Source organism: Acanthopagrus latus, chromosome 23 (assembly GCF_904848185.1).
Source record: "Acanthopagrus latus isolate v.2019 chromosome 23, fAcaLat1.1, whole genome shotgun sequence".
Taxonomy (NCBI): Eukaryota; Metazoa; Chordata; class Actinopteri; order Spariformes; family Sparidae; genus Acanthopagrus; species Acanthopagrus latus.
The window spans coordinates 8,379,246-8,491,187 of record NC_051061.1 but is presented as its reverse complement, the minus strand read 5'-3'; the positions used below and the strand labels follow the sequence as shown (position 1 = coordinate 8,491,187).

At 41.6% G+C, this 111,942-nt stretch overlaps 5 protein-coding genes and 2 long non-coding RNA genes across 12 annotated transcripts; 3 read left to right on the top strand and 4 right to left on the bottom strand.

Annotated features, from left to right (window-relative positions):
• The first annotated feature begins 8,244 nt into the window (after positions 1–8,244).
• Positions 8,245–19,040, top strand: nubp1 (nucleotide binding protein 1 (MinD homolog, E. coli)). Its single transcript, XM_037089583.1, has 10 exons — positions 8,245–8,379; positions 10,460–10,564; positions 10,666–10,799; positions 11,317–11,385; positions 11,644–11,676; positions 11,771–11,861; positions 11,951–12,105; positions 14,798–14,908; positions 16,835–17,021; positions 17,502–19,040. Exons 1-10 carry the CDS (start codon positions 8,349–8,351, stop codon positions 17,552–17,554), a joined length of 969 nt encoding a protein of 322 aa, XP_036945478.1. The 5' UTR covers positions 8,245–8,348; the 3' UTR covers positions 17,555–19,040.
• Positions 19,041–20,351: 1,311 nt separating this feature from the next.
• ciita (class II, major histocompatibility complex, transactivator) lies at positions 20,352–43,536 on the top strand. 2 transcript variants are annotated; one of them, XM_037089736.1, is made up of 23 exons: positions 20,352–21,622; positions 30,687–30,749; positions 31,824–31,886; positions 32,733–32,780; positions 32,890–32,958; positions 33,423–33,515; positions 33,643–33,708; positions 34,960–35,007; positions 35,694–35,909; positions 36,801–36,851; positions 37,040–37,153; positions 37,251–37,310; positions 37,427–37,644; positions 37,805–39,111; positions 39,383–39,919; positions 40,381–40,560; positions 40,657–40,728; positions 40,811–40,891; positions 41,007–41,090; positions 41,245–41,328; positions 41,438–41,521; positions 42,709–42,792; positions 42,929–43,536. In XM_037089736.1, the coding sequence occupies exons 1-23, from the start codon at positions 20,359–20,361 to the stop codon at positions 43,002–43,004; spliced, it is 4,962 nt and encodes a 1,653-aa protein (XP_036945631.1). In that variant the 5' UTR covers positions 20,352–20,358; the 3' UTR covers positions 43,005–43,536. The 2 variants fall into 2 exon arrangements, with proteins under 2 accessions (XP_036945631.1, XP_036945632.1); XM_037089737.1 differs by lacking the exon at positions 20,352–21,622 and adding an exon at positions 26,176–26,353.
• A 1,964-nt stretch (positions 43,537–45,500) lies between these two features.
• Positions 45,501–49,487, bottom strand: dexi (Dexi homolog (mouse)). Its single transcript, XM_037087779.1, has 2 exons — positions 48,488–49,487; positions 45,501–48,257 (listed from the first exon to the last, which is right to left on the bottom strand). The coding sequence occupies exon 1, from the start codon at positions 48,931–48,933 to the stop codon at positions 48,664–48,666; it is 270 nt and encodes an 89-aa protein (XP_036943674.1). The 5' UTR covers positions 48,934–49,487; the 3' UTR covers positions 45,501–48,257; positions 48,488–48,663.
• Positions 49,488–49,663: 176 nt separating this feature from the next.
• On the top strand, positions 49,664–92,160 carry clec16a (C-type lectin domain containing 16A). Of its 5 annotated transcripts, none has more exons than XM_037087776.1 (24): positions 49,664–49,939; positions 50,684–50,812; positions 52,261–52,394; positions 53,179–53,327; positions 54,955–55,060; positions 58,519–58,524; positions 59,876–59,999; positions 60,498–60,657; positions 61,670–61,720; positions 62,350–62,466; positions 65,671–66,013; positions 67,751–67,862; positions 67,968–68,068; positions 68,840–68,959; positions 69,176–69,285; positions 70,177–70,221; positions 72,141–72,191; positions 72,316–72,444; positions 72,884–73,004; positions 81,720–81,871; positions 83,201–83,405; positions 84,413–84,583; positions 86,584–86,721; positions 89,113–92,160. In XM_037087776.1, the coding sequence occupies exons 1-24, from the start codon at positions 49,866–49,868 to the stop codon at positions 89,709–89,711; spliced, it is 3,447 nt and encodes a 1,148-aa protein (XP_036943671.1). In that variant the 5' UTR covers positions 49,664–49,865; the 3' UTR covers positions 89,712–92,160. The 5 variants fall into 5 exon arrangements, with proteins under 5 accessions (XP_036943671.1, XP_036943672.1, XP_036943669.1 ...); XM_037087777.1 differs by having other exon boundaries at positions 60,498–60,672; positions 65,671–65,938; XM_037087774.1 differs by having other exon boundaries at positions 60,498–60,672.
• On the bottom strand, positions 81,886–84,523 carry LOC119013344. The gene is made up of 3 exons (XR_005072732.1): positions 84,388–84,523; positions 84,011–84,102; positions 81,886–82,242 (listed from the first exon to the last, which is right to left on the bottom strand). It is a non-coding gene; the product is annotated as an uncharacterized LOC119013344 (long non-coding RNA).
• On the bottom strand, positions 85,574–86,574 carry LOC119013345. The gene is made up of 2 exons (XR_005072733.1): positions 86,132–86,574; positions 85,574–85,809 (listed from the first exon to the last, which is right to left on the bottom strand). It is a non-coding gene; the product is annotated as an uncharacterized LOC119013345 (long non-coding RNA).
• A 6,418-nt stretch (positions 92,161–98,578) lies between the features above and the next one.
• socs1a (suppressor of cytokine signaling 1a) lies at positions 98,579–101,084 on the bottom strand. The gene is made up of 2 exons (XM_037090183.1): positions 100,669–101,084; positions 98,579–99,499 (listed from the first exon to the last, which is right to left on the bottom strand). Exon 2 carries the CDS (start codon positions 99,440–99,442, stop codon positions 98,723–98,725), a length of 720 nt encoding a protein of 239 aa, XP_036946078.1. The 5' UTR covers positions 99,443–99,499; positions 100,669–101,084; the 3' UTR covers positions 98,579–98,722.
• Between the last annotated feature and the right edge of the window lie 10,858 nt (positions 101,085–111,942).

Sequence of the window (111,942 nt, the reverse complement as noted above, 5' to 3'; positions counted from 1 at the left end):
AGGGACACACCTACAAAAAACACATGGCTAGATCTTGACTTATCAACACTCATTTGTGCACTGCTAACTTAATCACTTTATGAGTCTAAACCAAACCAAACCAAACAGTTGGTGATCAGGGTGAGTCACCGCATGACATTTCCTACTGTCGGAGAGTTTCTTTAATAGACCACTTACACACCAACGCTCGTGTGCCCAGTTTAGCTGCTCATCCTTTGCTCATTGCTAAAGACCGATTTGCATTTCAGACATACAGTGTCGAATCACATCAGCACAATGTCTGAAGGGGAAATTGAATATAAAGAATAAGGCACTGTAGATTAGGGCACACATATTGTCCATTAACTATTTTTCAGCATGATTATTAGCTCTTTATTAGTCATTGTAAAGCACTTAGTAAGGCCTTATTTTCCATGACAATGCTCTACAAGGTGTTCCTCCATAAACCCACTGATGACTGCTCCTTAATGGTAAAGGTCTTGTACTTGAATACTGATCTTATTATGTTTTACTTAGCCTGGGCCTCGGAGGGTGATATTACCACAAGATAAGCCGTTCCCCTTTAATACCTTAACACTTCCTAAATATGGTCTACTCTTATGTAACAAAACACACAACGCTTTGACCTCAGTAACAGAAGAAATGGTCCAACAACACCTGCATTGATATATTTCTATATTGTGAGTTCTTGAAGTATTTTCTTCAAATGCTACATCTCCTGAAATCTGTGCAACCTGATATAAAAATCATTAGAATATAATGTAATAATAAAAGTAATTACATTTTTTTGAATACAGAAAAATGACACATTTTCATTCAACTTTATTAAATTAAAACACAAAAAATATTTACCCAAGAGATTTCTTTATCAGGGAGCATGAACAATTTCCCCGATGAGTCCATTGGCGTTTGGAGCATCTTCATATACTCACAACTAGAAAGAACACTGTAAGCAAAACTATGGAAGACAGAACGTTAAGAACTGCAATATCTCTCAGTCTCTCTCGGCCATCCCTCATCATAATGTCATCACATGCATACAGCGTGAAATGATGGAGGACCATCTTCGCTAAAATTAGCACAAATAATGAATAATCTGGCTTTACTGGATTTCATTTTAGGGCTGGCCAGTTGATGGCCGCACGTGGAAGGTCAGTTTCTTTACGGTTAATGCCCAGATAACCCTCAAGTCTTCCCGACCTAGAACATGTTCGCCAATCTAAAGTGAGGTCTTGCTCATAAATAATCCACTGGTAGCTTGATACATAATAACTAACACAGGTTCTGCAAGTCAATAACCCATGATAATCAAGTGTTATCTACTACCACCGTATAGGGCAAATGCTTACCGAAGCACAGCTTCCTTCCAATGTGCTACTAATGTGCATGCTAATTCAAGTGGTTAATTGTTAATATGTGTGCCCAAATATGAAACGTCACCAAAATTCAGACTGAATATCTAAACTGTGCTGCAACAAACAGCTTCTGGAGGTGACGTTGAACATTCTCAATGTCGGACGTACTGCTAGATCACATACAGCAGATGTTTTTCTCCTTTCTATGGCAGGAAATACAGTGTAGCTTTCTATCCTGTCTTCGAAGTTTAAAGCTTCCCGGTACATGTGTGTGGGTGCTCGCGTAAATGCAGAGGGAAACACTTCTGTCTAACCCGGTGTCACCAGAAATAGGTCGCTAGCTGAGCTAATCTTCCTTCCTTTACATAAACAGTCCCGCACACAAGGACACACACGCGACCGTCTTCCCTTCCTTGGAACAAAGATATTTTCATGGTCATCCCAACTGTTGGATTGAGACGCACAAACACAAAATCAACCCAGACAGGGAGATAACAGTGGTTATTCTGGGCTTATTCTGTCCAGGCAGCCAGTCAGGACAGCTGAGGGGGAGCGGGGAGACACCACCCGGCCTCCCATCAGCGAACACTCTGCTGACCTCTGACCTCTTCCGAATGTGTGTGTGTGTGTGTGTGTGTGTGTGTGTGTGTGTGTGTGTGTGTGTGTGTGTGTGTGTGTGTGTGTGTTTGACACATGTACACCAGCTTCCATGCCTTCAGCATTGTGATGGAGGCTGTTTGAAGTGTGAAGATTCTGGCAATTCAAAAGGTCAAGTTAGGGTACCATCAACAAACAGCCATCTCGTATTCACACACACACACACACACACACACACAAACACACACACACACACACCTGTCATGTGAACTGACAAAACACTATCTTCTGCTTTACATCAAATAGAGCTGCAAGGTTTGAGTTGAGTTGTTTGGGGGTTTGATAAGTTTTGTCTGAGCTGGGTGGTGCATGTAGTCGGGGATTCGGGTTGCGGGCTGGTGAAATGGACGCTGGGGGATGGAGGCTTGAAGACTTGATGTCTGGGATTCCATTGGCTGCAGCCCGACCAGAATAACTGCTAAGAAGCATCTGAAATTCCTCTTCCACCCAGGCTGCAAAGAATGCCGTTTATTGCTCAACTATATTGCACAACATCATGAATACTACCGTATACTCCATATGTCTTTTAAACAGAAGCTATTTCTCATTTTACATACAAGGTGAGCTTGTTTTAACCTTTGAAAGGTGTCCCAGCAGACTGATGCATGGGATTTGAGTGTGTGGGAAGCCAGTGTGAGATTCATCACTCTCCATGTTGATAAAATTGTTCACCATTTTGTCAGATATACTTAAAAACGTTCTTTCCTCGAGTCATGCTTCTCATCTGACTCGAGGAAAGAACATTAGAACTACAAAAAAGTCTCTTGGTATGTCGAATGGCCCAAAGTCCAGCTATTGTTCTGCATGTGATGCTCGCCCCAATTTACAAGGGGGGTGCGAGGGCCTGTTCATCACTGCTTGCAGTTTAAATTATTATGTTACGACTTTTGTTTATTCCATGGTGTAAAAAACACATTGTGATTTTACAGGGAATTGTGGCCTACTTCTTTGCACATGTACAGCAGGTTACAGACAATAAGTTAACCAGCTGCTGGCTGTAATTTCATATTTACCCCACAGACATGAGGGTGGTGTCGATCCTCTCCTCTTACTTTTGGCAAGAAAGCCAAAAAGTGAATTTGTCCAAAAAGTAGAACTGTTCCTTTAAAGCAACTCCATGCCGATTCGAGGAAGAATGAAGATCAAGTGTTCTTCACAAATTTGGCAAAAATTGTTGTTATCTTTGCATTTTATTATCTGCGACAGATTGGGGATAACGTGAGTGTGCCCTGTACCTGATAAATGACATTTTAGAAAAAGACATTTATAACAGTTTTCTCTGAAAAATAAGCACAAAACAGACCAACTTTAAGTATGATCTGTGTGGGTGGCTAATAGGGATTTGCATGCACATCCACACACAAACATGCACGCAACACAATTGTGTGTACGTGCACGTGCACACCATATTCCTTGTAATGGTGAGTAATGATTTTGCATATCCGTTGTGTGATGCGTGTGGTCGTCATCACTTTGAATTTTTAGTAAGCTGTGAACATTTCTATTTTCAGTGACGAGAACCCTCTCAAAACAGGTGGAACTGCTTTCTGGTTTTATCCAAATTCGACGTCAAAATCGCGCAAAGCACACGTGTTATTTGGTCGGCCAACAAGGTGCAGTTAAAATAGCTATAATAGTCTCCGGGGGGATGACCCCGCATGACTGTAGCAGCTGAGAATTTCATTAGAGAGGGAGGAGAGAGGAGGGATGGGAGGAGGAGGAGGAGGAGGAGGAGGATGAGAAAGATGGAGGAGGAGCACGAACCACAGAGAAGCGCTTTTTTAAAAATAACCAAATCCGTGACATTCTGTATTTGTGAGGGCAGCGTCTCTAACAGCAGGTAAAGATCTCGTCTTGCATCATCATCAGGGTCAAGATAACAATAACCACGTGTTTAAGGTTTCAGAATATTTGGTGGAGGTCTTTGACTCTTTGTAGGAAACCAGAAGCAAACAGAGGTCTCCCATGTTTAATTCTGTCGTCTTGACCATCCACAGGTCTTTATCCCATGACACTTTCGAGCTGATACTGTCATTTTTCTTCTTAGTAGTGCTGCCCCCCCCCAAAAAAAAAAAACTCTGTGTCAACTTTTACTACAGCGCAAATACGTCTAACCGCACATTCAAGTCACTTTACCTTAAAGGCCACGCACACATACCAAGGCAGGCTATTTACATTGCTTTCCCAGAGGGCAATTTTGAGCCTGAACTTAGCCGTGGACAGAAAATAAAAAATAAAAAGATACTCAGATGTATGCAATGGATACCAGGGCGCACTTCACTACGCTTTGTTCACTGAAAGGGAGAGAGGGAGAGAGAGGGAACTTCATCATGTTCGATCTACCACAGGGCATCCAAGAGGGCACACAACACCAGGAGAGTGTTTTCGCACATGGGGACGCCAGGGTGAACGAGAGAATGACCTTTAATGAACAGTTTGCATTTGTTTTCTTTAGATATTAAATGAAATTCACACTTGACACTCACACTTCACATGCAGTTCGTTAGCAGCAGCGTGTCAGCTTCACACCCATCTTTTTTCCATAAACGACTCACTTCCTCTTTCCTCTTCAGTTGTGTGACACCTCTGGCCTGCCACGCTCCCGAACGCACACACCCTCACACACTCACACACACACACACGCCCACTTCTCTCTCGGTTAATCCTTATAGAAAAAGTGTGAGTTATGTTAAGGCTGGTGTGTGTGTGTGCGGCATTGTTCCCGGTGTGATGACTGCTTGTGGAGCCAAGGCTTAACTTTTGTGCTGAGTAACTCGGTGCCCAAAGTCTGACCTGAGTCTATGGGCGTGTGTGTGTGTGTGTGTGTGTCTGTGTGTCTGTGGACCACTTGCTGAATGGACAGAATGTGTCTGACTTCACCAGGGACTATGTAGTCAACTGCTCAAATGAGCCGCATGTACTTAAACAAAACTCACAACTTCTGTTAAACCTAACAGGCGTAAACCTCTTGTTTTTTCACAGAGAGCAAATGCTTGTGCATTTATCCACTTACGTACTTGATTTCCATGCCAGTGGCGGTGTCTCTAGGCCACTCAGTCCATCACTTTGGCTAAAATATCTCAACTGAATGGATGGATTTGTAAAGTATTGCACAGACGCTCAGGATCCATAGTAATCACTCGGATGAGTCCTTCACATTTCAACTAGAGCCACCATCAGTTCAAAAGTATGTCTAAGAAGATGATTTATGACAAAATGATGTTACAATGATGACACTCCCATCAGCCTCAGCTGTACTATCTTATAATGCTTAACCTAGTAAGAATTTTAGGTCATAGTTGGACACTGGATGCTCTTCTGGTAGATAAAACATGTTAAAGTGCCCTCTATGGTGGCTTCCAGTGGAGAAAATATGGTGACGTTCCATCTCTTCACAACAGATATATTGCAACTTTCTGTGCACCAGTGCCCTTTATATTAATTCTTTTTGTCCCTACCACTCAAACATCCTGAGTCCGCCACTGGCCAGGGTGATGTTCATCTTATCTAACTCTTCACTGAAATGCAAACGCAAATAAAGTGCATTTCCCAAAATGTGGCTTTTGTTTTATGGTTTGCAAAGTTCGGCGTCAACACCGATGTTCTCCCCGCGGGTTTGTTCGTGCGTCCACAGGGTCGTCACATTTCAAACACGCGCTCGCTCTTTGTTGTCATAGTTTTTGGTTCTTCATTTATTTGCTTTCTTTCTGCACTCAAATACAAATATGCAGTAGACACCTAGTTTCTATTCTATGATCACCCAGTCCAAAACTGCATGATCTCATATGGAAGAAACCGTCCAGTTAAGTGATGTACAGTTTGTCTTCTCTGTCTGGAGCATTGTAAACTGGATAATGTCTGCCCCGAGTGCCTTCATCTCTCCATTCAAAGAGCTAATTCAAACCTTTCAGCTCTCTTCCATTAAAGGGCGTGGAGACGCACGGGAGGAACAGCGAAGGGGAAGAGCAGGACATTCAAGCTATTACACAAACTACCCTCCCGAACTCAAGTCTCCTGCTGCGCTGTTGTTTGTCTCCGCTTAGACTTTCATGTAGCCTCAAGGGATGAATTACACACCTAATGACACCCGGGTCTTTGCTCTCCCTCCCTGTGCTGCGCCTCCTCGGTCCTTTACATGTGTCTGTCTCAGTGCTTTTGACATTTTGCGGAAACATACAGATGTAAAGTTTCACCAATATTTATTCCTCTTGCACTTGATGTAATTTCCAACCTTTGAAATCCCATTTCATGATGATTTTTATTTGTATTTATTTTATTTATTTTTACCTTTCTTCATCGACCACGTTCATCCTCCACAACGCAGTCTTACTTTTTGTGTTGGTCAGTCGTCTCAGTCTAGTTTTGATACACTGTGTTGTGGCCACAGCCTACCATGCATGTGAACCAAGGGTGGCGAGCAGTGAATAAAGCTCTCTAACGGCTTGTGTGAATACGTCTGTCAGTGACGGATGGGCCATCACAAAGAAAATATCGCATTACACACTCTCGACAGGGCAAACAATTGGAGGGAGGGCAGGGCGCGCACACACACGCGCACATACATGCACACTAAACATTTCACCCTCTCACTTTTCAGATTCCGTTGACCAATTACCTTTTACCTATTATTCCAGTGAGCCAATAAAAACGCTCAGTCACAAAGTTTGGATGTGTTTGGAGAGGAAGAGAGCGACACACACACACACACACACACACACACACACACACACACACACACACACACACACCTGTCATGTAAACTGACAAAATGTTCAAGCAGTGGAGAGAGACATCAAGTGTTGCATGTAGCATGATTATAAAAGCACCTTGCCAAATGACAGTAAGCTGTGACTATATACAACATTTTTACACGGTAAAAAGTTACTCTAATCAACGGCATTGTTGATGCTTCCTGAGGATATTACCGCCTGCTGAACTTTAAGGCCCCCCTGTGACTCACTAAACTGCTCACCTTTGTTGTGTGTAATGGACTCAAATGTCACGTTAATGCTGGAGCTAGAAAATTGCGTTTGATTACAGCATACTGTGTGTCAGCATAGCCTGCTGGTAAAGGAATGTGCATTGCTGAGACTGAGGGGCAAATTTCAGAATAAAGACCCATTAAACAGGGACAGCTTGTCCAAATGGGAACAAAAACTGTTCCACATTTGCTGGTTTGTGGGTCAGTGGTTAGGGTTTGCATTAAGGTTAGGGTTCAGCAAGTAGTGGTAATGGATTTGGTAAGTGTAAGTGTGTGTCTTCTGTCACTCTTGCTGGCTGGGCGTAGCTCAGCCAACAGCACTCCCTGCTGGACACACTGGATCAGCTTGAGCTTCATGTATTAATCAGTTTTACTGTAAGACAAAGTCATATGAACTTCCTGCTAATTATAGTCAAAATCATTGAAGAATAACTGTGTTAGACAAAATACTGAGATACACTGGATGTTGGGTTTTTTGTTTTTTTTTTTATTATTGTTTTTTTTTTTAACTTAGTATGGTTCCCAGAACAGTTGTGATGAATTAATACGGTACACCACTGTAGCAGCTCCTTAGATAAGATGACTAAGGTTTGATGACTTATTGTCAAACTCTGCAGGTTAAAACATCTGCATGTTCTTACTCAGGTGGTTTGTGTTCTGGCTTGGGGGCTTCCAGAGTATGGACCTTTTGAATGTTTAATAATGTCAATTAGTGGACTGTTTTTAATTGCTGTGTTCAGCACTATACTTAACACAGGGAAATGTCACTAGTAAAAGAAGCTAATAATCACTGTAAGGCATTGTTTTTTTGTTTCATTTGTTGTTGTTGTTGTGGTTTTTTTTGCATTGTGTTACCTGCTGAACTGTTTTGTATCTACAAATGAGGTCGATGTTTCCTTGGAATGCAGATATGAATGCAACAGATGTCGCTCATTTGTATTTAGGTGTAAGATCTCCTACAGTGTTGTTGTTTTGTTTTTGGATTGTGGTATTTTAAATATTCGTCTATAGTGTCATACTAATGAGGTAAAATCAACCAAACAACTCCATTTATTAATAACAATAAATATTTTAGTGTATTCAGTGTTCTTATTTACACTTTTTCTTCTTTAGATTGAAAAAGAGAAAAAAGGAAGGAAAACAGTGACTGAATCAAGTGTAAATGTGTTTTTATTGAATTCAGTTGAATATCGCGCCAGATAAAATACCCGAATCATCCATTCTGACCATATTGTGATTCACTGGCTACAGTGCTTGCTGAAGAAATGCTAAATCCGTATCCATCCATCCAAGTTTCAACTTGTGCGCAAACCGGAACCTTCGAAGGGGGACGACATTCACGGTAGGACACAAAGATGGCAGACGTACCAGATAACGCACCAGAACGTGAGTTTTTTAAAATGTATTATTTTTGGTGACTTTGACCCGTAAGACAACATATGTTGTTTAACGATTTGATGTTTTGTAATGCTGTCTGTGCTGTGAGGTGTTATAAACAAACGTTGCTGTTAGCAGCAGTGAAACTAACTGCGATATTCCTGTTTGTTTTGTTTTCAGTTTTTTTTTCGTTTGTTTTTTTGTTTTTTTGTTTTTAATTTCTATCCAGGCAGGTTATCAGTTAGTTAAAATATGAAATTCAAATACTGTTCTGGTAATGTCGGAGCTCTCAGACCAAATTATAGGTTTGTTCAACTGTGAAGTTGTGTGACGTAGTTATTAAAGTGGTTTCTCTGAGCCAGTAGATAAACGTCATATTAATGCGGATCAATGCCAATGCAGAAATTGGCCAATTTTGCCTAAATAGATACACAAATAGATGTAAAATAAACCGTTTTGAATATATTGTCATTTGTGATGAGCTGCTGCATTAACGTGAATCCATGAAATGTTGCTGAGTCATTGTGACACAGTTAAGATTAAGTGTGGGAATGACAGCAGTGACTGTTACTGTTACTTCTTGGTATTAGGGGTAGACCTACAGTATCTCACAAAAGTGACTACACCCCTCACATTTTTGTAAATATTTTATTATATATTTTCATGGGGCCACACTGAAGAAATTACACTTTGCTACAATGTAAAGTAGTCAGTGTACAGCTTGTGTAACTGTAAATTTACTGTCCCCTCTAAATAACTCGCACAGCCATTAATGTCTGAACCGCTGGCAACAAATGTGAGTACACCCCTAAGTGAAAATGTCCAAATTGTGCCCAAAGTGTCAATATTTTGTGTGGCCACCATTATTTCCCAGCACTGCCCTAACTGTCTTAGGCATGGAGTTCACCAGAGCATCACAGGTTGCCACTGGCATCCTCCTCCACTCCTCCATGACAACATCACAGAGCTGCTGGATGTTAGAGACCTTGCGCTCCTCCACCTTCTGTTTGAGGATACCCCACAGATGCTCAATAGGGTTTAGGTCTGGAGACATGCTTGGCCAGTCTGTCACCTTTACCCTCAGCTTCTTTAGCAAGGAAAAAACACAAGTACTGTGTAACTCAAGTACTGACCTTATGTTCAGTTTTCAGCTACTTCAGATTATTCAGCACTTAATTGTGAAGTGTTACCGATCAGATGTTGTAGGCAGGACATGAAGTGGCGCATTTTTAAATACATTTATTTTATCGGCAAAATTCAATGATTCTGATACTTGGAAAATGTTGAATATTGTCCCCAATAATCATTCGACCCCTACCTATATTGGTCATTCCATGCCGAGACACGAGTTCATGTCATGGACTTTCTTGAAAAAATTAATGTTGAAAGTTCTGTTAAATTCATGGGACCTTGTAAAAATCCTACAGCTGTTCTCCATATACTTTTGTGTAATTAATTTTTTTAGACAAATTTCAACCCAAACCTGTCAAAAATGAGCGATCTGTGAAGTTTAGAATAAATTATACAAGGAATCACAGTCACAATGTTGAAATTCAAAAATTCTTAACTCAAAAAGTATTTTGATTACAGCTGGTGGAAGTTGCCAGACCCTTTATGTTTTTAGTTTTGTTTTTGTTACTTTTTTGTAAAATATTTTATATAGGATTGCTACGGCTGTTGATTATTTCCTCAATAAATCTATTGAATTTTAGTCATGTCATGTCATTGTCCGAACCGCTTATCCCTTTCCAAGGGGTTGCGGGGTGTTGCTGCTGGAGCCAATCCCATCCCAAGAAATCACACATTCATGCAAACTAATTTGATTAATTCACTATCAGCATAGTTGGTGTTTAGTTGAATTGTTGACAGCTAATTTATTAATTGTAGCTGCTCTAATTTTATACACATTTCCCCCAAAATTCAGCTTGACACATTTGGCACGTTAGGAAAGACCCAAGTTTGTTGGCACAGCAGGCATTTGAATTTAACTTCAGCCACCAGAACCAGAACATGTGTCTGTTTCTGACCAGTTTAAGCTGATCTGATGAACTGGACACACTTACAACTGATCTCTGTTGAATCCTTTCAGACTGCCCGGGTACAACAAGTGAGCAAGCAGGGAAGTCATCGTCATGTGCGGGCTGCCCCAACCAGAAAATATGTGCTTCTGGAGCTACCAAGACCCCCGACCCTGGTAAGACTGTCATAACACTTGATAGTATGATAAGTATATACACTCCATACAGTAAGGCCGGTAAAAATTAGTAGTGTGTCCTCCACCTGTCTCATCTGCAGCCATAGCGGAGATCGGAGAGAAGCTGTCAACAGTCAAACACAAGATCCTTGTGCTGTCTGGGAAAGGAGGAGTAGGGAAGAGTACCTTCAGCGCTCACCTGGCCCACGCCCTCGCAAGTGACAGCACGAAGGAGGTAATATAAAACTGAATTAAAACAATGAAGGCCATACTGATGTTTAACCTAATCCAGGTTATTGTGCCCCGTAGAGATCAAATAAGAACCACTAGAGGTCACTGCTGACTTGGTTCAACAGAGGTCCATGGTCATACAGTTGAGACAACTAAAGCTGAGATCATAAACCCAGTTCAGAGTTTAGCAAGTTCCTCTTTATGTGGCCGCACATATCAACAGCTCTGAGCACCACACAGTGTCTCTGCCTGTGCTAAAACCCTGTCCGGCTGCATACATGAAGAGCTGTAGTACAATGAACGTGGATACGGCTCTGTTAGCCATACTCCTCCTCCCCCTGGTGTCCAGGTTTATCTCTCCAGCCTTCAGGTCCCTTGTTGTTCAAGCTACAAGTCTGAATGAAGTCTCACCTTTTTTAGCACACAGAGCATAGAAATTGTCAGCGTAGCTCTTGAGAAATGCAGGATTACAAAACTCAGTCTAAGATAAGAACAGTTCTGCTTCCTCTGTGTGTTTATAGGTTGCCCTGCTGGATGTAGATATCTGTGGTCCGTCTATTCCGAGGATCATGGGCTTAGAGGGTGAACAGGTGAGTTGAGGACAGAAATGTTAACATTGATACTCTTTGTGAGATTCTTCCCAAATAAATGACATGTAGTTAGATCTTTTCCACGACAAATGTTATTAATTCTCTTTATGTGGACATTATTGCTATGGCTACGTAAAGAATAAAGCTTATTAGTATATATGTATATAAATAAAATGTATAAATTGTTGTGTGTGTAGCTTGAAAGGGTGCTGCTTTCATTGTGCTGCAAAATGATTCCTCGATCTGTCTTCTGTGCAGGTTCACCAGAGTGGCTCAGGCTGGTCTCCTGTGGTGAGTCGATTCAAGTTTTCAAGCTAAATGTCTTACTCCTTTAAGATATTGCATATATCATCAATTCACATGTGTCCGTCTGTGTCTGTTGCAGTATGTGGACGACAATCTGGCGGTCATGTCTATCGGCTTCCTGCTCAGCAGCCCCGATGATGCTGTGATCTGGAGAGGCCCCAAGAAGAATGGTATTTGATTTTGTGTGTGCTTTGAAATGCGTTTCACTTTTTTCTAAATGTGTTCCCACTATATAACCTACGTCTTGTTCTTCTGCCAGGGATGATCAAGCAGTTTTTGAGGGATGTAGATTGGGGGGATCTGGATTACCTCATCGTGGACACACCCCCTGGCACCTCTGATGAACATCTGTCAATTGTCCAGTACCTTAGCTCCACCCACGTCGATGGGGCCGTTATCATCACCACACCACAGGTAGCACACACACACACACACACACTCACACTCAGACATAAATCCTGTGACGGCTACTGCACAAAGTAACATTAAAGGCATTTACAGCAACCGTAGAGGGGGATTCCGTCTGGGCCTTCTTTCTCTCCATCCTATTTGACTGCTCATGCTTTACTTTGTAATTAACAACACTTCCCAGAATGACTTTTTACCAACCACCTGGAGATGTTTAATCGTTCAGTGGTGGTTTTTATGTAACTCCAGACAGTAATAATGATAGTGAAAATGACACCAAAAGCCGCAACGATATTAACGGACCAAAAAATGCTAAGAGCAGGAATCGTCAACTCATTACTCATAACGCAACATTGCTACAACTGCCTTACAAGATCTTAGCGCTGCTCTCCATGTGGATAATCTGCCTCTTTGTGACACAATATTTGCAGTACGCTGACAATGCTGTTTTCATTAGATGGACTAAGCATTGTTGTTAAGTCCCAAAAAAAAGAAGAAATTCCATCGTGAGAAAAGAGTCTTCAGTGGTACGTAACACATTGTAGTTCAAAGTGTTAGTGAGACGTCATTTTATCGTTCCTGGAAACCCCCCCAGTCTGGTGACTGTCACCGGTCGTCTCTCCACCTACACGTTTGACCCGTAGCTATATTCAGTAAGTCACCGACCCATTGTTGGGGGTTAATGTAAGGAGACAATAATGTAATGAAAGTAATTCTGTGAAGTGTAGGCACATGGCAGAGACGTATTAGAATTCCAGGGGTCCACAACAAGCTCTACATTTGTGACATATAACAACTTATAAGTCATTACATTACAAAATAAACAGGACAAGGCTAAAATATTCACACAGACAAGACAGCTCCTGGTATCACAAAGGGTAAAGGGATATTCCGGTGTAAGTTTAATCCATAGTCTAACACACCTTGACACCGAGTATGAACACCCCTCCAGAGATAAAGTTTGCGGACCGCTAGCTTACGTAGTTTTAGCAACCTCAGAAACGACCGCACAACAACAATACACTGCAGCAAATGGATCCAAGTATAAATCGCCATCGAAAAGCCACAAATAATGCTCAGAACAGCACCAAACTTCAGCAACATCACAAATAGGGTCCCAGCACATGTTTCAAGGCATCAAACATTTGATATCGTTGCCGGATTTGTCAGAAAAGATAAACAAAACTCACCTCTCCAGCTGCAGGCTCGTTGTTGGGAAGCCATGTGAGTCGATTATCGAGTGCAGTAGAGTTCCACAGCTCAGTAAATACCATTACTGCGGGACTCTACTGCGCTCGGTAATCGACTCGTAGGGCTTCCCCACAACAAGGAAGCTTCTCAGGTGGTGAGTTTTGTTTATCTTTTCCAACAAACCCAGCAACGATATCAAATGTTTGATGCCTTGAAATATGTGCTAGGACCCTGTTTCTAATGTTGCTGAAGTTTTCCCAGTTCCCTGGGAAGGTGTACTGACAGCTATGATAGACACATAAAATACATTTGAATGGAACAACAATAGTGGACATTTTAGCAAAGCCAAAAAAAACTTAAAAGCAAGGAAATGAGATAAAACAGCACGGTTCAGAATATTTGTGTAAGTTCATGTTTTGTTTTTGTAAAACACTCACACATTCACTGGAGAAGGATTTGCAGTAAAGTAATCCCAGTGTATCCTTTAAGCCATTACCAAACTGCTGTTCTCCCTCACACTTTATTTTTTACAGTGTTATTCAAGAAATAACCTGCTTGCAAAATGCAACTACGATAGGGCAAGCAACAGAGGATGTTTTCTTATCATAAACTAATAAAAAGCCGCAATGGCTAGTTATTTGTTTACACATGACACATTAAAAGCAGTCAAATATGAGCAGCGCTTTACATAAAATACAGAACAGTTCGCCCTGTGTGCTTGCAAGACCACTTCCTCTCGGCTGAGCATTCTTTGAAATCTACAGGCGGTATAAACTGTGTGCTCTGATACACAGACACAGCACAGTGTCCACACCTGGTTTGATGACAACTTCTGCATTGTTTGGATGACAGGACACACCTTCAGTATGAGGTGGGGTGTGTTAACTAAAGAGGCACCAAGGAGTCTGATGGCATAGCAACCCACAGACGCACACATCTACACACTGGCATGATATTACACATACGTACATAGTGTAAATGTGCAGTGTTTGTCACACTGAACTTGTGCTCTCGTTTGCGTCGCTGTTAAGTGCAAGCAAGTTGGTTTTCACTGCATTTACTGAAAGACTTAATCAGAGTAAACACTTCCTGATACTTAAATTAGACTGGGGCCAGTGAGGTCAGACAGCAGTACAAGCACTTCCTCATTCCTTCAGCTCTCACTTAACCAAAACTAACCACACATGATCCGGGAATTACCGAGGCAAACAAGCCAGTGCATTAGATATCAAGTTTCCAAATTTGCGATAATGAAAGTATGAGAAGAGTGAGAAGGATCTTTTTTTTTTTTTAGCAACACATTTCCACGTGAAAGCATGTCAGCTTATTGCGGCTGTTTTTTGTTTTTCTCAAGGGAACCGTGATAGCTGTTGCGAGGGAAGAGAAAACAATTTGAGCTAATCCTTTCTCTTTCGCACTTTCCACCGGTATCTTGGTTTCCTCCATTTCTCTCATTCTTTGCCCTTTTTTTCTGTCTGCCAAATTCTGTTTCTTTCTCTCTGTCTAGGAGGTTTCACTGCAGGACGTGCGGAAGGAGATCCGGTTCTGTCAGAAGGTCAAGCTGCCAATCATCGGCGTAGTGGAGAACATGAGCGGCTTTGTTTGTCCATCGTGCAAGGTCACTGACTGATGCACACACACACACACACACGTCACAGTCGTCGTCAATCAGGATTAAGTCGAGATTTCATCCCAGTTCACTGTGTCTGATTATCTCTATAAAAACTGCATGATACAAGCATGTAGAAAGAAGAGCTCAGGTGCATCTGTCAGAAATTGGACAGCTGTCACACACATGTCGAAACAGACAGCCAAACAAAACACAAACAGCAAAGAGGAACCAAGGTTTCAAATCAAACAATAACAGGGTTGACAAACATGGTTGACCTACATAAAACTGCTCACAAAGATCAGACCAACAAGGTAATGTTTTCTGAAAAGAGATATCGATGTTGAGTTTTCAAATGTATAATCTGGCTTTTTGAACACCACAGGCCAAGTGCCGCTTAGATCTATTGAATTGGAAATAAGGCCGACATCTACATGGCTGACATCTGCAAAACTTGACAGCTCGCACCAAAACAATGTAGATGGATAAATAGCTCTACAGGTAGGAGGGGATAGATATCAGTGTTGATTTTCGGGGGGGACCGTCCCTTTTAAGCTGTACAGCCTGTCGGGATGTCTGAATGTGCCTCCCCTGATTCAGGTTAGTGTCACCCATCAGCCACAAAGGAAGCACGCAGTGTGCAGCTTTTCTCAACCCCATGCAGGTGTAAACAGACATGCTGTAGCAAACAAAACTCTGTGTGTTTCCTTTCGATTTGTTATGTTTTTCCTCTCACTGCATTTGTTCTGTAACATGGTATAGTTAATGGGAGGCTGGATCAGCCATCATCCCATTGATATATATTATATTTATATTAGGTGCTGTTCAATTGGCTCATTTTAATGATGCTCATTTGAGGCAGGAAAGGACTGATCTTCTAATACAGGGCCTGCCGATTTTCTAAACCTTTGCTGTGCTTTCTTGAGTTGATACTGATCACGACCATCTGCAACACATTTTCTTTGGGAAATCTGTCTGATCCATCCCACAGGAAGAAACACGTGTTATAGTTCAGTTCAGCACACTATGGGGCTGGGTAATATAATGATATTGAATCAGTATCTTGATATGAGACTACATGTTGTTTTAGATTCTGAATATTGTTTTATCTTAACATAGCATTAGTGTTGTCTCTTCCTGGTTCTGAAGGCCACAGTACAGTAAAGTGATGTGATTTTCTAAACTTACCAGGCTGTTATTCTTATTCTAATTCTTGCATTTTCCCACTTAGCCATTAAATCCACATTAATAGTGATTATTTATCAAAAACCTTACCGTGTTGATATTTTGTCAATATAGCAATAGTTATCCACACGCTAGTTTCTATATGAATATAAAGACATTATGTAAAAAAAATATAATAATGATAAATGATTATGTCACCCAGTCCTCACATTTATGCAGGGCTTTTGAAGAGATTTCAAATATTGAGATACATAATGTAAATCAAAATAGACTAAAACTACCGTGATAATATTTTAAGGGTGCAATATGTTATAAACTGCCACCTGTCAAATTTATACTCGAAGCAAATAAGGGGACGGCGTATCACCAGTGTAAACTGCTAACTGCGTCAAAATGTAGCTGCTCTCAGCTAGTTAGCTCAGTTAGCAGTCCTATTAGCTGACTCTGAGCCTCTTGACTTGTGTGGGGGTATTGGGGGTATTAGTGGTATTACGAGACAAGCTGGGCTAGGGCTAGCTGGTTAGCATGCTAACTTAAGAAGAAATTTCTGCCGCACAACACATAGATGGCTTTAGCCCAACACTGTTGTTTTCATCACGTTCTGTTGGTAATGTCATAGTTTTGACCTAAAGTTCTTACATATTGCACCTTTTTTAAAGTACAGTAGCTCAAATCCTATGTAATTTAGGGTCCATACAATCTATGAAAATCCAAACATAACTTTGATTTTCCTCATCCTCTCTCCTTTAGAACACGTCACAGATCTTCCCCCCCACCAGCGGGGGCGCTGAGCGAATGTGTGCAGATCTAGACCTCCCCCTGTTAGGAAAAGTACCTCTAGACCCAAGGATAGCACGGAGCTGTGATGAGGGCAAGTCTTTCCTCAACGAAGTACCTGACTCCCCTGCTGCCAAAGTCTACCAGAGCATCGTGCAGAGTGAGTGATTCCGAGAGTACATACGCAAGCATCTCCAGTTCGTGTTTTGCCACCTTTCATATCATAAAATGGATTGTGTTATATTCCTCGGTAGGGAAGTCTGATTCGTACGCAGACATGTTGCGGCTTCCAGCGAAGTCCCTTATTATTTTTGATGACTTGATGGTTTACTTGATGTCCCAATTCCTGATTAAATGTAATGAAAGAAGAAGTGAATGCCTTGCAAATGGGAACCAGTCGACTAAAGCGGAAGAGGGAGTGATTGAGATTCAATAACTGGGCTTGCATCATGAGATAAAAGTTAGAGGAATCTGTTGTGGTTTGTGTAACAGATGATTCACTCGGGGCGTTTGCAGAAACACGCACACACTAAAAGATCTGATATAACCAGTATTTGCTTGTTTCTTTGGAATTCCTCATCAAGTCCATCAAACGGATGTTATCGTCATGGTCTCTTTTCTCTCCTCTCTCCTAAAACAGGTATTCAGGACTACTGTTCCAACAGTGTGACAGAGGAGCAGAGCACCAGTTGATCCCTCACTGAGGGTGGCCATACTGGACCAGAACAAGAACAAGACCAGCCACCCCATGAGAACGTGGTAGAAATGATTAACTACTGAATAAGAGACTCACACAGGAGAGCAAATAAGAGCAATAATGCAACATTCACCAAAGTCTCACAGAATGACCTCAGCATCACTTTGTATCAGTGATCAGAGACATGGTCTCCTTTGTGATAAAGTGACTATGTAAAAGTAATTACAGCTTCACAACAACAAGTTCAATTATCTGCATAAGCACTTGGAATTTAACTTTGACAACAGTGGCTGTATTTCAAAAAATTTAACTTCAAACAGCCACTCTGGAGATTCTCTGTAGTTAATATACTATAATTCATATGAGGCAGTTATAAATGTTTTTTTTTTTATGTTATTGTCTAAAAATCCTTTTTAAATGACCAAAATAAACAAAGTGTTATTATATTGTCTCTCAGTATTTCAGTATTTCACAGCCTCTAAGTGGCTGTAGGCAACAAGCCCATCAATTCATTCTGACTATGTAAATCTACAGCAGCTGGGCATTGTCGTTTTCTGGTCTGTGAGACTGTTGTGGATTCTGTGATGCATCCTAAAATATTACATTTACACTGGCTGTTCCTTTAGTTGATGAACAGAGGTGAGAACTGTTCCTGATGTGCTGCAGTAGGCAAATTTGGGGAAGTCAGATCTCTGATCGTGTAGTACTTCAAGCTGTAGTGTCAAACATTTAACCATTTCATTAACCATTACCCAAGTTGTGTTTGTTGATCCTCTGGCCCAGGTACACTGAATCAAGTGTCAAGTTGTTTTTTCATCGTCGCACAAACATTGTTGGGACAGTGGCAGTGTAATGTCTTCATGTCGCTTAGGTTAAGAGTTACAAACAAAAAGAGCTGAAACAGGACAGTGGATTAGAATGTAAGAAAGTGCTGAATTTAATTTTTTGAATGATAAAGAAAATTATGAACACACATTGTACATGGTATGTAAACAACAGCTCCTAAGTATCAGTAGTGAGCAGGGAGAGGAAGTCACATGATGGTGTCGACAGTGGGATTCAAATGCTCGTTAAAATAAAAAGCACAGCTGCATCATCGTTGTATGAAGTTTGATTCTGTTTTCTCAGTGATTGTAATCATTCCACATTTGAAATGAGCGCACTGTATCTGTAAATGTTAACCTTTCAGGCCAGGTGCATGGTTTGCTTTGTTTTGAGCACCCATGTCCTGTGAATGTAAAACAGAATCCACAGTAGCAGAAGGTGAAATGTATCAACATCTGACTATTTTTCATGTTCTTCTCCAATCAGATATAGTTACAAATTGAGTGTCTCAATTTGATCCAGCATAACCTGGAGGGTAATCACCTGTTTACAATCATTTGATTACTATTTTGTTATAAACAGTTGTTTTGAACACATGTTGTGTGTAATATTCTTGCTTTAACTGATTTACAGTAAAATAAATGACCAAACATGAAATCTCTTTCAATGACTTTGCTATCAAAGTTACCAAACTGTGAACAAACCTTTTTTATTTGATATGTGGACGATTCAAAGATCACTTGATATCACCTGTCGTTAATGTTGAACCCCTTAAGTACTTTACCACTGGACTTAACTGATAATGATTTTGGCTGTGTGTGTGTGGACAACTTTAGTGGTGCAATAAGTTTCAACACCAGGTCTCTACTGCCAAGTCCTGCCAGCTTGTTTTGTGTGTGTGTGTGCGTGTGTGTGTGTGTGTGTGATTGTCTTCGTGTGTGCTTTGCCATACATAGTCGTAGTTCCTCTGGGTTTCACTGAAAAACACATGTGAAACTGCATCTGCATCCTGCTAACAGACAAAACAACAGCAGCGGCAGCCACACAAAGTGATTCCCACACAACTGGACAGGCCACGCTGCGCTGCATTTATGTTATCATGGTACTAATTGGACTTTATCGAGCTATAAAAATATGACCTCAATTTGACCTAAGTTCTGTGTTTAAAAAAAATGGAGTGATTGTGAAAAACACTGTCAGTTTAATTTCCGAGAATACAAGCAAATTTAGGAAACTTAAGACAGGATTCAACCTTGAACAGAATGTACAAAATAATTAGTGCGTTGAACTGTTTTCCTATTGGAGAGTGTGAAAAAAACACATTCTGTTGGTTTTGGCAAAGCTGCAGTGTTAATGCATTTCTCTTAAAGCAAGCTATCCATTACACCAGTCAGCATTAACCAATTGGTAATAATTGACCTAGCTGCATCTCTGTCATTAACTTTACCACATGAGGTGTGGCCAGGGTGAAACTAGGCAAATGAAGCTGGGTGAATACGGGGCATGGCAGTTTGGCGTGCTTTGTCCAGCCAAACCAGTTCTAGTCCCTGAAATAAACAATAAAGCGGGCTCATTTCTTATATAAAGAGAAGAGAGCGTGCTGAATATTAATGTCGAGCGTGAACAATAGATCCCAATCGTGACAGACTGGACATCAAATGGGGGAAGTGATTTTAAACAGAGGAATAAACAAATGTATTTCCGCCTGTGTGATTTTGTGTCAGACGAATAAAAAGTCCCTAAAAATCAGTGACGCGGTGACTCATCAGACCTGATTGTTGTCAGAAAATTCACTTCCTAATAATAATCTCTCCACCTCCAGCTTTCACATGCATTCCCCCAAAAAACTGAATCAGCCCTCCCCTCCAACCACACAGATACCTCCCTCTTTTGATGAGACTGCCTTCCGAGCAAAATCATTGTTCCTTTAACAAAGAATTTTAAACTGAATCATATCCACTAGTGGCTGTCTCGCATGCTGGAGGTCAATGACCACGGAGAAGACATCGTCGCCATGGCCCAATTCGCGGAGGTTCTGGACACAGTGCGGCTGGCCCTGAGCTGGGCCTCACCTGCCGAGGTCCGAGCCCTGCTGGAGGGTTTGGTGGAGGACCGGATCATCTCGGAGGCCTACAGCAGGAGCTTGAGTCTGCATCGACCGGCTCACGGCGAGACAGGATGTAAACCAGGTTTGGACTGGATGAATTCTCCATGCTCGGACACCCGCCGGTACCCCAACAAAGGTCAGTCGGTTGAGGTGAGCTGCCAAGAGTCTTCCATCACTCTCCCCAGCCACACAAGATCAGAGCCTGTTTCACCAACGGATGGACAAACCGGCGCAAGCTCCAGGCCAGAAACTGACCCACTGGACTGGATTGAAGAACACTACCTTTCTACACCCAGCTACCAACACGGCGTCGGGTTAGAAGATGAAATGACGAAATTGCTTAGACATGCAGAATCAGTGCAGACGCCTGCAAGTGATAGTGAAAGAATGAAAAGGGGGAATTTAGAGGATGAGAAGGAGTGGTTAGAGCAGGTAGAGGAGGAGGCTAGACGGATAGCTGTCCCCGTGTGGCAGCACTGGGACAGAGGACGGAGGATGTTGCTGCCCTTGGTTCCTTCTCTGACAGCAAGTGAAAACACAGCGACATCCAGTGAGGCACAATGCTCTGCTTTGAATATGGAGGGGGAAACAGAGCTTGCAGTGGCTTGCAGAACACTGGATTTGTATGCCGACAAGTTCAACTGTACAGACCTAAACTTCACTCTGGATACAGGAGCCACCGACACGCCGAAGGGCCTCGGTTTCTCTGCGTACAACAGCACGGCGACAACCGGATGGGATCTTTTGGATGCCTCACCTGTTGAAGCCTGTGCAGCAACAGACACAATCGGCGGCATCACAGACAGGTTGGAGGACGGTCTCGATGGCTGCTGGGTAGCTGACGGGACGACAGGTGCGACAGAGGACCTGCTCTGTTTGACCGCAGGTGCACAATGTGGCTTTCCAGGACTGGAAGAAGATATTGGACATTTATTGTCTTCCTGTGAACAGACAGACGCTCATACCAACGCACAAGATAACTCACTTTACTCCAACATGGATCATAGCCCGTCGATCAGTGTTCTAGAAGATGTTTTCAGGGTTGCTGATGGCACAGACACATGCAGCAGTAACGGCATAGCAGACTTCCACAAGGATAAAGAGGAAGAGGAGATGGTGGATCCTCAGTGGAGTAAGTGTTTTGTTTCTCTCCTGCCATATTTACTTCTGTTCTTATTAAAATGATCCACCTGGGGTTATAGGAACACTGCCAAAGCCTTTAATTTCATGGTTGTTAGGAATCTGCATGGGAATCTCCAAACTTTTTTTCTGTGCAAGATCTCCCGGTGCCTTCCAGTTTCCCTTTCCCAGCTTTCCAACAGAAATCGTGAAGTGAAAGTAACCACTGCTCTTACATTAATGATGTTGTCTTTTGGATGCTTGTCTGTTCTGGTGTTTCGGTTAAAAGGCTGGGCAGGTTTGGTGTCAAGGGTGCGCCTTACTTTCAGTTTCATTCTGAGTCGCAGGGATGCGGAGCTCAAAAGGGAGTTGATGGATGAGGTATTCAGACATTTGCATAAGTAAAAGTATAAACACCATATTGTAGAGACACTTTGCACTGAAAATGTGACTGAAGTGAGAGTATGTTGGTATACTCAGTGGGGATGTTAATGATCAATTATTAATCGATTCATCGCCATTAAGAATGTAATCAATCAGAGAAGGGCACAAATACATCAAAGAGTGTCTTGCAATAACAGATTATGGATACTTTTTTTTTTTTAAATGAATCCAAATAAAACTCAAAATACTAGCCTGAGAAAATGTATTTAATTAAGATACACTTCATTTGTCTGTAAAAAATACATTTGACATAAACTGATATTAATATGACATTTCGGTCATTTACTCACCTCAGTGTAGGTTGGATTTTGTGGCCAGTTGTTGAAAAGAGACAGACGGGAGCCTCGTAATTCAAATTAGTCATTATTTTGTGTCACTTAATTTGAAATTCATGACTTGATCTGTTGTCTTCACTTCTGATGTAGCAAACTCAAATGTCAGTGGTTAAAACAGTTTGCTAAAGGAAAAATGTTCAACATATTTCAGATAATATTAATTATTAATCAATAATCAATAAAGTATTAATGGTAAAAGTACTCAATTCAGAAAAATGTTCCCTGTGACTGTTCTACTAATATAGATCAAATCATCTGATTGTTATTACAACTGCATTGAAAGTGCAGTATGTAAGAATTGGCCACCTTTCAAATTCATACTCAAAACAAGGCAGGGCATCACCATAGTAACTGCTAACTGCTGCTAACTGTAGTTAGTTAGCTCAGTTAACCACTCAGTTAGCCGCCCTGTTAGATGCGCAGCTGGCGGGTCAGACTGGGAGCTCAGGGGAGTGTTAGCGTTTACACTGCCAGCATGGGAGCTTCGGACATGGACGGGCCTGGGCTAGCTGGTTTGCATGCTAACTTCAGGAGATATCTCTCAAATACAGCACACATACATCATAATGTCACAAATGTTAGTTTATTCACACCCACAACTGAAATCCTTACCTGTTACCCTTTAATGCAAAGGGATTTTACTATTGCAGTCTGTAGGTAGTTGTTGGCTATTTTGTTCACGACTGCAACTACCGATTATACCGAAATTTCAAAATGACACTTTCTCAATGCAATAAAATTATTACGTTTACAGTAGGCTATGTATTTTTTTATTTTTTTTTTTACAAAACAATTAACACAAAATACATAATTTAATGATGTCATAAAATTGGGTCATGGAGGCTGATGTCTTCATTGTTTCGCAACCATCCCTGCTGATGAAACTGATACGAATGCGACTCAGGCAGAAGTGTTCAGAGACGAGGTAGAATTCAAAGTTTTATTCACGTTACATTTAGTCACATTCACTAACTTCCTTCCTCGCTCTCTCACCTATCATGTGATGCTTACCCACAAATTATAGCGACACGCAACAAAAGGGAACGCACCATTACCTTGAATTAAATTACAGATTGATATGCAGACTTTGCATATCATATCTCTAATATCATATTCAAAACTGTTATAAGCATTGTGTTGTTTTAGCAAACTTATTGGGTTACTGACCATAACAATGATTACTGTGAGAGTACAGAGTTTAAGAAAAAAAATCACATACAGAAGCTTTAAATTATCATAAGTATCAAAAGAAAAAGTATTGAGTCCTCATGTTAGAGAAACTTAAACAATAACATTTTATTACATGAAAAAAGACTTTTGATTATCCAAGCAGTTACCAATGAATTTCCTGCCGACTACAAAAAAAGCAAAACTGTCTTGATGTGATGAACTCGTAGGCAAGCCAACCAAATAAATGTAATGGAGTAAAAAAAGAAAGTAAAATATTCTCCCACAGATGTGGTGGAGTAGAAATAGAAAGTGTCATCAAAAAAAAGAAACATTCGAGTCGAGTACAAGTATCCAAGAGTTTAACTTCACTCCCAAATTGAGTGAAAGTGTTAGTTAGGGACATGTGTTGGCCTCCCTTCCCTAAATAATTGCGCTGATTTTTTGCAGCATTGTGACCTGTCAACTAAGAGGACAGTGTTCATAACCTGTACGATGTAATGTCTGTGAAAGCCAGAAGAGAATCAGGGAGCAGTCAGAGGACCATACTGTAGTTTTAGACACTGATAAGCAAATTAATGAATAACACGTGTATGTCAGTCTAACATCTCTGTTGTCCTGAATATAACACTGCGTTTGACCTCATGAAGCTTCAGTTATCTATTGCAGACTCACAGTTTCATGTGTGAAACAGCTGAAGTTTGTAATGCAGGATGAGATGACCTGGGCCCTGAACAGCCATGGTGGAATTTACTGTGGGAAATCAGTGACACAAAGTTTAATGACAGGGCAGGGAGTGTTCGGCCGAAATCCTGTTTACCTCTGTGGAGTTTTATGTAATGGCACTGACATTTTCCAGTACCATCCCCCATCCGCCCTGGTAATGCCAGTTACCAGGGCGGAGTTTTGTTCCAAAGTGCCACATCAAAGTGCCGGCCGATAAGATTTTCCCCCATCCCCGTCTTTGTCCTGGCTTCCTTTCAACTTCTGTCATATTGCTCACCGTGTCCAAACTCTTACTTTTCCTAATTCCCCCATATTTCCCCATGCTGACTGTGATTGTGTCCACTCAAAACCATTGTTTGCTCAAGGAAACAGTTTAGCACTGTTGTATAACAAGGCACCGACGGGTATTAATGGTATGAGACTGTGTGATGTAATTTATGGGCAGTCTGGCGCAGTGAGAGGTAAGAGTATCTGCTGTTGACTAACAGGTAGAGCGGGTACTTTCCACCCAGCCAAAACTCCCTGCATTTCCGTGTTGGTGACATGCAGGTGTGAGGTGTCGGTGTTCACCATGTTTCATCGTGGTCACATGGATTTCAAGCAATCTGAGCATATATTCAATATTTTAAGGCACCTGGCTGGGAAAAGGGCTCACAATTATATCTAATCAGCGCTTTCCACCATGGGGTTCTGCTGGCAGTCTCTGAGCTGCAAACTACAAACTCCTAACCCTAATAATATATTGTGTGAGGCAGGCTGGTTTATGCCATCCTACGACGTTACGCCAGAACGTAAAACACAAAATAAGAGACAAGCGCGACAAGAGACTTTGACTGTATGCCCTGTATTCTCCATTCAGTTCCCCTCTTTCTTTCCCCACCATGCCCCGGCTTGTTTTTTTTAGATCTCACAAGGTTCCGAACGCCACTGGATGGTTTCATTTTATTATTGTCTCTCAGGCTTGTCATTGGTCAGATAATATCTCAGCAGTTGACATCAATCAACGTGTATTTAAAGTAGTTATTTTCCCCCCAGTGTTTTGAAATATCCTTTGTAATGCTCAAAATGAACGAAAGATGAACATCTACACAGTTTGGTACAGACCTTATTACTGGGCGGACCTTTGACATAAAGGGCAGTGTTGTAAAGATATCATGTCAAAATATTACTTTGGTAAAATGGAAAGTCACCCACGCAAATAGAGTTACCTGAGTAAAAGCTTTGATATTAAATGTACATAATTAAAAGTAAAAACAAAAGTACATACTTTTTAGTAAGTAGACAATTCGGTCTCCTTTCTATCTGATTACCGAATTCAAAAATGTGCTACGTTAGCTCTGATGTCTGCAAAGTAACTAGTAACTGAAGTAAGTGTGAAGTTGAAAAGTTCAATATTTGCCTCTGAAATGTGGTGGGGTGGAAGTCTAAAGTAACAGAAAGTGGAAATACTCAAGTAAAGTACCTAGAGATTATCCACAGTAGAATACAGCAGTAGTAGATGTACAGTACTTCAGTAAGTGAGTTTATGTCACTTATAAAGGATGGTGATGGGAAAGAAGTGACATGAGCTGACCTGCAAGATCACCTAATAAAACCGTAGTAATGATAATTAATGCTACCACATCTATATTTGAGACTTCATGTCAAATAGCATTAAAGAACTATTGGGGAAATATTTAATGACTGTCAGGAGCCTGTATGAAATATGACTATTGAGGGCTGTTATTACATCCTTATGGGGGGATTTTTGCATATCTTTTAAGACATAAACCGAAACAAGTGTCTTGCTGCAGGAACGCGCTCGGCTGTTGCCCCCTCGTCCTCTCTGTAAACCGTCGCACCGAGGCAAAGTGAAAGCAAAAGCGGTTTTTATTGTTAGACGGAGCAGGTTTGCGCTCGCTGCCTGTGGCACGGGTTATTTGAGGACATGTGCAGAGGCTGATGCGCTCAGTTTAACGCACAGAGAGGATATACAGTGGGAGTTCAGAGGACCAGAGCATCATCATCATCATCATCATCATCATCATCATCATCATTATCCTCGCCGTCATCCAGCGAGGCCGGCACCGCAGGTAAAAAGTTACCCCGGCTCTGATGGCGCGGGTTGGGCACGTTTATCCAAAGTGCGCAATGTGGATAGGAAAAGATGTCCGCGGGGGTCTTTCCTCTTATCTACCTTTCTTATCGTTACATGAGTTTGTATGTGAGGATTTCTGACTATTTGACTGAATTATGCACAGTAGTAAAGTTTTTTTGTTTTTTTTTCATGACTTTCATCACAAGCAGTAGGAAAAAAGAAGAGTTGTTGTTTTTATTCATGCATAACGTTCTTTATTTTGCAGTCTGACATTTTTTGCTTTTAAATAACGTTATTCACGCGCACACGTCGAATCCGTCGGATTTAGCACCTGGGCTTCCTTTTTATAGTGATGCACTGTGTCAAACGGCAAACTTTCAGCCATCGTACTGCGAGCGCGCTCTCCATTACGCGTGTGTAAGGTGCCTTTGTGTGGCTCACAAATTCGCGTAAAATGGTGCGTGATTCAAGGAGACGATGTCGTGGGAGAGGGGAGCTGGCGAACGCAGGGTATTTGGGGGGACTTCCAGAAAGTGAAAAGAAAGTGATTTCACGATTAAGCATGAGCGTCCTGGACACAACAAAGAGACGCACGCGGTGGGCGGCGGCCACTGTGTGTGTGTGTGTGTGTGTGTGTGTGTGTGCTCATGCATCATGGCCTCCTACTCACTCATGGTCAAGATTTGTGCCATGTTAATGGCTTTTCTTTGCATTTTTTCAGCTTTTGTTCCCCCGACCATGTGTGGTGCTCCATGCAGTTATGTGTTTGCTTTTACTGATGACAGAAAATGCAACATGGTTCTCTAAATGTGCATGTTCCTCCTGGTTCAGGCCCGTTTTTTTTTTTGGTTTGTTTTTGTTTATTTTTTTTGGGGGGGGTTATTAGGCGAGAAGTCAGTCCCACAGCTACTCCTTCTAAATGAAGAAAAAAAGAAAGAGAAAGCATTAAACTGGTATACTATCTCCAGCGTTCATCTGTACTGCGAGTGCAGGCGGTGTGCTCATTTTGACAGGAAATAGCGTCTGATTTTTTTTATAGTGCGCCACATAGGCAGGATTTGTTGGCTTGCACAGAAAACCCAAGTGTAGATCTGAGTACAAAGTCCCCGATTGATTCTGTCTGTCAGAGTCCCAGTGATTCATCTTTGAAAGGGTGTGTCTGGATTGTCTAACCACACACTGATGCCATATGGCTACCTGAGAGGACAATAAAGGATCAAACAGACAGACAGGGCAGGAGAGGAGGTCAGCCTCCTTTGGACCATGGGGGAGCCTCTAGAAGGGTCCAAATGTGGGGTTGAGAAGGCTTCCCAATGCATAAGTGATAGAGGGGGCCCAAGGTGCAGCTGACAAATCTAACATGCTCTTCTTTGGCTCTGAAGCAGCATCCTCCGTCTGTAGTCGTCAGTCTGTGGTCTAACACCATGTCATTCCTACAACACTGATTGGTCACATGTCACAAGTAATTTCTATGTCTTGAAAACATATCTATTGCATGCTGAAGTCAACATGTATGTAAAGTTGTGATCCCGCCTTCTCACTGAAGTTACATAGTACAGAAACGGGTGATGGGGGCTGAGACAGTGACGCCATTCACCCTGTTACAAGACACTGTGCCGCCAACTGAATTTTTAATGTACAGAAAAAGTTACATAATGTCGCTTCAAGTAGAGTACTTGAGTAAATTGTAGTTGGCGACATTACATCACAGGTTAATGTTAATGTTAACACCTTTTACTGAAGATGTATATGAGAACCCAATATTGGTTATCGGTCTCCTTGAATACTATAAATCGTATTGGTATAAAAAAATTTAAAAAAACATGTATCCTTTGACATCCTTTGTGGGCTTTATGCAGCAATCATTGTTGTTTTGTCTGCCCATAACCTGGCTGAATATAAGATCATCAGATAAGTTAGTGTGTTATTATACCCAAGGCTTTGACTCACTGTGACAAGCCTTTCAGTTGCTCCTCTTTTGTCCACAGTTAAAACCTCATTGTGTACATTTGAACCTTTCTTTTCCCGGTTTGATCGCACAAAGATATGTGTGTGTGTGTGTGTGTGGGTCAGGGCTCGATTGCTTTGGGTTTCATCGTGTGCGCCTTGGAAATCTCAACCTGAAAGGATCAAGGTCAGGCAACCGACAGTCCTACCATGAGGCCAAAGTTCTAACCATACGACGCTGCCCATGGCTTTCATCTATGAGTCAACATCCGGGATGGCTTTGTGCACCATGTCAGCTCGGCCTGAGCTTACTGAGGGAGAGACGGAAGAGGGAAGGTCTTTGTCTGAGATAAACCACCCCAAACTGTCAGTGCTTTATTAAAACACCAAACGTAGCCATTGCTGTCAGCCTTGTTTGAACAGTGCCTTCAGTTTCAAGTGTTAAGAGCTATTCAATAACATAACAGCACCAGTGGGACTCAAAATATCAGCACAAGCTGCCCCCACAAGTTCTTTTACCACGTTTACCGATTCTTCTCCTCTGCCCTTCTCTAAAAGCTACTTTTATATCAGTATTGTTTTGTCAATTAATGCCTTTATTAGATCAAACCACTAAAAATAGGTGACAGGAAATGAGGCATGTTGCAGTTTTTCATTGCTCGGCACCAAAAACATGAAAAAAAAAAAAAACAGTCTACCTCCCAAGTGCAGGAAGCCTCTGACATCCTTTGTATTTTTTCAGCCAGCAATCACAGTTGTTTCACAGTGAGTCATCTGCACAGTACTCTGCTTCTGTCCAGGTGTAGAGGCTCATGATTTACAGGTTTGTGACGGTTTGATCATATGGAGATATGGGTGTGTTACCTTAGCTGTGTCAGGACACGGTGGAAAAAAAAAAATTCACAGCTTTGGCACAGCTCTCAGGATGTGCCTCAGAAACACGCAGGGAGGCTCCTCAAAACATGACTGGAGCCCGACCGATATATTGGCTGGCAGATGACATCGACCAATAGTGGCCTATCGGAGAATATCGTTACTGGTATCTAGTATCAGCTGATATGGAACTTTTTTGTTTTACAGAAAAAAAAATCCTATGAATCATTTATTATTCTTGATTCTACTTCAATGAAATGTTTTGGTCACCATTGTTAGATAACCACATCAGGGGAAATGCCAAAAAAACAAAACAGTTTGGTAGCTGTATCAGCCCCAAAACTTTTGTATCGTCAGGCGCTAATTGTTGCTTTAAAGATCGTAAATTTTTAAATGTGAGATTGTCGGGTTTTTTTTTTTTTTTCATTATAAAGCAAGTCTCTGCACTATATAAACTCTATGATTGTGCCAAAATGCTCAGCCCACAGGGAATTGCTCCCCCCCCCTCCAGCACAGCCATGGTTGCAAAAGCATCGACAGAGCTAATGCTAAAAAACACATTAGATGCTGCCTGCTCAGGCCTGTGAGAGCCAACCAATCAGAACAGACTGGCCTTAAAGAGACAGAGGGTGAATAGAGGCATTGCAGCAAGGGACAGACTGAGGAAAACAGCATCATTTTTCAACATTAAATGCTGAAACATTCTTTTGTCGACAATCAAAATAAAAGCATCAACCTAAAATGAGCATAATATAAACCATGTGCTGTAGCTCTGCGTCTCTGAGAGCCAGCTAAACCAAGAATTGATACATTAGAATCTTGTATGAAACTGCCAAAGGGGAAAGTTGGCACAAGTGACTGTAGCTGTAAGTCAAAGTGCATCCTGTTTCCTCCTGATCCAACAAATGTAAGAGTAAAAGCAGCATATCATATTCTGTTGAGTCAGAGTTATACTCATAAATAATTTATGTAATTTAGAGAGCTAGGGTTTTTTTCTTCAAGGAGTGACAAACCGCACACTCACCTCAATGGACATAAACTACATTCACACACACAGAACACAAACATGAGCCGGAGAAAGTAAAACTGTTTTCAGTTTGTGAGTGGGTGTAGGTGAGATGCTTGATGAATGAATCTTCTTTGATTTAAGCTGAGATGTGTTGTTTTCCCTTTAAAGCTGTCTCATATAATGTATCCGATAGTTACCAGAATGAACAGAAAGCTGAGGATCTAATACATACGTAATGTGAAAATTGGTATATTTGAAAATGCTTCTTAATATTCGTACCCTCGTAACTTATTTGATATAGGCACCAGGTTTTGTTGGGTCATTTTCTGTCGCCTCCATGTCAGACAGTGCACATTATTATCATTATGTGGCATCTGCAGAGGAAACAACAGCAACAATGGCACAGTTAAGCAACTCAACACAAGTGATTAGGCAACTATAACTCATCAGTAACTGTTATCATATGATTATTTATTCATTTTATTATTCCTGTTAACAGGTGCCAAGATGCAGGAAGTGGATCAGGACCCGTTTGTGGGTCCTGACTTCGGAAATCTCCAAGGTTAGTATTGTCTGAGTCTGAATTACAGGTCTGTTTAGACGGAAGAAAGGAGCTCTGTGGAGTGGTTAAACATTAAGGATCACAGTGTTGGTTTCATGACTTGTTTTCATGGCTGAATAAACTGAATAAGCAGACTGACCTTAAAGGACAACATGGTTTTATACTGTTTTACTTTGTTTATATGTGGTGGACCCTGCCGCCTTTCTGGCTTCAAATTTTCCTCTGAGAACAGCTTGTTTATTCAGATATGAAAATATTTAAAAACACATTTCTGTTTGTATTATTGCCTCATTAATATTGTAAATATTTGAATGTCTGCCCCATAGCTACGTAGTGCCCCTTTAATATATCGACTTTGGGTGGTAAAATCTTTTAATTCCGGGACAGATTGAGCCCATTAACAAGCAAAATAATCTCATTAGTCAATCTCACTAGACACTGCTGAGATGCTCTGATCCTGCTGTGTTTGCCCCATGCTGTCTAAACTATGAAGCAGACCCTGTTGAATAATTTTTCAGAATGAGACAAAACTGAGAGGATACACTACAAGTGCAAGACATATTAATGCAATGTATCTAACAAGAACAACAAAGCCTGCCAAATTTGCACATCTACGCCAAAAATAGGAATTTTTGAACATGCATTTCTTAATGTAATATAAATTATTATATCTCCTTCAACTTATTTAGTGTAACAGTAGTAAGGCCACTGATCTTTGCACAACCTCCACAGAGATGCAGGAACTCCTGCATTGATCGGTCTAGCATGGCACAGGCAGCAGATGAAACAGCAGTGGCAGCAGCGTTGTGTTTACAGTGAGATTAAGCAGTGAGGAAACTGTGAAACCTAATATGCTGAGCAGAGCTGGAGAGCTTACATGTCAAGTGACTGTGCTTGCAATCACACTCGCAGCGGTGTGAATCTTCATTTTACGTTGGCAGTCAGTGACACACATTAGGGCACACAGGTCGAGAGGCTGACATTAGTTTAACACAAGCAACTTCAGTATATTATGATGCTCTCAGTCCTCATGCATTGATATCACATTGTATGTGTTTCTGTGTGTGTTTTCAGGTGCCAAGGTGCAGGAATATGATCTGGACCCATACACTGGTCTTGACTTGGGAGATCTACCAGGTTAGTATCGTGAGAGTTTGAATGGCAAATGCCTTTATTCGTTGAGTGGGAAAGCCCATTAAGAACTTAATGAAATGACCAAAAGCTGCTTGACTTTGGTGCCATGAACAGACCCTGCCATCTTTGAAGCATTTTTTACAGACCTTGAACAGACCTTGTTAAATACCCAACTGAATTTAGCAACATACATATACTGATAAAGCATTAAAGGGACTTGGATCACTATCAACACTTACACCGAGTGGAATTACAAACAGGACAGTCCGTCCGATCGATTTGAATTTGAATGGCTGAAGCTACTTTTGCACTAAATTCAGCAATAAAGTTGCTAATGAAACGAATCATCAAGTTAGCGATCAACTGGGTATTTTTCGGACAGCAATACGATGCATTAAAAAGTTGTAGTAGGTTTAGCTAATCTACACTAGGAGGAGATGACAGGTGGTGTTCTCCGTCTCCTCCAGAAAACACCACCATATGTGCTGGCCGTTTTTTTTTTTTTTTCACTACATTCATTCAACCTACCAGTTATAGCCGAATATCTGAGTCACGTTTTTTCAGACAGCCCAAACCATTTAAAGTGGGTTGTATGCCAGTACTGAAGCCAGTTGTTTCGATTCATGCTGTTACGATGCTGGCAGGTTTGGACATCCTGTGAGAAATCCTGTAGTCCAGTGCAACTAAACAACATTAATACTGAAACTTTATGAGGTTAAAAAAAATTTGCCCCCAGAAACAGACTTTTTTTGCTCGACAAACTAGGAAATTTAAATGTTTCATCAGAAAATGTCAAATCAAGCTTTTGCAAATCTTCCATCTGCTAATTTCCATTATTTTGTGTTTCAGATGATTTGACAGAATTCCTTAATGAGGATTTCCTGGGGAAGTTAATTGGTATGTTACAGCCAAACCTCTGCGCATTAACAAGTAAAAACACATATTAAAGTATGAACACAAAGACTGACAATGTTGTGTAATTTCCTCTGCATGTTTTCCTTCCTAGACCCAGATGAGCTTTTTGGCATCTTTGGTGACCCTTTGTTGAATTGTGAAGATCAGCTCAACAGCTGCAGTAAGTTTTCTCCTCTATTCAAGTCATTTAGAAAAAGCTGACATATAACAGGCAAAAGGGGAAAAAAGAAAACTTTCAGACAAACTAACGCACACTGTATTTCATCCAACATAGAAAACGTAAAACATCTTCCATAATACATGTGGTTTAAGTCTGTTGGGTCTAAATTATTGGGAAACATATTGCATTTGTTGTTAATATTTTTACAGTGGGGTCTGGGAGAGCCCAAGCAACAAGGAAGTAAAGCCACTGCCAAGAAAACATGAGGGCTGCAAACATGTTTTTTCTCCATGACGTCACTGCTGTTTTAGCCTGTGTGCCTGTTCCTTTTTTCGTTTCTTCAAGATGTTTGGAGAAACATGCTTCGCTGCCTTGATTTTCAGTTCAGCACTGAAAATCATGAGCATAACAGCCGTTTCTTGTTACTGTGTCTGCTAGTTACTTCCTCTTTCTTTACACTTAAGGTGATGTTCCCTTGCCACCCGAGCTGCCCGGCCCAGACAGCCACCAGCAGGGACAGGCGGGCAAAGCGAGTAACAAGAGAAAAAGGCCCAAAGGTAGAAAACCAACCTGATCGCCTTTTTTGTCGTGTAAAAAACGTCACTGCTGCAACAGCCTGAGAGGCTCAGTTTTACTTGCAGATGTGGCAGGTTCACATGTTCTATTTATGCTCTTCCTCTCCAGTTTCACGACCCCAGCGGTGTTCTGATGAGACTACACCATCGAGGCCCAAAAGGCGAAAAGTAGCAGGTGATCTACTGACTGTGTTACACCGTGGCTTTCAAATGTGGGACGCAGTTAAATATGTAATCTGTGACCACATAGCTAATATTTTATCACTGTCCTATTTTCACACCAATAATTTAGGGTGATTGTAAACCGAGATATCATCCTGCATCCTTTAGCCGCTTTACCACTAATGACATATGCTACCATGAATCACAGCCCACCATTTTTGCAGGCCATGTCGCTGTGTTTTAGAAATCCGGATGTAAATGGTCTACTTTCTCAGGCAACCTTTGGTTTCCATTCATCTCAGCATGTTAGGAAATCATGTAGAAGACTTTTGAAATTCACTTGAGATGTGCAGTCCATCTCAAGACATGAACTTCATTGCTGTGTTTTACACACGCCCTAAAGTAAAGAAGTAAAGACACACATTTTTTTTTCCTGATGTAGCAAACATTTCATTCATATGACTAATCAGCTGTTTCTAGGGGCAGATTTAGATTAAAACAGTCCTCGTTGCTCCACACAGATGTGATGTAACCACTGATACGTGAAAGACACAGTATGTCCGCAGTGCATTTCACCATCTGAAGTTTGTCTGCCGCTCTTTAAATTGCGTCATCTTTTTGTGCCCTCTTCTTCTGCAATGGTGTCACGGCTTTCTGACTTGAGGATCAGCGCCACCACCTGCTCATCCTGATGAACCATCCCAAATAGTTGTGGATGGAAACAAGCATTCTTTCGCATTTTCCCTCACTGATTTTTGTAGAATCAATTTCGAATCTGCGACACATTTGGATGGAAACACAGCAACCATTACTCAATTTGGAATTCACTGTCATGAATTATGGTTTTCACAGTGTACAATAAAAAGAATGGCAACCAATGGATGATTGATACAGTAGGAAGCACACATTTACAAATGATGTAAGGATTGTCATCAAAAACGTTAAAACATAATTTGTAGTCAAGGGGCTAAAACTCCTGGTTCTGGGCTTTTTTTGGCTGGCGTCATGTAAGGTTATCTAAGAACCAAACACTTAAAATCACTGGGTTTAGTATTGAGGTCAGTCGGGTCAGTATAGCACCAGTGGGTTTTTGACCCATGCGGTGTTGGGTTACTGGATCGAACAGCGCGACTGTTGGGTGGTTTTGCACCTATTGGTACTGGGTAAAATGAGCCCAATATAATTCATCCATGCTATATTAACCCCAATTTAATCATTTAAATTCAATTTACATGTTGTGATGTTAGTTCTTCCATTCTTGCAGGTCGACCAAAAAACAATGAGGCACAAGCTGAGCCAACTGTTGACCAAGGTAAGTTTCTAGAGTCTTCCGTAAAATGATTTCTGTTTACAAATAAGTGATGAGGAAGTGATGAGGAAAATGTAACCATCTCAGAGCTTTTGGGGAGGGTGCTCCAATATTAGAAAAAAACAACGCAAAGGTGCCCTCAGATACGTCCCAGTGAGAATGAAACATGCTACTGGACTATATTAATATTTAAATGTGTGTGTGTGTGTGTGTGTGTGTGTGTGTGTGTGTGTGTGTGTGTGTGTGTGTGTGTGTGTGTGTGTGTTATAGAAGTATTCTACTTTAAACGTGGCACACTTCATCTGTTTTGCTGAACTCAAATACTAGGCTAAGGGGTGAAAGAGATGTAGGTTGGCTACGCTTGAGTTGGTTCCTTTGTGGCACTGGAGTACAGATCTAGAAAGAGGAAGTGTAACATGATGTTGTCAGATACGAGGTCACACCGATGAACCAAAAGGAGAACTCTGAGTAGAACTCTTGCCTCGCTTCTTTTTTAGATATCTGATAAACTCCGTCTTTGTCAACTTTGTCAGGACCCAAAATCTTTGGCGCTGAATCTCTTGTTATGTCAACAGAAAGTAAACCATCAGCTTGTTTTTCCTGCACAGGCTACATTGTTGATATGCTCAAGGTTAAGAAAACCTGCAGGGAAGAGAGTGATAAGGTTGTTGTCACTGCTTGTTTCGTAGGTGTTGACACAGGACCACCAAGTCCAACACCAAGTGCAGCAGAGATGACGGGCCTCTCCACAACTCCACCAAGAATCGTTCATCTCCATCCCTCCATTCGGTTTATCACCATCCCAGACTCGTCAGGGTATCAGGTTGTTCAGACACTAAGGCTCTCCCCGTCGGTCATTAAATTTCCACTCCCCAGTGCATCTGCTACACCTGCTTACATATTTGGTGAGTAAAGAATTTGCAAACACTGTTTTATCAGTTTCAACTGCCTGCTTGATAAGTTTATATGGTTTAGATTTTGTTGACATTGTGCTCGAGAGTTGTTGACTCTGTAGAGGAAGGGTTAACACTTCATGCAGTTTGAATTGCCCTGAAATAAAAACAATTAAAATTGATCATTAAGCTTCTCCCAAGAAGTATAGCTGCAATCCAGCTGTCATTAGTGACCGCAGACCTGCACCAAATCAGCTTATCCACCAGAACATTCACCCAGATTTATGCAAACATTTTTAGTCCTGGTGTCATGGTGTCATGGTGCCTTTGACGTAATTGAACATATTGCACTACTATGGGACTACTGCATTTAGTTGTCACGCAACATATCTGGAGTAAGCGTCACAAAAGATGGAGATTTGTATCCAGTCTAATTCTAACATGGATACCACGCAATAGCGATGCTGGTAGCTATACTGTTGCCTGACTTGGCTGAACAAAAGAAAAAAATCTAATCATTTTGGATGCGACAAACATTTTCCATCCATCTATTTTCTTCTGCTTATCCGGGGCCGGGTTGCGGAGGCAGCTGTCTGAGCAGGGACACCCAGACTTCCCTCACCTCTGACACTTCCTCTAGCTTCTCCTCCTCCTCAAACATTTTAAGATTAGTGATTAATGATCATAATAATGTTTTTAAGGAAAATCACCTTTCCATGAGCAATTTAAAATGATGTGCATCAATGTGACATTAAATTACTTCTCATTATTTAATGTCTTACATAGAGCGAACAACTTGCATACATATTAACTTGCCTTGCTGCCTCATGTATGTCTATTCCAATGCTATTCTAACCCTAACCCTATCCTTGCTACACAATCTAACCCCTGTTTCTAATATAGTTCCTGCTGCTCCACCACCCTGCAAACACCAATTGCCACCCCTCTCTCCCGGTGAGTAGAAAACAATTGAATCTTGGTGTGCATGCCAACTCTGTGTTTGCAGAGTGCATACTGGTAGTGTTATATGGCTCCACATTAACAATTATTGTTCTGCCTTTTAAGTAATAAGATGGCAACCACGTCTACCAATTTGTATATGTGTATGCAGGCTCTTCATTTTACTTTTCTTGTGTTTGCAGTGGATGGTGCAGTAGCGCCAGTCCAAATGAGTTCATCCCCACCAGGATCTCTATCAGACACTGCTAGCAAGGCCATGTCTCCCACTTGTGCCTCACCTGTCTCCCCTAGCAGTGGTGAGTATCAAAATATGTCTCATTTCTTTATCCTTGTGCATGAATTATCTAGTTAATTATTGCAGTGTTACAAATACAATGGCATCTTGCATTTCAGAGATGTCTCCATGTAAGGATTCGCCTCTTCCTCAGTCTCCCACCGTCCTTGACATTCCACGTAAGTTACCACATGCCTTTATTCCACTATCCTGCTTTGATCGAAAATACCCTGGAATTTAAAAAAAAGGTTTTGTGCAGAAGCCCTTTGTTATTCAATTGTGTTATTATTTTCAGAGGTTGTAAAGGACCACATTCAGGAAGCTAAAGCATACATGAGTCAAACCTGTCAGGATATGGAGGCGGGCCTTAGTTTGTCCTCTCATTACGTGGACGTCCAAATGAGCCAGAGAGAGACATTTCGCTCTGGAAAAAACACAAGCAAATTCCTGGACAAGGAGATAATTGTCATGGGAGATACAGATCGGCAAAAAAGCTTGTTGGGACGGGGACAGGTGAGGGTTTTACTTTCGCTGGATAGAATACCCGCTGATGTGCTTTGTGAACATAGCTTAATTGAATACAATGATGCTGAGTATTTTGATTTGTTTAAATGACTATTTAAATCATTGGCTGCAACTTACTGGTGCCTTTATGCTTTCCTTTTCCACTCAGATCTTCGAGGGCCCAAATGGAGACAAACCCAAACGCTACATAGTGCTTCTTGGCAATGCTGGCATTGGTAAAACCACGCTGATCAGAAGGCTGTGTCTTGACTGGTCGAGAGACTGTATCCCACAGTTTGACTTTGTCTTCTTACTAGACGGCAAAGCACTAAATTTATCAGAGCCGACCTTTAGCCTTCAGACCCTGCTATTAAACATCTCCTCTTTTGCCCCTCCCTGCTTGGACCCAGACGCAGTGTATGCTCAGATCCTTGCAGCCCCTAAGCGTGTGCTCATCATTTTTGATGGGTTTGACCAGTTGCGTGACTATGAAACCCTTCTCCAGACTCAAGAAAAAGACTTGATCACATCCTTGCAGAGGGACAGTAAAGCACAGACATACACAGTAAGGCAGTTATACTCAGCCATCCTTCAAAGGGTCCTCCTTCCAGGCTGCACTCTTTTGCTCTCTACCCGACCAAGAGGCACTGCAACCCAGCTTCTCCGGCGGACGGACAGCTTCTTGGAGGTGTGCGGCTTCACCCCTGCAGACATAGAGACGTATTTGTCCAAGTACTTCACCGATCCTGCCCTCAGAGCATCTGCTTTGGACAACTTAAAAAGCTGCAGCTACCTACATCTCTTCTGCTGGAACCCTGGAGTATGTCGGTTGGTCTGCTTGGTTTTAGAACAGTTTAAAGGTTCAGAGTGCCTACCGCGAACTTTAACTGGGCTCTGCCATCAAGTGCTGCAACTGAAAATGAAAGAGGACAGTAAAACTGTGCAGGCACAGGCTGAACCTGAAACAGAAATATCTGTGGAGGAAACCACCACCCAGAACACGTGCCAGAGGAAAGCTCGGACGAAGTCCAGGGCACAGGGCAGCACTCGCACCCAACGAGCAAGGAGGGCAAAGAATCAGGAGAAAGAAGAAGAAGATGTAGAGGAGATGAAAAGTGTTGGTGAGGAGGTATATAGGACAGAGGAGAGAGAGTTGCTGTCCCAGCTGAGTGCCTTGGCCTGGGATGGTGTCAAAGCAAACTCCTCAGTGCTCGTTTCAGGAAGGACTATATCTACCAAACTCAAGGCATTTGGCCACAGGACAGGGCTTTTCCTCTCTTATGACTTGAGAACGAGGCAGGTTGTCTCAAATGGTGAGACAAAGGGAGCAGGAAAAAAGGGCAGTGAAGAAATGGGAAGAGGAGTAAAAGGAGACAGTGCGAGGAAGGAGACTGGTGTTGGTGATGACCTCATCCTCTTGTGGGCCAGTCCTTTCCTTCAGAGTTACTTGGCAGGGGTCCATTTGTCTATGTCAAGGTAAAGGTCTCTTGACTCCTCAGAAGATGATAGATTTTTTCTATGTTTCCAGTAGAATATTATTCATAAAAAGATTACCTGAGAAGTGGTTGATTGATAGAATGAATTTAATGACCTTGAGAAAGGAATAAACTTGAATAAACTCAGTGCCTTGTTTGATTCAAATTGAAAATACTTATCCCTTTACACTGTTGGCCTCTTTTCTCCTACACGTCCAGTGCCCTTCCCTCTCTGGATTCCCCTAACTCTTTCTCACTTTCTGTTTCCCCAGGACTGTAACAGATCGGAACTTCATCCTGAGTCTTCCGTTCCAGTCAGGCCCAAAGGGACGTCGGCGCCCTCAAAGGGAGGAGCTAGAGCTCACCCAGCGCTTTGCAGTCGGCCTTCTGTTCCACAAGAGGACAGAACTGCAGAGGCTTGACTCGTGCACGGAGACTGCCTTTAGAGATATGGTTAGCAACAAGCAGGCTTTAGTAACAAAACACCTTGAAGGTCTGTCACATGGGGACTTAAGTCCTGCCCAGGTCCTGGAGTCTTGCCACTATGTTTATGAGGCAAGTTCCACACATGGCGATGACAGCAGAGACAGTGCCAGCGCACGACTAGTTGCTCACCTGGCAACAAATCTTCCAGAAGTCCTGACATTTCATGGAGTTCCACTCAACCCATCAGACGTGTTCGCCGTGCAGAACATTCTCAAAATAGGGGGAACCGAAGGAAGAAGTTTTTGTTTGGATCTGGAGGATTCTGGGATACAGATCTCTGGACTCAAAGCTCTGGTGGGGCTCAACAACATCAACACATACAGGTACAGGTTACATTCCACATCTTATAGTGTTTGTTAAAGACCTAATCAGCTACATTCTTGTAGCCTTTCCAAAACATAGAAGCACTTTTTTTTGGCTTTAACCTAATGTATGGCAAGTTTTAGAACCCATCAGCTATTATCTGATGACTATTTAGCCTCTGCCAGCAACAGCCAATGTTTCAAGGCTTCTGGTGCTGCCAGGGAATATATGGATAAAGGATATCCAGGCCAAGACGTCCTCTTTTGTTTGACTACACTGGTCTTACCTTTTTCCAAATAATCGGCCCAGAAGCCTGCTTTTGCCTCTGTCTCAATTTAAGAAACCATTGTTTCAAAAATTATCATGAAATTCATAAAAGTCATAATAGTAGCTCTGCTTTTTTTTGGCTTCATTTTTATTCCTTCATCCAAGTCTGTTGAGAGTCCATTAATAGCAGTGTCAACCCTTGTGTGTCCTCTAGGGCCTGCATTGCCGATGTCATCACCTTATGGGAGCAGCTGCAGCAGAGTGGTGAAGAAGAGCTCCAGCAAGGCGCGGTGTCCAAATTCAAGATTCACCCCCTGAAAGCCACACAAGTTTGCCACATAGAGCACCTGGCAAAACTGGTGAACATACACATGCACAAGAGGCTGTCGGACAGGTGATACACCTCACGCATACACCCAGCTGTGCTTTGCATCATGCAAACTATGTGTGTTTGTGTGGCTGCTCACATGTGTCCTTTGGTTTCTTGTAGTTCCAGCCAGTTTGACTCCATTTTGGCAGAGGGGGTACCAGCTGTCAAAGACTTGCACAAGCTGGAGTTTGAGTGAGTAGCACTGACATTTAAGATATGAATGATGATGATGATGATGATGATGACAACATGACGACATTGTCTTTCCCTCTAGGCTCGGTCCAGACAATGGTATCCTGGCTCTTCCCAAGCTGTGGGAGCTGCTGCCAGGTCTACATAACCTACAGCGCTTAGAGTAAATATTCACACCTCTACCTCCAGTTCTGACTCATGCGTGCTTTGCATCAGTCTCTCTCTGTTTATACCTTGTTTCCTAGTGTCTGACAGTATCTCTCTATCTTCTCCTTCAGTCTGGAGAACTGTAAGTTAGGGGACAAAGGAGCAGAGAAATTGGCTGATGCTTTGGTCTCACTCCGTTTCCTGGAGATACTCAAGTGAGTAACATCCTGTTTAAATCCTTCTCACTTCCTTCACTTGGGATGATATTTGACCCCGCAATACAAAATTAGCCAACTGTTTTTTTAACAAGATCCTTATGCATGTCAGTATTGTTTAACCAAGTGTTTGCTCTCTTCTTCTGGTTTCTAGTCTGTCACAGAATTGCATTGGGGACCAGGGGGTGAAGAAACTGGCAACCGTGCTGAGGGATCTGCCCAAACTGCACTGTTTAAGGTATATATGTAGACACATACATATATAGCTGCACAGCACAACACAAAATGGTGCATATTGTAAACCCACATATTTTCACTTCCCTCTCCGTCCTCTGTGTTTTTGTCAGTCTTTACAGCAATGAGATTTCTGATGTAGGGGCAGAGAGTCTAGCAGCTGTCCTGCCACACGTGGCTTCCCTCACCGACCTGGAGTAAGACTATATTTACATCTATCTATCTATCTATCTATCTATCTATCTATCTATCTATCTATCTATCTATCTATCTATCTATCTATCTATCTATCTATCTATCTATCTATCTAGTTGTTTTTCTGTATTTATGTGTAGAATATATATGTGTACTGTGATAACTAGTCGTACTTATAACTTGCCCTCCATGTGTCCCAGTCAGTAGGGGTGTAGCACTAAATTGTGGGCCCTGTACTGTACAAATCTCTATTGGCCCATCCAGTTAGCTCACAGTGTTGGCTCATAACAGATAGCAAGAGGAGAGCTGCCATGAACAGTTTTGGTTGGCAAAGATTAAACCAGAGCTGGTGTTTGGAAAGACTACAGGCAAAAATACTAAGATGGCCCAGGAAACTGTTTATTTGATTAGTCTGTTGGCCCATTATCGGCTCGACAGCTGTTTGTAAATCAAAGAGCTATGCTAGTTCCCCTCGAAGTGACCACGCCAGAGGAATCCCAGGCAGCTTGAGTTCCCGTTTACAGGAAAACACTTAAGTAAATTAACTTGTGCTTAACACACAAAACTACAGATTCAATTTCAAAGATTGATGAATCACATTACAGAAAACTGTGATACTTCATTTGTACTGGAGTCGTTTTGCTGTTCTCTGCAACTTGTACAGTCAACATTGTACCATGTTGTTATGTTGTGGTCTTTGAATTGTTAAATTTATCTTTTGATTGATCTTTTGTATGTCCTCAATGTTGTCAAGTGATCTTCGTAGTGTTAAACTTGGCATCAAATGTCAATATTTTTCAAGGTGTTGAAAAAGTTATGAATTCCATCATGTCGGATGCTCCTGCCAGCAAATAATATATTAGAGAAACCATCTGACTTTTTGTAATACCTAGTTGTTTATTTCATTCATGCAAAAAAAGGCACTGTGGTGTCTATTTTGTATTAAACAGCATTATTAATGAAAACACTGAACAGACGGAAAGATTTAAACACACACACACACACACACACACACACACACACACACACACACTCTCACCTCAAGAGGAACGAGAGACATGATTTGCTGATAGTAAACGTAGTCGCTGACATGTGAATAACATTGTTGGGTTTGTCACTGTCCGTTGATACAGTTTTACGCATGGAAGAAACATCTGACGTGTGAACTGTTTTCTGTTCCTTCTCACAGCGTCAAGTACAACAAGCTCACAGATGTGGGCGCGCAGAGTCTGGGAGTCAGTCTGAGAAACTGCACACGGATGAAGACTTTGAGGTGAGAAAAACCTTGTTTGCATGTGTGCGATCACCCATCTATTTTTAGGACGAGGCAGCCAACTGCTCCGCACCCAAAAGCAAAGCCCTGTTACATAATTCCCTTCTTCATGGTGTTGTTTCTTGTCTAATCACAGGCTGTGGAACCAGTGTATTCCGTATGGAGTGTTCGAGAGACTCCAGCAGCAGGACAGCCGCATCCTTTGGCATTAGAAAACAAGATGGAACCTCTTTACTATAAGGCTGTGGACTATTTATTCCTGCGCCCGGTGCTCACAGGTTTACACTACACACCACACGGTTTTTTCTGGACGGGAACAGGAAACGACAGAGGGAGAGAGAGAGAGAGAGAGAGAGAGAGAGAGCACTAAAACAAGCACAAACTGGAGGGATCTGCTGCTTTATTGCCAAGTCCTCTCAAAGATCCCATTCATCGCTGTCAGGAAATCATTTTTTGGGGGGGATTCTTTGGAAATCCAACGTACTGCATGTGCTCAAGAGGGTGTGGTTATGCTTGGTACAAATTCAAGAAGAACATTTGCACAATTTTATTCCTCATGACGCTGGCAAGTTTGGTGCCATGCATAGATTTTTCTGCCTCGTGTGTGTTTTTGGTTTTTTTTTGCGCATGTGACACAAACAGTATTTTTTTTTTTGTCGGCACTCCTTCTGCAGCTGTACATTTGGCAGTTTGCTTAACGATCACAGGGCACTTTAATGTAAATAAAAGGTTTCATCTTGTCAACAGGTACGTCTTTGCCGTTCTTCTTGTGTTTGCTGAATTGGTAGGTCTTCTAACAACTTCTGCTCACTTCCTTCCCAACAGGTTTCCCTTCTCTATTTTGAAACCAACTGACCTTTAACTGTCGTGATGTCTGTAACTCTGCATAGTATATTGTATGACTTTATTTGCTTAAAGCCGTATTTTTTTTCCAATGAAAATATTACAGATGAGACGGTGCGGTGACGGACTTCCTCTAATGTTGACGTCATGGTAAAATAAAGCGTGGGGTAACTGAACAAGACACATGATTGTTACTTTGAAAGTTCCCCAGAGGTGATTCTGGTGTCTCTTGAGATTAATTTCACGTAAAGAAGCTGGAAACTGCAATTTTATTTTTAGTGACAACCCACGAGTTAAAAAGCAGTGTGTCTTTGTGGTTTTTTTGGGGGGGGTATGACTGAAAGTTAGGATATCTGAAGCTCAGTTCTTTTTGCTTTAGACTCTTTTTAACGTTACAGAAGTGGAATACTAAATCACTTCAGTGCCCCACCAAACATCTGAACCGCCGCGCACAGCTCCCCCTCTTTTAATCCACTCACATCAATGGTAGACGGCAACCAAAACGGTAATTCAGTCTGCTAATTTGATAAATTTCATCTCAATGTTACGGTTTGAAAATTGTCCTTTTGCGTTTTGTCAAGTACGTCAAACAAATGTGAGAGGGAAACTAACAGAAACATAAGCTGGCTGAATTCTAGAGCCACTATCTTATCAACTTTTACAGAGGAGCTATATGAAGCATTCTGACCGGAAACATCACAAATGGCACTGACAGGACAGTAAGGCTCCACATCTGGTGATTAAAACCGCCCAGAACATCACTGGCACCACCCACAGAGCATCAGTGACACCGGTGAAGTGAGATGCCTGCACAGAGGCCAAAGGATATTAAAAGACACCAGCCACAGTGTGTTCACCTGCCGCCAGCTGACAAAAGATACAGAAGTATCCGCTGCCATACCACCAGACAACAGAGCAACTTCTTTCACCGGACTGTCAAGACTTCTCAAATCATCCTCCACGTAGAATATCTTCTTCATATATAGCATAAAGGGATTAGATCACATTTTTTTTTCTTCTATAACCCTGGTCTTGTGAAATAAACATTAAATAACACTTTCTAAGCTTGATTTTTTTGTTTCATTGTTTGCAGTAGTTTATGTAGTTTATGATAGCCAGGAGGAAGAAAACAAGCATTTCTTTGTGGTGTTAAAGGCACTCAGCTCTTTCTCATTTTGTTTTATGTAATTCGCTGGTTCATGATATTAATGCATATATCTTGGTTTACTTACATTACTCAAATATCACTAGCTTTACAGGTTAACTCCTTAATGATTTCCTCAGTCAAAAACAGCAGGTGGACAAGGTGTGTCCCACCAGGACATATCAGGTGGTGCCAGTGCTCAACCACAAACAGCTTCCTGAGGAAATTCCTCGCATATTCCGTAGATCCTAAATGAATCTGTACACCAGAAATCCTCTGTCTGATCTGTTGAGCGTTTACTTCATCAAGCACCAGCAGTATCCCAGCATTGCAACAAGCTGCTGCTGCTGTCCGGTGCACTGGCACTCTCTTGTGGACAAAATGTCAAGTGACACCAGAAGAGCACATGGTAGTAGAAGCAAACAGGCTCAACTGAACATTTCAACTTTAAAGGGTCACTGTGTAACAAGTTGTAACACTTGAACTGTTGCGTAAAACCTCAGCGTCTCTCTGTATTGTCTCTAAAAGCCAGTGGATGATTTGGATTCCTTTGTGAAGGACTCTTCAGCAAGAGAGCAACAATTGCTAACATTAGCTTGGAAATGGAGCCCACACACATAACCAACTGGCTTCCAGAACAACAGGGAAGCTTCACAGAGTCCCTTATAATAAAAACTTAAATTAACCAAACTAAAACAACCGTGAAAGTAACAGACAACACTGGCATTCGCTCAAAGTTTATTAAATACACATTGGAAAATAAAACTCTGTTACGATTCCATAGCTTATTGTAGCATGTGCATGTCTGCAAAGAAGTACATGTGGAGGGATGACACAAGCAGTATGATGATGATGATGATGAGATGATTATTAGAGTCTCAAGTCTCGAGGGTTTCCACTAAACTGAGATGCGTTGAGCGGAGTTGATCAGCACAGTGTGGTATCATGCCTGGGGAATGGCACAAATCTATACCTGCAGCCAAAACCAGTGATTTATAAACAGTGTTTTTCGTACAAAACTAGGAACTTCTCCAGCATTGACAACTTTTTCAATTGATTTACCCAACTTACTGACATTAATCTTCTGGTTTACACCCTGTCTTAACTATTTATTAACGACTCGCCGTCTGGCTACAGTAAGCTCTGACCTGACATTGATTCTGCGACTTTTTGATCAAATTCCACACAAACATTGTTACACGAGATTGAATGATTATTAGCATCCTGAGCTTTAATGTCATGTGATCTTAAATGCCATTTCAGGTGTCCAAAAAAAATGTATTTCTTTATGGACCCACCAATTTATACAAACACATGAATAACCCAATTGGATGTTATAAATGTTTTTACCAAAAAAAAAAAAAAAAAAAGATGAGGGAATTTGGTTATCAGCCATCATTCATTAATACTACTTGAACTCTGAAAAAGTCAGTGCGTTTGACAAAATAATTTCTTGAGTCCCCGTTTATGAGTCACAGCATGGCCTTTTCTTTTTGATTCATCACGCCTGTGGACACTTATCTGGCTGCTTTTAATGTACCATTTGAGGTGAGTAGGCAAAGTGTTGGTGAGAGGTTGTCTTGCGGACAAATGTGCCAGTCAGGCAATGAAGTTCTGGACAAAAGCTTGATTTGAGTATGGGATGTGCAGATATTATGAAATGTTTTTGTTTTTTTTCTCTACAGCTTCGGTGTTTTGGTGGTCAACAACCACATTGCGATGATTATTATGCACTATTCCGTTAGACAGTGCTGTATGCTACGAGAAAATATTGGATCCCCTGTATTGCTTCCGTAATCAACATTTAGTTAATTAGCTCTTCACAGACATACAGTATGCACAGTACTTTCAAGGCTTACAAATATGTGGTAAATCAAGTGAACTGTCCCTTTAAAAAAGTCACTTCTACTCATCCACAACCAAACTGAACAGCTGGATGGAAGAATTACCGGATTCAGTGCACAGGCTCATTCATTTAACCACTGAATGTTTGAATCCAGTTTTATTATTGCCGCAAGGAATAAACATTTAATGAAATCAATTATAAATTCATGAAGTAAACAGAAGAAAGTGCTATAAACAAGAGGTCTGACAACTAAACCCATTTCTTGTAAAAACACGCAAACAATATCATGCGTTTCCTTTTTTCCCCTATTTGTCTAATGCACATTTGTTACACTGTAAAAACAAACATGGATGCAACACAGAGAGGACGAAAAAGTCAAATATCTGAAGCACTTATTCTGAGGTTCTCGTTCATGAGGTTTCAGCCTTTTGACACAACTCATACTGATAACAGTGTGACACCTGTGGCCAGCTAACTACTGTTAAAGGTGCACTATGTAGCTTTGAGAAAGATGTCTTGATCAGAAGAGAACTCTTCACTGACTGATTTTCCATGCCCGAACAAACTAAATAAACAAACTCTCTGTTTCATGACTGAATAAACAAACTGCCCTTTAAGGACAACACAAGTTCATGCAGTTTTGCTTTGTTTATATGTGGCGGACCCTGCCACTTTTCTAGCTTTAAACAGTGTCTCCTTATCTTCCTCTGAGAACAGCGTGTTTATTCAGTTATGGAGTTTGTATTATTAGCTAATTAATGTCGTAAATGTCACAATTCTGAGCTTAAATTTCTTCTCCAAAGCTACCCAGTGGCCCTTTAACTCTGAAGTGGAAAATTTAGTACCGTATGTGTGTGATCCGAATTACTGATTCGATATAGATTATAAGAATACATATTTAATCAAGGTAATAACTCTCCTTGGATAATTCAATACTTTATGGATTCGAGTGAAGAGTGTGGTACGGATCTTGAAGAAATCAGGGCTCACCTATATTGTGTAGATTAACAGCCGGTGACCAGTGTCTGTGTTAAGTCTCACATGTGCGCTGCTTTCTAACTGCGCTCCTGAGAATGTGTACATCCCTGAAGCTGACATACAGTGTGAGTGACCTCCAGGGATACATTTTGAAATTGCAGCCTCAACGATGAGTGAGCCTGCGGACCAGCAATGTGTTCTGTGTCAACAGTTGGAACAAGTTGTTCTCTGAGTGACTAAGTATTCAACAGGACTACGGTGGACATTGTTTTCACACCTTTTGCCGGTTCTTCATACTCTTGAGGGCATCACAGCGTGACGGAAGTGGGACGTTTCAAGTCACTTCCTTCCAGATCTTGCACAGCCTTGGTGATTGTTCAGACTGAATGCAGACGAGCTGAATCATGCTGCACTGATCACATTCATTATTCCTCCACAGGATCCTTTTTATCTTTCCTTGTGTCCACAGCGAGGGGCACAGATACCGGTGCAAGGCCCGCTGTGTCTGACCGGAGTCGAGTTTGTTTAGAATGGCAACACACTGTCTGACAGCTGATCCAGTGCAGAGTGCTCCTCCCACGGGACAATTGTTGATCATATGGCCGGCGATGCTGAATCCGTTTGTCGGGCTACCTTCTCTTGAGCCGAGACAGCCTAGAGACACATGACACATATTACAGCAAATCCCACATTTTTCATATTACGACACTGACATGTTATTTCTTATAATGTAATTAAAATGGTGAGCTTTATGGATAGCAAAATTATGGTGACACAAAGTAATAAAATAGTACATAATCTTGTTTCTTAGTATCTTATTCTAAGCATGAATCAGATAAAAATGAGATTTAAAAAAAACACAATGTCTTGTGTGCTCTGCTTACTTTTTCACTGATATGTCTGTGTGAGAAAAATGCAGCAACAACATCCACTTTGAGGCAGGTTTTCCCCGCATCATTGACCAGGGAGTTTTCAGGCTGGCCCTATCTGATCTCAGCATCAGCATCGTCATCATCATCATCATCACCTCCACAACTTTCAGTTTCGCAGGACTGCCCCGTCACTCAAGATACCCCTCAAACACATCCAGCTCCGTGTCCGTGTCATAGGGGACAGAGGCCGGGTCGGACAGCACCCCGAGGTCCACCAGCGCCTGGTCCATGTCCTCGGGCAGAAACACTATCCCCACATTCAGGACGATGTACTCCATCAGAAAGGCATAGTAGAGGATCAGGACGTTCACAAAGAACAGGCCCAGATAAAACATATATGGGAGCTCGTCCAACAGCGATTCTACCGAATCTAGCTGGGCATAAATTGGATGTGTCATAGAAAAGAAAGAGAGCCAGAGTTCGGGTTCTTGCGTTGGTCTGGGGCCGGATGTGGCGGACTGAAGTTGCTGGTGTCCCCGCTACAGATCTTTCAGGGGTGCTGGGACTGTTCGTCCATTTCGGCTGCAAACAGGGGGTTGAGAGGCAGATTCCAAGTGCTACTGTATCTGTAGGGTCCAGAAGAAAACGAAAGCAGCACAGGTAGACGTAAGGGCGTAACGTTCATAGCTAATAATAACCTCGGGTCGGTATCAAAATATCACGTTAGCTACCGCGACGCGTTCTTGACATTGGCTCTTTGGGTTTGCGGAATTCACGCCATGCCAGCTTTGGCTGGGGCTAAAAACAGTAGCATGCAATGCTAGTGAGAACAAACGCGCACATTTCTACGAGCAGAGACTTTTCCGTATATACACCCGTACCCGGAAAATACGTAAACACTCACGAATGCACGCTTCTGTCGATGTTTTTACAGGTAAATGTCACTTCTAACATTTTTGCCAACTGCACCAAAACAGTCCCGACGCCAAAGCGACAACCGAAGCCTCGCCAGTTGATTGGCTCGCCCCTCAGCAGGCTCTGCTGTGATTGGTCTACGAGCTGTCAATCGGCGTAACGGCCCCCTCGCGTTGACGCGTCGCCTGATTTAATCGTCACTAGTAAGAAGGGAAGTTGTTGTTGTAGTTTTTGTTGCCTCTATTTTATATGATGTTGCGAGAGTCTATCGCAAGGGGAGAACAACAACTCCCAGATAAACCAGACACTAAACTGGTTACGTAATGACCCCTCGGCTCTGCTATCGCCGCCTCTCACCTTCTGTTTGCTAAATAGCTATCTGTTCGTGAAAGTGGGTGTAATGGATAGATGCCGACAGTAACCTGAGCGAAATAACGAGCCTGGCAAAAATACAGCCCCGCTTAGAACCGCAACCATGTTTGGCCGGTCGCGGAGCTGGGTTGGAGGACAGGGGAGAACGAAAAACATCCACTCCTTGGACCATTTGAAGTGAGTAGTTAGCATTAGATATGCTAGCGTTAGCATCTATGGCAACCGGTTGAGAACCACTGTCAGCATTATCATTAGCACAGTTTACAGCTAAAATAACAGTAGCCAGCTAACTGTTGCTGCAGTCCCGAAGCTGTCCAGTCAGCTTATACTCTCTATGTCGTCTCTGTTTTGATTGGTAGCGTAGCTAGACATGTGAGTCAGCTTGGAATTGTTAGCTTTCAAGAAGAAATAGACCCTTAAACAAAATCTACACTGTACTGTTCTAATAGTCCATCTAACATTAACTGCCAGTACAAGCTTCATATCTAAGATTCAGGACTTAAAGTGCCTTGTTCATGTGTTTTCAATTATTCTGGTTGGTCAGACTTCTGCTCAAGTTGAAGTAGAGGCACCATACAGCGATCAGAATAGCTAAACTTAAAGTTTCCCCAACACAACAGGTGTAACAAATAAACGTAAAGGCGACGTCAGTCAACTTCAGTCTTTAGATAACTGATTAGGCTTTTAAAGTGTAAACACCTGTGTGCATTTACAGTGTAGGTGAGGTGTTAATGTGGTGGTTGTAATATTACAGTATTTGGAGAAGATTCTTTGTTGAATTAGAGGTGTAGGAAAAATTTATCAAAGCCTAGTAAAAACACAAGTTGGTCTGCCTAAAGTTTTTAAAAATGTGCTTGCAAATCTACAAAACTGAGCTGTGCATTCACTGTTTGCTTTCCTCCAACCATGTGTCTCCATCAGGTATATGTACCATGTCCTGACCAAAAACACCACAGTGACAGACCACAACCGAAACCTTCTAGTGGAGACCATCCGCTCCATCACAGAGATCCTCATCTGGGGAGACCAGAATGACAGCTCTGTGTTTGAGTAAGTCTATGCCTTGTAGCTACAAATATGCAGATGTGACGCCTGCATGGGAACCAGAGTGACAGCTTTGAATTTGGAATAGCTGTTCGTACAGCGTGATTTGCTAATTGTGCACATTCTTTTAAATTATCATTTCCCATACCAGCATTTGATCAGATGCACCATTGACGTTCAACGAGCGCCTCAATGCTTGTTGTTGATTTTTGCTATTCATGTTTGATCTCTTGGAGATGTGTGAACAGAAAAAAAAAAATTTGGAAACTCCTCCCCCCAGTATTTGAAAAAACATAAATGAAGAATCCTACTCAAACAAGTCTCCTACCCCGAATCTATATAGCAGCATTGCCAACAACTGAGCAACCATGCTGCTCTTCTCTAAATGAGTAAATGGTGGCTCTGCACAAAGTAGTAACAGTTTGACCTGAGAGGACTTTACATATTTGTTTTTGGTTTTTTACCCCACAGAAAATTCAGCTGGGGGAAGTAAATGTTTGCATTTGTAAATTTATGTTCAGCTGAGCAGTTGGCTTACTGATAACCACTTGCCTGCGTGTGTTTATATGTAATTAACATGGCGTCAAATGCTGCAGCAGAATGTAGCTGTTTCCGGGGAGTCAAGCTCATGAGACCATAGTGCTGCGTTATTTCTTTAATCAGAAGCAGCTCTGCAGTTCGCACTGCATGTCATCACCTCTGTCTTTCCACTTCACCACCTCTGGCTTCATGGTTTGAAACAGGAAATGGCTTTGAAGAGCAGAAAAACCACAGACTATGTTGAAAGTGCACTTGGTGCTATCAGGAAAATCTTAGAATAAACATGGTCATGATTCATGAATAGTCACTTCTAATATCAGAGGTTGGGCAGTATTTGGTAGTCATTGGCTTTAGAAATTTGGCAGTGTTTTTCTTTTCTTCTTTCTCACTTAAGATGTAAACTGCGATGCAGTGCTATTGCAACGTTATGATAATGATCCATATTAAAAAACAACTTTCAGGTTTCATGTTGCAGTTTACTGGAGTGTTTTTTTTTCGAGATTCAGTATTTAATGTGTGAACAGTTGAAAATCTGGTCCAATGAACAGAAGCTTGAAATGAAAAAGTGTAAAAAAAAAAAAACTAATTGTCAAAAGAGCAGTATGAGACAACAGGATATCGGTGTACTGAGCAAACAAATGATGGCAAAAATGATACTGGCTTCTTTGTTTTTGTTTTTTTCATGACTAATTTTGTGACAGTATAGATACAGACAGGAACATGGGAAGAGATAACACCAAGAGTATAAATGCAACAAATACAGGACTCAAATGAGGATAAATGTATGCATCTTAACCACTCATCAACCAGGATGCAAAAGAGATAGTCTTCGTTTTTACAGTTGTATTTCAAAATGAAGTCATCATTAATTGCGTCCCATGTGTGTTAATGTGTACACTCCTACATGTCTTCAGCTTCTTCCTGGAAAAGAACATGTTTGCCTTCTTCCTGAACATCCTGCGTCAGAAGTCAGGGCGCTATGTGTGTGTCCAGCTCCTCCAGACCCTCAACATACTGTTTGAGAACATCAGTCATGAGACTTCCCTGTGTAAGTATTTGAACCAGCATTGGACAAAAAAAGAGAAAAAGTGGAAACAATGCATATCTTCAAAATGGCTGGCTGCGGTGTGAATAATGCTCTTCCATTACACTGAAAGGTGTTTCTTTTATGTATTAAAATACTACCATTTTACAGCTTACTGTATAATTCTATCAAGGCTAGAACTAGTGTTTTATTTATTTATTTATTAAAATAAATAGAGACAAAATAGAAATGCTAAATAGGTGCTAAAAATATTTTTGTCTAGATTAAAAGTGAAAAGTCAAGTATGCCTTTTTGCAGGAGTGCTGTGTTGGATTGCCCTAAAATGTACAGTGTGTAGATGTTTGTGTTTCATAGGCTACACAATGAAAGGCACGTTGCACTGCCTTTCTTTGCAGAAACATACAATGCATTAGCAACCTGCTGCATTTTTTTGTTGTTGCTAGGCAACCAGGGACTTGGTAGATAATATACTGTCATTTATACAAGTTTGCATTTCGTTAAATTGTGCATGCTGAAAATGATAGATGCATTGTTTCTACAGGGGATCCTTTCTCGTGTTCGCTGTGTACACCGGATTAGTCAAAATGCACTGATCTGATGATATTAGAGCAAGATTGAAAGTGGTGCAGTGAAGCTATCCACTTTCAGCTTGAGGCGCTTAGTGTGCTCTTCTACACTCACTTTGCTAATAGTTGGTAAATAGAGAGATTGTCAGCAGTTCACAGTACGCCATCTACTTGAAGCATTTGCTGTGTGAAAAAGCTGAACAAGTCTCTCCTCTTCTCAGATTACCTGTTATCGAACAACCACGTGAACTCTATCATCGTACACAAGTTTGACTTCTCAGACGAGGAGATCATGGCCTACTATATCTCCTTCCTCAAGACCCTTTCACTCAAACTCAACAACCATACTGTGCACTTCTTCTACAATGAGGTGAGGCCATGGATAGATGGGGGTAACTGAAGGATTAGAGAGGGAAAGAAAGATGTGGGATGTGTAGGATCTGTAATTTGCAGCCAACCATCTGCACCATCGCGCACTCTTCTGCAAGACAAAGAGGAAGGAAAGAAGATGAGATACTTTCATTTGCATTTTGAGCAAGTCGACCTCTGTTTGTACACATCCATCCACCAACCACACTTTTACTCTCAAAACAGCGGCTTCCTGTGTAGATGGATTGATTTTGCCAATCTTGTCCACAAGTCATCCATCTCTTCACTAGTTGATTCAAATTCATAAAGTCATGGTTACCTTAATTTAAGCATACTTTTCATTTATTACAGTTACGATATATGTTCTTAAGAAGATCTTGTATTCAAAAGTGTGTGTGTGTGTGTGTGTGTGTGTGTGTGTGTGTGTGCGCGTGTGTATGTGTGTCTCTGATGCTATTGTTAACTCATTGTTTGTTTCAGCAGTATCTGTAGTTTTTCCACTGGCCTGTGTGTGCTGGGGAAAGTTATTGGTGTACTGTTGATGGTAGCTTCACCCCTGAAGCCAAAACCAGACCCAGTGTGTAGATCTGAGAGTATATTTGTGTGTTTATTTAACCCATAATAATAATTAAAAAAAAAAGTTTTATTTTCCTTTTACTTAATGTTTTTGTTTTAGCTGAAGAAATGTTTCAGTTCTGGGTGCAAAGATTTATTTGCAAAGAAGTATTTATATAAGTATTTAAAATGCAGAAGAATTAAACGGCAATCAGTGTTATTTAATATTTATCATTTAATTCTCATGTCGTTTATTATTGTTCAGTTATTGATCTATAGTTATTTCCCACTAGAGGGCGCTGTTGGATAGCAGATTACTTAAGCCTTTTTTGTTCCTTTCAGATCTACACAGGTTCTTGGTTTGGGTTTGTCAGGGCCAGGTTTCTTCATTTGCTGTGACCTCCGGGTGACTGTTTTTTCTCTCTGACCCTCAACTGTGATTGGCTGGAGGTCGCAGTGACTGAGGAATGTACGAGTAGAGGATCAGGCACTGGCACAGAGAGAGATGACTGAAAGGCGCAGAGCCAATCTGTTAATACATGTTGACCATAGCTCAGCTTGGTCAGTTTGAGACTCCTGTTCAAATCAAAAGCTTACATTGTGTAATTTTGTTTCATGTTAACCTTTTCAGATGAGGTGCACCCCCATACAAGTCACCAACAAAATAGTCTCATTTATCTATCCAATATAACATCCAGACTGACTGTACAGTATAAGACTTTTTTATGAATTCTGCACGATGGGAGTTGGTCCACTAGGTTACTCATTATTTCTTACTGAAGACTGAGAAATTTTACTTTCATGATGTTGCAGTGTAATCTCTAAGTCTGACTTATGTCTATTTGCCCAGCCTGTTGGGTAAAAAGAGCACTAGTCAGACTTGTACTTGACATTTGTAGAACATTTTCTCAGATAACATTATATCAAAATCCACCACTGCCCAGGATTTCTGTCTCCACTAGCTGCTCTTTCTCTCTCTCTCTCCCTCTCTGTGGCCGTATGTGGCCTGAGCGCGACGGTGCAGTGCTTTACCTTGCTCACCGGCGCCCCCCCTCTCTGTCTCCCACACACAGCACACTAATGACTTTGCCCTGTACACCGAGGCCATTAAGTTTTTCAACCACCCTGAAAGCATGGTCCGCATCGCAGTCCGCACCATCACACTCAACGTCTACAAAGGTGAGTGCCAATAACAGGCATGCGCATATGCTAACCATACGCACATACAAACACACACACATACAAACATGGGATGCTGGGACTGCCTACCGCCTTTCTTTGTACTTCTTCCACCTAGCTGCTGCTTCTGGTGCATGAGCATGACTAACAGGTAATGCTGAAAAACACACAGATACAAGTGATTTATCATTCTTTTAGTTTAAAAGCGTGTCTCTCTGGAGGTGTAATGTAGTCCAAATAACACTTTTTTAAGGCATCATTTACCACTGTCCTTAATACACATTTTTTCCTTAGGTCTTGCAACTAAAGTAGGTCTATTACATCAAACAGTTCCACCCAATTTGAGTGCCCTGTTCTGAAAGTAATTCCATCTGCCATTCGGCACGTCTCCTTCAGTGATATCCGAGACAGCAGGTCTACAACACAGAATAGAAATGCAGTGAATATTTGCTGTGAACCTGACAGATGAAAATCATTTCCCTCCATCAGCTGCAGTATCAGAATTGTATAAGGGTTTATAAGAAAATATGTAATCATACATCATACACCATGATGCCAGCGAGCATGGCTCTATGATGACATGTCTGCAACGTGGTTTTGTTCCATCCTCTAAGTGGCTTCATACCCCATCTGAAGCTGGTTTTGCTGACTTTCTCAGATTTTGCTTATATGGTTATATTTATGTATGTACTTCTACCATGTGTAAGTAGGCTATTTAGTTAAGGTACATTTCTATATTAGTCTGCTCTAATAATTGGGAGTCTGCACAAAGGGTATTTGATTTTTTGCGAACTGACAAGATAATCTATGCCATTCAAGAACTTATTTTGAGCGGAAAGACATTTCTGGGATGGTATTTGTTGTTCAAACAAGCCACTTTGTGCTGATTTTTGATTAAAGCGCTGTTTTTCATTTCTGTTCCTTGGGGCCCTTCCCTGCTCCAACATACCTGATTCAGATGAGTTGGGGTCAGGTATGTTGGGGCAAGAAAAAAGATTAAAAGGACAGAAGGCCCCCAAGAAACCGGAAAAAGAAGGAAGGGTCATTATGTCACTGAACCTTGCTTTGGTGCTAGAATTTGTTAACAGCTATTTTTGTGCTTTGTATAAGTCTGTTGGGGATGGATGGAGAAACGCACTCAAACCCAACATATCAGCGTATTGTTATGATGAAGGAATGCCTCAAAGTACACACTTCAGAGAGTAGGTTAACGGATGATTTTCTTTCTTTTTATCAGCATGATGTTTATTCCTCGACTTTGTGTAGGAAAGGCTCCTGTTCGCACTCTAAGTGCAGTCTCATCAGCTATAATCAGTCAGACCGGCCCTCTCCAATCACAGTATTGTCAGCCGTGTCAGTCATTTGGGAGAAAAATGAATCAGTTTTAACCTACTGTCTGTGGTGTTTTATTTCTTTTTCTGGAGGCATTTTTTCATCAGAAGAATTACGACATAGATGCTAACAGGTTTTAGGGTGTTTCTCCACGTATCTCCCATATAATTCAATACAGTTGTCACCACAGTCTTGAACCAAAGCAAGATTCTGTGATTTTCTGACCCTTCCTTTTTTGTTAGGTTCCCCAGAAACTGGATTGGAAAAACACTGTGGATTTATTCCCTGGTTTCAAATTATGACTCAAATGATAACTTCCGTTTTTTGTTGCCTCGGTAAGATCAGCTGTTACATAACTCCAATATTTGCCCTCTGCTTTGTTTCTATTGCAACAAGCAATATATTGTGATGTGCACTGTGTGTAGTCAAAATCGTATTCAGTGACATTTACATATGTATAGAAGGTAGCTGGTTGGAGATACTGTGATTTTACCCATGATTCCTGTTTTTAGATTTTCACAGTGACAGATGTAATCAATTAATTGTCTTATTAGCTTCTCTTGTATTAATCTTTATAACCCCTGTGAAGACAATGTCATGCTTTACTTTTATACCTAAGATGATACCTACTTATAAAATAATTTATTATAAGACATAACGGGTTAAAAATCATACATATTTTTATTGATTAAAATTATAACAAGATGTAAAAAAACAAAATGAGTGTTGTGTTTTGACGTAGTGTACCTAAGATAGCGGCTAAAGTTCAATTAATCTGAACTTTGCGTGTCTGCAGAGCTTCACTGACCTCACATGCCCATATATATAGGTGTAAAATGTAAGGTCCACTCTTCCAAGCATGCAGATGCCCCAACCAAAGATCAACTGCGCATTAGCCCTGCACCTTTTCAAAATAAATATCTTTCAGCTGCAGGATTAGCACAGCAGTGTTGCTGTGAGCCTGTAACCAACAGCATTTCTCTAAAGGCTGTGCTGCTTTCCGCACCGCGCTCCGTCAGCCTCTGCTTCTCCTTCCTTCTGTCTCTCTCTGGGCTCCTCAGGGCTCAGAGCTTGTTGCTGTCAATCCAGGGGAATTGGGTGTTACTTTAAGTGGGATGGCTTTTCTCCACATATCATGCTTCTCTTCACTATATGTGACATCGCCTCGACATACAGTCACTGCAGCATATAATTATCGCATCTTGTCCGTCTCAGTACTTACTTGTCTAGTCCTGCATGTACGCTTTGCACCGTACAATGTCGTCCATGGAGTGTTGATTCTGTAACTCCAAACAGTGACGTAATTATAGTTAGTTCAACTGACTTTAATGTACAGTACAAGTGGAATAATCTAGTGGTGTGGGAATGTATTATTGATGGGCTGGCCATGTGCTGTTCTATAGTAAGGAATCTTTCAAAGAAGGAAGCATCAACTTAATGCTGCAACTCTGACTGTGTAATGCAAAATATTCATTCATTGGGATTTCTCTCTGTGAAAGCAGATGCTTATGCTGTTTAAAGTGCTTCACAGCCTTCACTTATCTAGTCACTTTAGAAATTCACCTGCAACTTAAATACCTGCAGTGTCACAACAATGAAAAGGGTCAGGATGTTGCAATGAAAGCTTTATTTAGCATCATAAAGTTGAACATGTCACTGTGTGATGCTTCCTGCTGATTCCTTGGGTCATACACTGCAACAAATGACAACCCGGAAAAGGATTTTAGTGAGCATCAAGACTAAGTAAACTAGCAAAGATATTTTGGTCAAATAATGTTATTTTTTATATGGTGGTGTTTTGATAATTCAGCGTGTTTCTTAGAAAGCTGCTTGTTTCGATTTACTTGTGTTGATGTATTACACAGATCCTGAAAATAGGTTCTCAAAACGTTGCAGTAAGATATAAAGTCCTTTGCCGGATGTGCCACTGTTTGCAGTTTATTTGTTAAAATATCTGCGGGGTCCCTCCCAGCCTCCACCCCTCCACAGCCGCCCCTTTACTCACATTAACCCTGTGTCTGTTTCCCCTTCTCCCTCCTCCTCTTCAACAACCACTCCTCTTCCTCTCCTTGTCTCTCTCCTCCTCTCCCTCCTCCCCTCTACGCGCCCCATCTGCCTAACTCCAGTTTCATGTAAGTTGGTTCCATTCATTCAGTCTTTTTCTCAGGGCTGGGTATCCTAGAAACATTTCCTGATACTGTTACCAATTGTTCATGCAGTACATTGATGCAGATACAGTTCTAAAGTGTTAAACTTGCCTACAGTCACTGTTTTGTTGTTTTTTAGTGTAGTTGCTTTAAATGCGACACTTCTCTTAATATATTGATTTTGATACCTTAAACTCTTTACAAACACTGAGCTAAAATGACTAACTATCACACATCACATTATCCATCAGTGTTTGTTGATACCCAGCCCTATATACTGGTGTATCTGTTATAAATGTACTGGTATGAATATCCTTGCAGGTCTTCTTCTTGTAAACCATTCTGTATCATCTACCTACATACATGTAGAAAAACCTGCATGCTGTTTAAATTTTTTTTTTTTTTTTTTTTTTTGGGTTAATTGTTCCACAGACTTAATTTCAGCTGAGCCCCCACATGGTGCTTGTTGTTTTGGTGATGAGTTTGACAGTTTGGCTCACTGTTGAGTTAAAATATCCCCTGATTTAACTACTCAGTTAATTACCTAATGGACTAAGGTGGAATGACACTGACTCTGAGCAGTGGCAGCTTGTGATTTGTCTGTTTGTGTTCTGCTGTTACATAATTGATTCATTTGATATTGCTGCTCATTCACAACCTGTCACAGTTTGCCCTGTGTGGATTGGCATTGTGAAATTTATTTACAATCTATGTGAGAAAGTGGAAATACACCAGGGGTACTGTTCACATTTTAAAGTTTTTTATAACTGACAAAGATATTGTCTTTCATAATCTGTAGATGTTGTCAAAATTTGGCATCTACATTACCCTCAATACAGCTCAGTCACAGACAGATTGGTCAGAGATATATATTTAGTACAAAGCTGACCAAATTTGGCTCAATTGTATCTTTTGTCTTGTCCTTCAGTTAGTGACACACTGATGAACACAGACTGAGATAACCAGCTTGGGTTAGACAGACAGACTTGTATAATTACAGAGCAAGCATCTCTCCTCCTTATGCTTATTCTCTTTTCACAATCCACAGTGGATTGACTTTACCGATTCATCATTCTTATTTGACTTAACTTGGTAAATTTGTTAATTTGTCTCTCAATTTAATGGTTTTGTGTTTATGGTCCTTTATTTTTTCAAATCATATTAAACTGCCACATTCTGGTACTTCTCTGGGATCACGAAGTGTGTGTGTGTGTGTGTGTGTGTGTGTGTGTGTGTGTGTGTGTGTGTGTGTGTGTGTGTGTGTGTGTGTGTGTGAGAGAGAGATACCTTTTGGTAACCTCAGTAACAAATCTGATCCTGCCCCTCCTTCCTCCAGTGGACAACCAGCACATGCTGCACTATATCCGAGACAAGACAGCAGTCCCGTACTTCAGCAACTTGGTCTGGTTTATTGGCAGCCATGTTATCGAACTGGACAAGTGTGTACAGACGGACGAAGAGTAAGTGCAATCTGTGTTTGTGTTTCTGATTGTAATTCTCTTTGTGGCCTGTAGGGGTCATGCTTGTTGCAGGTTTGTAACTGTGCTCTTTGGTGTGATGCGTTGTATACATTGCATTATAATATATTTTAACTCAGTCACCGATTAAAGCCTTTTAAGTGGCTACCAAAAGATTTTCTGTTTTTCTCTTCACACCACACTCATATTATATATTTTGAATGTGCACATAAAGATGGAATTGTAAATGCTGCTCCATTACATGATTAAAAAAAAACATCTTGACAATGCTGCAACACAATTTGAAGAACCAGCCAGTGCTAGTAATAGTTAGCTGGTGTTTTTTTATTAAAAAAAAAAAGAAAAGTTTTTATATAATATGTAATTTGATAGAATGGTTTACTGAAAAGCAAGCCGTGACTTTCTCAGGAGTGAAGGTGTGACCACTACCGCTGCCTAAATAACATGTCATTCTCTCTCCCTTTCTTTGATGTGTCCCAGACATAAGAACAGAGGGAAGTTAAGCGACCTGGTAGCGGAGCACCTTGACCACCTCCACTACCTGAACGATATCCTCATCATCAACTGTGAATTCCTAAATGATGTTCTGACTGACCACCTCCTCAACCGTCTGTTCCTGCCCCTCTATGTCTACTCTTTGGTCAGCCCCGAGACGGTACATCACCCTCAGCCCTACGTCTAAATTAATTAGTTTTCACTGATGTTAAACAGGTTCAAAGTGGAGAACAAATTGCAAAGACATGACGTGTTATAACACAAACGCGCAGAGGTGTTGTTCCATCGGCTAATGTGTTATGGAATACGTCAGAGAAACTGTGCATGTGAATGCACAGTTTGATGGGGTTTTTCAGGGTTTCACTGATTAAACCTTAATAGCCTACAATTATTAATTTAATCTTTATTATCTTATTCTTTATCTTAAATAAATGCATTATTATGTAGTCTGTTAAATAAAAGTATATTTAAACAAAAACAGGAAGACCAAAACCCCAAGATGTTCCTTATGCAGTAATATGATACAGACAAAATAAGCAAATTACATTTGAAAACATGGAGCCAGTAAAATTTTTCAGCATCATTATGATTCAAAGGATGATAACAGTGGATTACAACTTGAATTAGTGATGTTAATTTCCAAATCCATGTAAGTGGTGTCATTTTTAAAAGCATTCTTCCCACTTTTTTTTGGTTCACAGTAATTTTAGTACACTACCAAAATCAGTTTACATAGACTTGAAACTTCCTCAGCAGAATGAATGCACTAAAATGAAACAAACATCCACACTGGTTTTTGTCAAAGCTAGTTTTGTTTCCAAATGTTCTGTATCGTAGCATTAATAGTGATAAAATGCTTCCTATGATGCATTCATGTGCAGAAACGAAGGTCTGCAACAGGGCTCCATTATTCAAATGCAGCATGGTGTTGTATTCACGAACTTCTGTATAATGTTTGAATATTTGAATATGAATTTAAGAGTAAAATGAGCAAATGGTTTTGAAAATGATTAACGGCACTAATGGAAGGCCGTAGAAGATAGAATGTATATGGCTTCAGCTTGTATTACACTAGCCTTTCATGCGATCAGTCTTACTAGCTGTGGAAATGCCATATGTCTGACTGTGACTGACCTTTAATTTTTCTGTGTTGTTAGTCTGAAGAGCGCAAGATCAACCCTCAGGTGTCCCTTTACCTGCTTTCTCAAGTAAGCAACATACACACATACAGTCAAACACAGGTCAGACTCTGACATCACCAAAGCACAGGTGTATTTGAATTTCATGGTTGGTAATAAACTGCCAGTCATTCTGCCTGATATTATATTGATTAACCCCTCACGAACTGTATTAGGCATGGAATATGAAATTATGCTCAAAGATCTAAATGTTAGAATGAGATTCAGCTGCATGTGGGATGTTTATAGATTTGTTTTTCTTTTGCCTTTTTTTTCCAGTGTAAGGTAAAAACTTGTTGAATGAACTCCTTTAGCTCGACAGAAATTCGGTGTATGCTGCTCAGACCAATTTTTGTCACATTTGTCGTAACTGTAGGCTCACTCAGTGTGTATAGAGGAAGACACTGGTCTGGTAGAGTTATGAACTACTACCATGTATAATGGGGCAGTTTTGGAGAAGAAATTTAAACCCAGAGTTTTAATATTTAGAATATTAATGAATTAATAATACAAACACTAAACTCTAAACAAAGTAAAACATATGTGAAAAAAAATAAGTTAAGTAAAAACGTCATCTGTGAAACTCCATAGTGCACCTTTTAAAGGCATTTTTTAACTCTGATGTCTTGCTTAGTCACCTGTGTTGGTGTATTTTACAGGTTTTTCTGATCATCCACTATGAGCCAATGGTCAACGCCCTGGCAAACGTCATTCTCAACGGAGACCTGTCTGTCTTCACCCCTCAGACAGATATACACAGCACGCACAAGAGCACGGTAACACACAAATACACACACACGCACAGAAAAAGCGCGCTGAGCACACACTGTATGTAAATCAGAAGAACAATTGTGTTTGACATTAGCCCTGCTCACAGAGCACACACACAGCAGAAGGTGTATTGTGTTACAATGTCACACTTGTTAACACATGCACACGCACCTACACAAACACTGGAACTACTGCAAAAAAACAAGAAATGCATAGAATCATTCTTACAGTGACATACATGCACTCAGGTACACAAACGCACACATACAGCAGATTGCACATTGTGATACAGAGTCACACAAGTACATATGCATGCAAGACTTGAGTTCCAGAAGTGTGTGTAGGCGGTTATGAGATCGCGGGCTCATGGTTTTCTCCATGATTCACCCACATCAAGGCAGCAATATGCAAATGACCCACATTATTTTTCTTCTTTACATGTTTCAAACTCTCTCTCTCTCCTTATTTCCGGCTTTTCTTCTGTTCAAGCCTTGGATTGAAATGTCTACTGTTCGTTCTGTGTTTGCACCATCTTTCTCTCATCCTCTCTTTGTGTTTACATCTGTATCTTTATGTTGTTTCCCTTTCTATTTATCTCTTTCTTTCTGACTCCCCCTCGCCTCCCCCTCATCCTCCCCATCTGATTCCCCTCACCTCACATTTTCTACTTCCTTATTTCTTTCTTTTCCTGTGAGTTCCCCCCTCACCGCCTCCCTCTTTTTAATGTTGTGACCATCTGTTTGTAAAGCCAGGTGGGTGTTTTGAAGTAGTGAGTGTTTCTGAGAACCCTTGTGGTTATTCGCTGTGCTGTGCTGTGCTGTGCTGTGCTGTGCTGTGCTGTGTTGTGTGTGTGTGTGTGTGTGTGTGTGTGTGTGTGTGTGTGTGTGTGTGTGTGTGTGTGTGTGTGTGTGTGTGAGCGTGCACACGCACTAGACCTGTGGCTGTTGTAAGAAGCAGCCTACCTTTTCAGTGAATGTGAGTTGAGGCGTGATGTCTTAACAGCATTGGTCTACCACAACAGCAGGCAGCCAGACCCAAGCTAGCACCTGCCAGCTTTTCATTCAGCACTGCCTTTCTCCGCCAAGGCATTTTGTGTACTTTAAAAGTGCCACATGTGTTGCACTTTTCAAAAAGAAGCATTTGAAATGTCACTGTCAAATGGCTATTTCAGGCAGATAATCCTGCTTATTCTTGCTGTTAGTGTCTGTTTTTCCTGTAATTTGTTTTTTACTGTTTTGCCCGCTGATCAGCTCACATCACAAGCTTTGATGGCTCAGCTTCCTCAAAGGCACAAAAGAATTCAGCAGGCAACTTAAAAGTCATTTAATGGTTTCTTACCATGAAAGTTGCTAATTCAATGGGTGTCATTTTCTTGCCTCATCTCATGAGACGAGGCAACGCGTCTCTGTTGCATGACTTTTTGTCGTGGTTCCTTGCTTGAGTGTGTTCATATATGTCCATTCTGCAATTTGCAGGCTCATAGGACACCTGTGTTTCTGCACAGTGATTTCTTGTGGAAAACGCTGATGACAATTCCTGATGATGGATACGAGAAAATAAGAAGCTGCTCAGAAGCATTCTTTAAATGCGTGTTGGACCATGGCCACATCAGACAGGACTGCTGTCATGTTATTGTTTGATTTTTTTTGCAGATGAAATACCAGACAGACGAGGGCTGTGTTTTCTGCGCAGGTGGTCGAATGGTACTTCCTGTTTGTGTGTGATGTGGCAGGAAATTCGGTCACATGACGGAACACTGACAGAGCTGGCTCACCTAACCCAAATCTCTTTCCTGGAATACGTTTTTTTTTCTCTCTCTCTCTCTTTCTCTTTTGTGTGTAAGCAGATCTTCTTGCAAGTGCACTAGTTAAATACACAATGTCAGTATTTGCATATCTCTATACATCTAACCTTTTTTTCCCCCTACAACACATGCAGCTGTTTGAGCTGTGTGCTTTGAAATGGTGCCCTGTTTTGAAGTGCTTCTAGGTGTGTTTATGTCGAGTTTTGTGTGTGCGTGCGTGCGTGCCTGCGTGTGTGTGCGCGCTCCATGACCTCCATTGATTTCTCAGCATAGACTCAGAGTGTGAGCGGTTTACCAGAACATAGTCAGCTAACAGGTGCAAAACACACACACACACACACACACACAGATACACAGATACAAGTCTGTGGTTTTATGCCTGATATACATGCTTTATTTTAGTAGAAACTACTGTACTATCCTAAGTGCTCAGCTGTACCAAGTATACAGATAGAAAATACTTAGAAGTGTGTCTGGTTACAGAAAGCATAAAAAAGACCTCTCTGTATTATTTAGCATAATAAAGCTAAAGGTCTTCAGCTTCAGGGTTAAAAAACGCATTCTAATCTTTGCCAAACAAATATCTGTTTTCAGTCTGATCACCACAATTAGTAGTAGTGCTAATTTTATTTTATGATTAGTCAGTTTTACTGTAAGTCACTGTTCAAATCCTGGCTCAGCATCTAATCATTTACCAGCTGTTTCCTGTGTGCGTATCAGCATTTAGCAAGTTCTGGTGTTATTTATGTGTGAGAACTTTGTTTCTGTAGTTTCAATATGGCTTCTATGACCTCAAACCAGAAATTGTGTGTGTGTGTGTGTGTGTGTATGTTTGTCAAGTGGTCATTTTCTCCTCTTTGCTGATAAAGTTTATCTGGGAGGAAGTGGCTTGTGTGTCTTTAACGGACTTTGATCGATGAGATGCGGGAAGGATTTACTGTAAGGGCTCTGTGTTTTTGTGCATGTGTGAGAAGATCTAGGCACATCAGTACATCAGTTGTGCAAGCTTGTTTTTGAGTGTGTGTTCTAATGCATGTTTATGTGCCTCTGTTGTTTGCGTGCACATCTAACAGTAAATGGTCACGGTGATAAGGTTTTCGGGAAGCAGGGCAGTTGGTTTCTCCTAAGTGTCCTGTCTTTGAAATGTTTTTTTGTATCTGTTTCTCAATGGTTTTGAACCATCTGCAGTCAGCACAGACTGGTACCAGCCAACCCACCAACAGCAGCTACGGCTTTGTGTTAGCCCAGAACATCTTTGAAAGCACAAGATAACAAACTACATACATTATTTCATGGTCACCATAAAGGATTTCAAAATAATGTAGAGCTGATGAAATAAGTGCACTGTAATCATCACTTTTTCAAACATCTGTCTCACACTCTCACCCCTCTGATTCCTCACCAGGCCAGTGCAGGAGGTGTGCGTCGGTTCACAAAGCCCCCGGAGTCTCTGGAGCGCTCCCTCGAGCTGTCCCGCCACCGCGGCCGCAAGAGGACACAGAAGAGGCCAAACTACAAAAACCTGGGCGAGGAGGAGGACGATGAAAGGGCTGGGGCAGGGGGAGGAGGCAGCGGAGGAGGAGGAGCAGGAGGAGGAGGAGAGGAGGGCTGGGACGACGATAGCGGCAGAGGAGGAGAGAGGGAGGGAGGCCGAGAGAGGGAGAAGGGAAAAGGTACAGAGGGAGTAGGAGGAGGAGGAGGTGGTGGGAGTTCTAAGGGAAGCAGAGCGAGTGGGGAGACAGCGGAAGGTGAGTGTGTGTCTCGCTGGATCTTGTACAGTAAAGGACTGTGTTTGTGAGTGTTTCTTTACTCCCATCAATCAGACACAGTGTCTCATGATGCACCCTGGTTACCTAACGACCACCACAGCAGCCTCCCTCGTCTCCAAACAGAAAAGAGAGAGAGACTGAGCAGCTTAACCTTTACTGTAAATGTGCCCATAATTTAATGTGCACATGACTGCTGCAGTCATCTCCATGCATGTACTCAAATTCAGATTAAAATGCACAGCCTCTTAAGCTGTGGTGAGCGATTTCTTAAGTTATAAGGTAATTCCTGTATTTTTTAACCTGGACTATATACATATATATTTTTTTATTTTTGGTTTTTGGTGTCTAAATGACCAGTGGGTACAAAAGGTTTTGCACCTTTAGCATCCAGGAATGGACCAGTGATGGCTGCAATATACCTGCTCTCATGAATCCACTTTTAAAGTGCTTGTTTTTGCAGACAGTCTGATGTTTTTATCCTTAGTATCAGACAACAATAGGGAAAGGATCCATACAAAGATAAACCCTTTTGTTTAAGTGTAAGATCCTTTTTGTTTCACTAGAAACCGCTGTCATACTGCTGTCTAAAGACAACAGACTCCACTGACAAAAACAGTAATTTTAGCTCGCAGCACACAGGAGTTGCTGGTTTGATCATTTAGTTTGTTTGTATTACTGTGTGGTCTTAGTCATTAAAGGGATACATAAGAGCTATCCTAATTCCAAAACTTTCTGCACCTGTTAGTCATTTCATGCCCAAAATGAGTAAAATAAGGCCCAGGTTTAAAAATACCAGAATGACCTTTTAATGCTTCACATGATTCCAGAAAAGTCTTAATAGGAACAGATGTCAAAGAACAAAAGAGGGCTCAAAGCTGAGACTTAAAATGCACTCTTTGGCTAGTTTTGAGATGAGGCCTCTGTCTTTCTGCTGCTTCCCCTGTTTGGCACCTGTGGTCACATGTCCAACACAGTCTCCATGGCAGCAGCCTGTCCATTTCCACGGTGACACACCATCCATCCTGTGCTCCTCACCTCTCCGCCTGTCTCTCACTCCTGCTCTGTGTGTGTGTGTGTGTGTGTGTGTGTGTGTGTGTGTAAAATCTAAATATCTGACCATCTCACTCATCTGAAATGTTTCCTTCTCTACTTTGACTGAATCGACTCTTTTTGCAGGGAGTCTTTGTGCAGAGCTGCAGCATGGGATGTAAAACAAATGGCATCGTGGGCTGCAGAGAAACCGTTTCAAAATGACACATGAACCTTTTGGGGCAGGAAAACAACACCAACCTTATTTAACTGATTGATAAGAGCAGTGCTAAAAGGAGAAACTTCTTGAAGAATACATGGTAACTTAAGTAACACGCTGTACCCCATTGGCTTTAATGTAGCTTGTATTTGATGTGTTTAGAACAAATGGTACATTTTATGCCTTCAAAAATCAATATTTTGTTTTCTAATCAGTTGGAAGAAAGAAATATTGGCCCACCTTTGCTGCTTTAACACATTTCATCATTTCTTTGAACCACCCAAGTGTGAGAAGGAAGCATGTCGGAATGTACATTCATGATCACTGGTGACATTTTCCTCATAGCTATGTTGTGTGTTTGTGTTTAGGCTGTGTGACGTGAATGTGATTCATATGCATCGAAAATAAAAATGTCACGTTGATGGACATTTATGTAGGTAAGCAAAAAAGAATGTGTGTGCACACAGAGATAGAGATGGTGGTGATGGAGAAGTGTAAGGTGTCAGAGCTGACGGAGCAAAACATCACTGATGAGGAGAAGACTGCTGCAGCCACCCGAACACACACACAGAGGAGCAGGTACATGCACATCCAAATCTCAACAGACCAGAGTGTTATTGGATTAGTCTATAAATTGATATAATGAATTAAAGTGGACTGATGATGTTCTCTGTCTCTCTGCAGGCCGTTCTTAGACATGGTGTACAGTGCTCTCGACTGCACCAACGATGACTACCACGCGCTTTTCGTCCTTTGTCTGCTTTATGCTGTCTCACACAGCAAAGGTTGGCCTTCCTCTCATTCATTTGCTTGCTGTAGCTCACTGTAGATACACAAGGTAATTTAAGATTATTGGTACCCATACTGGAGGTTGAGACTGTGCACGAGTGCTTCCATTTCCAAAAACACTTCAAACAGAATGCTGTTGAATTCCTTATTCACATCTGAACAAATGTGTTCCAATGTATTCTCAGTTGCCAGATTATTAGGTTGATCAAGCTAAAGATAATGTGGAACATACAAGATTCCTGCAAGAAATCCAGCCTTCACGAAGGTGATAATGTTCAGCGTTTGTCAAAACTGTTTAACTTGTTGGAGGATATAGTTTGTTGTGTCGCTGAATTGTATTCCATTATACAGAGAAGGGGTATCTATTATTTTGCCCACATGATAAACATAAAAAAACAATGTACACACACTGTAGCTCCAGGGAGCTATAGCTATGCAGCTATTCTTGTTTGTTGTGTTTTCACCTACTATTGACCAGGGACCTGCCCTAAATATTATCATGATCCCTAGAATCCCAATGGCCACCGTTGATAGTAAATGTATAATAGTGTGTGATTCCACACAACAGTTGGTTGGAAAAATAATCTATTTGAAATCCTCACATTGGGCTCTTTTTTTATTTTATTTTATTTTTACGATACAATTGATAACTTTTAATAGATTAAAAAATCAGTTGATTAATCATTAAAATAATCAGCAGATTATTTGATTCAGAAGTCATCATTCACGTCTCTCCTGGCTGGGTCCGCCTGTTCACCTGTCTCTAGGAATAAACCGAGATCTTCTGGAGCGTCTGCAGTTGCCAGTTCCCGACCAGGAGAAGAGCTCTTACAGCCTGGTGCTGGCAGAGAGACTGATCAGGGTTATGAGCCAGGCTGCACAGCCAGGTAACACACACACACACACACACATACACACACACCCTATATCAGCTGCCCTTGATCATAATATTTTTCATGTCTTTAGTCATTTCAGTTACCACCAAGTGAGCCCCTAGTCAAATTACAGTTCGAACAAGTGCAAATTATTTTCATCCAAGATGATGTACATGCACAGTAAGTTGTCCTCATTTCTTATTAATGTATATTCTCTTGTGTGTGCAGATGGAAAAGTGCGTCTAGCTACACTGGAGCTGAGCTGCCTTTTATTAAAGCAGTCGGTGCTGTCTGGAAACCACTGTATAATCAAAGATGTTCATCTGGCCTGCCTTGAGGTACTGCACACACAAATATGTACATGCTAATCCTGTAGGATGTATGTCAACATATCACACATACCCACCGGGCTCCAGAGATCAGAGGGTCAGAGCAGAGCAGTAGAACAACTCTAACTGTATAATTGACTTCGCCACTTCGTCAGAATCCATAGCTGCAGTTTCTCAATGAATGCTAATTTGTGGTTATGACCAAGGCGTGTTTGAGTGCATTTTTAATGATTGATGGTCGAGATATGATGACAAGCGGGATCATCCTTTTCCTCCTCTTCCTTTTAAGGGTCCAGACCTTACATCACACCTCCTTAACTGTGATCACTGTATATGTAGAAAGTAGAACAGTGATTCTTAAGCTTCTCAAGCGACCCCTAAACTGATACAAATTAGTCCACAGACTCCCCCTTGATAAGATCTTTCCTTTTATTACTGAAAGTGTGTAAAACCCATGATGAAATGACTCATATTTTATCTTTGTCATTCCGACCATGAGTCATCCAATGCCAGAACATACATTTCCTGTTTTGCTGGGGACCCCCTCAAACCCTCACAGAATGCTGGGGGTCCCCAGACCACATTCTAAGGTGGTAGAAAGTAGTTTGAAAAGATTTGAACAAGTAAAGCTTGTTGGAGAGCAAAGGCCTAAAGTCTGTTAGTTTTTAATGTTGTGCTATGAATGATTTGATTGAATTGACATGGAGTCATAACAATAGTTGTAGGTTGTGTTCGTCTATGTAGGAAAGTGTAACCATTGGTACAATACACGTCATTCTTCTGCTTTGGCTGCTTTTGTCTAGAAATATATAGGAGACTTAAGTTTTTCCAAAAGTATTGCAGAGGTTGGCTGTTTTTTTTTCTACACGTTAATACCTTTTTGTTTTGTTATTTTTCCAGGGTGCTAGAGAAGAAAGTCTGCACTTACTGAGGAGATTCTACAAAGTAAGCGCACACAGTAACACACACCAGCACACGCATGCGCCACTAACCTCCGAAAATAAGTTCTTCTACACTTCTACCCACACACAGTATATAACATGAAGAGAGGCACACTGATGTAAAGAAGTTCAGAATGTGCTGACTGCTCCAGTACAAAAGGATTTCAGTTGTACCGGTTTATTCAGGCTGCTCAGACGGAGACGGCCACTGGGATGGACAGACGGACAGAAAAACAGTGACTTGGAGAGAATAAGAAAAGAGAGGAAAAACAAAAGGATCAAGGGCCAGAAAGACAAACAGTCGATCTGGTGTTTGAACCAGTTCTTCTTGTGAATCATGTTCCAACAACAGCTGAACCACAAGCCACAGTACCATCAAGTCATCTCTTTGTCTGTGCGTGTTTGTGCAAGTCTATCCACTGATAATAATTAATGGCATTTCCTAGAAGAGGTAATGGTTTAAACTGAAAGTGATTCCTATGTAAACTATAAGGTCACGCACATAAGTCAAATACTTTCAGAGCAGCTGATGCTTTCTCTTTCTGTTTGAGTTTATTTGGAAGTCAGTTTTGGAATCGGTCACAAGAGTACTATGTCACAGTTGAACCATGTGGACCATTAAGGCAAAAAAAAGTTGCATTTCAGCATTCAGGAAATTACCACTGTGATCAACGTGCTGACTCTGAGCATCTGGTGCATCCAGCAGGTTAAGATAGAAGTTTTAAATTATTTTCAAAACCTTCTTTAATTGATATTTACCTTCAAATATTCACCCTATAAAAATTGACATTCATAAGGACCACATGGGCACAGTCAAAAACGATTAGCTGCTTCCTTTGAAAACTGGAAACAACACACAATTTTAAAGATGAATCTGAAGGATGAATGTTTATTTATATCAGATAATGACATACAATGCATCTGAAGTAAGAAAACATTGACAGTTTTGTCTTATCAAACCACATGATTGCTGTTTAATTTAGCACTGTCTTTATCAATAAAAGAACACTTTTGGAATTTAGGTGTTGAACTGTCAAAACAAAATGTTCTGGATTGATAAAAGTAGCCTCGATGTTCATGGTTAGATGAACACGATGAACTGACGAGGAGTATGAACATCATCGCAATCTCTGTCACATACGCTTAGAAGCTCATCTGTTTGTGTCCAAACAACTTGTCTTATCTGCCCAGTGTTTCCTGTTCTGGTACATTTAGTTGATGGGCAGTCATTCAAGAATTCCTTTCCCACTGCAGTTATTATTTATGTGTGTGCTGTGCTGAAAAACACAGCAGAGGAGCAGGATTTGCACTGGAGGCCTGCAACAGTTTGATGCGGCAGATAAAGAACAGTCCTGCTGATCGGTCACCGTTCGATTGCATGTAACTGTAGAAGAATGTGGTTTGACTGGGAAGCTACCACGGTCCAGTCATGTGACCAGGAACACATACAAAAAGAACATGCACATCATCAAAGCAAAAGATACCTTTAGTGTAGTGTCGTGCGAGTGTGTTTACCTACATACAGTGTTTTCACAATCCCCATTCACAGACTTGCACACACAGATGAGTCAGCTGAGTATATGATAACAACATGGTACATGACTAAGTGATAAACAGAAAGGGAAAACTGAAAGAAGGCCGTCTGGGCAAATCAGGACACAACTGTTACTTCCTGAATAAATATCATCTTAAATTGATCGATAAAGATGTTAAAGGGTGCATTTGACATATTTCTGTCTATAATAGGACAATAAGGTTATTATTATAATTATCACAATAAGTATAAATAAGTATAAACTTTTTTATGGAAAATGCCGCAGAAACTCAACATGATTGTGCATCCAAATTAGAATTCACGACAAATGTTGTGTCCACACATTCTCTGGCTCATCTCATTTTTCCTATGTTGTGATGTCATCACAGGGCGAGGAGATCTTTCTGGACATGTTTGAAGATGAGTACAGGAGCATGACGGTTAGTTGGCCTCCATTGTCACATTTGGTTTTTTTTCTCCTCGATAAATGAAACATGACTTGCCTGAGTATATCGATGTGTTTGTGGTGTTGCTTATGTCTGTCTGACGTGTGTATGTTTGCAGAGTAAACCGCTGAATGTGGAGTATCTGATGATGGATGCCTCAGTGCTGCTGCCACCCACCGGTACCCCTCTGACGGGTATCGATTTTGTCAAAAGACTTCCCTGTGGGGACGTGGAGAAGACGCGCAGGGTGCGTCCAAACACAAGCCAGGGGCTCTCAAGTTGTTAGATTGGGATTTTACCTTATGAGATCGACATTTACTTCACAATGATATGTTGAAGTAGAAAACCTGTCTCTTGGCAGGCTAAACAATAGCTGACATTTTAAAATACCTGTGTAATATCACTGTAATACTAAACTGGAGGTTTACCTTGTGTTACATTTTTTTGGTTTGAAGCTCTGCCAAAAACAACATGTTTTGCCACAATTTGCGGAATGGCAGCACTCCAAAGTTCAGATAGATTAAACATAATGGCCTCATTCTGACAGGGATACAAACATTGTATGATTGATGTCAATGCCTGTTTCGTGTAGGATTGTCATTCTTTTGTTCTGTCATTGATATGCTGTAGCTGTTGGCTTCAGGCAGGAACGTTGAACATAACAACTCTAACCACTCTGTCCGCAGGCGATCCGTGTGTTCTTCATGCTGAGGTCCTTATCGCTTCAGCTTCAGGAGGAACCTGAGACACAGTTGCCTCTGACCAGACCTGAAGACCTCATAAAGACAGATGACGTGTTAGACCTCAGTGAGAGACACACACACACGCACACACACACGCACAGGCAGGGATGTGCTTTATATGAGGCAACCACAGGCTGCAAGAACGCTCATGTGCTTTTTTATTTATAATTTTTAGTCTTAGTCCAACTTCAGTTTGGACAAGGACAGCATGAAAGACTAAATTTAAGTCAAATTAGTGACATAAAAGTAGAATCTAACAGAAGGAATGGAAAGAGGATCACAGTGCAAGAGCAATAGAAAACTCTTACAACTATGACCACATCTATAGTGTGCAATCTGCTGCAAAGACCCTCAGTCAATCTGTGGGATGAATATCTGCAGATTCTTTACAAAGCTTAGATACATGCACATGCAAACATTTACAACCACAACGATGCAGAGACGAGTGTACAGACTTACACACAGCATGTACTCATACAGGTTCCCACACACTGAGATAACCTGTGCAGTGTTCTCCTTCTGTACACAGGTGTGTAGATGTGATGGAAACTTTCACGTGGTTAGTTTCTGCCTTGCAGGATATCACAAGTACGTTTGCACCATAATGTGAACAGGAGCGATGGTGCCTTCACACAGTGCACAAAATTTGCAAATCTGTACAGCTTTTTTTTTTTTTTTTTTTTTGGCACACATTTTAGGCCGCTGAAGTTGTAACTACGTTTAACAGATGTGTATATGCATCTGTGTAACCGTCACAACCTCACAGCACTCCGATTCCCAGTAACTGAAGCCAAGCTGCATCTCAGCTACCAACCTAAGAAGCGTTGTTGAAGCGTGAGAGTTTTTAGTTATGGTATTATATGGTATTTTAAAATCAATTTTACACACATTGGTTATGTATTAAAGGATTTCTCAGTTTTATTTCCCTAATATTATCAACAAATCTCACAAGGCAACCAATACTTTAATTAATTCTACTTGCTAGGATTGCTTGTGTAGCCAAAGTCTATATGTACAGTATGTAGCATATGTTATATATGCTTAAATTTCATTAATCTGGGGAATGTAGAGCAGCAGCAGAAGATGTCTTTGTTCGGCCTGTTGTCCTAACCTTTAAATCTTCACGTGACTGAAATAAAGATTTCCTGTCTACAAAACATCTCTGAGCTCAGGGAAAATATAAAACTTGACTGTTTCCTAAGAACTCCAGATAACGTCATCTTGGAACAGATGTTGGACGCACAACCTTCTCTTAATGTGCCTTAAATCATAACTGTTAATTAATTCTGCCTAGTTATAGTGTGACTCTGCCAAGTACTGGTGACCACCCAAGAGCAAGATGGAATAAGCGGCATCATTGTCTCCGCTGAGTCTCTGTGGAGTAAAGTTACAGTAACATGATTAGCAGATCACATCCAAAAGCATGCAGGTTAGATAAACTAGTGACTTGTCAAGGTGTGTCAGCCAGTGACCCTGCACTGGATGAGCGGGTATAGACTGTGGAAATCCATGCACAGATGACACATTTATATTAGTGTTATAATTTGTTTATTATGATGGTATACAACTTAATGATAATGAAGGAAAGAATACAATATAGGCCATAGCAGTTCACTCATGGCTTCTTCAGCTAAACCCCTTTCATACTGGACAAAAAACCCCACTAACATTCGCTAGTATCCAGCTTTTGTCTTCAATGTGAATGTGTATAATGGGCATTTATGCTGCATTGTAATGTGCTCTTTCACTGCCTGATCATAACTGCACATGTGCAACTCTTAAGGAAGTTGAGTAAGAAGCGAGATCTGTCTTATACAGAATTTTAGTGAGTAAGACATTTCAAAACCTGTTTTAACATCCTCTGGATCAAGTTTGATGAGGTATAACATCAAATACTATCCTTTTTTTCACGGCGTGTTGGTAATGATGTGGGAGAAAAACGTCTCCAGGAGACGCGAAAAAGTCCAATGCTTATTTTTAGTAGGTTTACTCAGTTTTTAAAACAAAACTTGCATATTTCGTGCTAATTTTAGTGTAAAACTGGTATTGGAGATAGACAGGAAGTCTACCTCTCATTTGAAATGAGCCTATTCTGTTTTACATTTCAAGTTTACCTTAATAAACAGAACGTCTCAGAGAGAGAGAGAGAGAGAAAGAGAGAGAGAAAGAGAGAGAGAGAGAGAGAAAGAGAGAGAGAGAGAGAGAGAGAGAGAGAGAGAGAGAGAAAGAGAGAGAGAGATATCTTTTCACTACATATTCCCTAGATCAGATAGTAAATCATACAGTATCTATGAATTGTATCTTATGATGCAAGTAAAGAAAAGCCTTTCTCCTCATCTGTTCATTCTGTTTTCTTCTCCTCTGTCACTCTTTCACTCTGTTACTCTGTATTTGCACCGGTTCTGTCATTGATATATCATTCATCTACTGTATTCATCAGTAATATGACTGCAAGGATGACAATTTAAGAAACTTTCTGTAAAATCTAATATAACTTGCACCACTTTTTTTTTTCTTGTCTTTTTATCTTATTTACGATATCAGATTATTCAGATGGCGTTGGTGTACCATTTTAAATCACTTCTTAGAAGAACAGATGAAGAGAAGAGTTCATTGTAAATTCCACTGAGTTGTTTACTTAGCAGTGATGACTGTACCGGCTGTGGCAAATGTTGGTAGTCGCAGCCTTTAAGAGTTATCATATCATCTGTGATGACTGAGCTGCAGATTCGGGGCTTTTTGGAAACACTTTTGCTGAATTATTAATAATGTTAACCTGAACGGATCAAAGCAGTGATACAGCAGCGTGCCCTCAGATCCTTCATGCTTTCTGATTTGATTTGTTATCCCCTGTTGAGATCTGTTAAGTGTCTGTATTAGAATATCAACAATATCATTTTTCCACTCATTTTTGTGTGGAACAGCTAATCTGATATCTACAGCTGACCTGGTTTTGAAAGACTTTCCTCTCTTGGGATGACTGTATTTATGTGGTAGAGGTCTACTTTCATTTTTCCCAAAGCCTGGTGAGGAAAACGCACCCCAAAGTTCTCTTTATTCCCCTCTTTTGGGTTGAGGGTGGGTGATCTCAAGAAATCCTTTGACAGACGGATGGAAACACACCTGTCGAAACCAAATGTCTCCCCGCCAGCCTCGCTTTCAAATCCAACTCAGAGGTTGAAACTGTGACTGTTTTCAGGATCCTAAATGTCTGTTGATAGAGGCTGTGGCAGATTTGGGTAAAGATAGCCTATAAGAGCTATTATATCAGGTTTGACTTTCATTCCAGTAAGTTTTTATCTCAAAGTTCTTTTGATCAATCTCTGAGTGTCTTAAAGTTAGTAAGTAAGGCAATCTGTCTTGCATTAAACTCCATCCATGTAAAGTTTAAAAAAAACCAAACAATTCTGTTGTAGGGTTTTCTGTCAGTGTCACTTTCATTTAAACTAGGTGGCTGACTAAGAACACACTCTTACAGGGTAAGTGTGGCAAGTTTGAGGGTTTTTCCTCATGGCTTTGGGAAGTTAAACCTGCAATCTTCCAACCACAGAAACAAATTTTCTGACCATTAGGCTGTCACCACCTCCATTTCACCACAACCTCTGGCGATTGGTTGATGTCTGTACCTGTACCTGTACCTGGAGTAGTTTTCTTGTGGTTGCAGAGATGGTCTTGCAAGTGATTGAGTGACTGATGTTGCATTTCTCACTACAGGAAGTTGTACCTTGTCCTGACTAACAGGAGCATGCCAAGACATGAATTCACATTGATAGTGTTAACATGGAAGTTCTGCAGTTGGATGTGGAGTGCAGCAGTGGAGTTTCGTATTTTGTGATTGATTTAGATCATGGACTTATTTATTGTGCTCTCTTAAAAAGGTGAATGCCTCGTTAGACTTTGTTTGGCTGTTTGTTTGTTGTTTTTGCCTTGTTTATGGTTCTTGTAGGTATTTGGAAGTGAAATATCACTGTTGTTGGAAAAGTAAATTCTGAAGAATCTGAAAATTTTGGGGTATATTTCTAAAGAACACAGAACTCGAGTGTGACCAGTTTTCTCTTGAGGAGATATGAGGCTGGAAACTAAACTTGAGTCACTTGATTTTAACCGCACGAGTGAGTACAGTCACACTATTGCCTACCTTCAGTATTGTTAATGCAGCCTGGCAGGATAATTGGGGACGCTTGATAGCTCAAGTGAGTGCTTACGGGGACAGGGAGTGTTACACAAAGAGTTGAGACTTGCAGCTGCGCACAGCACTGTCTGGTAGGATGTTAAAAAAAAAAAAAAAAGACTGATGAAAAGAACCACACTTCTGAAGAATTTGGGCAATAAATAGCATCGGCAGCACATCTGCTAAATGATTAATCATGGCGAAACTGGCCTGATGTCATCACATGTCACAGAAGCACATCCTTCAGACACAAAACCAATCATTATAGTTGCTTAATCACCAATATTTATTTTCTTCTGAATGTCTGTCTTCTGAAATGAGCTGAGTGTATACTTGGAAACATGCTGTACCTCATGAAACTAAATCTTTCATAGAAAGGTCCTTCCCTGTTTGAAAGTACTTTCAAAACAAGGTCAGAGGTTGAAACTGTGATTCCAGAAATGCTACTGGATAGAGTTGACTTGTCATCTATTGAATGACGTTTTTGACTGAGCAGCTTGACCTCTGTAATCAGAAGTTAAGTAGAAATTGGGGGTGGGAGGGTTCTTTCCCAGCTGGTCCGGGGATTCAAACCATCAAACTTCCCCTCATGTCTCTGACCAGTTGTCTGTCAGCCTAGGTGCTGCCAGAGTAAATCGGGGACTACCTCTCCAGCTGCAGGTGCTTTTCACCATTCACCGTGTCAGTGGGTAAAACCGAGCTCCTGGCAACCCCCGAGTGTCTGTTACAGAGAAAATCATTACCGGACGTGTATGATTGAAACTACAGACCACTGTGTGTTCATCAGCAGCTGTCTGGCCTCAAGAAAAACACCAAAAATTGGGAAAAAAATAATAAGTTCTGCCAGAGCAAACATACTAACTGAATAAGGTTACTCGAGGAAATGGATCCAGTCAATTTGTAATGCACCCCATTAGTCACACAAGTCTAATGATGAGTTGGTCAGAGTTCTTGAGAATAGAAATCAAGGAACCAGAGAGCAAGAATGTTTTACACTGGAAGAGACATGAGTGAGACAAGAGAAAGAGAAGTTTATCAGAAGGTTGTGCGTCAGTGTGGTGTTACTAGTTTACATCTAGAGCCAGTGAGGGTGGGTGATCTTTTAAACCAAAACCAGTGGTGTCAAATCAGGTCAGCATTAGTTCCACATTTCATGTTTGCTTTGCAGTGCTACACTGCAGTTAAGCTGATCATGTGTGGGCTTACTGTTTGTCATCACCCTAGACATGTGGGAGAAATATGGACTTCTTTGTCCTTTCAAGTGTTAAATCAGTCTGTCGCTGCTGTATCAATATGTGTGTGTGTGTGTGGACACAATAGTCAAAACTGGGGTGGAAACAAATAAACAAATGATTAAGTAACACACAAATCTACAATATAAAAGGAACAATGGGGGGGATAGAAATAGGTTAAGGAGATGCTGTCTAAGATAATTGAGTTATAACTGTCAGGTGCTTGTAGCTGATATATTAACATAAGTACATTCACTTATTTCTGTATGTCTGTATGTACATACCCACCTACATATTCCCATATATATAACCACATAGATGCTTGTAGACATACGCGTATACTGTATTCATACTCATACCAACGCACCTATATACTCATATCTGGTAAGCCTGTCTTTTACAGTCCCTTAATTACCAGGTATTTACCTGCTAAATTCATGGTAACACAAAAGTAAGGTAATTACAATGGTCATAAGAAAGTATAGTTTCCTGTCATCCATACTCCGACTTTTCTCTTCCATATTCCGTATTTTATGAGTCATGCTCTCCATTAATTTTAATTCTTGAGTCATACTTTTCTGTTTTCTTAAATTTGGAGGGTTTGTTTTCCCACCATTTTCAAGATTCTGAGTGGGTGTTTTTCATCTTGACTGAGAACAGCTAGAGGTCTTCCCAGTATGACATATGTTGCCGTTAAAATATACACACTCTTCTATCAACATAAACGTATAACCAATATATAACACTTTGCATTAATAGAAGATACATAAATAATTTGCATTACTATCACCACAATTCATCACTGAGAACCTGATCTTTTATATTCAGAAATGATTTGGGGTTCAAGAAGTATCTCATTATTTATTTTACAAGCATATTCCTTCCAAGCGGATTGGTAGATTTGTAAATTTCATTAAACACCTGTTTCGATTCTTCTTTTTTTTTGTTGTTGTTTGTATTCCCAACTCTTCTTTCCAGTCTTTCGTCACAATGTTGGTTGTCAGTTCTTGTTTATCTTATAGATTTTGCCAGATTTTATAACCAGTAACGCCAGTAGCCATGTTGGGTGTTGCACCGATGTTTTTCTTAAGAAGATGAATCATTGTTTTCATTCGTAACTTAAAGCAGAAGTGGGCTGTAGAAGCTTTAGCATTGTCATTCTATGTGGTTTATATGACTCATTAAACGTTCCCTTAATGTAACCATGACTAACTGTGTGTCTGTGGGTGTGGCTCAAAACTCACCTTCACCCCTTGCATTGCATTATCAACTGGGATCATTGATCATTATTTTAACATTGGTATTTCCTGGTCGAACTGAAGGAATCCCTAAAAGCAGAAAGAAGGGTTGTTGTACGACAGATGTATTAAAGTCTATGGGAGATGCATGCAGAAACACACTAAAACCCAACATATCTATGTCGATTATCTTCAGAAGATTTTTTTTTGTTTTTTTACGATCGATGCGTTGTTTTTTCTTTGCCTTTGTGTAGCAATGGCTCTTATACACAGATTGATTGAAGACTTGTCAAAGATAATCAAGTCGGAATAGCCCTGTTTTGTCATAATATTCAATAATTTGGAAAGTGATAGAAGTTGTATACCGTAGATATGTTGGGTTTTGGAGAGTTTCTCCATGTATGTCCCATGGACTTAAATACACACTTAAATACACCACAGTCGGGCGGCAAAGCAAGACTTGGTGACGTGATGACCCGCGTGATGACCCGCCATCTTTTTTTCAGGTTTATTGGTTGTACACATGCTGTTCATAAATGTATTGGTGCTTCGGCTTCAAACTTGGCACACAGGCGTTCCATCAAGCTGTCAGCTTGCCATGTATCCCGGCATGCTATATGCAGCGAAACAGCTGATTCCCCTGGACAGTGAATGAGTGTGAATTTTGTTGCCAGTCAGTTTGTGTGCATTGGGGCTGAGCCATAATCTATATCATCCACCAACGTGTGTTTGCGGAAGAGTCATTGTTATTATCAATGACTTTGTCATAAATACTGTACAGATTCATTCATATGTCACAGTGACAATTATAAAACATTGCACAGTGTTTCACACCATCACTCATTATGTCTTTACAAATGCACAACCACAGTATTCCTAATGTTGCGACTCCATGCAGTGAAAGAAATTCTGTTCTCTTTAATTTAAATGCTGTTGTGCAATAAGAAAATGATGGTCGTTGCATGTCTGCAGGACTCTGTACTACCACTACTGTATGTCTAATAAGTGTTTTACATGATTGCCTCAATAAAGTGGACAAGTCTATCATAGAGCCTGTTGGAAAATAACAAAAAGCTGTTATTGTCAATTTGCAGAATACAAAGAAATTGGGATTGCTGCTCCTGATCAGTGCAATAAAGGAAGACACAAATACTGATATAAAACATCTGTATATAAAAATTCACAGGACCAATAACAGCCACAATATACAAACATCTACAGCCAAATAAAAGGTAGAAAACAATACAATACTAGAATAAAATCTAGAATAAGAAAATAAATAAATACAACTCAATATTCATTTGAACATTTGTGTTATTGCACCTGAATTGCTGTAGTATTTTGAATGTAGTTGTTGGATAATTAAAACTGTGATCCACAGCAATAAATGTGGAAAAAAAAAATTTGCAGAATAGATGTTACTGCACAGGAGATTAAATGGGATATTGCACAATGTGGATGTGTTTCACAACATGGATGTATTTTGCATGGAAACATGTTATGTAAGTTATTGCTCAGTGGAAGACAGATTGATGCACATGGGGGTCACTCACTAGTTGTTTGGGTTTACAGTTAAAAACAAAAAACTTCTTCAAACGTGTGATTCTCCATACATTCTGCTCAGGTATATTATTATGCTGTCATTATATAGTAAATCCAGGTTAAATTGTGTAACTGATGTAACCGGTTAAAACTGTATGGAAACAAAGGTCTTAAAAGGTATTAAATATAACTTCAGGATTCCTGCATATATGCTGTAACATGCTACATGAAGATGGTGGACATCATAAACATTATACCTGGTATACAACAACACGTTAACAGTGTCATTTTGAACATGATAGCATTCAGGTGTTAGCATTTAGCTCAAAGCACTACTGTGTCGATGCAGCAACTTACATCTGTGGTCTGCTTCCATTAGAGGATAGGCCAACAAGACTATTTTACATTGCTTACATCACTAACTAATTATTCCAGTTATGCAAACTGAATATCTCATATGTTTAAATGCAGAACATTTGGTCCTAAAAGGTGATACTGCATTTCCTTAAGGTCACAAATGTACCTGTGACACATATTCAGTCAAACCTGGACTTGAATGACTCAGCGGTGCATTGACATTGTCATTTCTCTTTCAGATAACAGTGACCTCATAGCCTGTATGGTGGTCAGTAAAGATGGCGGCCAGGCCCAGAGATTCCTCGCCGTAGATGTGTACCAGATGAGTCTGGTGGAACCGGAAACCAAACGGCTCGGATGGGGTGTCGTCAAGTTTGCCGGCCTTCTGCAAGTAAGAGAAAAGTGTTGTGTTCATATCTGTTCAGCTGTCCTCTGTGCTAAAAGTGTTCAGTCATTAAAATCAAGGATTTTTTTTTTTATCATTCTGTTATTTCTCGGTTGTACTTCTTCCTCACACACGCTTTGTTTTTTTTAATTTCCTTTGTTATTTGCGACGATTCATCCAGGCTTCACTGTTCCTTACATGCCTTCGTTAGTGTTTCTTCTTTCTTTGTGCGATTCCTTGTTTTTCTCTTTCTTAGATTTCTTGTTCCTTGTTTTTCTTCCTCTTTCTCTTCTATTGTTTTTTTCCCTTCTTCTTTTATCGGGTGTTTATTTCTGTTGTTTCCTGAGTGCTTCATATCATTTTCCAGGGAAGATATGCTAGAAATATACCATGAGAGAGAGAGCATACAATATCATATTGGTATGTTAATGAGTATAGGCATGTTTGGTCATGCTGTGTGTTTACGTTAAACCTGTCTTTGGGTGTGAACCAAAGTAATGATACTTTGATTCATTCTCAGATGTATTTGAGAAGCTTTGGTGCCATTTTGTTTTGTTTCAGCCAAAGTTTCAGCTGCGTGTCTTTGTTTTAGTTTCAGTTTTAGTTTACTGTAATTACACTGATTCTAAACCAACAGAGAAGAGTCTGCCTGTTTCCCAAGTGTTGAATATGTAATGTTGAGATGCAAATCATATTATTTGTCTCAAGAATTCAGCAGCTTTCTTGCTTCTGTTTATTTGCTCCAGACGCAAATTCAGAGCATGCACTACTAAAGCTTCTATTTGATATATTTGTATGTTTTCAATACATGGAGCACAAACAGGCTTAAACTTTAATTTATCTATGCAAAACTTAAATTAAGCTTTTATACCTCATTGCAAAAAAAAAAACAAAACAACAACAACAAAAATCTGATATACATTTTTGCTAATTTATATTATTTTAATTAGTTTTGTTATGAGACGATACCATCAATATTTCGTTTTTCTTACAAGGTGTTGTTTTTATTTAGTTTTAACCTGAGTCAAATTTTTTCACTGTTTGTTTTAGTTTAAGCTGTAGCTTAGCACTTTCCCTGGTGTGAACTTGTGAAAAAAAGCTAATTTAGGGTCCATTTATCTGTCGTCTCTCACTTTGTATCTATTTGTATCTCATTCAGTTATCCTTTAATTTATTCTGTATTTATTTTTTGTTAGTTTTGTCTTTTTTAAAATCTTTTTCCCACTGTTTTCTTCTTATTCATTTTCTCTGTTTTCCTCCTCTCTCTTCACATCTCTGTCTCTCCCCGTTGCTGTCAAGTCTCTCTAACCCACGCTTTGTTCCCTCTCTCAACAGGACATGCAGGTTTCTGGCGTTGAGGACGACAGCAGAGCACTGAACATCGTCATCCACAAGCCCAGCTCCAACCCCCATGCCAAGCCCCTGCCCATCCTGCAGGCCAACTTCATCTTCGCTGACCACATCCGCTGCATCATCGCCAAGCAGAGGCTGGCCAAGGGTCGCATCCAGGCCCGACGCATGAAAATGCAGAGGATTGCAGGTTAGAGGAGCAGAAAGGCTTTTAAGGCTCTCGTCCACACTTTATTGGTCAGAATTCCCCATTTCCCTTTTGCACAGAGGAGCAGGGTGTCCGGTCTTTTACTCACAGTGGCTGAAAGTGTTTCAAAGTAGTTACAGTAGTTTTTACAAGAAATCGCATGAAATGTTGAACAGAAAGCAATGACTAAAACACTTTAAAACAGAAGTATTCATCACTGTGCAGCTAGCACTGCTTTTACCTCATCTTTAGCAAGTCTTCAACAAAATGATCAAGCCCCCATAGATTAAAAGAATTATGAAAAAGGGAAAATCTATATATTTGATTATTACTACTAATCGTGAAACTACTGTCCGACAGAAGTGTTGGTTAACCTCTTTATTTAGAGCGTCTTTTTAGTTCTCTGAATCAGACAATGTCCTTCCTCTCTTGTCCTTTAAATCTTATTATTCACGCACATGTAACTTCTAAAATATCGCTTCCACCATATTCTCTACTTATATAGTTAGTTTCATGTCTTGTATCTTTTTCTTGCTATTCTGTCATCCATGATAGTTCCTCTGTTTTCAACCACAGCTTAACATGTACTCATTCATTCTTCAACTGACCGAAAAAGCTGGTTCTTCCTTATGTGTATTCACTGACAGACGTATGGATTTACCCATCAGCCACTTGGACTTCCCCTCCAGATGGTCTCATTCTGTAGAATTGCACACAAAAGTATTGACACGATATTTGCTGAATTGGCAACATTTTAAAGTCGAGAGGATGTGAGTCCTGTCAAAATAACGGCTGCTAACAGAAAAGCTGTTACACGCACATACGCATTTTTTAGGCAATCATAGTTAGGACAAATATGAAGGTAAACACTTCTCTCTGTCAGAGTTGCTCTATGAAAGTTTTGGACTTGAGAGAGTGAGATTACAGAAAAACACTAAATTCAAAGTTTGATTCTGTGGTGGTGCTGTGTTTGTCTCCCTCTCACACTCTCCACTCCACTCTGTACGCAGCTCTGTTGGACCTCCCTGTGCAGCCCAGTGCAACAGAGGTGTTGGGTTTCGGCCAGACAGCCAACGCTTCACCCAGCGGCCTGCCTTTCCGGTTCTACGAGCAGTCGAGACGGGCGCCCAACGACCCCACCGCCAATAGATCAGTCTTCGCCTCTGTGGATAAAGTACCAGGTGACCAGAGTCCACTCCCTATACATACTGCTTCAGCCTTCAGTGTTGACAAACACTGGATACTTTATGAGAAATATAATACAAGTCAATGAAGGGACAGGTAATTGTAATTTTAATCATTTTCTGAATCTTGTAAAAGATACGTTTCAGAAAGCTGTGTGACCCTCAGAACAAATTGCGGTCTAATATCAGTGGAAATGGGTTTTATGATTTAATCTTCAGTGTGGAAGTGTAACAGTGAGTCAGACTTATGTCTATCAGGAGACTTAGATCAGAGGTTTTGTGCAGAAATAGAACTCCACAACTGATCTTGCTTCTGATTGTGAAATTCATGCATTTTCTTTAAAATGAAATACCGTACAATATAGTGTTATCTGAGGCATACTTTACTTTTTTCCCCTGTGTCTGTTCCTCCTAGACTATTACCCACAGGTTCATATTACCTGCTGCAGTTCTGAATAGGAGGCCTTGTTGGACTCAGCAAGGGGAAATACATTTAAAAAAATGTGAAGGTCCTGAAATCCTTTAGATTTATCAGTGTGACTATGATAACAAGCTTCTATTAAGGCCCCCACACACCGCCCAGACGTCCAACTGCCTTATCTGACCACTCTCCGATCCACTCAGTTGCCTCTTGTCTGACCCGTTCGGCAGAAAAGTTGCATTGAAACACACTGCTTCAACGTGCTGCCTACTCCACAGTAGTGTGTACGTTCTGCGCTTGCACAAGATGCAATAAGCGGGTGGTGCTCGTGTTGTGAATTGTAAACGAGGCTTATGCACGCAACTCTCTTTACTTTTGATCAAAACGAAACTTAACTATTTCAGATAAAAACGGCTGCATACTAAACATGCAGCAAGCACAAATTAATTTGTCCTGAACGGACATAACAGCTAGTCTCGTGCCAGTACTGCAAAACATGAAAACATGAAAACGTGAAAACAAGAAATGACGGAACGGAGTGCATAAAAAACAAAGCGCACAGAGTATTCCGCCCCTCCCACACACTGCGCTGATTCGATGGTACACCACCAATCAGAGAATCCAATGGCTCAGACGTCCGACAGCCCTCCTCCTCAGACTTTGCATGCTCAGTGGGAGCCAACATCCACGCGGCTGTGAAAGCTTCCGACGCAGCTGAATACACAAACATATTTGTTCCCAACGTCGTCCGATTCTCTCCAAACATTTCAGGTGTCCAACGGTTGGTCCGGTGTGTTCCTGCCTTTAGAGACAACATTTACTAAATATGTTTAGAAAAACACAATGCTTGTGTTGTCCTTCATAGTGACACTGAGTAATGTTTATGTGCTTTGGGTAAAAACTTTTTTTTAGACTATAAAGCAGGTGTGGTATAAATTAATCAAAATGCTCAATCCACTGAAAAATGTACTCAGTCCATTTTCAGAAACTGTGCTTTCAAACAAGTTGTCTGGACTTCCATAAGGTTATGATGTCACAACTGTACAGCCACTGTCCTCAGCACAGCCATGGTTGCAAAAATACCAGCAGAGATGATGCAGAAACTCAGTGGTGCCTGAACAGACCTGCGAAAGCTGCTAATCATGGCAGCCTGGGCTTTTCAGAACGAGGGCCACAAGAAAAGGGAAGAGATGAATAGAGGTGCTGCAGCAGTGGACTAGATGTATGAGAAAAAAAGTTTTTGAGCATTAAAACATTTAGATAAAAGAATGCAGCTGAAAATGAGCAGAAAACGGGACCTGTGAAAACCTTTTGAGCACATCTTTCTCTCAAAATTAAGCACATTTAAGAACACGCAAGAACAAGAAATAAAATGCATTTGTGTGTATATACTGTGTGCCACACAATAATCCAGACTTGTGACTTTATTATGTGTTTTCTTGTACGTCAGTCGTTGTAAAAACCCTTGAAATGGGTCACTCATCATCTGAAAGCGGGGTAGATATGGGCCGAATGAAATGGTAACACATGGGTGTGTCTCTCTGCGTGTGTCTGTGTCCATGTGCGCCATCTCCAGGTTTCGCAGTGGCTCACTGCGTGTCGCAGCACAGTCCCTCGCCCCTCTCCTCCCCCTCACCTCCCTCCAGTGGGAGTGGGAGCACAGGAAGATGTGACTCTGTTACTGCGAGCACTATATCAGCCCAGAGCCCCACAGGTAGCGCTCACACAGCATGCATAAACACACACATGGAGAAGCACAGACGCCACATTATAACGTCATAGCAGACGGCAGAGTAACTGTCATGAGTGGACTAGCTCTTCATGGCACTGAGGTGTGTTTAACACAGTGTATCTGCGCTGTACATCACACACACGTCTTTTACACATTGAGCTTTGGGTGTAACTATGGTACAGCCACGTATATATTTACAGACACACCCACACACCACATAAACCAAATAGTTTCCAGCGGTGTCAGTTGAGCTGTTGGTATATAAGAAGTAGACACAGGAGCGAATGAGTGTCTCTGTGCTTCCTCTACCACAGGGTCATATAGAATGTCAGTTTGTGTTCTGTTCTTTGTGAATGTAAATAATGACATTCTATCCTCCAGAGAACCTGTTAAACTACTCAGATGTACATCATGTGGTGCAATTATATTCCTGATTCCATGGCTCAGGGTGACACATTCTTTTGTTTTGACAATCATTTTCACCTTTGCTCTACTGAAGCAGAGCAGGTAAAAGTTTGACCTGTGCAGATGAGAATTTATGAAAGTGGAGTATCTGATTGATGTAGCTGAACCCAAGGACTCTAATATTATTTCATTTTAAGAATGACACACTTACTGAGCAGCTTTATGTGGTTGATGAGCTGTTAAACTTTCTTTTTTTTTTTTAACATAATGACACAAATATGACTAAATGTTGCAGATAAGCTGTTCAGTTCCCCAGACGAACTTTACTTTATGTTTGAGTGCCTCTGTATGTACTCTGAGTGTTCGATACACTTTCTGAATGGCTTCATAACTACAGCTAATGTTCTTGTTGTAAACAGCATTGCTGGAAAGAAGCTTTGTTTTAAAACCAAAAGAATATTCCACTGAGACAAGACATTTTAAATTAACCAGCATTTTCAAATCTTGACTGTCGCTCAAGTAAATTGTTCTATAATTATGTTATTTGTTTACATCTCAGAGACAGGGTTACAGACCATAATGAACCTACAACCGATCATGCAGTAGTTTGTTCTAAGTTTGTCGAATATGTATTGGTCATTGTAAAACAGTTTTGTTGTGTCTTCCAAACTGCACCATTACACTCTTACAATGTAAGTATGCTTGCATAGTAGTTAACATTGTAGTCCATAGTTTATTTTGTTGTTCTGCCCACACAAACCAGTGTTGCTGCTGCTGCTGCTCTGCTAATGTTAGCGTCATATGTTGTGTGTCCACCGTGTGCCTCTTTGTCTACACTTCTTACTTACCACTTACCAGCCCACAGTTTCAGTTTCTGACTTTATTTTTACCAAAACAGCAGGCAAATTCCTCATGTGTGAAAACCTACTTTTCAATAAATGTTCATCCATCCATCCATCTTCTTCCGCGTTATCCGGGCCGGGTCGTGGGGGCAGCTGTCTGAGCAGGGACACCCAGACTTCCCTCACCCCAGACACTTCCTCTAGCTCTTCCGGGAGGATCCCAAGGTGTTCCTAGGCCAGCCGAGCAACATGGTCACTCCAGCGTGTCCTGGGTCTTCCTCGGGGTCTCCTCCCGGCGGGTAATGCCTGGAACACCTCCTGAGGAAGGCGTCCAGGGGGCATCCGATACAGATACCTGAGCTAACTCAGCTGGCTCCTCTCGATGTGGAGGAGCAGCAGCTCTACTCCGAGCTCCCCCCGGGTGACAGACCTCCTCACCCTATCTCTAAGGGAGCGCCCCCGCAACCCTACGGAGGAGGGTTTAACTCATTTCGCCCGCTTGTATCCGGGATCTTATTCTTTCACAACCCAAAGTCCATGACCATAGGTGAGGTTAGGAACATAGATTGACCAGTAAATTGAGAGCTTCGCCTTTTGGCTCAGCCCTGTCTTCACCACGACAGACCAATACAACGACCTTAATGCTGCGGCCGCTGTACGGATCCGCCTGTCAATCTCGAGCTCCATCCTTCCCTCACTCATGAACAAGACCACAAGATACTTAGTAAATGTATTTATTTTTATTCTGAATATAAAAAGAGGCACTCTGTGAACACACTGCGCTGTGCTGCTTACTTGTAGGTCTGCCTGTGTCTGTCCAACTGATCTATACCTGCATAGATCTGTTTACTAACTATGTGAAGCTCTCCTGTGTGTGTGTGTGTATGTTCATGTGCAAATCCTGAGGGTTTTGGGTTCCCACTGGGTTTGGCTTAATCATGAAACTTGAACTGTGTTTAAAGCAGAGGCTTTTCTGCTGGATGTAGGAAACATCCTGGGATTTCACTACCTAAAAAATAACGACATAGTTTAACTTGTTTCCCTCTTAAATTGCATACAATTCCACATTCATTAACAAAGAGGGGCCTTCTCTCTCCATCTCCCTCTCTCCTCTCCTCTCCTACAGATGATGGTACATTTTTGGAGCACACCCCGCCCTCCTCCTCAGGCGGAGAAGGCGAAGGAGGAGGTGGAGAAGTAACGCTTGTCTCCTCGGTCGCAGCTCCGACGCTGGCCCCGAGCCTCACCCCGGCTTCCCAGCCCACCATCTCCCTCCTCACAGACAACAGTGCAGACTCTCTCAGCGTGGAGTCGCTGACGCTGCTGCCCCCTTCAGACTCGCCGCACCTGCACCCCTGCGCCAGCCACGCTCCCACGACACACTCTCTACAGAGACCAGACGCCTCCATCGCAGAGGAGGAGGAGGAAGACGACGGAGAGCCAAGAAAAGAGGAGGAGCTGCAAGAGGAAGACGGGTCGCCAACCGATGAGACGGAGACGGAGACGGTAAAAGAAACCACGACAACAGAGCTGGTCACACCCACTGATGAGGCGCCAGAGGTGCCAGAGGGTGGAGATGAGCCCGAGGGTGGAGATGAGCCCGAGGGCGAAGACACACTTCTGGATGTGAACAGAGACCAAGAAAGACGCAACTCGTCAGCCACAGAGAAAACAGAAGATGCAGAGACACGCAGTGAAACGCCAGATTCTCCTGAGCTGGATTAGTCACCACACACAGTCATGCTCATGCACTTAAACTCACCTCTCTAAAACACACACACAAACACACACACACAGTGAAGTGTGATAGTTAAACTATCCAGCTTGGCTGCAGTATATTTTCATGTCGCTACCTGCAGGTAGTGTGTGATGTGAATAGTTTAAGGGGCTTTTGGAGGCATCTCAGCATTTGTGTTTGCACATGAAGAAAGACTCTCTTTACTCACACAGAGAGGACGGAGGACGAGACAGACGCCGGGCCAACTCAAGGAAGGCTTTAAAGCACATCTGGGTTCCTGCGAGTGTGTCTGGTCATTTTTTTTAGCAGGCGTGTGTAAAGACGCGCAACCAGCAACGTTTTTTACTCATTCTGATCGATTGTCTGTCAGCTCAAACACACACACACACACACACATACGCGGCTGCTGTGAGCTGTTCATCTGCATACTATTTTTACGTCTTAAGTTGGTGGTGCTCACTTCTGTGCTAACAGTACACACAGTTGCACTTGCCTTTTAACCACTTGCATGTCAGACCTGTCAGCTGTCAGTTACTGCCACACAGAACTGCCCTCAGACAGGTGTGTGTGTGTGGGGGGGCTCACATGGCTGCATACATGTTCTAAATTTTGTTCAGTTCGTATTGTTCCACATTTAAGTGACGGACCGTTTGTTTTCCTGCTCACTATTCAGTGTAACATAGCTTTAATCTGCAGCATCTTGAGCAAGGAGGGAGCAGGTCTCATGCTGCAAACATTCATTTGATGTTATTGTGGCATCAGAGCTCATAGCTAATCCTTTTAATCAGTGAACATCTTTGGTGGGGTGTGTGAAAACCGCTTTTTTGATTTGCACGCAGTCAGTTTCCACCATAGTAACTGCTGCTCTCTTGAGCTAACGAGGTAGGACAGTAAGCAGTGAAACAAAACAGTTTTTTCTTTTTAATCAGATATGCAACAGTCATCAACAAACTTTGACCTTGTTCGATTAGATTATATCTTAACCTCCATTTCCAGATCATTAACTTCTTAAATCTATTCTGTGGTCCATAACCTGCAGGGATTAGATAATGTGTTTATGCACACAGGTGATTCATCTGACTGACCGAATGAATGAACAATCTGAATGGAATAAAGGCTGCTGAATAAGTGAGTGAATAATTAATACATGAGCATCTCTCAGTCCATTCATTCTCCACATGAAGCTTTTCAGCCCATAGCAACACAGATGTGCTGCTGTTTTACTGAACTAAACATAGTCATCAATGATATAGTTAGAAAAATAGATAAAAAGTAAACAAAATGATTAGTTGAAGCTTTGATAGCCTCACAGAGTGATGCAGGATGACATATCAGTTAGTTTAGACGTGTTAAATGGATTAACACGCTCGTCTTCAGGTCAGAACATCACAACAGCGCTGGGCTGAATGTACCTGCCAGCTGCCGCTCAGGCGCTGACCTGAGCTCAGTTTCTACTCGCCACGTAAATTGATCAATGCGCTCAACACTCCTGTAGCTGGTGGTAAGAATAACTTTTCCACTCAACTACTGGTGAACTATAAAATACCCTCTCTCCAGGAAAAGTCTAATCTGGTTAATTAACCCCCAAAAAACCTAAATGATAGTGAAACACCTTGAAAAAATTCAACTGTTACCAAGAAACAAAAGCACTCTTAGAAGAACAACATTGCGTTTTCTTCCCACAGTGCTCTGAGTTGAGTGTACAAGGGCCAAACCCTGCTCGCCCTCCTCCTCCTTTAATCACCTGAATACTGCAATAATCTTAAGAGCTAACCAATGAGGGGAGAGGTGAATGTAACAGACTCCTTGTCTCTCCAAATGGCAGTGATCAATTTGAATGGGATCAGTGTGTTTTATCCTCAATTCACGACTTGGTTCGTAACCATCTAAGCAGTCTTTTCTCTCTTATCTCGTCATCCTTTATTAAAACCCGAGCTTTTCTCTTCTGCCTTCGCTTCTTCGACTCACGCTTTCTTCTTTTCTGTGCCATTGTCACACACACAGCTGAAGTCTTAACGCTCGATCATTCTTATTTTTTAACTCTGTACAGTCATCGAGTTTGTAAAGGAGAAATTCAGAGCAATACTCTTTTTTTTTTGAGTCAGTCTCTTAGTATTTCCATCTCGCTTCTGTAAATAGCAGAAGAATGATAGTGGTGATGATGATGATGATTACTGAAGAGGCTCAGGCAAAATTTGTAGAGCGGCCTCCGGTGAAGACAACATGGCGGCACGTCGCCTGTAGCCGTTGGCTGCCTCTATCTAAACTTGCTGTGACAAGCTTCTGTTACTTAGTCATTGATTGTAGTGTGGGTGTATGTAATATGTTTGTATGCTCTGTAAATGCTCTCAGCTTTTAAACCTGTAATTATTGTTAATGAACTGAAAGAGAGGAATAAATAAAGAACTGCAATAAATTATTCTACTTAACAACAGTGAGGCAGCTCTGTGAGTCTTGTTATTGTGTTTGCAGACAGAAGATGTGTTGTTTTTTTTCTCGTGATTTCTTTTTTTTTTTCCTTCTTCGCAGAATAGCACTCTGTTAGTAAGAGCAGAGGAGGTTCTCCTCAGTGTTTGAGCAAGAACTACCACAGGAAATATTAGAAAAGAGCTGTCAACTCCAAGAACACACCCTCCCCTATATACATTACTGAATGTGTGAAGGCTTCCACGTATTGTGTTTCATGGCCAAGGTCGCATAATGTAGAATGTACTTATATGGGGGATACTTCAGGGTCACTTTGTGTGTGCAAGAGTTTACTAAAAGATTCACTCTAACAGCACAGTGAGGAAAAAAAAAAAAATTATTTTTCACTAAATGATACTAGGAGAAAAAAGTTGTAATATTTTCCTAAAAAAAAAAAAAAAGATAAAATTGTGACACTTGAGTCATAATTGTGTGAGCCAACAGCTCAGGTTTTAATGCACTGGTTTAAAAAATAAAAAAAAAAAAAAAAAAAAAAGATGAGATGAAAGCATCTCGTGTCAAACAAGTGATGCTGAAGATCCGAAAGGTTTCAGAAATGAACACCTGACTGTCTTATCTGAGAAAATGAAACCAGTTCCAATAACCAGATGTGTTTTCAAGCAGCAGTTTGATGATATGAAAGCGTCCCATGAAGACCATGTGAGCAGTGGCGGACGCAGACCGTCTGGGGGGGCGGGGGGTGAACATGGGTCACCTATATTTCCATGACTCTGATATTCTATTGTACATTTCTATGACTAGTCTCACATTTCTATGGTACGCAACATTCTGAGAGTCGAAAACCAATCGGTGACATAAAGATCCATCCGGTGTTTCTATACAGGAACATGCATTGCGTCCTACGCTGCAGTTCTACAACTACATGAAAACAGGCTTTTCTAAGAGCTACCATGTACGCATGTAGTTTCGTCTTCTGACTCGTAGTTGTGTGCGTGAGCCGCTCGGGAGGCTAAGATCATGACATTGCTTTTACACTTTCTACCTTTTGCGCTTGTGTTTCTGTGGCTGCTGCAGGAGCCCTCAGTCACCTTGTGGTCTCGATGTGTTGCTTTTATCTCGGTTCCTCTCTTCAGGGAAGTCTGGTTGTGTGTGCGTAAACATGTGAGTGGGTTCCTGGTACTGCAACCATACTGAAATGCTGTAGTGAATCTGTGTGTGTGTGTGTGTGTGTGTGTGTGTGTGTGTGTGTGTGTGTGTGTGTGCATGCGTGTGTCTTTTCTCTGTACCAAACCACAGTCACAGCACTGACTTGATAGTTTTGACTGTGGAGACCTTGTTGGAAGATTTTGTCTGTTCAGTCTGCCCCAATCACTGACATCGCATACGACAGTCTTAAATCTGAGCTCAGTTTTTTTGTTACAGACGCTTTACAGTGCATTCAAATTCAGGGCCACTGTTAAGTTTGAGAAATTATGTTACAAGTTTACATTTCTTTACACATAAAGGGCTTCTATATACATTTTCAGGCCAGTCACTTAAAGCCGCGTACGAGTGGCACGACTATACTTTCGCTTAAAAGCCTACAACACATTAGAAAATGTAGAGAGGGGCATTATAAAGAGTGAGAAGTTCAGGCGGGTTGGTGGGGTCGATGGATGTACCAAACGGGACTTTCACCCATGAGACCAGTGTTTATTTCCTGTGTGAAACCAAAAGTCAGCGACTCTAAATTTTAGTCCGCCAAGTAAATAGTATTTAACTTGCACACCTGCTGTAACCTTTTACTAAATGAAACCGATCTGTGATCATTTGTTTCTGTTGCCATCACAACCAAGGTCACGTGACAATGGCCAACAAACAAAGATCTTGTATCAACCTGGATGCGATAGCCAGTAGCAAATTAGCTTAGCTTAGCTTAGCTTAGCTTAGCTTAGCGTAAAGACTGGAAATGGGGAAAACAGCTAGCTTTGTCTAAAATTGACAAAATCCTCATGAAGTCTTAGGCAGGAAACTGCTGGAGACTGGAGGGAGCTGTCATTACCATGTGTTTCTGAATTTGAGTTGTTGTGTCCATGCTATAATATGTGTCCGCGATTCGCAGTATCATCCACTGCGGCTCTAACGGCAACTCGCAGCGGTCTCCCGCAGCAGAGAAAACTTTCCCCCATCACCAGCAGGGGGAGATGGATCAACTCTCACATTTTTGCCTGGCGAGCGTCCGTTACACATCCCCCAAGCCACGTCGAAAGACCGTCCTCACCTGAGCAATGTAACTTAGCTGCATTTATCCGCAGAAGCTTGAAACAATGTTAGCCTGCTAGCTGTACTTCGGGAAGCTGAGCTAAGAAGATGCAAATACCACAGCTGAAAGAACCCATTAACTCACAGTGTTATAACCGTCAGGGCTCAGTAGACGATCTGTCAGCCCTCTGCAATGCATGGTGGTACTGTCCAATGGCCCAGCCCTAGTTTCCACAACATGTCTTCCAGATCAGTTTATTATGCTGTGCATTCAGAGATCGCCCTCTAACAAGTAACGGTGAGAAAATAAATCCAGAGGAAACGCGGGAAACTGGTGACTAATGATTGTGTTCTGGGAACTGCTTTTTGTACATTACTTTTGAATGAGAATTGCTGTAATGAGTAACTTGGCATCAGTATTTGGTCTCATGGAAGGAGAGGTCTTCCAAGAAAAACACGCCATGGAGCCTACTAGATGGGATAAAAGATCAAGTAGAAGCTAAAAGCCTGTACCACAGGGAAGTAATAACGCCTCGTGCTGTTGCTGTCCATTTCGTTTGTTGAATGAAGGTAAAGCAAGATCACAAAGACAGAGACTGGCCATCTTATTCATATCAAATGTCCCCGTTGTTCTTGTTCCTCGTCAGGCATTTTGTCTGCGTCTGTCTCTCAAGGTGCCAGTTTGTTTGGTTGATTTCTGTAAAAGGGTGTGTTCTTTTAAAGGACAGAAAAGTCCGAGCGGAGGATTCCACAGAAATCAGCTGATAAGCACACCTCACTTCACCTTTCGCTTCTTAAAATAGTCGGGAATGTCCTGAAAACGCTATGAATGAAACCGCTACGTATATCACTCATCATCATCATCATCACCATCCCCCAGACCATGAAAACGGACACACACACATTCAAGTCAAGCCTGTGCGACTTCAGTTTCTAGATAAAGCTTAAGAAAAGAAAAAAAAGAGTGACAACAGGTTAAAACAAAGATATTACAATCAGGCTTTACATCACTGACTCATGTTCCACCGGGGTATGTGATCCACCCTCTTCCTCAAGCTGAGATAATTATATCCTCAAACTACTCAGGCTTTACTTGAATCAAGTTGTGGGTATGCTATTCGGTATGAGTCAACATTGTGTCTTTGTTTGTGTGTGTGTGTGGCTACATGTGTCTAGACCCAAGAGAATGAAAAAAAAAAAAAATCCCCCCAAAAGATCACAGAAGCCTTATGGTAAGATTCGGTGTTCGCGTTGGAGTTCTGGTTAGAAATGAGGAAGGGGTTGGAGGTTAGCTCAGGTTAAAACCACAAGCTGCATCTGAAAAAAAAGTACACTACTGCCTGAAAAAGTGACGCATACTCTCACATATGTCATGAAACTGCAAAATTTGAAGAAATTACTCTGCTTTCTAAACATAATGCCGGCTGAAGTCACCGGTCTGGTCATCGTCACATTCCCACGCGTCCTCTGATCATAATGTATGTTTAACACTGACTTGCTGTTTTGCTTTTTTTTTTGTTTGTTTAGCAGTTCAACTTTGGTGTCAATTAACCGAATTAACACTCGAAGATATAGATTGTCTATTTATGTTATTCGCCTTCTTGGTAGGTTCAATGAGAAGACTGATGCCACTCTCATGTGTACGACCAAATGTTGAAAGCTGAAGCTAGCAGCTGTTAGCTTAGCTTAGAATAAAGAGTGAAATAAAGGGGAAACCGCTAGACTGACTCGCCCGTCAAGCTAAGCTAAGTCTTGCTGAGAGGTGGATGGTCAAGTTAAATTTGTATAAAAAAAATTATAATGGGATCATATAATGGGTTACCTTTTGGTGCTACCTGAACAGAGCTATGCTATCTGAATCCCCCTCTTTCCAGTCTTTACGCTAGGCTAAGCTAACAGGTAGCTCGAAGCGTGGTAGCTTCATATTTACCGCAGGAGCATGAGATAGCTATCAATTTGTTCCCCACTTACCTGATTTAAAAGCAAACCAACCTCATTCCTGATTCAAAATTAACTACAAATCATGCTAGCTACCAGCTAATTCAGCAAATATCATTAGCTACCGTTAGACTGTGCTCACATTTATTTTAAGCTAGGAAGTTAAACACACTAGACATAACAGAATGCTAATGTTGGCCAGGAAGTGGCTGGATGCTAATATTAACTTATTGGTAATTTCATTATGGTGTTTTATACTGAAATTTGGCCAGATGTCCCTTCAGGTTTTTAATTTTAGTCATTCATCATAGACATAACAATTTGAGAGATTCCCCTCCACCTGGAAAACAGCCCCACGACTTTATCTGAACGTTGCGGTTTCCCATCCTGAGCGTGACGTTGCAGTCAAACTGCTGCCGTGTAAATGTGGCCTACTGATCGTGAGGTACTGACAGAGACTGTTAAACAGCAAAGACATGAAAACACACCCATGTATGTTGTGCACGCCGTATGAACAAAGTGGCTGGCAGGGAAAGGGAGAAACAAAATGAAAGGGATGCTACAGTGATTTATGCAGCAGTTGAACTTTTCAACTGTTTCACGTGAGAACGTTTCTCAACATCGCTTCCTGCCGCAATTCAACAACAGTTGGGACGAAGCAACGGCCCTGTGTGTAAACATTGAGTAAGGTTCCTGTTAAATCACTCTCCGCAGTGTGTTTCACATGCTGTTGTCACCTATGGCAGCATGACTACACGGCCTTCAGAACAGGGCTCTGGTCCATTGTGACATCAAGTAGTTCATATAATGTGTGAATTATGTTTGGCAAGCACACACACTTCCTCATGAGTCATATACTCCAACCAGGTGTACATATCTGGTTCAGTGTTGCCACACCCGCCGGTCAGTCCATAGGGAATGCAAGGCGGTGGTTTGTTCAAAAAGCACCGTCTTCATTAGGCCTCACGTTTTAGCCTCTACCTGCTTTCATGCTTTAACTTTTCACCCATTCTTCTTATTGACACAGCGACGCTGCATGCGAGGAGTTTATCAGAAAATGAAATGCAAACCGTAACTCAAACCCTGACCTTGATCTAACACCTCTGTCTAACCACTAACCCAAAAAATTTCCCACTTCCTCCTGAGGAAATTTTAATCTGCTGTGGGTCCTCACCGGGTTTAAAGCACTACACACACACACACACACAATCACACAAACACACACACGATCACACACTTCATTATGTGTCACTACTGTCCCTGTTTCTGGTAAGTGTGCGTGTGTCTAAGCGTAATAGTCCATTTACTACCAAAGTAACCCCACCCACCAGTCACTTCAGCCTACAGAGATGAATCACTGTGGTGACGATACTGTACGCTACCTCGCACACTTCCTGTCTGACTGTCTGTCCTATTGTCTGTGAGACAGCGTGGACACAGTGTGTTCGGCGTGTGATCACGAGGGCGTGTCTGCGTGTGTGTGTGTTGGTCTCCGCCCCAACACACTCCCACTGCTCCTGCACATGTCATGACTTGGGGGAGGAGAAGCAACTGAATCAGAAACCAGAGAAGGTTAGTTTAAATATCTTTTATTTTCAAATAAAATAGTAGAAAATATAGAATATCTTAGATTCAGTAACGAAGAGACACATTATCTCTCTGGACAAGAGGTAGGATGCCTCAACATACAGTACAACTTCACACCAGACCTCCTGGCTCCAATACTTGACTTCTTTTACAACATTTCACCTGCGTTGCACACAGAAAAGACATCATCTGGTATTCGAGCCGTCGGTGCTGGCAAACATTCACGTGTGATGTAAACATTCAACAACATTAGAGTTTAAATCTGCTACGGAAAAGCTCCCTACTGGTACCGTCACTCGTGTTCTTTTCAATCGTACCCTCCGACACGCGTCCAAGTTTGTTAAAGTCCACGCCGTTGTCGCTCGTAAAGTCCTTCCAAAGTTCACTCTTGCGTATTTTTGGGCCACGGCGAACCCTGATAGAACATTCACAGCTGATTCCGCCAGTTCTTTTATCTCTGTAATGGCTCCTTCGTGTCTGTAGTTTTCTCTTAATGCAGAGTTTTCCAACCCTTCACGCCTCCCGGAGACCGAAAGCCGCTTTGTGCTTGTGCGAGTGGAAGTCGAGTCTCCGGAGGTAAAGTATGTTGAAATTTCACGCGTGGACCCTGTCCAACTGGAGACGGCCCGATCTCCACCGTGGTGATGTTGTTTCTCGTGAAAACAGGGAGCTGCCTTCATCTGTAACCACGGCGACGTCGTCTTAACGTCCAAGACGTGATTGTCGGGCTTTACGAAACAGTCCGGTAAAAGCTGCCTTCGAGAAATTAAAAATAATACTATCAGAACTTTGTAATTCAAGTTTGCTATAGTTTGTAAGGGAATTCCAACAGGTAGTCCTGGGCCACATGGGTGATAGGCAGCTCCGGAACCCGGGTCTGTTCGCCGCACAGCTCCATGACGCGCTTCCTGCACAGCTCCTGCAGCGTCGGCTGCCATTTCCTGTACGGGCTGCTCAGGCTCTTCTTGGGAGAATTTATGTAATACTCCAAGAGGGCGAAGAGCGTCGGGAAGGAGCGCTCGTTGCCCGCCAGCGAGAACCTCTGGCGGCTGTAGGTGATGCGCACGCTCACTGGCCCGCTCTTGGCGTGGTAGGACAGCGTGAAGAAGACGTCCTTCTGCCGGCTGTCGCGGATGAGGAAGCTTCCCAGGGGAGCGTCCCGCAGCATGCGGTGCGCGTCCTCCACTCCCAGAGGACCCCAGTAGAAGCTGCTGCGCTCGAGCTTTGCCGCGGTGTCGGTGATGATGTTGCAGTCCTCCTGGGAGGAGAAGGTGGGGAAGTGGGTCAGGTACACAGAGGGGACGGACGGCGTTCTGGGGCTCCTGTCTGGAGAGGCCCGGCGCTGAAGCTGCTCCGACTCGAGCTCGTGCCTGGCCGGCGAAGAGGATGAGGACAGGGAAGATGACGAGGACAAGGATGAGGAGGAGGAAGATGATGAGGATGAGGATGAGGATGAGGATGAGGACGACGATGAGCTTGACAAGCGAGTCTTGTCATGGCCTTCCACTGTGCTATCGGCTACCATCCTACAGGGGAGAGCGGCCCCAGACCCTCTCCCATCTCTAACCACCACACTGACATCCTGAGGGAGACAACACGAGAAGCAAAGGGTTAAATTCGTGACGTTTGACTCAGAGGAAGAAGATCGTCATTGACAAACTAAACAGACTGACCCTAAAGGACAACACAACCTCATGCTGTTTCACTTTGTTTACATGTGGCGGACCCCGCCACCTTTCCAGCTTCAGAAAGTGTTCTGGGGGAGCTTATTGTCCTCTGAGAAATAGCTTGTTTACTCAGGTATGGACAAATAAATGTGTCTGAGTTTGTATTATTGTATATATAAAAAAATCTGAGTTCAAATTTCTTCTCCAAAACTGTGTAGTGCCCCTTTAAAATCAGGTCAACTAAGAGAAGCATCTGTAGAGTATAAAGACAGGAAAGATAAAAGGTTTTAGGCCATGTACGGCCATAAAAGAAGACAAGGGTGACTTCTGTCCTGTCAGTGTGAGGATGATTACTTCTGTGTGTGTGTGTGTGTGTGCGCGCACTTCAGTGACTTAATCTGAAGTGACGGTCAGGAATTCATTCTAGTTTCCATTGATGGGCACCGTGTTTGATATGAGTGGAATCTGCGGTTTGGCTCGCATACAGTCGACGCTGATGTCAGCCACAGACAGATTACTGTACACAGTCTGAACACGCACACACACACACACACGCACACACACACACACACACCCACACACACACACACTTTATGGTGCTCTTTTTATCAGGTCTGAATCAAACTTTTTCAAGCTAGTGGCACACATAAAAGACATGAATGTGGCTTAGAGAGGTGATAGAACATCTGCTGAGTTGAAAAGTCGCACAGGACTTCTCCCAGATCAACAGGAGCCCACCCTGTGACTCACATGGCTCCAGCTGCAAGGAGCTCATGAAAAGTTGCTTTAAAATCCAGCATTAATCTTCTTCTTCTTATCATTTAACTTTGATTCAATGCAAACACATCTTAAATTCAAATGACTCGAAGTTGTCACAGGTGGTTTCTGATTTTGTTTGTTTGTTTTAAAGTTTGTCGGATGTTAGCAGCTGGACATTTGGAATCAAATCAGGCCGTGCACAGCAGTCATGCGCATTTGTTTTCCACTGCGCAGCCTTGGAGACCACCAAAAAAAAGAAAAAAAGAAAAAACCCTAATCATGCATTAATAAATTCTGTCTGTGTGTGTAGGGAGAAAAGTCTTACCGTTTTGTACTAACAGAGGCGCCAGGTTAAAGATCCGTCTGCGTGTAATCTCCACGGTGCAGACGGAGCGATGATGTTTTTTCTCTGGATAATCCTGCAATGTCCAAAAAAAAAAAAACCGAGAAAAACTCCGCACGCTGCGTCAGACGCGTCCTGACAGCTCGGGACGTGTTCAACGAGTCGACCTGCGGGGCTGCGCTCGTCAGATCGTCGGCATCGCGTGTGTGTGAGCCCGTGGTAAACACTGCTTAGTCTTTATAGCAGCTTGGCCCCGCCTCGGAGAGTTTCCTTGAACAGGTAGGATTCGCTTCAGCGTCAGGGCCGCCGCTTCTGAGAAACACGAGCTCGAAACGAAAGTGAAAGTGGAGCCGAGAGAGCCTCCCCAGCTCCCGTCTTTCTGTTCCTTTGAAGCCGCTGGAGGATTTCAAGAAAACCGCAAAGCCCACGTGACAGCAGGATTTTTTTTTTTTTTATTATTTACAGAAAGACAGGTGGCCGATTCGAAAAATAGCAGGATTTATTAGACAGGATGATCCGGCTATTTTTAATAAACTGTCAGTATTATTATTATTATTATTTATTTATGCATGAATTGTTCGATTCATACATTCAAAAAACTGGTGTTTGTAGTTCAGATGTGTGTGATTTTAACATGCGCACTCTCAAAAATACGTTTCAAGGAGCCTGAGTTATTTTTACATTAAAGGAATAGTTCACCCAGAAATAAATAAAAGACATTTTCTGTCCAGCCTTGGAAGTCTGGTGAGGTTTTGTAGTCCGCCGAGAGTTTCTGCATCCTAGCATTCTCCTGAACAGCTGAAGTCAATGGGGACTTGTTTTTAAATAATTACTACTTTAAACAATCATTAAAAGGCGCCGTGCTGTCACTGATACATCCACTGTCAGTGCACATGCATATATGCCCCCATATCCCCATATCCTTTCCTGATTTTGAGTAGGGGCAGCATATTACCGGATTTACAGATGTCATTAGCTAGTTAGCTTGGTTAGCTGTGCATCTGGTGGTCCAGACTGGGAGCGTTGGAGCACCAGGGGAGTGTTGTCATTTACAGCGCCAACACAGATGTGTTGGGCTGGGACAGGTCGGGGCAAAACTATAATTTTTTACATTCTGTTAATGATTTCAGGGTCTTTTTTAAAAAAAATGTGTTCAGCTAGATACATGTATCTTACATATTGCACCTTAAAGATGAAATCTTCACAATAGCTGCCAAGCTAAAGGAATTAGCACTGCATCCAGGGTGTAAATAATGTCTCTTCATTGTGGTGAGTAGAATATTGACTCTATATTCATTTTCTGGGAGGGAACTTATCCTTTAACTAAATAAAAATCAGGTTAAAAGCTCGTGACCCGTTCTGGTTTCAGTCTCAGTCGCGAGTTAATGTAGCCTAGATTTTGCATGTAGATGAAATTCCCCTATAGAAATCAGGCCCGGAGTGTTTTTTTTTTTTTCTTTTTCTTTTAACCTCTGCTCAATAGGGCAGATAAGGATCTGATCTCTGCAGTCAGAAAGCATCCCTGTATAATGTCAAACCACATAAAAAGCACAATTTAAATCTTTCTGTTTCCAGTAAATACCCGCAGTGCTGAACAAGTCAGTGTCTCTGCTGCACTCCCATATTTGTTGCTAATAGTCAGCTGTTTTGCACAAAATGTCTTTAACGCCGCCTCGATATTTGTGTTGATTCACCACCGAAACGCCTGTATTGTGTATCTAAACAGTCATCTCACTGTTTTGACTTTCAAAACTGGGCTGAATCATGCCATCTGCATTGTGAAATCTTTTTTTTTTTTTTACCATTTATCATTATTATTATATTGTATGACATGTGGTATTAAAACAATGCAGATGACACATCATAGTACAGTTTAGGGTACTCTTAAGGGTTTTTATTAGTGAGGTGGGTTACTTTCTGAGTAAGAGTCACTTGTTTCACATTAAGTCAGCTCGTGACGCAAGACTCACTTCAGAGGAATCTGAAAATGAAGTTAATCCTGATCTGATTTAATGTAAATTAAGTCTGAGCACCAGTCTTTTCCAGATTTGTTGTGGCTTGCAGCGTGAGACGGTGGCTGTGTGCATATGGTCGTGAATAACTTGATCTGTGTTTTTGTGCTAAGCGATTCATGTATTTGGCAAGCGGATGCACAGTGAGCAGCGCAACGTACGTTACCTGACAGTACAAGATCATTCGCAATATCTCTGCACATGAAATTGTCACCAGCCCTTGCCAAAAAGCTATCTTTGGCAATATGATGGTATCTTTTTTTTTTAACAACTGCAGCATCGATCTTTCCAAGTGCAGCTCTTGCAAGAGAGACGGAAATGAAAGTTATGTGCAGCCTGCTGTTGGCAAATGTGGGCCAAGCTTCACAAGTAAGAACAAACATGGCTTCAGAGAGAGAGATTAACTAAGACCCAGGTGGTCAGGTTTCAAAACACTGAGTCTGGTTAAACAGAAAGTTAAGGAAACACTCATGTCAGCTGGGACTGCTTAAAGAGGCATGCAGGCAGGCAGATGATACCTAAGATAAGCTACGTGATGTCATGGTGTATGTATCATGGTTAGGTTATTTAATGTCAACTCGTCTGACTCAACTGGTTCTCAGATGAGACTTCTGGTTCCATTAAGACCACTCTGGAGGACCAAGATAAGACTCATGGACTTTGAATCAGTCATGACTCCTTCATTTTCTGTTTCAGTTGACTGATAAGATGTGGTCGCTCCTCCCTCGCGAAGGCCCGGTGGGAAAAAAAAGGCCTATAACCCATTTTGTGTCCCCATCCACGTGAGTTAGTTACTTCATCAAATAACCAACGTAAATCAAATATACTCTATATAATCTGTAAAATCATCACATATATCTATCATAATGCAGCAACCAGACGCCAAAAGGTACACATGCATCCAAGAGGAAGCTATGAAATGGCTGAGCCAATGGTTTCAGTGTTTCATTTGCTGGCTACAATCGACAAATCCTCATTTTATAGGTAGGAATTTTGCTTTAAAGCATGAAAATGTACTGAAATTGGCAACATATTGTGACTAAGTAACACTTCTGACATTAAATTAGCATGCTAATTAGCCAGTCCTCACCCAATTTGTACCTCTGGAGTCAGGTAGTAAACAACACCGGCACTCCCGGCTCCTGGCTGCAGCCATAGACGGCTAACATGACCGCTGGGTACGTGGTTAACTTAGCCTGCTAGCTAACTGCAGCTAGAGTTAGCAGCAGTTAGCAGTTACTTTTGTGATACCGTTTTTATACACCTCGCAGTCTGTTTACATGGTTTTGGGTGTACTTCCGTACGTGTGGGAAAAAGAGCTGTGCTAAAGCTTTAGCTGTGTGAAAATAAATGGCCTCATGTGATGTCACTCGAGTCACTGTCTGTTGAGACTCAAGCTTGAAAATGAAAGTCACTTCAATAAAACCTGGGCGTGTGACATTAGAAAGACGTAAGCGCACCAGATCTCTGCAGCCTGCTCTTCATCTCTGCGTTAGCTGCTGTTAGCATAAGACACATCCTTGACCAAACTGACTGTGGTTGAGTTGCATTGCGGGTAATAAAAGAAGATATTTCTGATGCTGCTGATTCCTCTGCTTTCTTAGGTTTTAGGTTGATAAAAGTTATTAACGTTTAAATAAAGGTTTCAATTGTTGCAGGAATACACTGTAAATGGGTGGAGTACTTGTTAATAGGTGCTGGTGAATTCACACAGAGATCAAATTCTCAGTGCGGAAAAAACTTTATTGTTTCCTTTGTGGCTTCAGTATTTATACACTCAGACTTGTGTAAATGGTGTTTAAGGTAATCTGCACTTGGTTTTCTGATAAATGGTATCCGTGTGTATTTTATGGGGCATGTCTGAGCAAAATCTCTGCACCTAATGTGATGAAAGATGCAAGGTGTGGGCATGCAGAAGGCCCACAGTGCAGGGAGTTGTGATTGAAGATAGGAGGCAGACAGACATGGAGGGGGTGGAGGACTGCTCTCCGGTCAGCTCTGCCCCGTGTTGTTCGGGTAGGAACAGGTTAAAGGATTGAGCTTAATCAGAAACACACGCGAGCTGTAACGCTGGATGTCTGCCACAGCCGGTCCTCTGCGTGTGTTGCATGTGTCTTTCCTACATGCAATGCACTGCAGATGAGTTACAAATGAACTTTAACCCAATAGTGTGTAACGCAGTTTGGTGCCACTGCCACTGCGTGCACGTGTGGGTCTTGCGTGTTGATCACTATGCACCCAGAGTTTATGGTCCTCCGTGTGCATGCTCATGAGTTTCATTTCTGTGAAACAGGGAGGGAGACCAGAGATTGAAACACAGCCTGGCTGTGGTGTGTCTATTTGCAGATCTTCGCAGACTGTCCAGGGTGACGTGTCATTGCAGTTTTGCAGGAGTGAGCCGATGCGTTTGTGCGTCTTGCGTGCACGTCTTGCGTGCACGTCTTTGTGTTTATTTGTATGTGTGCGCAGTGCTTCATGAGTTTCATTTCGGTGGAACAGGCAGAGGAGCTGGAGGCCTGGGACACCGGGCGCTGGACAGAGCGCGCGTTGTTTGTGATCGCTGGTCGTGTGGAGGACGTGTTTGCATGAATGCAGCGTGTCATTGTGTTATTTCTTTTTGTTTTGGTGGTTCATTTGACTGGGACGACACACGTAGGCATTGTTAACAATGAAATCAAATGCAGTCATACAGGACTTCTTGCCGATAACTGTATCCTTGTCCCGGGTTTGCAACCAGGGACTGCAACACAGAGTAACGACTGAAAATAATGATGAAAACTGCAAAGAAAATTAAGATATATAGACGACAACATAGATGAATGGTATAAAAACACTGTTGCACTTTTGACTGGGAGCAGTTTGTGTTGAAAAGAGGCATTCGCCGCTGCAGCCGTACTGGAATTTGGAAGCCAGAGTCATTGTTTGTCTGTTGGCTTTTGAATTGGAGCATTCAGGGTCAGAGGGTCCGTCAACGGATGAAAAATGCAGAGCTGGCCAAAACTATTTTTGGTTGTTTTCTTGGAGCTCTCTTTATCAAACCACGTGAGCTCCACCAGAGTCTGTCTGCGCTTTTAATTGCTGCGCATTTGGTAGAACGGCCCGGGACATGACAAAACAACGCAAACGTGCCAGCGCACATCTGGAGGTTTCTGCAGAAGCTTTGACACACTTTTGTTTTTTCACTTTTAACTTCGTGGATCTGCACAGTTTCTTGGAACTGTAAGTGTTTTTCAATCTGCACACTGTCTAACTGCAGAGGAGCAGAGAGCGTTTCATACAGGTCCAACCGTCACGCCACACAGGCAGACAGCGGCAGATGAATGGGAGCTGTGTCTGCCGTGGTTGGGCGTGTCTCCCCCGCTTGGCATTGTGTCTGGTAAACTGAGACGCTCTCATCCCTGAGGTGCTCTGGTCAAGGCGGCTCCCTTTCCTGACTCACTCCACCGGTCCTCAAAGGAAAACACCTGTTTAACGTCCTAGTGTTCAAAATCAGGAAACATCACGTTGTTTCAAGACACAAGCTCCGTTTGTTCGTCTCTCCGTTGTCTATGATAACATTTGCACAATTACCGACAGTGACTTAAAATCAGTCGCTGATGGGAAACAAGTGTGCTATCTTTTCCTCACATTTTTCCACTCAACGTCCTCCATTGTTGTATTGTTGTTGGGTTTTTTTAAATCTTTCTACACTGTTTGAATGAGCTTTTTGTCATTGTCATTGTTATTCTAATCTAGATTTATTATTGCAGATAGTCACTGGTATTCCAGTAAGGCCGCCCCAGCCCCCACGTGCGGTCATCAGGAGTTGCTCCATAGTATAATGTTCTGTGCTTTCAATATGATATGTATGTACTTTCAGTTTGCTCCATATTTTCACTTTTATGCCCTTTATAGGTAGTGATAAGTATTCCCTGCGCTCCACTGCTGAGTGCTGACAGTGATAAGGCATGAATAGGAGCCGCGGTTAAAAGATAGCGGTAATCTTCCAGTTAACACTAGAGAGCACAGTATTTACTTCAGGCCTGCTGTGAGCCCTTTCGTTTCGCGTGTTACTGCAGTGTGTCCTGGTGTGCCTCGGCTCAAGTAAATCAACCACACAAATCACCATGAGAAGGGCTGTATAACTTTTATTGCAGTTGTTTTGTTTTTTTGTACGGGTCCAGTTTCGTTTTGAGCAACTCGGTTTATGATGAGCGTCACGAGAAGGCATAAACCAAAGGTAACTAAAGGTAGGCAGAGGGAGAAAATGAAAGCACAAAAAACAAAAGACATTTAATGAATAGAAGAATAAGTGAACGCAATAAAGGTACAAAAATTACAAAAGAATGTCAACAGATTGTAAAGAAATAACAGTTCTGACCTTGTCCAGAGAGTTAGCATGCTAACCAGCTAACATTAACAGGTGGCCAATTCTTACATAGTGCATCTCTTAAAGGGCAAGTTCACCCAAAAAAAGATAATTCAGTTATTATCTACTCATCTCCGTGCTGATTGGAAGGTCAGGGGACTAAAGATGGATTGTTTGTGAACAAATCAGTTTGAGTCTTTAAGGTGAACGAACTGACCTGATTCCACATTTCACTTCCTCTCGTTCTCACAGACTAGCCGCTGTGTTGTTCACTGGTTAGTTATCAGAGTGGTGAAGAGGACTGAGAGCCAGCCAATCGTATGCTGAGTTTAGGACACTGTTGTCAAGTTTTAGCCAATGAGAAACAGGAAAGCATAGCAACTGTTTCCACTGTCGTGTTGTCTAATAGTAGATATAATCATGAAGTTGCAGCTATGTATTTGCCTTGAACTACAGCGTTATGTTGACCGTTAGCACGATCATTTGAGAACGAGGAGCTGAGAAACGCGACTGAACGAACGCTGAGCGAACGAACGATATGAACGTTTTTTCCTGCCAAACTGACTGACGGGAACTGAATCTCGACATCGAACGAGGAAATCCACCTCTGCGGGGGGCATTTCAGGAGCTTCACAGCAAAACAGCCCCACAGCATGTAAGAGGACGAGAGGAAGGGGACGTGTTTTAAAACGTACTAAGAACAACTGGAAAAAAAAGAACTAAAATGACTTCATACAGCTTACCCAGCATAATCCAAGTCTCAGGAAGCCCCAGCATCCAAAACTGATGTGGAAAGACATTACTTAGACCTTTTTTAAAGCCAAACTTCACTGTAGCTGCTAGGTTGAAAATCTAAGTGTGCACAAATGTGGGTGCACATGCTCCACTTGGACGAGCAGTACAGAGCCCTTTTATAATTTTCTTTTTCATTTTTTTTTTTTTTTTTTTACATTTTAAAACAAGTCCCCATGCATTCCAGTTGTTTAAGAGAATGCTGCAATGCTGTGAAGCCCCTGAAATGTTTTGTGGACTACGAAACTTCACCATCAGCATCGGGGTAGCAGCAGTTGAATATGATGTGGAATTCTGGGAGATTACAGTGTTTAGCTGTTCTTACCATTTCCATTTAGGGCATTTAGCAGATGCTTTTTTTTTCTTACTGTTGAAAATGATACTTTTGATGCGATTGTTATCTTCATTTCTAAAGCTATATGTCAACAGGCACTCATAAAACAGTTGATGATTCATCAGATTGCCATTTACCTGAAGCCTCTTTGGCAAGCCGAGCCAAATCCTGTTTACTGTCAAAATGAGCCAAATGGTACTGTGACTGTGGCGGGTTCTTTTATCTCCTGTCTGAATGACATTATATTGCGAGTGTCATTTGGGGGGAAATGCCTTTTTGTCAGCACCTGACTACAATCCAAACCCAGTAACTTGATCCAGTAGTTCCTGCCTTCATCTGTCAAAACAGGATCGCGTCTTGGTGAAAGTGGAAGTGGAGCTGCAGTGAAATGAGAAGCTGCGTTTCAGTAAATCATCGCTGGTTATAGTAAGGAGGTTGTAAAACAGCACCGGGACATGTGTTACTTTCTAATTCACAGGGCAGGAAACACAGACGATTAGACTCCCATTATCTGGTGTGCGATCTAGATGATGCGGTGAAATAATAAGTGACCTATGCACCAAAGGTGATTCAGCAGAATGTGAAAGTAGAAAAAGGTCTTACATGAAGTCCTGATAGTTACAAGAAGCACTGCAGCACCGATAAAGTCCCTGACGCCTCGATAGTTTCCAGTGATGCCTGATGTTAAATGTCATCAGGGCGCAGCAATGCTAACAATGTTAAAGGTGTAGTATGTGGTTTTATTTGGAGAAGGAACTCGGAAATATTCATTCGGTCCCTAGAGAACTGTTTGAAGCTAGAGAGGTGGCAGGGTCTGCCATATATAAACAAAAGTTAAACTGCATGAAACTGTGTTTTACTTTAAGGTCAGCTTGTTCATCCAGTCCTGAAAATAACTTGTTTATCTTTTTTTTCTAGGCATAACAAATCAATCATAAGCTCTTTCTCCTCTGATTAAAATGTCCTCCCCATGACTACATAGTGCACCTTGAACAGGAAAACTTTCTCTCTTCCCTTTTGAAGAAAAGGTACCTCCTGTATTTGCACACAGACAAAGTTTGCAAATATTAGCCTTAAAAGAAAAACCCCTCAAAATCTTAATATAGTAGTTGTCCCTGTGCCCACATTCGTTCATCCTGCTCGTCATCCCTCTGTCATATTTGAGGAACTGAGGAGTGTTTGTCTCCTCCGGCCTCTGGTAGAACAATGCCACGTTATTGTTTGCTCCACTGAGGAAAAGTGGGCAGCGGAAACATCTCTGGAATCGATTATTCATTATCCCCCACAAGGGCACGTCATCCTTTAGCGTGAATCAACGCAAGCGTTGTAAAAAAAAAAATATATATATATATATATATATAAAAACCAGAGTTGTTAAGAAACGATGCCCATTCAGCGAGTCAGACAGCTTACAGTAATGCACCCGCTGCAAGTGAATCAACAGGTTTACATGAAAAAGCCAGAGTGGCTCCGAGGAACCAGACCGGGCAGCCATACTGGTAAAGCTCTAAAGGGCATTTGAGCTTCCCTGCTGCTGCGTGAGCTTCAGGCACATTATCCTTGGCACCATACGATGAGGAAGTCAGCCCTCTGTTTCCCATAACCAGCGGTGGGAGGAGTATTCCAATCCTCACATAATGTGGTATCAACATATTACTGTATTATGAGGAAAGGTCCTACATTTGAGCTGTGACTGAAGGGAAAGTACAGACGTTTTATCCGCAAGTATACTTAATGTATGAAAGCAGAAGTGCACTAGACGTTCTGCTGCGACTGATTTATTTTCACATGTATGACATCAGGCCTCTTGTAAAGGGACCTCGAGATAAATCTGCGGATCGTGAGATTATCATTGGGGCCGGAAAAGAAGAGAAAACTTATTCTGCCGAACGATATGTATCTAGAAATATATCGCCTTCTCTATAATCTTGTGCTTTTATCTCCTTGAGCTTCAAACTATTCTGATGTGAGGAGTTTCAGGGGGAAAAACCTGTCTTTGGTGGAACTGCTAACAACTCATAAACAGCTAAAACATGACGAGAAACCTCAAAATAGTGCTTTCCAGTAACACCATATTATATCTAAGAATGCTTAATATTTACCAGCCTCGTCCTAGGTTCAGTGTGATACAATATAGTCCAACCTTTCGCTCTTTAATGAAGTGGTATAGAAAGTACCATAAAGTAGACATTCTCAAATAAAAAGTGTAGTTAAAGGGGCGCTATGTAGTTTTGGAAAAGAAATTCAAACTCTGAAAGGTCACATTTACAATATTGATATGATAACAATACAAACGTGATGAATCTCTTCAAAAAGCTGTCCGCAGAGGGAAATACGGCCCCCAGAATGCCGTCTGACGCTAGATAGGTGGCTACTTATAAGGGTCCCTGCAAATATAAACGAAGTAAAGAGAAGTATGGAAGTGGTGGTTTATTCACACACTAAAATCTATTTAATTTTTGGATTAAAATGTCTTCCTTAAAAAGCTACATAGTGCACCTTTGAGATACTCTCCGCCGCTGCCTGGCACACAAGAAAGTTGAGGGGACACAATCGGCAGCGTTAGCTCGTCAGCTATCTGCTTTCACTTTCGGCTGGCTTTGGCAGGAACTCTATCTCTGTCTTTATCTGGACAACTTAACAATAGTTGCTCATCATGCTGAAAGTGAAAAATGGAATGCTGGGCATTCCGACTCTCTGCTGAAGGTCACTGCAGTGTTGCTCCTGACAAATAAAAACGTTCAGAGTTAGTGTCCCCACGTGAGGCCCGTCGCCCCTGGGAGCTCCTGAACTATCCATTCTGGATTAACTTAACCCCACCTCGACAAGAAAGCTCTGATTACCTGGCATTCAGACCGAAGCGTCTGTGGTTGATTGAGAGCCTGCTGCTTCATGCACTGAGGAGGAAATTAAATGTGTTGCGGGAAGTGCAGTCTGATACATGGATCTTATCATTTTCATGCCAAAACATGACACAGCGGTTTGTAATTCCATGGAGAAAAAAAAACAAAACGTTTTGCAACTCTGGAAGCAGTCACAGTGACAATCATTTGATCCTCTCGATCTTTGTCTGCACATTATTCCATTTGGCTTCCTGGGTGGTTCAGTGTATTCGAGGAGAAAACTCTGGGCAGTCCCTGTTAGCCGATTAAGTTCTCTGCTGTACTATTCCTGTACTTCACTCTCGGGTCAGTGACCTGTCCCCTTGGTCCAGTCCTGACATTTGACAGCATGTCCAAGACTCTCCAGCCCTTTCATTTCAGCCCAGTCAGTTCCCAATAAAAAAGAACACATCTGGTTCTTTGCGTTATTTTTTTGGAGGCCATTCCAGAAAACCCTGCCTTACCTTGGTCAGCATCTGACATAAAAAAAAAAAAAATTCCCACGTTACACAACAATTCATTGCTAAATTTTGTCATGTTTTTTTTGTTATAAGGAAGCAGCCATTATTTGTCATCTCTACTGGAATTAATCCAGTGTTCAGCACCCAGTCATGTTTTGTTTATTTTAACCAAACTGTTTCCACTTCTTGTCTTCAGCAGTGATAAATCATGTGCTTATGTCTGATTACGACCCCTGATGTCAGCGCTCCAGTTCGTGTGGTGTATCTGTGCTATCAGCTGCTACCAAGTGTTGGTTCTGCCGGCCTCGCCGGTTGGCAGCGCTGCTGTGTTTGTTCCAACTTTGGCCCTCTGCCCCTGCCTCCGCAAACCAAACAGCCTCGCCACAGGACAATCCCAGGAGATGTTTCAGCGAGGATAGTATGCAAA

What these genes read in the sequence shown, in the direction of transcription:
- nubp1 (XM_037089583.1), top strand. Translation starts at nt 8,349, where the DNA reads ATGGCAGACGTACCAGATAACGCACCAGAAC. An exon ending in TACCAAGACCCCCGACCCTG is followed by an intron (nt 10,565 to 10,665) that starts GTAAGACTGTCA and finishes TCTCATCTGCAG; the next exon opens with CCATAGCGGAGATCGGAGAG. An exon ending in GCTCAGGCTGGTCTCCTGTG is followed by an intron (nt 11,677 to 11,770) that starts GTGAGTCGATTC and finishes TGTCTGTTGCAG; the next exon opens with TATGTGGACGACAATCTGGC.
- socs1a (XM_037090183.1), bottom strand. Translation starts at nt 99,442, where the DNA reads ATGGTAGCCGATAGCACAGTGGAAGGCCATGACAAGACTCGCTTGTCA.
- dexi (XM_037087779.1), bottom strand. Translation starts at nt 48,933, where the DNA reads ATGACACATCCAATTTATGCCCAGCTAGATTCGGTAGAATCGCTGTTG.
- clec16a (XM_037087774.1), top strand. Translation starts at nt 49,866, where the DNA reads ATGTTTGGCCGGTCGCGGAGCTGGGTTGGAGGACAGGGGAGAACGAAA. An exon ending in TGTGTACAGACGGACGAAGA is followed by an intron (nt 60,000 to 60,497) that starts GTAAGTGCAATC and finishes GATGTGTCCCAG; the next exon opens with ACATAAGAACAGAGGGAAGT. An exon ending in GAGCCAGGCTGCACAGCCAG is followed by an intron (nt 68,960 to 69,175) that starts GTAACACACACA and finishes TTGTGTGTGCAG; the next exon opens with ATGGAAAAGTGCGTCTAGCT.
- ciita (XM_037089736.1), top strand. Translation starts at nt 20,359, where the DNA reads ATGCTGGAGGTCAATGACCACGGAGAAGACATCGTCGCCATGGCCCAA. An exon ending in TACACCTGCTTACATATTTG is followed by an intron (nt 35,910 to 36,800) that starts GTGAGTAAAGAA and finishes TTTCTAATATAG; the next exon opens with TTCCTGCTGCTCCACCACCC. An exon ending in GCTTGTTGGGACGGGGACAG is followed by an intron (nt 37,645 to 37,804) that starts GTGAGGGTTTTA and finishes TTTTCCACTCAG; the next exon opens with ATCTTCGAGGGCCCAAATGG.